At 43.3% G+C, this 136,092-nt stretch overlaps 6 protein-coding genes across 11 annotated transcripts in view; 2 read left to right on the forward strand and 4 right to left on the reverse strand.

The window, feature by feature from the left end:
- Positions 1 to 22,519: 22,519 nt before the first annotated feature.
- On the forward strand, positions 22,520 to 25,609 carry LOC129832269 (calcineurin B homologous protein 2-like). 3 transcript variants are annotated; one of them, XM_055896199.1, is made up of 7 exons: positions 22,520 to 22,833; positions 23,435 to 23,507; positions 23,615 to 23,695; positions 23,981 to 24,105; positions 24,214 to 24,275; positions 24,646 to 24,768; positions 25,027 to 25,609. In XM_055896199.1, the coding sequence occupies exons 1-7, from the start codon at positions 22,830 to 22,832 to the stop codon at positions 25,078 to 25,080; spliced, it is 522 nt and encodes a 173-aa protein (XP_055752174.1). In that variant the 5' UTR covers positions 22,520 to 22,829; the 3' UTR covers positions 25,081 to 25,609. The 3 variants fall into 3 exon arrangements, with proteins under 3 accessions (XP_055752174.1, XP_055752173.1, XP_055752175.1); XM_055896198.1 differs by having other exon boundaries at positions 22,520 to 22,817; XM_055896200.1 differs by lacking the exon at positions 25,027 to 25,609 and having other exon boundaries at positions 22,520 to 22,817; positions 24,520 to 24,738.
- A 563-nt stretch (positions 25,610 to 26,172) lies between these two features.
- Positions 26,173 to 29,099, reverse strand: LOC129832270 (cytochrome c oxidase subunit 7A2, mitochondrial-like). The gene is made up of 4 exons (XM_055896201.1): positions 28,991 to 29,099; positions 26,928 to 27,014; positions 26,448 to 26,532; positions 26,173 to 26,334 (listed from the first exon to the last, which is right to left on the reverse strand). Exons 1-4 carry the CDS (start codon positions 29,003 to 29,005, stop codon positions 26,279 to 26,281), a joined length of 243 nt encoding a protein of 80 aa, XP_055752176.1. The 5' UTR covers positions 29,006 to 29,099; the 3' UTR covers positions 26,173 to 26,278.
- Positions 29,100 to 29,433: 334 nt separating this feature from the next.
- LOC129832266 (ribonuclease T2-like) lies at positions 29,434 to 34,373 on the forward strand. Of its 3 annotated transcripts, none has more exons than XM_055896195.1 (10): positions 29,436 to 29,582; positions 29,914 to 30,045; positions 30,379 to 30,436; positions 30,529 to 30,596; positions 30,746 to 30,803; positions 30,886 to 30,953; positions 32,933 to 33,046; positions 33,164 to 33,212; positions 33,580 to 33,660; positions 33,948 to 34,373. In XM_055896195.1, exons 2-10 carry the CDS (start codon positions 29,954 to 29,956, stop codon positions 34,143 to 34,145), a joined length of 786 nt encoding a protein of 261 aa, XP_055752170.1. In that variant the 5' UTR covers positions 29,436 to 29,582; positions 29,914 to 29,953; the 3' UTR covers positions 34,146 to 34,373. The 3 variants fall into 3 exon arrangements, with proteins under 3 accessions (XP_055752172.1, XP_055752170.1, XP_055752171.1); XM_055896196.1 differs by having other exon boundaries at positions 29,967 to 30,045; XM_055896197.1 differs by lacking the exon at positions 29,914 to 30,045 and having other exon boundaries at positions 29,434 to 29,582.
- Positions 34,374 to 34,375: 2 nt separating this feature from the next.
- On the reverse strand, positions 34,376 to 61,488 carry LOC129832265 (transcription elongation factor SPT5-like). Its single transcript, XM_055896194.1, has 30 exons — positions 61,363 to 61,488; positions 60,826 to 60,941; positions 60,436 to 60,592; positions 60,240 to 60,305; positions 54,400 to 54,411; positions 54,143 to 54,212; positions 53,963 to 54,028; positions 53,799 to 53,864; positions 50,242 to 50,272; positions 50,071 to 50,139; positions 49,348 to 49,599; positions 49,138 to 49,227; positions 48,977 to 49,047; positions 48,763 to 48,868; positions 48,535 to 48,628; positions 48,284 to 48,420; positions 46,588 to 46,743; positions 46,301 to 46,447; positions 45,869 to 46,015; positions 43,195 to 43,320; positions 42,979 to 43,063; positions 42,690 to 42,800; positions 42,020 to 42,122; positions 41,774 to 41,901; positions 41,559 to 41,664; positions 41,196 to 41,354; positions 40,873 to 41,041; positions 36,773 to 36,976; positions 35,094 to 35,189; positions 34,376 to 34,969 (listed from the first exon to the last, which is right to left on the reverse strand). Exons 2-30 carry the CDS (start codon positions 60,910 to 60,912, stop codon positions 34,829 to 34,831), a joined length of 3,252 nt encoding a protein of 1,083 aa, XP_055752169.1. The 5' UTR covers positions 60,913 to 60,941; positions 61,363 to 61,488; the 3' UTR covers positions 34,376 to 34,828.
- A 54,655-nt stretch (positions 61,489 to 116,143) lies between these two features.
- Positions 116,144 to 125,662, reverse strand: LOC129832271 (nascent polypeptide-associated complex subunit alpha, muscle-specific form-like). 2 transcript variants are annotated; one of them, XM_055896203.1, is made up of 4 exons: positions 125,421 to 125,662; positions 123,582 to 125,208; positions 122,126 to 123,284; positions 116,144 to 119,121 (listed from the first exon to the last, which is right to left on the reverse strand). In XM_055896203.1, the coding sequence occupies exons 1-4, from the start codon at positions 125,478 to 125,480 to the stop codon at positions 117,099 to 117,101; spliced, it is 4,869 nt and encodes a 1,622-aa protein (XP_055752178.1). In that variant the 5' UTR covers positions 125,481 to 125,662; the 3' UTR covers positions 116,144 to 117,098. The 2 variants fall into 2 exon arrangements, with proteins under 2 accessions (XP_055752178.1, XP_055752177.1); XM_055896202.1 differs by having other exon boundaries at positions 125,415 to 125,662.
- A 206-nt stretch (positions 125,663 to 125,868) lies between these two features.
- LOC129832273 (pleckstrin homology domain-containing family G member 3-like) overlaps positions 125,869 to 136,092 on the reverse strand; it is a 21,821-nt gene continuing 11,597 nt past the window's right edge. The window contains exons 3-13 of the mRNA XM_055896204.1: positions 133,487 to 133,553; positions 131,863 to 131,909; positions 130,037 to 130,187; positions 128,271 to 128,402; positions 127,800 to 127,982; positions 127,475 to 127,567; positions 127,282 to 127,368; positions 127,038 to 127,071; positions 126,830 to 126,907; positions 126,419 to 126,517; positions 125,869 to 126,062 (exon numbers count right to left, since the gene is read on the reverse strand). Coding sequence (XP_055752179.1) covers positions 125,962 to 126,062; positions 126,419 to 126,517; positions 126,830 to 126,907; positions 127,038 to 127,071; positions 127,282 to 127,368; positions 127,475 to 127,567; positions 127,800 to 127,982; positions 128,271 to 128,402; positions 130,037 to 130,187; positions 131,863 to 131,909; positions 133,487 to 133,553 — 1,072 coding nt within the window. The 3' untranslated portion in view covers positions 125,869 to 125,961. The remainder of the gene's footprint in view (positions 126,063 to 126,418; positions 126,518 to 126,829; positions 126,908 to 127,037; positions 127,072 to 127,281; positions 127,369 to 127,474; positions 127,568 to 127,799; positions 127,983 to 128,270; positions 128,403 to 130,036; positions 130,188 to 131,862; positions 131,910 to 133,486; positions 133,554 to 136,092) is intronic.

A 136,092-nucleotide genomic window follows, 5' to 3' on the forward strand; every position in this document is an offset into this window, starting at 1 on the left:
TTAGGGGGTGCACCCCACATTTTGGGAACCACTGATTTAGTAGATTTTCTTATCCACAGCGACTTATAGGAGCAATTAGGGTTAAGTACCATGCTCAAGGACACATCAATAGATTTTTCACCTAGTCGGTTTAGGGATTCGAACCATTAACCTGTTCTTAACCGCTAGGCTATCTGCCGCCTAGATCACAGAAATCTAATCCTGTGGTCTCTAACCTATTAAACGTAAGTTATCCTTTGTTTTTAGGGCTTGTAGGAAACGGAAAGGCTCCTATTTCCCCAGTCTCTGTCCAAGCCATTAGGGGGTGTAGACACTGACCAAGTGCTATGGAGCCTCCTCCCATAATCCACTCCTCTGAACCCTTCCTGTACCTCACAGGAGGTAGTGATGACATCATCTCCTCCAGCAGCAGTATGATGAGACATTTGGGAAACAGGCTTGTAATAAGGTAGCCTGTCTGGTTCAAATCGCAGGTTGGTTCAGTCTCTAGCTGCTTGTAAATCTGGAAGAGGAAATCACACTGACAGCTATTTGACATCATGCAAATTACCCAAGAAGATGTTAAAGTATAAGAAACGTAATTATATTACAGTAATTCGATATGAAATACAATGTTCACTCCTTTTTCACCATTCCAGTGAGAGTGGATGAGATGTCAGTCATGACACTTGGTTTGCTGTATGGCCATGACTTTAGTAGCAGAGCTTGGCCAGATCATCGTTTGCGGTCTATGATACTCGGGACATGGCTAAGTTATGATAAGTCAGGCCTGTTTGGTGGCTCATAGTGTTAGTGCAGCAACAGAGTTTAGGTGGCCTCTCTCTCTCCAGTACAGAACCAGGCAGCCTCTTATCTGTGAGATTAATAACAGGAAAAGCAGGGGTCATTTCCACCACTGCTGGGGGGTTCAGGCCCGAAACAGGCCGTTCCCGCTCAGTAAAAATCTAACGGGAGTCCTGACAGCTGCTTCTCTCTCACTGCGCTGTGATTGGCCAGTCCAGGGCCATACAGAGAGCCCTGTGACCTCTGACCTCTCTCCAGGGTGCTAAGCTGCCAACTTTCGTCGGGAGTCAAAAGAAGCGATTTATCCTCTTGGGGTTCAGGATCCTGCACACACAGCAGCTAGAAAGAGAAAGGTGAGAAAGGGGACTCCATCTTCAGTTTCCAGAGTAAACATAGAATAAAGGGGGATTTCAACATAATGGGCTTGTTATTGGGCGTTACGACACCCATTATTTAAAGCCAGTATTCTTTAGACTCAATACGAAACTAACATGATAGGACAATGACCTTAGGAAGTGAACAGGAAATGGTCATACAAGCACATTATAAGCCTCAATGTCAAAACAAAAGTGAGTTCACGATCAACAGGTTTGAAGTGAATGGGTATAGGTGAAATAAGGTGACTTTGTTAGGTCCAATGAGGGTTGAAGTGGGAATTCAACTTCCATACGGTTGGACTTGTGTGGTGACACACGGAAGGAACCACATCTGCCCTCTACCTCGATTAGAATTGAAATGACATTTAGACATATAGTATATCCTACAGTAACCTTGCCTGCCTTTGATTATGACCTCTTTTAAACTGGTTTGGCTGCTGGCAATCCCCCTTGTTTGACAGGTGCATAGATATCAGAACACAGGAAGCCATTGTTCATCACGTCTGATATGAGCGTCACACACTTCCGTTGGGATAGAATCTAAAATTCCACGGGCTTGCAGAGATGGCAGCTCTGATTAAAATCCTCTCCCAGTGCGTTTCTCAGCTTGTCCATAGCATGCACAGAAATATACAACACGCACGCACGTAGCGCACGTGCACACACGCACACCGCCAGTACTGTCCCAACGTCTAAGTGATCTTTGACAAAACACCGGTTTATCTCAAGAGCCTCTGCACAGCGGATTAGGCAACACGTATTTCTCTTTGAAAATAAATTGGAAATCTACCAGCAATCAGTGTTTCACTGCTTGAGAAACACATGTTGGGAAAGCAGACAGTGAGTTCTCCAATTTGGGATTACCTTGTACACACACAGAACGTATAACTACTAGCCCTTTCAAATGACTTAGTGACCTCAGGGGTGGAATGTTGTTCATATTTTTCAGAATTTGAGAATGATTAAACATGATTTTTTTTAAATCAGAAAGTCCAATGCTTCTATGTCAAACAATTTAGTTTTCTTTAAGTCTTCTGTGATGTATAAAGTATTATATTGGGATGCCAGCTCCAAATTGAATACATTTCAACTCTATATCTGGTACAGGTGTTTTCTATGTTTTAAGCCGATAACCATGTGTGTGAGGTGTATACTTTTGTTTCAAAGTAGATTTGTTGTAGACTACCAAGAAACACTTTGTGTGACCCTGATTTAGCCCACTGCAGTGAAAGGTTAAGTAGCCTCTCTCTTCCAAAACGGATAAGGTAGGACACACTGCATAGTATTATTGATAGCCGACTATTATGAAGCTGTTGAAGCCTCACAATCATCATGCCCTTGCTCTTGCTACAGTAAGGGTCCCTGTCCCCACCTGTAGTGTAGCAGCAGACCCACTTGGCCTTGACCTTCAGTCATTTCAGCACAAACAAGAGAGAAATTCAGAGAATGTGCTCGTGGAGCAAAGGCCCCGGCGGCTGCTGTGTTGGCCACTGGCCATCTCCCCAGACGCAACTGAAGACCACAGGCAAGACAGGAGAAAAGAGCCCCCATCCTACAGCTTCCTGCATGAATGTGTATAGCCTCGGCGCACGCAGGCAAAACAGGATGCATGTTGAAAAATAACAAGAGGCAGTGGAGGCTGGAGGACAGAATAGGTGGGAAGTGGTCCGTACTAATGGATAGGAGTTAATGATGCTGCTGTTGAGTGAGTTTCCATCGAAATAGAACCATTAGAACCATGGAAGTTTGACTACATCGTCATGGGTGGTACACTCAATATGGCCGCCAACCCACCCATCATGAAATGTTGACTTGAAAGTGGATATCCATTAGAATAATACAATTTCTATGATCTCAGCTACTGGGTTGGAATGCACTGAGATGGTATGCCATGGGAAGGAGGTATCCTACAATAGATTTGATGCGATTTCGTCACTGAACAAGGATATCGAATCCTTTTTGACTTCCTTTGCTTTTATCACTCCAAACATTCATCTCTCACACTGATCTTTATGTGGGACGAGGTACTACATTTCCAATAGCCATGTTCATGCTGTGTTTCAGAAATTAATATACCACGTGAATGCGACGTTCAAGGGTGGAAACAAGGGACCAAGTAGGCGTTTGTTCTCTGATCCACTGAGACACCTTGCTGCTTGTTCCAGACATAAGGTGCGTACATATCTGAGAGATTTATAAGCATATCCAACTAGTTTTGAGAACTCTCATATATGATTTTTTTATGCTATTGTGGCGATAATTAAACATGGCTATGCAGCTCAATGCAGTAACTTGCTTTACTATATCTCTATGGCAGAACACAAAGGAATGCGACACTATTTGTTTTCACTCCCATGCCAATAGGAAGTGTAATTTTCTTTGTCCCCTATCTCCTCTCGTCCTTTTCTCCTCCACCAAAGGGGTTCACTTTCTTTTCCACCTCTGCTGAAACAACCTGCTCCCGAGTGGCGCCGTGCTCCAAGGCACTGCATCTCAGTGCTAGAGGCGTCACTACAGACCCTGGTTCGATTCCAGGCTGTATCACAACCAGCTGTGATTGGGAGTCCCATAGGGCGGCGCACAATTGGCCCAGCTCTGCCTGGATTGTGGTTTGGGCTGCGTAGCCTGTCATTGTCAATAAGAATTTGTTCTTAACTGACTTTCCTAGTTAAAAAAAAAAAAAACAGTCAGAAAAAGGAAGCTGGAGACTTGCTCTCTCTAGGTGGGAGACTACGGGAAAGAGGGTTAAGAGTTTTTACCTGTCTCTATCCTGTCACTGCAGAGGGGGCCTAAAATAGGACTGGAAGACAAACTGGGAAGCGGTCTATTCCTGTTGACTCGTTTCCTGTCAGCGATAGAGGGCAACTCCGTACCCTGCACCAGCCCAGCCATCTACTCTGGCCCTATAGACCCACAGACATGGCAGATGATCATGGACCATCCTGTGACCTAGTACAACATCCTTTGACATCAGTAGTGGGCCTATGACATCACACTACATCCCCCATGTCCTCTTTTGTGTGGTCATCTTATGACATGAACGGTAGGTCCCGTTACATCATGTATCACCCAGCTGTGTTGGAAATCGATGGACATCAACGATCAGTCTGACAGCAAATGATTTAAGTGGAATTATTATGCATTGCCACAATACAGATACCTATGCTGAAAATCCGAGCCTTGCATATTTCTGTTCTACTTTGCCACTATGTCCTTGGTAACAGTTTAAATGGGCAAAGTGTCAAAGTGAAAGTGGTTCTTCTGATTAAAGGCCAGAAGAGGAATAATTATTAACCTAACGTCCCTGTGTTGCTCCCGGTTTCCATCTGTTAACAATAAAATGACCATACAGTTGATTTATTATACTGGTTCTTGAGAACAAAGGAAATCACAAGCAGGTATAGTAGCTGCTATGTAGAGTAAATCATTCCCTCGTAGCTTGCAGGGTGGATATGTTCAGTAAGTGGATTACTGCTCCACTGCTCCTCAGTTGGCACCAATCTGACAGCTCCGTATTTCCATGTGCCTTAAGTCTGGGAACCAGTCAACAGGATGAGTGACAGTATACGGAGGGAGAATCCCCACTCTCGCCCTAGGGTCCCTAATCTGATTGTGGTAATTGAACACAAGGGATTTGCGACAGTGGCCATGTGTCCAGAGCTTTAGTAGGATCCCTCTTATTAACCCAGCTAAGGATAACCTCCGTTCTCACAGAAACAGTCTGGAGAGCCACATACTGATGTTGGTCTTGAGTGGGAACAGTATGTAGACAATGACATACAACACTAGGTGATCATCTCCAGGTATCACTCATTGATGCAACTCCTGTCGCGAGAAGCTTTCAGGTCTGAGCCATTGGAACATTATACTGCACTGTCCCTTTCTGTGGCCTACTTATACACTGAGTGTACAAAACATTAGGAACACCTGCTCTTTCCATGACATAAACTGACTAGGTGAATCCAGGTGAAAGCTATGATCCCTCTTGACATCACTTGTAAATCCATTTCAATCATGGTATATGAAGGGGAGGAGATAGGTTAAAGAAGGATTTGTAAGCCTTGAGACAATTGAGACATGGATTGTGTATGTGTGCCATTCAGAGGGTGAATGTGTAGGACAAAAGATTTAAGTGCCTTTGAACGGGGTAGTACGTGCCAGGCGCACCGGTTTGCGTGTGTCAAGAACTGCAATGGTGCTGGGCTTTTCACGCTCAACAGTTTCCCGTGTGTATGAAGAATGGTCCACCACCCAAAGGACATCCAACCAACTTGACACAACTGTGCAAAGCATTGGAGTCAACATGGGCCAGCATCCCTGTGGAACGCTTGTGACACCTTGTCCATGCCTCGACGAATTGAGGCTGTTCTGAGGGCAAAAGGGGTTGCAACTCAATGTTAACAGATGTTCCTTATGTTTTGTACACTCAGTGTACATTGACAGGTGCCAATGCTTTTATTTTTCCTTTACAGATCTAGGAAGAGGATGATGGTGTTGCTTGTTAATTGTTCAAACTTGTTAAGTATTGTTGAACCACATTATATCCTTATGAACCCTATCATTATCAATATTTACCTAATCTAATGAGATAAAAGGCTAAAAGGAAAAGTCAGAGGAAATATGTACCACGTGTCAATCATAGCAATGTATGTGTTTGCTGCTGTTGAAATCCCATTAATCCAAAAAACATTGAATTCTAGAAAAATAACGGTCTGTAATGAGGAACACTGAATTAACCTGCATGCGCTCTTTAAAGAAACAATTACACACGGTTGTTGATACAGCAACATTCCTTATCACTGCTTTGTTTTGTCATTCCGTACTCCAAGCAATCTCTTATTGCAATGGCACTGATATAGAAGGTGTAACCCGGGGTTTTGTTTAAATGTCTCAATAGTGTTCGCATGCAGCCATGAGAGCCTCTATGTGTGGGAATGTTGTTTGCAAACTTTGTATCTACAGGTCTGTTGGTTTGATACAATTTTATTTTTCAAATAAGGTCTAACGCATGAAATGGTGTAACAGATTTGATTGAACTATTCAATTATTATTGCACCAATCATATTTAGCTTCTCGGTCTTTATGAACCCTCTGAACACGGATGTCACGACGTGGCCCTTTTGGGTGTATATCGTGGCTCCCCCCTCTTCCACCTCAGGTGTTACAACGGTCATAAATTCCTGGTAGAAACTCTCTTTTCTGCCATGGAATATGGGGGGAAAGAAAACTCTGGGAGAACAAAGAGCTTCTCTTGCCTAATCCCCAAAATGGGAAAATATAATATTTCTATTGTTGAGAATGTAGGAATGGTCCGTGGACACTTAAGGGACAGTCATGTCGAGTGTGTTTCATTTGGTGACCTCATGAAGGACAGGAAACACTGTAACGGATTTCCTCTTCGTCTGAGGAGGAGTAGCAAGGATCGGACCAATGTGCAGCATGGTAAGTGCCCATAATGAGATATTTAATAAATCAACAAAACACTGAACAAAACAACAAAAGTACAAACAAACAACCAAAACAGTCCCATATGGTACAAACACAGGAAACAACCACCCACCACACACAATGAAAAACAGGCTACCTAAATGTGGCTCCCAATCAGAGACAACGATAGACAGCTGCCTCTGATTGGGAACCACACCAGGCCAAACACATAGAAAACCAATAACCTAGAAAAAAGAACATAGACTGCCCACCCTAGTCACACCCTGGCCTAACCAAAATAGAGAATAAAAACCCTCTCTATAGCCAGGGCGTGACAAACACACATAGCTGTATCTCTTAAAGTGTACATTTCCCAGCAGTCAGGTTTACATCTGAATGTTGAATAAGATGAATGAATAAATATAAGAATACTTTTGAAAAGATAACAATGTGATTTACTCTTCTAAATGAGAATTGGTGGGCCTCCCGGGTGGCGCAGTGGTCTAGGGCACTGCATCGCAGTGCTAACTGCGCCACCAGACTCTCTGGGTTCGCGACCAGGCTCTGTCGCAGCCGGCCGCGACCGGGAGGTCCGTGGGGCGACGCACAATTGGCATAGCGTCGTCCGGGTTAGGGAGGGTTTGGCCGGTAGGGATATCCTTGTCTCATCACGCTCCAGCGACTCCTGTGGCAGGCCGGGCGCAGTGCGCGCCAACCAAGGGGGCCAGGTACACGGTGTTTCCTCCGACACATTGGTGCGGCTGGCTTCCGGGTTGGAGGCGCGCTGTGTTAAGAAGCAGTACGGCTGGTTGGGTTGTGCTTCGGAGGACGCATGGCTTTCGACCTTCGTCTCTCCCGAGCCCGTACGGGAGTTGTAGCGATGAGACAAGGTAGTAATTACTAGCGATTGGATACCAATAAAATTGGGGAGAAAATGGGATAAAAAAAATAAAAAATAAATAAAAAAATGAGAATTGGTTGTTTTATGGTAACTTATGCACAGTCAGTAGCCACGCCCAGGTGTGCACAAACATGATGAGACGGACCCTTTTCTACCCAAGTATAAAATCCCCCGTGACGCAATTCACACCAGACCACGCAAACCACGGTGTAAGCTAAGGTTGCAAATAGTTGAATTTCTAAGACCAAACAGCGTGCAGCGGTGGCTACACGGCTGACAAATGGTTTAAAACTACAAGACCAGAAAAGAATGGAGCTGACGCTACATGTTGAAATGGTTAAGAACTACAACTCTACCAAAGGACAAGACCAAAGAACGTAGGGATCATTCCCACGTTGAAATGGCGAAGAAATCTACAAACTAAAGAATAATTATTCAGACTGCAGCTGTTTAAATACTTCAGTCTGGTAAATGCATCTGATTCTATGGACAATTCCGGATGGTTCTCTGAAGTATCCATTCTAACTACGACAGACTGTGTCTCCTGGGGAACGCAACCAGATACTTTTCGGTCAAATCTCTCCAGCAGATGGACCAGCAACCACAGAGAGAGACAACAAGACATAAGCTCGTAAATATGTAAATTGCAATTTATTTTCAAATGAGCGGTTGTTCATATTCAAATGATTAGCAATTTCTGTGAGTGTAGTTATCAGCTATGAGATTCCCGCTCTTAAGCGGTCCCCACCCCCTTTCCTTTGTCTACCAAGCCGTCATATCGGTTTCGTCTGCTATGGACTTTTTCTTTGTATCATGTAGCACCCAATGTATAACTAATTGTGTGTGTGATTATGTAATTCTGTGATTGATTAAGTTCGTCAGTAAATAAATAATTGAACCAATTTGTATGTCGCTGATTCATGATTTAGGCTAGGGTTTGTGCAGAAATCCAAGGGTTTGCGATGTTCAATAATATGACTGATGAGGTAATAATAATACATTAACACAAGACTGTACTCGATAAGATAAGAAAATATCTGAAGAGTTATATTCGGGAATTTAAACTCTATAAACAACATGTTCCCGTGGTGCCCCGACTTCCTAGTTAATTAAAGTTACATAATTAGTTTAATCGCGTAACTAAATTACACATAAATAATTGATTTGATAAGATACAGTATTCACATTTAATGATACTTAACGACACGACACTGATAAATCATGGACGTGGACACAACCCGATTATTTAAACGTAGGCTGTTGATGGTGCTGCTTATAGCCATTCCAGTGCTATTATAGTTCCCAACACAACTCAATGTGTCTGCAGTCTTTGCTTGGTGTTTCAATAGTCTCCTAAACTCTCATGTATGCTTTTGTGATTGTTAAACAATTCCTACAAACATGTTTGAATAGTTACTTCCTAGATGCAGGGAAGCTGCCGCAGGTGTTGCACACAGGCCCTCTCCTTGGTATGGTCTGGATGGACCATAGCTCTGGTCCAGGGCGTTAGTGCGCGTTCCTTTACTAACAGTTAGTAGAGGAATGCGCATGGTCACACTTTATTTGGATAGTCTGAAGATGGACTATCCGGACGGTGCGTCCTTAATTTAAAGGGGGAGATCAAGCTGATCCTAACTGTTACATACCAATTTATATCTTGCCCTGTTTATCAAAAGTGTTGGAAAAACTTGTAAATAATCAATTGACTTGCTTTCTTGATGTCTATAGTAATCTCTGGTATGCAATCTGGTTTCCTCTCAGATTATGGATGTGTCACTGCAACCTTAAAGGTCCTAAATGATGTCACCATTGTCCTTGATTCTAAGCAATGTCGTGCTGCTATTTTTATTAACTTGGCAAAGCTTTTGATACGGTAGACCATTCCATTCTTGTGAGTCGGGTAAGGAATATTGGTGTCTCTGAGGGGTCTTTGGCATGGTTTACAAACTACCTTTCCCAAAGAGTGCAGTGTGTAAAGTCAGAACGTCTGCTGTCTCAGCCACTGCCTGTCACCAAAGGAGTACACCAAGGCTCAAACATAGGCCCCATGCTCTTCTCAATTTACATCAACAACAAGCTCTCTCATCCATTTATATGCAATGTTACAGTCTTATACTCAGCTGGCCCCTTCCCGGATGTTGTGTTAAACGCTCTACAACAAAGTTTTCTTAATGTTCAACAAGCTTTCTCTGCCCTTAACCTTGTTCTGAACACCTCTAAAACAAAGGTCATGTAGTTCGGTAGAATAATGCACATAGCTGATGTTTTGGAGGTGTCGGAGGTGTAGCTGTGTTGGAGCTGCCAAGGTGAATTTACCACTTCTGTTGAAGACATCTTCATACCACGCGTGCCAGAGGTGAGTCACATAGACAAGGAAGATAACACGTGTCAGAAATCATCCTAAACAAAGTGTAGGGTAGGGCAATATATTTCAAAAACATTCCATGTTTGAGATCTTGGGATTGGGTTTTCCTGTGGCCTTGGTCTCAACAGTTTTTTATGGCATAACCACGGCCGTAAACTTGGGCATATAACCTACTCTGCCAATTAGGCCCACAGGATGCAAGCAGTAAAGAAACAACTTTTGAGTTAATAACAACTGTATAAATTAGATATTGACGATTGATCTAACATAAACCAGGTAATTCATATAAGTAGCCTAATGCAATTAAATGTTCTTTAACTTTTGCATATGGGGCATGACAAGCATTTAAAAACAAACTAAATACCTAGTCGCCATGTGGATCATGAATCTCAGGACAATATTTCTAAATATAGTTCAACCAGTATAACTCTGACAATGTGGGAATCATCTAAATTCCACAGTTGTTGCAATTAGTGGTTCTTATCAAAACAACAACAACAGCATATATTCAGATAAGACTAGATAGGCTACAGTCAGATGTGACATGATAAGTTGTTTGGTTCACCCTTTGGTCTTGGAGAACAGTGAAGCCCTACGAGTTGATATCAAGCAGCGTTAAGTTCCTTGTAATTACTCTGATTGTTCTACGCCTTGGCTCTACTTTCAAGATCCAGAAATTCCAGATAGGCTTGGCATAAACAAACACTTTGGTGATTTTCTCCCACGAAATGCTGTCATGAAATAGATGGCCACATGAGGGTAATCATCTATTTAGGCGTTCGGAGTGTGTTTCAGAGCTGAGGACATACCATACCAAACCAAACCACGTACCGTAATGGCCTCTTGCATGTTATGAAATGTAACCTAGTATGATCATTCAATCTATGTCCTAATATCCTTTCTGTTCCAATGGCCATTCAAAACATCGTTCTTCATCTCCTCACCTGTTCTCAGCTACCTCACACATAGCCCTGAGTTTTAGAAGCACACCTCTGCAATATGCAACCAGTCAGATATGGAGAGATAGAGGTTAGAGTGCATCCATCATTGAGATTGTTCCTTGGAAAGACATCGCCCACAGGCGAAGGGTTGTCACCGAGCTCCTTTATCTCAGTTTTCTCTCTGACTGTACTACTAACTTTCCGCTATTCTCTCTTTACCCTGCGTGTCACAGTGAAGAAATCGTACCAAAGCGCTGCATTTATTTTCTGTGTCGGTAAAGGTTGATTATATCATGTGTTATTGAACTGCATAAAGGTTGCGAAAACAGGCATTTTACATCTATTAAAGCTAAAACATCCTTAATAGATGTGTAATAGGTGATTATTACATACTGTAATATTACTCAAATATTCCTCAAAGTTATCTGGTTCACCATATAGCTTTAATAGTGGTGTAATGACTGTGATGGCTTGCAGGGCATTTATGTTGACATTGTGGCTGGAAAATCCAATACTTGTAAGGGTCTTCCCAGAAAAGGGAAGGGAGGGGATCTTATCACAATGCAAATTTGTAACTTATCATAGAAAACAGGAAGTAATGTGTTGCTGACTCATAACTTGGTCAAAATCCAGAAATCGTTTATGTGAGACAAAGACACTGCATCCCTGTGCTTGTAAATATCCATTAAACATGACATGACATAAACATAGCTGTTAAGATAGCGAGGAGGTAAAATACCATGCCACACTGAAAACATTCAGCCTCATCGTGAAACTGAGATGCAGAGGATTATAGCTTAGCATGAAGTCTGGCTTGCATACAGTAGAATTCGGAAGTTTACCTACACCTTAGCCAAATACATTAGAACTCAGTTTTTCACAATCCCTGACATTTAATCCTAGTAAATAATTCCCTGTTTTAGGTCAGTTAGGATCATCACTTTATTTAAAGAATGTGAAATGTCAGAATAATAGTAGAGAGAATTATTTATTTGTCACGAATCCCGCTTCCTGAGTCTGTGTTTGCCTGTGTTTCTGTCCTGGAGTGTGTTTCCGGTGTCCTGGAACGCACCCTGTCTGGTTGCCGGGCGAATTAGCTTGTTGGGAGATTGATGTTCACCCACACCTGTATCCCATCAGTAATCTGCACACCTGTCCTGATCATCACCTCTTCCCTTCAAAAGCTGACCTGACATCCATTCCCTGCCGGATCGTTAGCCATGAACAGTATGTTGTGCCATAGTATCAGACTCCAGTTGGATAGTATTTGTTTTGTTATTTTTGTTTACGTATTGCTTGCCTTGAACTTACCTCCGTTTGTTTTGCCTTCAGTTACTCACCCGGATCATTCACCCCATTCCCGCCTGGTCGACGGAGGATTCCGCTACTCCATTGGATTCACCTATTTACTCCCATCAATTCACCACCGCTGCCCGCTACGCCACCTGGATATATCTACCCATTCACATTTACTTGTAAATAAATGCTCACCTTCTTCCTACGCTCCTTGTCCTGGTCTGCTTCTGGGTTCAATTTTGAAAGAACGTGACATTATTTCAGCTTTTATTTCTTTGATCACATTCCCAGTGGGTCAGAAGTTTACATACTGTCACGCCCTGGCCTTAGTTATCTTTGTTTTCTGTAATATTTTGGTTAGGTCAGGGTGTGACAGATGGGATGTTTGTGTGTATTTGTCTCGTCTTGGGTGGTTGTATGGTATAGGGGTTTTTGGTAGAGTGTATGGGTTTGTGTTGAGTGTAGGTGTCTAGGTAAGTCTATGGTTGCCTGAATGGTTCTCAGAGACAGCTGTCATTCATTGTCTCTGATTGGGAGCCATATTTAAGGCAGCCATAGGCAGTAGGCTATGGTGGGTAATTGTCTATGTGTAGTGTTAAGTGTCAGCACTATTTGTTTGAATAGCTTCACGGTCGTCTGTTTTTTGTTCGTTTGTTTCGTCTTCAAAATAAAGAAGATGTCTTTCTATCAAGCTGCGCCTTGGTCCACTCTGCCTCATTACGACGATCGTGACACATACACTCAATTAGTATTTGGTAGCATTGCCTTTAAATTGTTTAACTTGGGTCAAACGTTCCAGGTAGCCTTCCACAAGCTTCCCACAATAAGTTGGGTGAATTTTGGGCCATTCCTGCTGACAGAGCAGGTGTAACTGAGTCAAGTTTGTAGGCCTCCTTGCTCACACATGCTTTTTTAGTTCTGACCACAAATTTTCTATAGGATTGAGGTCAGGGCTTTGTGATGGCCACTCTAATACCTTGACTTTGTTGTCCTTAAGCCATTTTGAAACATCTTTGGAAGTATGCTTGGGGTCATTGTCCATTTGGAAGACTCATTTGTGACCAAGCTTTAACTTCCTGACTGATGTCTTGAAATGTTGCTTCAATATATCTACATCATTTTCCTGCCTCATGATGTCATATTTTGTGAAGTGCACCAGTCCCTCCTGCAGCAAAGCACCCACACATGATGCTGCCACCCCCGTGCTTCACGGTTGGGATGGTGTTCTTCGGCATGCAAGCCTTCCCCTTTTTCCTCCAAACATAACGATGGTCATTATGGCCAAATAGTTCTGCTTTTGTTTCATCAGACATAAGGATAGTTCTACAAAAAGTACAATCTTTGTCCCAATGTGTAGTTGCAAACTGTAGTCTGGCTTTTTTATGGCGGCTTTGGAGGAGTGGCTTCTTCCTTGCTGAGCAGCCTTTCAGATTATGTCGATATAGGACTCGTTTTACTGTGGATATAGATACCTTGTACCTGTTTCCTCCAGCATCTTCACAAGGTCCTTTGCTGTTGTTCTGGGATTGATTTGCACTTTTCGCACCAAAGTATGTTAATCTCTAGGAGACAGAATGCGTCTCCTTCCTGAGCGGTATGACGGCTGCGTGGTCCCATTGTCACGGCTTTCTTCCTGGGATGAAGGAGTGGACCAAAATGCAGCGCAGTTAGTGTTCAACATGTTTAATATAACGAACTGAACACTTACAACAATACAAAACAACAAACGTGAAAACCGAGACCGTCCTATCTGGTGCAGAACACAAACACAGAGACAGGAAACAACCACCCACAATCCCCAACACAAAACAAGCCACCTATATATGATTCTCAATCAGAGACAATGATTGACAGCTGCCTCTGATTGAGAACCATATTAGGCTGAACACAGAAACAGACAAACTAGACACACAACATAGAATGCCCACCCCAACTCACGCCCTGACCATACTGAACAAATACAAAAACAAGGGAAAACAGGTCAGGAACGTGACACCCATGGTGTTTATACTTGCGTACTATTGCTTGTACAGATGAACGTGGTACCTTCAGGCGTTTGTAAATTGCTCCCAAGGATGAACCAGACTTGTGGAGTTCTACAATGTTTTATATTTATTTATTTATTTTCCCATGATGTCAAGCAAAGAGGCACTGAGTTTGAAGGTAGGTCTTGAAATACATCCACAGGTACACCTCCAATTGACTCAAATTATGTCAATTAGCCTATCAGAAGCTTCTAAAGCCATGACATCATTTTCTGGAGTGTCTCAAGCTGTTTAAAGGCAGAGTCAACTTCGTGTATGTAAACTGCTGACTCACTGGAATTGTGATACAGCAAACTATAAGTGAAATAATCTGTCTGTAAACAATTGTTGGAAAAATTACTTGTCATGCACAAATTAGATGTTCTAACCGACTTGCCAAAACGATAATTTGTTAACAAGAAATTTGTGGAATGGTTGAAAAACTAGTTTTAATGACTCCAACCTAAGTGTATGTAAACTTCCGACTTCAACTGTATACCTGTTTTAGTAGGACTAAATGTCCAATGAAATCCCTATGATATGCTTGAATAGTTACACAGTGCCATAGGTAATGATAGTATGGCACAACTAAACAGACATGGAACAACATTACTTATTAATGTGGCCAAATGTATTCATTAGGTCTAGGTTAAGTATGTTCCCTTCAGCAGCTTGTTTAGAGAATATCTTAACAATCTGAGTTCTCCTTGGAGGAGGAAGTCTTGGCAGGAAATCTGAGCGTCTCAGTTTCAGTCCTGACATGTTCCTTCAGGACAACCATTCCTCAACAACACCACTTTAGCAACGTTTTAACACCCGTTGCCCTGGGCTTTCGTCCTTTTCCCCATCCACTGTTAGATGGAAAGAGTCTGGTGAGTCAATGCTGACGGAGTCATAGAGGAAGTTAAACCGGAAGTTGTTGTTTAGTCTTCTGAGACATTGCAAACACATTTGTTTTTTGATTCCTAACCGTATCCCGTAATTACTACTTATTGTAAACCACAGCTCTGACTGGAGAGCGTTACATAAAGAAACCAGTTTCATCTGAAGGGACTTGGAAAATCCCTCTCGTAAGGTCGGTTGTTTTTTTTAAACAGGTTGATGTGTAGATGATAAAGGAAGAGAAGTTTTCATGCCTCTATATGGAAGTACGTTTTCGTGGCTTCGGTAGCCTCCCACTGTTAGATGTGGCTGACTGTATACCTCTTCAAGTCAGATGCCTAATCATAAGAAACTCACATACACTAACTCAAGAAAATATCAAGACCTATGGCTGGATTCAATCCGTATCGCTGATGTTCAGCGCTCTCGCACTATTGAAATGTAAAGGTCATTTTAGATTTGAGCCGACACGTGCATCGTTTACCATGAACGCAGTCTCCGCTAACGCGGGAACATTGCCTTTAACTTCTATCACCCTGTAGAGCAGCTCTTCAGTGCTACGGATTGAAACCAGATCCTAGTACATGCAATCCTACCTACACTTCTCCTTTGTCATTCATATGTAAGCCATTAACTCCGCTGTTTACTTGGTCGATGCTTACATATTTGCTGAAAATTAAGTATAGGTTTTTCCAGACTTGATGGTCAAAGTTGTGACTGTAAATGCATTTTTCACATAGAAAATAGAACATATATGACCAAGTCTTTGACATACAGTCCCCACCCACAAGGCACAGACGTGAATCCAACGTCTGTTCCACATCGGTTTAACATAAATTCATTTAAATGACGTGGAAGCAATGTTAATTGTGTCCAAAAGCCCCAAACAGGAAAAACCTGTGTAATTTACGATAGATACACAGTGTGACTCATTACAAAGGAACATTGTGGTTTCCCAGTACTATGATCAAGGGACAAATACCTTTGCTCAACATCAGATCTAAACCCACGTCCGCCACATGCTAGGTGCTACCACAAATACCCAATGATGTGGATGGGATTGTAGGGGCTTCTTCGGCCACATTGAGGACCTGTCTTTGAGAATGTGTTGAAACATTTACAGAAACGTTGAGACATCCAAATGAGAGCAACAAACATGAATATCAGTACTGTGCTGACATGGAGCAATCCAGACATGGGAAATTATCCGGAGTGCAAGGAATGCCAGTGTATTGGATGAAGAACAGATGCTATTTACTCAGATATATAGTGGTTACGGATGAGTAGATCATTAGTTTAGTAATTCAATCTGGCCCATGGAGGAGGGCTGACTTGGATAAGGGCCTAATCAGACCGGAAACATTTCTGGAAAGAAATAGATCACTGGAAGTCTGAGGCCGTTTTACAGTGACGTTAAACATGATGCAATGCTGATCAGTGGCCTTTCTTCTCTTTGAGGATTGTTTCATTCCCGCCTAATACATTATTCACACAACAACAATTAAGTGATTAGAAAAGCAGAAGGAAATGGGCTTTGCACGCTAGTTTGCCCTTTAGTGGAGAACAAACCATGCCACAGAAAGCTAGCCAGTGTTAAAACCAATGATGTGCGCATAAATCATTGGTTTAAACAGACTGAACCAAAACTATAGGAGCAACACAGCTTTTGCTGTCTCTCCCATTGGGTTCCAAACGTAACTCATTTATCCAATATTGTCTCTTCTTTGACCCAGTAGTATCCCACACTCAAGGCCTAAAGTTACATAAGTTGAGGGTCAATCACTTTCCGTAACGTCTCTTTTTCTTCAGGGCTTGATTCCTGTGGGGAAACAAGGGCGTAACTCTAACCCCCCCCCCCCCCCCCCCTAACCACCATCACCCCCCCCCCCCCCCATCTTCCAACACACACCTCCCGTTCTGCAGTAGGCCAGTGTGGTGGTGGGGAGGTGGGTTGGCAGTGACGGTGCTCCAGCAATTTGCGCAATTAGGGTCAGGGCAGGGCTGTCAGCCCCCAGCGCAGCGCGGGGAGGGTCCATGTCAGCCTGCTCCTCACTAATGAGCCGAGCGTCTTCCATTCAGACGCTCAGTAATTAAGAGCTGGTCCTATTCCAAGAAACGTTCTCCTCCCCCGCCATCTGTCAGCGTGGCAAGCAAGGAGCCCGCTCCGTATTGTTCTCTCCTCAGCTCTATTATGCATCAGTTTCTTTAACACTTTTTAAGCGCCAACTTCCAAATGAGAAGAGGAATCTCAGCCTGGCACTGAACCGTCCCCTCAGAGAGGGGGTAGCTGGGTTTGTACACGTCACAGTTATGTTAAGCACTTTGACTTTGAGGTGCGTTTGTGTTGAGGAAGGAGTCGTCGATTTATAATCCATCGTTTGGCACAGGGAAGAGAAACTTCTTCAAACTGGGAAATTAGTGTAACCAAGCAACCTTGCCCAACCCCCTCCCCAGCAGCGCCTCTCTCACAACCACTTCAAGGACTTTCCTCCTCTCCTTGCCTTCTCTCCTCTCACCTTTCTTCTCCTTTCCCCTCATCTCCCCTTTCTCTCTTCCTTTTCTCCTCTCTTCTCTCCTCCTCTCCTTCCCTCTCCTCTCTTCCTCTCTCCCCTCAGTGAGGGCCCTGTCTGTCACAGATGGGCCATGCTCCAGGGCATGTCTTGATTAAAAGGGCTTCCACAGTGTTCAACACCCAGGGTCCCAGTCCTGGGTCTTGGAGAGCCACCTCCCTGCCCACCTGGTGGCCCCAGCGCCCCTCTACCATTCCATTTAGCTCCCTTCTGTTAGATTAAACCTTAATCATTAGCTGAGGGAGGTTGAGGCGGGGGGTTGTCTCCTTAAAAGCCCCAGGAACCCCCCGGCCTCAACTCGTGCCCGCCATGGCTGCCTTTTCATCTGGATGGCAATATTAATTAGCCAGAACTGCTCAGTGCATTGTGGGGACAGGGTGGTGTCTGATGGACCTCAGGATGGTGGATGGGGTTTTGGATTTAGTTTGTTGTAAATTGTAGTTTAGATATGCTGTCCCAAGACAAGCTGGTGGATCGTTATGGTGTGTTATGGTTGTGGTTTTGGAGTGTGCTCCGTATCCTGGTGGCCCTGGAGTGTGGTCTGCATCCTGGTGGCCTTGGAGTGTGGTCTGCATCCTGGTGGCCTTGGAGTGTGGTCTGCATCCTGGTGGCCTTGGAGTGTGGTTTGTATCCTGGTGGCCTTGGAGTGTGGTTTGTATCCTGGTGGCCTTGGAGTGTGCTCTGTATCCTGGTGGCCTTGGAGTGTGGTCTGCATCCTGGTGGCCTTGGAGTGTGCTCTGTATCCTGGTGGCCTTGGAGTGTGGTCTGTATCCTGGTGGCCTTGGAGTGTGGTTTGTATCCTGGTGGCCTTGGAGTGTGCTCTGCATCCTGGTGGCCTTGGAGTGTGCTCTGTATCCTGGTGGCCTTGGAGTGTGGTCTGTATCCTGGTGGCCTTGGAGTGTGCTCTGTATCCTGGTGGCCTTGGAGTGTGCTCTGTATCCTGGTGACCTTGGAGTGTGGCCTCAAGTAAAGAAAGTAAAAGGGAATCTTGTTTAGACAAGGCCCTGATGTGTCTGAGGTGAGGTTTTGGAGATAGGTAGTTGTAGCAGAGCGTCACCCGCTCACTGTTATTTCCTGTGTCTGTCGCATTGAGTCTGGTCTCTCCTGCACTCCGCTGGCCCGGAATGTTCTCCCTTCATTATCAGCCTGCCCCAGCCCAGCAGGACACCCCTTCCTCAGCTCCAAGTCACTCCCCCACCCAGCCCCAGCCCCAGTCCAAGCCGCACAGACGAGGGGGGAGACAGACAGGTCAACAGACTCCCTCTCCAGCCACGGTTAATTGACCCAGTTTGCGGCTGAGCATACTTGAGACGTAGCGGGTGTCCCCTGCTCAAGTTGCATGGCGGGAGTTGGCCAAGGATGGCGCCTAGATGTGTGAGGGCACCAGCAAGGACCACCAACAGAGGGAAAGGATGTGGAGCACCCTGGTGGAGCGCCATCCTCTTGCATAATGCATTATTATTTACCCATATTAATATTGGCTATTGATTTTGGTTAATCAAAGGGTAGCCTGTAATTTAGACATATTGATTTATTTCTCATTGTTATTCAATTCTCAGGAAATGCAGGGGGTGTAAAGAAGACAACTGGCAGACAACCTGGTATGACACTAAACGTTGAACTGCGCTTCCTGTTTGTCCTGCATCATTTCTATGCTTAACCTGCCATGACATACAGGACAATTGAAAATGTTCTAGTTTTCCAGTTCAGGCAGACTGAGAGGGCTCTCTGCCTGTGGTGCCTTTAGTTTGAGATGAATGGAACACGGTTGACCTTCCCATTCACTCAGACTGGGGATGGTGTTTACAAGTCTTTTATCATCCATGGCAGAGCGGGGTCAAAGTTCAAATAGCCAGCAAAGCTTCATTCTCACCCAATTGGCACACTGCCCAAACCAGCCTCTGACATGCTTTCACTTTCATTGCTTGTGGCACCAAGGACAAAACCGCCCCGATAGAAAGTTTGTGGAAATTACTCAAAACGAGAGAGGTGGGCTTTCCTCAGTCCGCTTTTATCTTTTTATTTTTTTCACGGTCATGCTCTCTTGTTCTGTTAATCTGTTCTCTGCAGTTAGAAGTTGCTTTGGACAGACAGGTTCCAATCAAAGCCTGTCTTGTTGGTTATTCCTTGCACATTAAAGAGCCATTCGTCTTAATTCATTTGAAGGTTAAACGCAACAAATGGCCAAACAAAGTTCCCCATGGGTGACTTCTAGACGGCTGGAATAAATTTGAATCTTTGTGTTGTGTCACCTTGTCAGTGACCCGTGGCACATGTCATGAAACGGAACCTAAGAGTCTAGATAGTTTCACTTCGCTGGCTGGTATCAGAAAGTGAGATTCAAAAGGTGTGGATTATAGGAAAGAAGAAATATAGAACAGAAATGAAAGCCAAACATGGAATCATCTCCTATCATAGAATAAACATTGTGAAAGAATCTATACATACGGTGGTGAACGACTATCAGCACAGAACAATGCATGCCTGTCAAGAGTCCAGACTGCTCAGTTTACTGTACTACAGCTAGGTCAACAAAACTTTTCTTGATTCTGCAAAGTTATACTGAAGGCAACTCACTCCTTTGGCCGTTTGAAATACTCTTGATTTATTACTGTACATAGTTCAACATCTGATAGGGAGAGAAAAAAGTAATGGGGGCTCTGAGTTACTGGTCTCCATTAAGATAAACAAACTGTAAATGGTGAAAAGGGAGATGTTATCTGGGAAAAATTCCAGCTCTTAAAAACGAAGAGCCTGCCATATGTAGAGGCTGCTTACTTGTGTAACAATAATAATAACATTTTTATAAGCCCAGGACTCAATCTGGGGCATGTTATACAGCAGCACACTGTGCTAAATTTGAGTCTGACTTCTTCTTTGTGCATGCTTGTGTGTGTGTGTGTGCGTGCGTGTGTGCGTGCGTGCGTGTCTAGTCTGGAGGAGACAGACGTGTTAACATCTAGTGAACCACCCTGCATGTTCACCTCTGCCACCAATGAGGAATTGAACAAAGGAGAGGAAAAACACCAGCTTTCTCACTCTCGTTGAGCGGAGAGCACTGATTGGACCACTCTGTCACTCTTACTTCCTAACTCTCTGTAAATTCCAATATGGAAGGAATGTCCAGCTCCATCCAGTGTGTCTTAGTGCTGTGGCTCCTGAGTGAGTGACTCGCCACATATGGTGTATGTTAACAACTAACGATAGAACAAGACATGGGGAGCAGCTTGCTAATGTCTCTCTTTGGCACTTGGGTGTGTGATCATGAGGGCTGAGGTATTTTCTGTCTGGCTGCCTTGGCATGGAGCCCTGGGCTTGACAATCACATCTTGTCAGTCGTCCTGGTTACATCTCTCATATTTACTTGTGTTATTACTCTACTATTTGGTTGAATGAAGGTGACCTGAATTATTATACCAAACTATGTTTGGGACATGACAGCAGCAGCGGAGTGGATGGATTTGACATCTATTTTATGTGAGACACAACACATTGCATATCCAGCCCTATAAATGCCTTTCTTTTCCAGAAAAACATGATTCAGCTACAAAGGACACATATTTATTTATGATAGATGTTTGTGGACAGAAAAAAGGCATTGATTTGTTTTGTTATTAGTGTTGACATTTGGTGTGAGTAGGCCTACTAAAATGTTCTTGTTGTTGGCAGCAATCTTTCTAGCCCACAAATGGTTCAAAAGTAAAGGTCAGCAAAGAGAATGATTCAAGTCTTGTGCTATTTAAATACATGAGCAAGGCAAGCATCACAGCTGCCAGTAATGTAAACAAATTCAAACCGTTGCTAACAAATGATCAGCTATTTTTATTTATCCTTTATTGAACTAGGCAAGACGACGCTGGGCCAATTGTGCGCCGCCCTATGAGACTCCCAATCACGGCCGGTTGTGATACAGCCTGGAATCAAACCAGGGTCTGTAGTGACACCTCTAGCACTGAGATGCAGTGCCTTAGACCGCTGCACCACTCGGGAGCAAGGATCCAGAATGCACAAATTGTATGTTTTTGTTGATGAAGAGAAAGACCCTTAATTTTGTTGATGTAGAAACCTGTTGCCTAGAAGTTTTATAAATATGAATAATTTTGAACACCGTTGTAGATCGGGATTTTATAGCACCAGGTTCATTCAGAAGGAACAGTTTTTGAGTCCCATGGACTATTATCTAACGGTTTTGAAAAAGTAGTATGCAGGAAATGTAGAGCAGTTCACTGACTCATGATACACAAACCAGCTTTCCAACTGATAGCTGATAACGGTCAGAGCTGACCCATACTATAACTAGACTACTCACAATGCACACGTTGTCCTACTAAGGAGTTGCATCTGTTTCCTTGCTATCTGAAAGGGATGGTGCCATCTAGTGTCAAAGGACCACTATAGCAACGTCTGCAAAGCATGTTTGATTTGCATGTAATACATTGTATTGGACAGTATAGTGATGGTCAGGCTACTCAGGAGCATACAGGCTAGTAGCCTATTATAATCATTAGGTTAAAGATTCCATTATGTAATGGATTAGTGTTGGTAGCTAGCTATTAGGGATGATATAAGGGCTCCCAAGTGGCGCAGCGGTCTAATGTCCTGCATCTCAGTGCAAGAGGTGTCACTACAGACCCTGGTTTGATTCCAGGCTGTATCACAACCGGCCGTGATTGGGAGTCTCATAGGGCGGCGCACAATTGGCCAAGAACAAAGAATTTGTTCTTAACTGACTTGCCTAGTTAAATAAAGGTTACGTTTAAAATATATAGCTATAATGCAAATATATTAATCAAAGATCCACTTTGCTATATATAATGCTATCCATGTTGGATAGTATATCCAGGCTATTGATAAAATTCTATATCATTCTTGGAGATCTGTTGTAGGAACAGACTTTGACTTTGAATGTGTGTTCTTGAAAACATATAAATCACGACCCCATTGGTCATTTGAACCCCTTGGTTTAACTGCCGTTGGGTAGATATGATGTCTGTCAATAGCCCTGAACTGCCTGACTTGACGTTCAATAAACCCTTGCTCTAGTCGAGGATATTAACGTTTATTTCATAGCTACACTCGTTTATCATTTCTCAACAATAGGCAATGGGAAGTTAGCAGGAAAATTTGAAGTTCCGGGACCTGACGTTTATTTATCGAGTGAAACAGATGTTGTTTTCTGTGGAAATGGGCTCGACAAACTCCACCCTGTCAAAAATTCCAAACGTCGAAGAATTAATGCAAGAAACGGGTTGTAAGTTCTCCGATGGGTAGGACTGTAATTTAGGCTACTATAAAATTGTATTGAGATTGTCATGATTATACAATGACTTCATAGTTTATGCCAAATTCGAAGGCAAATCTTTGAGTGGGCGTATAACGGATTTCATTATAGATGTTATTGTGACAGCTGTATGGAGCTCAGTTTTTCTTTTGCTTCTGTTGTATTTTTTCATCAAAGTTTTAAAGCGCAGACATGTTGAAATGTGTGCAAATTATTCATCGCTTTTGCAACCATAAGATTGATGCTTGACAGGTGCGCAAATTGCGCGCGGAACTTTGGTTGACCAAAATACGTATGCGTCTTACCCAACCAAATACAGTATTGGATGTCTAAGCTTTGAACAGAGAGTTATATTGACAAATACATATGGCTTTGATAAGTTGTAGGCAAATTCATCATTTGGCCTTTAGGCTACTTTTATAAATGCTTGAATAATTCATGGAGTGTTTGCTTGAGTGGTATCCAGAGCAATGAACTGGCCTCTATATGGTTATTGCATATATTGATTAAATTATTTGGTGTGCCACTGTCCTGCCCCATTACTAATAGCATGAATCTATGGTTCTCTTGTTTTCTCTTTATCATAGCCACCCCTGCACACATTGTTCGACTTTATGACCGTTTCGAAGCATTGGACAAGGAGAAGACCGGCCTTCTCCGGTAAGTGGTGGGACCATGTCAGCTTTATAGAGTTGACTAAAACAGTGCATTTCAGAATAACTTATGTCTGAATGTCTTGTCTTTGTTTTATCCCCATTACTGTGAAGCCCACAGGACTTTGGAGCCATTAATGGGTTGGCGATGAACCCCATTGGGGATCGGATCATTGGGTCTTTCTTCTCTCCAGGGTATAGAACAACATTTCTTCCATGTTTGAGTAACATTGCTGACTTGATAACCTCACCAATGAAATGGTAAGGTGAAGGTTAATGTCAATTTTCGCTGTAATAAAAAAGTCCATTCTTTTTGTAGGTCTCCTTAAAACAACAGAGAGCACAATCAACAAGACTAAATATTTATTCAACTTCAGTTGATTCTGTGCACCAATTTATTTATATTTTTATAAAATGTCCATGTACCCTGTACTTTTGGAATGTAAGCGGGTTCTGGTCTTAAAATAATATTTCTCTCAGACAGGAAACGGTGGACTTCCACTCCTTTGTGAGGATCCTGGCCCACTTCCGGCCTGAGGACAAAAAACGTCCCAAAGATCCCAGTATGCCTGAACCTGTCAACAGTAGGACCAGTAAAATCAAGTGTGAGTCCTCTGGCAGATATTTTTTGTTGTTGTGGTTGACTCAAAATAGATTTTAGCAATCAAATTCAACTCAGTCAGTTCTGCCCTGATTTTTCTCTTTCCTTTCAGTTGCTTTCCAACTATATGACCAGGACAAGGATGGCAAAATCTCCAGAGCAGAGCTTCTACAGGTCTGTAATAACTGTTGGCTTTACTGACAATTATACTCTGTATGGTGAGCAACACAATATACCACCAATGGTTAGTAATGCAAATTGTTTCTCTGTTGTAAACCAGGTCTTGTATGTCCCTGCAATTGATGGCTAAAATGCCTACACCCTATACCAAATGTATTCAAATCTTACACTACGAGGTCCGGATCCTGCTGGTTTTCTGTTCTACCTGATAATGAATTGCACCCACCGGTTGTCCCAGGTCTAAATCAGTCCCTGATTAGAGGGGAACAATGAAACAAGCAGTGGAACTGGCTTCAAGGTCGGGATTTGAATTTGAGGGACCTATAGAATGAAGCCCATTCGCCAATGGGTTTGGGATGTACAGGTGCTGCGGTCCATGCTGGGGATGCAGGTGACGGAGGAGCAGCTAGAGAGCATTGCCGACCGCACCATCCAGGAGGCTGATCTGGACAAGGATGATGCCATCTCCTTTGAGGAGTTCCGCAAGGTACCACCGGGAAGCGCTCTAACAATGAGATATCAACATGGGCCATTGCAGCACAGTGCAACCAGAATACTAAGTCATACACATAGAAAATTATGTTGGCCATTTCTGTAGTCAAACGGTATACCGTACGTTGTACGATGACAGTATTTTGCCTCTCTTCTCATATTCAGTGGCTGCATAATGCTGTATTTGATTGTGATGTAATATACCAATTCCACCATTCGTCGGTCTATCTTTGGCTTTTCTTTTTCCCTACAGTCCCTGGAGAAGGTAAACATCGACCACAAGATGAGCATTCGCTTCCTGCGCTAGCTAGAGTGGTTGCATTGGGTCAACTGACCGTTCACAGAGATGTAGCCCACTTTGTGTCTACTCATCCCTCCATGGTAAAAACAAGGCATCTGCAGGGAAATATTACTATATTACTGATTCTTTTATCTGGATGACTAACACTAAATACCTTAAATGACTGACTAATATGCTGTATCTTAATATGTTTACTGTATACTGGAGCATGGGGATCATGTTCCAAAGTATAACTGCACTATAGGCCTAATGTATAATTACATAGTAACTGCTTTTATATAATACAGTAAAATATAATTTAATAATTTGTTGTTGTTGCAGAACCCACATTTTAAATTGTGTTCATTTTTACAAGGGCAAACATAAGCTATTATGAAGGGAAACTGATACTTGAAGGTCACTCTTCCTTGTAAGACTTGACTGTAATACGTCTCTAGATGTAGCAGTCGTTGTCCAATTACACTGAACATTAGAACTATACATATGTCTATGAAAGTGATACAATATTTCTACAAATAAATATTTTGGTAAATGATATCATTCATTTATTCAGTTGCTTATGAGGAGAAAAAGCCATGAAACTTAAGCTTGGCTATAAATGTGATTCAATAGATTTCATTTTGAGAGAATGACAGTCCAACAAAACTAATGTCTACATTTTGACCCTGAGTTATGAAAGGGTCTGATTGTGACTGACTGGATAGCATTGAACTAATGTGTGCCAAAATGTATTTCTCAAATCTATGCATTTCTTTTGTCAGAAACATGGAATCTTAATGAAATAACCCTGTTGGTGGGTGGAGTGTTGTTTTGTAACTGATTTTCACATTTCAAGCGTCAGTACATTTAGCTTTTTGATGTTACTGATTGAAATAGTCACACCTCTTGTTGCTATCTACAGCCATGTAACACAGGGATATTTCCAAAGCTTGTTCCCTGTGAAATGTTCCTTATAATTTCTCTGATTGAATACAGAGTGGCAGGAATAGATATTTTCAATGAGGTTAAGGGAATTAACACATGGGCGATAGAGGGAAATATTTCTTAAGTGGTTGACATTTACACACACTGACATTCAGGCTTTCCTTGAGACAGAGGCATAACGGAGAGATTTATTCTGTACAGAAATTGTACCATGACATTAGAAGAAGTTCGGAAAGTGGAATTGATTCAAACAATAAACACATGCATTAGCAGGGCTTCCTCATTTGCCCTTAGGCTGACAGGCACATAGAATCCAGAATAAGGAGTATCCAGTGCCTAAAAAGAACAGAAAGACACAATGATTAGAACATATGTGATACGGCATAGAAAACCAGCACCACAATACTCCAAATGTACAGAGTGCGTTGACGGAGGAATGTAACATGTACCTGCGAGGGTGATGGTCATTGTTAGACGGTAGAGAAGGACATCAGTGGTCCCTCCCTTGATGTGGACTGGCAAGCCGTTGTCCGCCTGCAACCAAAGTCAGGGTTCAAATACCTATTCATGATCATGAATCATTGGAGGCTTTTATTGTAAGCCAAAAATAACTTTGTGATATGTGATGATGAAACCAGACTGAATTGCATTCCAGACCATTAATCTGAAGAACTGTACAACTATCCCCTCTGAGGTGCCAACCAACAACGGTGGTTCTCAGGCAATTCATCAAGCTTGCAACATGACACATACAGTAGATCCCAATCAGGTCAATGTTGCTCTAAAGTACTTGATTAAACATGTTCTGCAGACACTGATGAAGGTTGTGCTGCCAAAATCACATCTAAATTCACTGTTATTAAGACACCTCTGGTTTTCTTAGTTTGGGATTGTTTCTCATCCAGGTGTCCTAACGATGTCATGCTCACCTGGAATATCTTCTGATGATCTGGCACCTTGTTCTTCATCTGTTTGGTTGTTGTGCTGAAGGCTCTGGTAGCCAGCCGGGGCAGCTTCTGAAAGGATCCCACAGTCACAAAATCACCCATGTTACCCCGTGCCAGCAAAGGATGTGAAAGCTAGATTGAAAATACAGGGTTTATACCAAAACATTCCTTTGCATCCCTTACGGCCAAATGTGCAAAACAAATTGGTTGGATTCTTGATGGGACATGCTGACTGAGCGGCTGAGGCTAGGTGCTGTTTTCATAGTGTTTCTAGTAGAATAAATCATTTGATAATAACATTTACCTTTTCGATTCAACACCTGTTTTTCTCCTTTCACTTTGAAGGATGTGATACTAGCCTGTTGTTTCTTGTAAGAGGAAAGAGCTATGGAATAATCTTTGGGTTACTCTTACTTCCCTCTCCGTTGAAATAGTATACAGTCTTGGTTATGAGAGGAAGTACCCCCTTCTGTTTTAGACATTTTGAGTGGTTTGCATACACTGAAAAATGAGAGTCGCAAACGTTCCTTTTTCTTTTCTTTCAATAGCATGCAGGGGGAAAATTACACAGACTTTGAAGTGTGTATCACCTTCTTCACTATGTTTAAGAAATTCTGAGTGAATATACAATTTTGGCATCTTAGATACGCTTTCCATCCAAAGTGATGCTAGACATCAAATATGCTTGATTAAATCAACATCCTCCAAGATACAAAAAACAACCAAAAGCCTTCTCTGTAAACAAGGTAGAGATTCAACTTCCTTTGACAGATAATCTGTCACTCCTAATGAAATATGAAATCAGACCGAAATTCTTTAGATATTCTGTAAAAGGACACTGTCAAGTGCATACCGGTATTTAACCATTATTGTCAAATAGATAATCTGTTGAAAATCGGGGTCAACCCATACCATTTGTTCCGACCCATTATGTTTATTCATTATAACAGGACTATTTCATCACTGGGGACATGTGTTCTGAAAGAAAGTCATCTCTTTTCAAGTTTTTAATCTATTGATCTTGGTATCACGTAAACATTCTCTGTGAGGTCAATCTCTTACTACTTTTTACTATCACAGGCAAAAACCTTTCCATTTCATTGAAGACCATTTCGTATACTTGTATTGAGTTGGGTTCTGTCCCTTTAAGAAAACTGTGCCACAGTGTAATATCTACCAAGGTCAAATTGGGGGCCTGAACCAGCGGGGCGAGAACTGGCATTGCTGCCAGCCAATGACTGCCACTCAACCTGTGACATCAACCAATTAGATTACATATTTTGGAGGGAGAGAGGAACATTAAACCCTTTCCCTTGGACTAAATTCCATGTGTGTGTATACGTGTGTGCGTACGTATGTGGAAGCTATATGTGGACACGGCACAGTTTGCTTAGAGAAATCATAAAGGACCGATAGAGGAAATGTGAATCAATAAAAATATACAAGACTAATATACCATCGCATTTTTCCACCTCGCCGAGAAGTGAGAGGGATATGACCTCTCAGAAGGAGCCTGTAAACTACATATTTTAAAAGATCAATAAGACCCAGTTTGTATTACATTTTCATCTGAATGACAATATGAGTCCAATACGACCTCACAGAGAGATCATCTAGACAGATAGTAATATATCTCTGTAACTGCATTTCTCTAGAATGACATCAGAATCTTCTGGGACCACCCTTCTTGTTTAACTATCTAAAGTGGCTTATTTGCTGGCCTTACTCTCAGTTGACCACCGGGGCAGAGACGAGGCCCGCAACAGGTTATTTGAGGCCATAGTCTGTCTAACTTATCCCCCACACATACTGGACTGTTTTTATTTATTTGATACTTAGCAACAAGTAATCAGGAAACAGATATCACTACAGATTTTGCCTTCTACTCTCCACATTAATAAAAGGCTGTACAAAGGTCAGTCCAACTGTTCTCTTTCCAAATAAGATCCAAGAATCTATTAATAATATTTTAACTCTTTATACGATTCAGATTACTACTGGCAGCAGAGAGAACAGAAACATTTGGAAAAATTGAGATTTTTTACCAGTAGGTGATTCATGGTGGAGGTTGTACTCAGTGTGAAGCCTCTTGCTGCTTGTCTAGCTGTGGCCTGTTCAAGGGCGCAGTCACATATTGCAGCATTTCTGAATGCCAGCCAAACTATGGTCACCAGGAGAGACCAAACTCTGCTCAAGCCTTCCCACCAATGATCTACAATTGCTTCTTTGGTAGCTGTTGTTCACATTGATTTCTGCTCTCACACATCATTAAATATACATATGTTTATTTGAATTCAAATGAAATTCTTTATGGGCAAAATGTATGCTGCTCATTGACAGTTTGTACTTAGGTGATCTCATTCCTGTATTTGCATCATTCTAATGTATTCACTTGCTTTCAGTGCACACCGTCCATCTTCCAGTTGTGTGAATAATATTCTAGAAGAGTCTCAAAACTAGACACTCTTAGTTTCATTTCTGTGTTGAGGTCCTCAGAAAGAGGAACCGAGTCTGTTGTCTCACCTCTCCCCAGCTGTGATCATGAGATCAGGCAAACAGAGAGTTTTGGTTTAGCATTTTTCATTAGCAGGGAACTGTTGTTATAGATCAGTCACACATGATCATTCACTCTCTCTGGTAAGTCTCAAAACACATTTGTTATAGTTGTTCTATAGGGCTTGTGCACATGTTGTTGGTGTTTTGTAGGCATACGTGTATGGCTCTAGCTGTACTTGTTTGTAGTTAGAGACGTAAACAAAGATAGTAAGATTTAGCAAAGTGTAGACAAGCCCTGACTCAACAGTAAGGCATGCACCTGTGAAATGTACGATACCTCTTCAACTGGCATCTAACACAAGATGTTAGCACATCATTTGTTCTGACATTTCTGTGAATTGACTAGGTAGGCAGTTTCTTAGGTGTTTCTGAGAACAACATACTTCACACTTTTTTTCACATGCAATTGTAGCCAATATATTTAGGTCACACACTCCTAGACTAGCATCAATATGCTTTCACCAGTGCTGCTCATGGTGGCCTTGCTGACTGTCCTTACCGTCACCATGGAGTCTGACCACTGGACAGCAGACCAGCAGGAAAAGTAAGATTGGGATCTTGCGTTGTAAATACTTCAATCCAACAGTGAAATGTAGATCGATCAAGTGCAGAAGTTGGACTTCTCCATTTAAGTTGAGTTATTTTCAACTTCTATAGTACATTGTTAATTTTTGACTATAATACTGTCTTTTGGGACAAGCATAGTTGCATGTCAATCAAATCAATATATAAAGCCCTTCTTACATCAGCTGATGTCACAAAGTGCTGTACAGAAACCCAGCCTAAATGTGCCTCTATCGTGAGTGTGATGTACTGTTATGTTGAAATTTTAAATAGTCTTGGGCATGAGAATACAGAATCCTTCTATCTCTCCCAGGTTCTGTACATGGCAGTGTTTGAAGTTTACTCTGCAGTGGCCTGGGAGTTTCTGTTTGGTGAGTTCAACCACTTCTTCATAGCACTTCATCATCCTCATCGTCGTCAATCACCCATTCTTGTTATTCTAACTCAATCTAACTCTGCACAGGGTCTAAAGAATTCATCACAATGCAGAATACCTCCAAACATCCAGACGTGGACTATCCATGGACTATGGTAAAAATACAAACGTTTGGAGTTTAAATTAGTTATATATACCCATTCATTTTTGTCATTCCCCATCAGAATAAAACCTTTTGACTGACCTTAATAAACTGAATGAGAATGACAATTCATATCTGATCATTTTTCGATTTTTGACCTAGGCCTTCGAAAGCTCATACATGTTGTTCCTGCTGGCCAATATTCCACTCTGACCTCAAGGTAAAACATGTCTCTGGTTACAGTCACCATCGAAGGACAATGAAGAATCTGTGTGTTCAGAAGACATTCCTCTTTCTTTCAGGAGCTGGACCCCGAACTTTCTCAACTTTGGCCATCCCTACTCAAGACCCAATCCAGTTTTATCTTCTGGTAAGAGGCAGGATGGGGGTCAATTTTCAATGGAAGTACATTTTTCACATAAAAAGCTTCTCCTTTTCAGTTAATCGAGAAGTCATTAAAAATAAATTGCCTTTTTTTAAATTATTGAATTGGAATGTCAGTTTCCTTCCTGAAATGACTGGCTTTAATTCAAATTTACCCCAACCCCAGGTAAAAGGTCTACTTACCAAATTTGTTTCTTCAACCTTTACACTACCTGTTCCACCATCTCTAATATACAGTGCATTCAGAAATGATTCAGACCCCTTCACTTTTTCCACATTTTGTTACGTTACACCCTTATTCTAAAATTGATTAAATTGCATCAATCTACACACAATACCCCATAATGATAAAGCACTAACAGGTGTGTTAGTGTATTAAAAAAAAGAAAAAAAAGATCACATTTACATAAGTATTCAGACGCTTTACTCAGTACTTGGCTGAAGCACCTTTGGCAGCGATTACAGCCTCGAGTCTTCTTGGGTATGACGCTACAAGCTTGGCACACCTGTATTTGGGGAGTTTCCCCCATTCTTCTCTGCAAATCCTCTCAAGCTCTGTCAGGTTGGATGGGGAGCGTCGCTGCACAGCTATTTTCAGGTCTCTCCAGAGATATTAAATCGGTTCAGGTCCAGGCACTGGCTGGTCCACTCAAGGACATTCAGAGACTTGTCCTGATGCCACTCCTGCGTTGTCTTGGCTGTGTGCTCAGGGTCATTGTCCCGTTGGAAGGTGAACCTTCACCCCAGTCTGAGGTCCTGAGCACTCTGGAGCAGGTTTTCATCAAGGATATCTCTGTACTTTACTCTGTTCATCTTTCCCTCAATCCTGACTAGTCTCGCAGTCCCTGATAAACATCCACCCAGCATGATGCTGCCATTACCATGCTTCACCATAGGGATGGTGCCAGGTTTCCTCCAGATGTGACACTTGGCATTCAGGCCAAAGAATTCTATCTTGGTTTCATCATCAGAGAATCTTGTTTTTCATGGTCTGAGTCCTTTAGTGGCTTGTCTGACCACTCTACCCACCATAAAGCCCTGATTGGTGGAGTGCTGCAGAGATGGTTGGCCATCTGGAAAGTTCTCCCATCTCCACAGAGGAACTCTGGAGCTCTGTCAAAGTGACCATCGGGTTCTTGGTCACCTCCCTGACCAAGGCCCTTTTCACTCGATTGATCAGTTTGGCTGGGTGGCCAGCTCTAGGAAGAGTCTTGGTGGTTCCAAACTTCTTCAATTTAAGAATGATGGAGGCCACTGTGTTCTTGGGGACCTTCAATGCTGCAGAAATGTTTTGGTGCCCTTCCCCAGATCTGTGCCTTGATACAATCCTGTCTCGGAGCTCTACGGACAATTCCTTCGACCTCATGGCTTGGTTTTTGCCCTGACATGCACTGTCAACTGTGGGACCTTATATAGACAGGTGTGTGTCTTTCCAAATCATGTCCAATCAATTGAATTGACCACAGGTGGACTCCAATCAAGTTGTTGAAACATCTCGAGGATGATCACTGGAAACAAGATGCACCTGAGCTCAATTTCGAGTCTCATAGCAAAAGGTCTGAATACTTATTACATTTACATTACATTTAAGTCATTTAGCAGACGCTCTTATCCAGAGCGACTTACAAATTATGTAAATAAGGTTAAAAAAATACATTTACAAAAATTGCTAAAATCATGTTTTCGCTTTGTCATTATCGGGTATTGTGTGTTGATTGAAGATGGGGAAAATAATTTGATACATTTTAGAATGAGGCTGTAACATAACAAAATGTGGAAAAAGTCAAGGGGTCTGAATACTTTCCGAATGCACTGTACAACATTATTTTCTCTGTTAGATTGACTGGAAAGGTTCAGAGGTCCCCACAGAATAAAAGTTATTACCGTATTCCGGTTTGCAGTATAAAATATGTTACAGCTGCATAGCAGAGCGTGTCACTGAATGTCCCTGTGTTTCTCCAACAGGAAAGATGAATGGATCAAACATGGCTCTTGTGCTGCTTGTGTGGAGGGCATGAACTCTCCCTTGCGTTACTTCCAGATATGTCTGAAACTACGCGGGCGCTTCGATATTGACCGGTCAGCCCCACTGTTCACATTCACAAACCTAACCTGCCTGTTTCACCATTACACATAGTCAAACCTCTTGACGGCTTTTATCCTGGCTAAGCTACCTGTTCTCCACCTGTTATTCAGAGCCTTGGAGGACGCAGGCATAAAGCCCTCCTGTAACCAGTCTTATCCAGTAGGTAGTCACTATCACCTTGGGGAATGGTTAAGAGACAGCTATAGGCATGCATTGTGGTGTTTACAGAAGCTAAATTACAATGCTTTCATGTACAGACTGAGACACTACATCCAAATAAGGATATGAAGGCTATAATTCAATTATCTATTATTGTGTTTTTGCAGAATGGTTTTCAGTAGGATCTTATAAAATAGAACCACTTAAGTGAACTTGTTTGGTTGAGATCAGAAACCGAAACTCTGAGAACATGACAAATAATTTCCTATTTATGACAAAAAAGGCAATTAACATTGAACTTAAGTTTACATGGGGAAGTAGAATGAAACTTGAATTCAGTTACGGTATTTTTCTGCCATCTGTTCAGTACGATAAAGTCAACCATGCTCTGGCCCCAGTCATTGGAGATGACCCCGATGTCCAGATTCAGTGTATAAATGATGAAAAGGTAAGCTAAGAGCTCGGTAAGAATCCATAGCCTGTCTGCTCCATCATGCCAGCTACTTGTCACTCAAGTGTCATGCCAAACCTTTTGGAATAGGCAAGTGCAAAAACAAATCTGGGACCAAGCTAGAGTCACTGTAGTATTGTACCAAACCACACATTATCACCACTCGAGAGTTGTTTCCCTTTGGTGTAATTTGGCAGTGGCACTGATGCTTCCAAGATTTTGCAGATGTAGAGAAACTGTTTATTTGTGGGTATGTAAATGAAATCCCCCATCACTTCCCTCAGGGACGAGAAATATTGGTCCAGGTGAAGATCCCTCTGTCTCAAAACCTCACCCTTGGATGTCATCACGAAGAGGACCAGGGAGCTGAACCAGAACCTACCCAGCTCTGGCACACCTTTCCTGGGCACCCCTGTCCACAGGACTCCCCTGTCTTCTACTTCCCTATAAACCACGACCACCCACACCAGCCATGTGACTAGTGTTACGTCTGCCCTCAACACAGACGGGGCTGCCATGCCTGCTGGCTTAACCTAATAATAAACAAGTTCTTCAATTGCAGGGCTCACATCTTTGACACAGATTACATTTAAGGCACTCGTGTAATATGCAGGCACTTTATGTCCTTTAAGTATTTTGGTTTTGCAAACATGCTTTTGGTGAGTCCAAATATACATTTTGTTGGCAAAATAAATGAGTATTTTAAAGCACCTTATTGTTGCGTATATATAAAATGTTTATTTAAGACACCAAACAGTGCAACAGTTCACATTTAATTTACATTGTACACATGTAACCAAAAGGTAGCTTATATAACAAAAAAGTAAAGCATAGACAGAAATTACAACCATAGAGCACTAAAAAACAATGTATAAAATGTATAAAATGTTTATTTAAGACACCAAACAGTGCAACAGTTAAAATCTAATTGACATTGTACACATGTAACCAAAAGGTAGCTTCTATAACAAAAAAGTAAAGCATAGACAGAAATTACAACCATAGAGCACTAAAAACCAATGGGAGTTCACTAACAGCACAAGTTTGACTGGAAAAAAATTAAACGGGCAATTTTAATCTTTGATAGTGAACATGGAGGCACTTATTCTGCTTGTTTTGAGTGACGCTGCCTTGCAGTGAGGGCGTGAGGTTGAAGTGTGTTGGCTCAGAGCTCCAGCTTGCCCAGGAAGCGGAGGTTGAGAATCTTCAGCTGGTCATCCAGCTCCATCCTGACGATGCCGTCGTCCCCGTCAATACTCAGTAGGATCCCCGTGGCCTCGCGGTCCTCCCCTAGAATCACCTTCACCTGGAGAGAGGCACCACAGATGACACACCAAGAGCAGCCAGAGCCTTATGAACCCAAAAACAATGCATCTGTCCACAGAGCTCTGAGTCCAGCGAAGAGGTGCTGTGGTGAGAAGCAGCCTTACCTTGTTGTTCTTAGTTGGGGTGACAGGCTCCAGGTGTTCACTGGAGATGCTCACCACCTTCTCTGTGTCCTGGAGGAAGACGGAGCACATGCCACCCTGAAGAAGGAGAAGATGCATCGGGTCAATGTTGGGAGTACTTGGTTCAGCACGTTCATGTTGTGTTTGACAGAACAAACTTGTCAACATAACACATAGGTAAGAATAGTAAAAGGGGGGAATAAGACAAGATCCCCTAAATGCAACAAAACTCCAACTTGAGGGGGGGGGGGGGTCTCTAATTTAACAATTATATTGGTTTCTAGCATAATACAAATAATAAGCAATTTAGCAAAGTTTTTTATCCAAAGCAACTTAATGCATACATACATTTTACGAATGGGTGGCCCCGGGAATCGAACCCACAACTTGTGGTGGTGCAAGCGCCATGCTCTATCAACTGAGCCATAAAATGCTATTTTGTCCTGCTACAGCGGTAAAAATATGAAAATATAAGCTTATTCCGAATGAAGCGAACTTCCCCACCTCTCTGTCATGGTTTAAACCAGTGACAGTTTCAGGTTGTTTCAGTCGCAGTAATCTCTTTACTCTGCCTCGCTCATGGTCTTGAGCTTTTGCTAGCAAACTCAGGAGACACAGATGGCTGTATTTCCGTCCCGTATTTCAGCCCCTTTTCAGGTGTCGACTTTTTATTTTACAAAAAAAAAGTCAATTTATCAGCATCAATTAATGCAAGAGTGTGTCATTACACTGATGTTTTGTAACATATTTTCTTTCTGTTCAATAAACTTTAGGTGCACTGTTTGGATACTGGAATTATTTTGGAATGGACGAACGTGTGCAGGTAGCCTACTTTTTGAAGTGATTTGTTTGACAGTCAGATGAAAACATGACAGGTTGTGTTCACGTCACATTAAAAAAAGGTAATACATTTTTACCTTTAAAATACATGTCATTACCATTAGGCCCATAAGGCATAAAACCCCCCCCCCCCATTCTGTATGGTTTGTATCGGTTACATCAAATATGTTTTTATTTAACTAGGCAAGTCAGTTAAGAACAAATTCTTATTTTCAATGACAGCCTAGGAACAGCGGGTTTACTGCCTTGTTCAGGGGCAGAACGACAGATTTGTACCTTGTCAGCTCGGGGATTCGAACTTGCATCCTTTCGGTTACTAGTCCAACGATCTAACCACTAGGCTACCTGCCGCCCCATGAGGGATGATACAGCATATACCCCATATTTGGTATATCACTGGTCACGGACGTTACACATATGCAGTGCATTCAGAAAGTATTCAGACCGCTTGACTTTTTCCACATTGTTATGTTACAGCCTTATTCTAAAATTAATTCAATTGTTTTTGTTCCCCTCAATCTACCCAAGATACGACAAACGACAAATGTGTTGCTCCATCTTGGCAGTGTCTCCTTTCTTCCATCAACAAGCCAAAATGGAGCCGTTACTGTCAGGAATCCAGAGTTCATTTCTACTCAAATGACTCATAGAAATGAACATTTCTATACAACTCTTTTTCCCTAAAAACCAAAGTAATGTTCCCTCCATTTCAATCCAGACAGGAAACTTGGGTAACAAAGTAGAATCTAATCCGTGAGAGCCTTTCTTCACCCCTGTAGCATCTAGGTACGTGGAGGAGTGGTGTGGTGTTTGCTACTCACCGTGACACTGCGGATGACGCCCATCTGGTTAACCACCTGGCTGTCCAGGAAGGTGTCCTTAACACGCACCAGGATGTCGGTGGTGACCCAGTCACAGGAGGTCTGGTCGATGTTGGAGCCGGGGGTGTGGGGGTTGTAGCCGCCAGGGGAGGGGGCGCCGGGGGTCATGGGGCTGTAGCCTACCGGGCTGGGGCTCGGACTGGCCTGGGGTGGGACAACAGGAGGAATCAAAAATCAGGGCGATGGAACTTAAGATTTGAAAGTGTCTCACCGATGCATCGTTCCGACAACAGCCAAAACACCACACAGAGAGAAGGTTTGTTTAGTTGTTGAAGCATGTGTCTATACCAATGGGACAAAAAGGCAACGCTGCTCTCTGATCAGCACTCTCTTTTCAAATCTTACTTTAGACACCTTACCTTAAAACTTCTTATGGATAGAGGGCAGCATTTTCAGGTTTGGATGAAAAACATGCACAGAGTAAACGTCCTGCTACTCAGTCCCAGTTGCTAATATATGCATATTATTAGTATATTTGGATAGGAAACACTTTGAAGTTTCTAAAACTGTTTGAATGATGTCTGTGAGTATAACAGAACTCATATGGCAGGCAAAAACCTGAGAAAAAATCCAACCAGGAAGTGGGAAATCTGAGGTTGGTCGTTTTTCCAACTCATTCCCTATTGAAGATAGTGGGATATGGGTCATGTTGCACTTCCTAGGGCTTCCACTAGATGTCAACAGTCTTTAGAACCTTGTCTGATGCTTCTACTGTGAGGTGGGGCCGAATGAGAGGGGAATGAGTCAGAGGTCTGGCAGAATGCTTTGAGCTCGTGACGCTCGTTCACGTGAGAGCGAGCTCTGTTCCATTTGCTTTTCTGAAGACAAAGGAATTCTCTGGTTGGAACATTACTGACAATTTATGTTAAAAACAGCCTAAAGATTGATTCTATACTTCATTTGACATGTTTCTACGGACTGTAATATGACTTTGTCTGAACTTTTGCCTGGACCTGCCCGATTGTGTACTGAGTTATTTGGACATAATCGAACAAAACAAACATTTATTGTGGAACTGGGATTCCTGGGAGTGCATTCTGATGAAGATCATCAAAGGTAGGTGAATGTTTATAATGTTATTTCTGACCTCTGTTAACTGCACAATATGGCGGATATCTTTTTGTCTTGATTGGGCTCTGAGTGCCATACTCCAATTATTGCATGGTTTGCTTTTTCCGTAAAGCTTTTTTGAAATCTGACACAGCGGTTGCATTAAGGAGAAGTATATCTTTAAATCTGTGAATAACACTTGTATCTTTTATCAATGTTTATTATGAGTATTTCTGTGATTTGATGTGGCTCTGTGCAAATTCACAGGATGTTTTGGAGGCAAAGCCAAATGTAAACTGAGGTTTTTGGATATAAATATGAACTTGATCGAACAAAACATACATGTATTGTGTAACATGTTGTCCCGGGAGTGTCATCTGATGAAGAATATCAAAGGTTAGTGATGAATTTTATCAATATTTCTGCTTTTTGTGACTCCTCTCTTTGGTTGGAAAATCGATGTATGCTTTCTGTGACTAGTTGCTGACCAAACATAATGATATGTTCTGATTTCTGTTAATTGAATTTGGCGCCATGCAATTTCATTGGCTGTTGGCGAGGAACCCCAGTCCTAGACAGGTTAAGGGAGTAATCAGGGTTAGTATTTGGTTACCTTCTTTCCTGTGGAGCCATAAACTGTAAAGAGGAGTGTCTTAAGTAGGATGTATATAAACTGTGATGTCTGAAATGTTTAGATGTCTGTTTTCAGCTGTACAGAACCCTTGGGAAGAATAAACTTGGTTAAAGCTTCTCTAGTGTCCGTGGGTTATTTACTCTGAAAAATAAGAACCGAACAGTGCCAAAGGGCAACAAAGCATCTGGACCACTACAATAACTGAGGCAGTCAGTAAATAACAAGCATTTTTAAGAGCAACTTCAATAACAATGGTTACGAGAAGCAGCTCGGAGATTAACTTTGCGCCTACGGAGGTTCTGATGAATTTAGCAGATTAGCCTCCAAACGTGTTTCATTGTAAAACTTTTTTTCCCTCTGGCAAGACATGCCCATTGTATAAACCAACAGCACTAAGTCTTACTAGTAGGAAAGAATGACAAGGCAACACTTGTCATCACACTGAAAGCTACAACAGCGTATTGCAGCACCCTTAAAGAGAAAGACATATGTCTGGGAAATAATATGAAGTGTGTGGCAGAGCTCGACATTAACGCTTGTCCAGAACAAGTACTTTTGTATTTATTTTAAAAATAAAATGGACAAGAATATACACTAAGTATACCCAACATTAGGAACACCTTCCTAATATTGAGTTGCGCACCCCCACCTTTAATCTGAGCAGATGCAGTCAGCATTTACAAACTATTTAACCACAAACTGAATTTTTAAAAACCTGTTGTGTCATTTTATGACGCATGTCTTGTTTCAAAGAAGCTTAGCCTAACCAAAACACGACCATAGAAATGTTGAGGGAATTATTTTAGAAACTATTCATGTGTCATTGAAACCAGCATCTCTTATGGTTCTATTGCTGGTTCCACAACTTTTTATAGTCCCGTACCCTTTCAAACATTCAACCTCCAGCGACGTACCCCCTCTAGCACCCATCTTAAATGTTGTTTTTTGCACTCATTGTAAGCCTGCCACACACACACACTATACGATACATTTATTAAACATAAGAATGAGTGAGTTTGTCCTGGCTCGAGGGAAGAAACAAAGAGGTCTTATAGGACCAGAGTACAAATAATATAATAATCAATCATTTTGCTCTTTATTTAACCATCTTACATATAAAACCTTATTTGTTCATTGAAAATTGTGATTAACTCACCACATGTTAATGAGAAGAGTGTGCTTGAAAGGATGCACATAACTCTGCAATGTTGGGTTGTATTGGAGAGTCTGTCTTATATCATTTTCCACACACAGTCTGTGCATGTATTTAGTTTTCATGCTAGTGAGGGCCGAGAATCCACTCTCACATAGGTACGTGGTTACAAAGGGTAGTGCTACTACTGCTGGTAAACGGAAACGGAATGAGCAGCAGCTACGTTTGGCTACATATGGACCATCAGTGGAATTCCCGCAAGAGAGTAACGGTAATGTGATTGGATGTTAATTATTTGACATTGTGTTGTTATTTCGCTGAACACTAGATGGTTTAATTTTATTTTTGGCAGTGAAATGAGGCTACGCAAGCGAGAGAAAAAAACTCACGCAAATGTATATTCCCGTTGGAAAATATAAATGGACTGTTTGAAAATAATATATATATTAGTATTATTTAAATGTGAATCACATTTGTATTTGGCGTACCCATGACGGCATTGCGTACCCCAGTTTGGGAATACCCGTTTCCAATTTAACTTATTTTATTGTCTAGCAGCCAAAGGCACAATCCTGGTGATATTAGTAACCCATGCTAGTTGATGCATCTTTAGATCTCCCCTCTTCATTTCTAACAGATATTTTCCTCTGTCACATGAAAGTGCTTCGGAGTGCGGTGTGCTTTTGAGAGCGGTGTTTTCACACTAATTGCGTTTTGGAACATTCGTGTGTACATCAACATTTCTATCAAAATTTTAAGCTTAATTGTCTGATCAGTTGCGTCAGCCTCATTGCTTTAACTTTTTTTGTTAATGTTCAGCGGTTGTATGAATTTTATATAGACAAAGTATTTGGTTGTAATTGTTTCAATATTTTTATAGGCTACCAAAGGTGGCCCACCATCCTCCAGGAGACCCTTAAAGGGGGCAGTGTGGTATTTTGAGACTGGCTTCTTTGCATTTTCAAGCCTATGGGCAGAGTGTAGCCTACATTTTCTATCTTTTCTCTATGGTAAAAAGATAGTAATGGATTTTCTTTTTTAAAAGTAGTTCCGGGCATCATACAATGATGTAGAAATGGTGTTACAGACCATTTTTCTTTTTTTTGGGACAAGTGACTTGAGCTTTCAGACAAGTAAAATTTTAAAATCAACATTAGTCCTACTAAGTGGCAAAAGATGTATGTCAAGCATGGCGGGTCTTACCTTGTATGCCATGGGTGAGGGGGTGGGGTGGTAGCTGGCTGGTGAGTGTGTGTTCTGGTAGCCCACTGGGCTGGGGGCCACCTGATGGTAGCTCTGGGGACTGGGGCTGGGCTGGTACGAGCCCTGTGGGGAGGGGGCAGTGTACGGCGAGTACTGTTCAGTGTTGTACCTGAGGAACACACACAGTCAGTGGACTTGGCTAGGACGGAGGGAATCAAACCCACCTTGAGCAGTTGGTCGTCACTGTAAAAGGGGCCTAGAGACATTGAAAAAGACAGCAAACAGACAATGGAAAACCGTGTGTGTGTGTGTGTGAGACTCACATGGCTGGGGTGCCTGGGGTCTGGGAGTTGTACTGGGGATTGACCTGGGGTGAGGGCACCTCTGGGTAGCCAGGGGTCTGGGGGTTAGGCGTGCCCCCGTAGCCCTGAGGGGACGGCGAGGGCTCGTCATCATAACCAAACTCAAAGTCATCGTCCGCCCTGAAACAAGAGGAACAGGTTAAAGGCCGTTTCCAAAAAGTTATCCTATTAGGGAAACCTATTTTCAGGATCTGTAGAAAGTACAGAAAAATAGCTGTATTAACTTTGACAACTCTTGACCAGGCAAAGACGAACAAACCCTTATCAACCATAGAATGCTGAGGCACTTTCCCACATTTCGTTTTTTCCCCACATGTAGCCTACCTGGACGGTGTGTTGGGGTTGCTGGGGTCCCATGCTCCGCTCTGCCCCGGCGTCCTGCTCCCATCATGCAGCGGAGTCTGCGAGCCGTAGTGAGGTGTACGGCTCCCTGTGGGGAACAAGGTACACCACAATAAGAATAGTTATATTGCAGGTCAAAGATATATATTCTGATTGAGGGCCATAGAGGTATTTCCTTGGTGGGGTGTCTCGCTCACCATCATGTAATGGGGTCTGAGAGCCATACATGGGGGTACGGGAGCCTGTCCCGTACATGGGGGTCTGGGAACCGTACATGGGAGTGCGTCCGTGGGTGGAAGTCATTCCTCCATGTCTCTTGGCTCCCCTGAATGTAACAAAAACAAGTCAACAGTAATTAACACTCTAAAAAGGTGAACTACTGCATTAATATCACTGTGTTCACAATATATCATTGTAATAGATCCCTGATGATGTGAACGAACATTGTGGTGAGACGCTGTCGGTCCACAGAGATGATCTGGCCTGTCGAGTGCAGCTCCATTCTGGCTGTCGACTCGGTGGCATCCTTCACCACTCCAATATACCCTGGGAAATAATGTCAAGAACAAAAGATTCCCTATTGAGAATGATCCAAGTGTAGAAAGTCCAACACCCATGGTGCAACAGCATCTTCTGCTAAATGTGTATATTGTCCATTCTATGGCAGAGGACAACCCTATCTGGTTCACATGTGACCTGGTTTGGTCCTTTTTCTGCATTCATAGCAAGTGGGGAAACTCAGAAAATCCTACTTGTGTGCATTCGCATGCCTTGAACTCATTGAGAAAGCAGATTGGCTAATGGCAAACAAGCTGGGTTAACAATAAACTAAAACTACAGCTATTAAAGTTGCAAAAAATATATAGTGTTCAAAAACAGATGTTTCTTTGTAAATAATGTTTTGCTGTTGCATTTAAGTGTCAAAAATGGTGTTATTGAGATCATTTCAATAGTATACGACATCAGATTTTAGCATGTGAGAGAAGTAAGAGCTTGGAGATGATAGATGAGTTTCCCACTAGTAATTACCAGCTGGAGGAGCATTCAAGTAGATTTCTCCCAGTCGTATGCTGATATTTACACATTTCTGAGATGTTATGAACGCAGCATTACCCTTGTATGGTCCCTGGGAGATGCGGACGGTCTGTCCAATCAGGTCGTTGTCCCTCCTGCCCCGGCCACGCCCCATCTGTCCACCTCCTCCACCACCCCTCTGCTGCTGGCCTGAAGGAGAGGACAGGAGTTGTGTAATGCCTGTGGTCTGATAATTGTTATTTAGTGTTGCATCCTGCACTAAGCAACTGTTCGCTAATGTCTAAAAATCAAACGGCAGTGTAATACACAGTTTATAGTGCGAGTGGGATTATGACCACATGCTCTCTGTGAGCTGTACTCCACTCACCACCACAACCTGGATGCATGGGGCTGCTGATACTTGGACTCCTAGGAGCGAAGCCTCCCACGGTGAAGTTGGTGACGTCTCGAGGCTATAGCCAAAGAATGAAAGAATAAAAATGTCAACAACAGCTCTGATGGTTCCCACTGGAGAAGGTTAAGAGATGATGGCATAGATGGGAGACTTGAAAGTGATGTGATGAGAGCTAAGTCGGAGACTGACCTTGGAGCCCCCGGCTAGCACCACGTGGCGTGTCTTGCAGACGAACATGCCCCCGTTCTCCACCAGCTTTTTACAGTGCAGGAAGGCAAAGCCGCGGAAAATGTGGTGGATCTCTCCCTCACGCCCCTGGCAAACAAACCACACATATGCTAACAACCTATACATGCTTATCGCACCTTTGGCAAACAGACAAACAGCTAGAGATAAGCAATATGGCCTAAAACTCAACACAGTCCCATTTTGTGCATGAAAATAAAGTAACAGTCCAAAGTTTGGACACACGTACACATTCAAGGGTTTTTCTTTATTTTTTACATTGTAGAATAATAGTGAAGACATCAAAACTATGAACACAAACAGAATCATGTAGTAACCAAAAGTGTTAAATTAAAATATATTTTAGCGATGCACCGGCGTTAAACTAGACATAGGGCCGATACCGATGTTGGCATTTTTAGCTAATGTCAGCCGATTCCGATATGTTCACCGATATATCATGTATCCCTAATACACTGCTCAAAAAATAAAGGGAACACTAAAATAACATCCTAGATCTGAATGAACTATTCTTATTATTCTAACTATTCTTTACATAGTTGAATGTGCTGACAACAAAAATCACACAAAAATGATCAATGGAAATCAAATTTATCAACCCATGGAGGTCTGGATTTGGAGTCACACTCAAAATTAAAGTGGAAAACCACACTACAGGCTGATCCAAATTTGATGTAATGTCCTTAAATCTCATCTCGGTACCTAATGGCAGTCAGGCTACCTCGGGCTGTGCGGCCTCCCAAAGAAATGCCACCCCACACCATGACTGACCCACCGCCAAACCGGTCATACTGGAGGATGTTGCAGGCAGCAGAACGTTCTCCACGGCGTCTCCAGACTGTCACATGTGCTCAGTGTGAACCTGCTTTCATCTGTGAGGGGCACAGGGCACCAGTGGCGAATTTGCCAATCTTGGTGTTCTCTGGCAAATGCCAAAAGTCCTGCACGGTGTTGGGCTGTAAGCACAACCCCCACCTGTGGACATCGGGCCCTCATACCACCCTCCTGGAGTCTGTTTCTGACCGTTTGAGCAGACATGTACATTTGTGGCCTGCTGGAGGTCATTTTGCAGGGCTCTGGCAGTGCACCTCCTGCTCCTTCTTGCACAAAGGCGGAGGTAGCGGTCCTGCTGCTGGGTTGTTGCCCTCCTACGGCCTCCTCCACGTCTCCTGATGTACTGGCCTGTCTCCTGGTAGCGCCTCCATGCTCTGGACACTACGCTGACAGACACAGCAAACCTTCTTGCCACAGCTCGCATTGATGTGCCATCCTGGATGAGCTGCACTACCTGAGCCACTTGTGTGGGTTGTAGACTCCGTCTCATGCTACCACTAGAGTGAGAGCACCGCCAGCATTCAAAAGTGACCAAAACATCAGCCAGGAAGCATAGGAACTGAGAAGTGGTCTGTGGTCACCACCTGCAGAACCACTCCTTTATTGGGGGTGTCTTGCTAATTGCCTATAATTTCCACCTGTTGTTTATTCCATTTGCACAACAGCATGTGAAATTTATTGTCAATCAGTGTTGCTTCCTAAGTGGACAGTTTGATTTCACAGAAGTGTGATTGACTTGGAGTTACATTGTGTTGTTTAAGTGTTCCCTTTATTTTTTTGAGCAGTGTATATTTGAGATTCTTCAAAGTAGCCACCCTTTGCCTTGATGACAGCTTTGCACACTCTTGGCATTCTCGCACCCCCACCAAAAAAAAACTAGAATGAGTAGGTGTGCCCAAACTTTTGACTGGTACTGTACGTCAAAGCTCTAAGCCGACTTACCAATTTTGTCAATGAGGACTCGAGTCCAGACACTGGCTTTGAAAGTAGTCACCAAACCTAGATGGAGGCCTATAGTAGAGCCCTAGACAATTGTTTTGTTTGTTGCCTAATTCCATTTAGTTTTCCTTCAACGTTTTGTTTTTCCTGGTTTCAGATGCCATTTTTGTCTCAAAATCCCTTTAAAAACAACATTGTAATGTTCTAAGTCCACAACAAGGCTTAAACGAAATCAGGAGACCACGTTTGAGGTCTGGGAAAAATCTAAGGAATTTTCATTTTTGGGTGTAGATCCCCTTAAAATTTAAGTGTACACCAGCAAGAGACTTGTTCGGTTAGCAGTGTTTCAATAGCGCAAATGTGATTGCAGAGTTTGCTAAACAAATCGCCACTGGATTGATGCAAATCATGATAGTCATGATTATTCTGCTAGGTAGGCTACTTTGTAGTTAACATTTAAATTGAGAAGGTTTTTTGGAAAGCCTTTCCATCTACCAGAAGAAAGCGATGATGCTAATGATATCTAACGGATACATGAAGTGGTAGACAAATGCGCACACAGCCCGAGGCAATTCCACGTTGTCTCTTCAGAAAGTTGAAGGAAACTAAGAATCACTTATGCATTTTGTTCTTGATTATGATCATCTTAGGCAAATGAATAAATGATCTAATAAGTTCAATACATTTAGTTGATTTCCGATTAAATGTAATACATTTTTGAATATTGTTTAATTCCGTGATTCCTGTCCACATAGCAGATTTTATAGGGCCCTACTAAAGCTGGAGTTGAGAAATACATTTATGAGTTTAGACCTATAGAAAGCAGAACTGTGGTGAATCTTACCGAGTGTTGCCCGTCGATGACCTTGACGATGTCTTTGACGTGAATGTTGTTCTGCTCAGAGTCCAGCGCCACAGCAAAGCGGTTGTCTTTCCGCCGATTCACTGCCTGGTGACGCACCGTCAGCACCTTGCCGTGCATGTTGAGGACCTGGGGAGAAGAAGAGGAATACACGTGAGCACTATAGGAATGCTCAGGGATTTACTGCCACAATTTAATAGACATTACACTATGCGCCAATTTTAAAATTTAGCAAAATCACTCAAGTTCCCATTTCAAGAACAGATGGCAGACAAAACATATCTCCAGCAGGAACACAACCACGACTCCAAGCCCACACCCAATATCTTATAAAATAACATTTATTTTGTCCTGATCTGAACCTGATCATTTAAGTGGAAATGTATTTTGCGGAAGAGTAATATGAGTACCAACCTGGAATGTCTCTCTCTCCAGCCTGACAATAACTCCCACGGTCTGGGGGTCCAGTTGGACCAGCTCCCCCCATTCGTGCTGGCCCCCGGCATCTACCCCTGACGCCGTCTCAGAGCACAGCTGCAAGTCCCGGGGCAGGACCTTCAACTGCAGAGCACACACACACACACACACACACCCCCCGTAACATCGATAATGGTTCACTGAAGTTAGGTAGGAATTATGCAAAATATCATCATTTTTTATTTTTTATTGATGTCCCAGTTGAATAATGTGACGTTGCTTACCTCGTGCATGGTGAGGTCAGAGAAGAGGATGACAAAGTTATCCTCCACGCGTACGATGAGGCCTGTGTCGCCCTCGTAGCGGCCTGCTATCACCTTGACGTGGTCACCCATACGGAAGTACTTCCTCAATTCATGGGCCGGGAACTCCAGTGGATCCTGCACACAGACCAGACATCAATAGCAAACCATTATTTTGTATCAGTGCCAATGAGAAAGAACAAACACAGTGGGAATGTCTGGCCGCCTCATGCGAACGTTTTGATCCCGTAATTCTATCCGTCCCACATTTATGGGAAGCTCAATTTCTTCATCATGCTGTAATGGGAGTTAGTTCTATAAATTCCAGTTTTTGTGGCTTGACTAATAACTAACCACATTATTCCTACGCAAACAAGAATCTGGTTTGTGATCACTTGACCCCGGGTCATTCAGTGTCTACGGGTTGTATTCTACCACTCCCATATTTTTTGGGAAGTATTGAAAGGGACAATCCCACATTTTTGGGAAGCATGATTAAGTAGTCTATTCATGACTACACACAGCCCGATGCTTTCTTCATGCTGTGATGAATCGTGTTCCATTTGCAGGCTATTTGACTTGGCTGAGCCAGAATCTGGCTTGACAGCCAATTAAATTCAGCCTGCGGTGGATTTAGTAAAAAATTAGAGCTTGTCTATAGTCAACTGAATGCACCGCTTAGCACATAGAACTGCAGTTACACAAGTAACATCCGATGTCCGCTATTAGCAGATTTTGGCTCTAGCTTTTGAAAGGTTGGAGGAACTCGGGAAGACATGCGTTTGGTTTTCCTCTACGACACAAGCCGCGCAGGACACTTTAGAAGGGACTGTGACAAAACTGCAATTGAAAGCAATGCAGATTACCTTTTTATACACACAGTTATTACCTGATGAGCTTCCATAATGTTTTGCTGAAATTTGCTAAATCTTTGATGCTTTTCAGTCACTTTGAGATGCAAATAAAAACGTACACCTTTCCAATATTAAAGTAATTTCACATATGTTCTTATTATCTGTATAAATAGAAACGTGGCTGCAGTTTGTAATCAGTGCTAGAACGGCTATAAAGGCCATAAAATGGAAAATAAAAAAATGTATCCACATTGGTACATCTCTATAAATGATCATTTTGGATTGAAAACCAAATCCAGGCTACACTTGAACGTCTAAAACCAGATCGAACGCCTAAAACCAGATCGAAGGTATGCAGAAATAACAGAAACAATGGAAATATCCGCCCTTTTTCTGGCCCGCAAATTGATGCACCGATTTTGATAAATATCAGTCCAAAAACACACACAAAATAAAATCATCCCTATGTTGATTGCCCACCCCTGGTTTACTGGTAGTTCTCATTGAAATTCCAATTTGTTTGCCTAGACAAATAAATAACAACACGTCATTCCAATGAAAACAAGAATCTGGCTCGTAACGGCTTGACCCAGGGTCAATGTCTTTGGCTTGTTTTTAACAACAAATAGACTGAATATCTTACTTTAGGGCCTGAGAATATCTGAACAAAATTCTACCGAAAACCAGCAGAACATTATGTACCGTTTTGACAATTCTAACCTGTGTGAACCCGTTTCCACACAATTTGACTTTAGGCCCAACTCTAGTAGGACAAATGTGAAATGTCCTCCCAAATGTCTTGTCTGCTTCGCGTTTGTAATTACCTTCAGGTCCTCATGCTTGGGCATGATGGTGATCTTGTTGCCATCCACACTCAGGATCTTGCCCTGCAAGTTGATCAGCTCCCCTTCACACACCTCCACATTGTCCCCGGCCTGGAGGTTGTGCTCACGCTCCTTACCTGTGGTCACACAACAAGACATGCCTCTTACAAAAGCAGATACACGTAAATGAAAACCATAAAGTAAATACCAAATCTCATATATCCTGAGTATGCTTTAGAAGTGGCTGTTACCTGCGGTTTCAGTCACCACCTCCAGATCAATGCCTTCTGGCTGGTCCTCAAACTTCTCCAGCTCTGACAGAGTGGGTTTCACGCCTTCAGTGATCTATAGATCACAATAAAGAGACTGAGCCATGAGTACAGATAACTAAGAACACTTTTCAGCCCCGTTTTTCACGATAGGGCTTTCAACAAATGGTTAATAAAAACAGTGGTATTGAGGCAACGTGGTCGTCTTACCACAGCCGACATGGCAAAGCTCTTGAAGAGGAACCCTTTACGGCTGTAGCGGTTAGCTTCAAATATCATGAAGTCTCCATCGTGGCTGACATCCCCACCAAGTGACCTGGAAGAAAACACCATCAGAAGGTAATTGAGGCTGCGATCTTATCTATTTAGGACAGTGTAATCGAATCCCCAATAATGATAGTCTTCAGGACATGTTTCAGTGTACCTGATCTTTTCTGCATCGAAGAGTCTCTGGGCTGGTCTCTTGAACTTCTTCCGCTTTGCAAACCATTCTTTCTGGGAGACAAACAACAGGAAGAGTGTCAGGGGATATCAAAGTTGAGGGTGGAGAGTAGCCCATGACAACAGAGTGCTGCCGTTGCTTACCATGCTCATGCGGGCCTTAATTCTGTCTAAATCTATCCTGGGAATCATCTTCAGTGATATCGTGTTCTGACTGGGCTCCACATAGTCCACCTAAAGGAGGAGAATACATGTACGTTCCAAGAATATGGTAAGGATATTTACCTTTGTCTTCAAAATACATTTTAATCAGTCTTCACAAGTGTTGATTTCCACAATGTGTTTCAAGCATACCTGGGCAATGTCATCTTTGTAGAGGCCTCTCTTGAGTCGGACCCAGGACTTGGGCTTGAGGTTGGTCACCTCTTTGACCACCTTGAGGACGTCTGTCATCTCCTTGATGGGAACCATCTGCTGGTTCCAGAAGCCCATCCTCAGGTTGCCTATTCCGTCAATTGCAGCCTTGACGTGAGTCTGCTTGTACGACTCCACATAGATGTAACCTTTGACATGTTCGGGAGCCACTACCGACTTGATTTGGAGGGGCTGTGTAGAAATGGTGTATAGGAAAAAGTTTCACAGGTTGGCAAAGCACCTTACATTTTTTTTTTTAACATATATATAATCGCCAAGAGATATACAGGCTAGCAAGAGATCCATCATATAAAACACTAAATGCAAACATTAGCATCTTATTACATAGAACATTTCAAATCAAATCTTATTAGGTCACATGCACCGAATACAACAGGTGTAAACCTTACATACTTATGAGCCCCTAACCAACAGTGCAGTTTCAAAAAATACGGATAAGAATAAGAGATAAAAGTAACAAGTAATTAAAAATAACAATATATATACACAGGGGGGTGCCTGTACAGAGTTAATGTGCGGGGGCACCGGTTAGTTGAGGTAGCATGTACATGTAGGTCTGGGTAGCAATTTTACTAGATGTTCAGGAGTCTTATGGCTTGGGGGTAGAAGCTGTGAATGCAGAAAATGAGGGCGGGGACCTACCGTGTCTGTGAATTGATAGGCAATGAATTTCCTCATTAACGCAATGGCAGTTGCTCTCTCTTCTCCAATCTGTAATGACAAAATGCATGACATAGGCAAAATTACTTTTTTGAACTGTTTTTATTGTGTGCTGAACTTTAGGATGTCTACACAAAAATATAAGCTCCATACCTTACACTTGACCGTCCATAGATTAGGATCCCTTTGAAAAAGAAAATACAATACCAAGAACATTGAGAATATGTTATATATATATATACACTGCTCAAAAAAATAAAGGGAACACTTAAACAACACAATGTAACTCCAAGTCAATCACACTTCTGTGAAATCAAACTGTCCACTTAGGAAGCAACACTGATTGACAATAAATTTCACATGCTGTTGTGCAAATGGAATAGACAAAAGGTGGAAATTATAGGCAATTAGCAAGACACCCCCAATAAAGGAGTGGTTCTGCAGGTGGTGACCACAGACCACTTCTCAGTTCCTATGCTTCCTGGCTGATGTTTTGGTCACTTTTGAATGCTGGCGGTGCTCTCACTCTAGTGGTAGCATGAGACGGAGTCTACAACCCACACAAGTGGCTCAGGTAGTGCAGCTCATCCAGGATGGCACATCAATGCGAGCTGTGGCAAGAAGGTTTGCTGTGTCTGTCAGCATAGTGTCCAGAGCATGGAGGTGCTACCAGGAGACAGGCCAGTACATCAGGAGACATGGAGGAGGCCAACAACCCAGCAGCAGGACCGCTACCTCCGCCTTTGTGCAGGGAGGAGCACTGCCAGAGCCCTGCAAAATGACCTCCAGCAGGCCACAAATGTGCATGTGTCTGCTCAAACGGTCAGAAACAGACTCCATGAGGGTGGTATGAGGGCCTGACGTCCACAGGTGGGGATTGTGCTTACAGCCCAACACCGTGCAGAACGTTTGGCATTTGTCAGAGAACACCAAGATTGGCAAATTCGCCACTGGCGCCCTGTGCTCTTCACAGGTGAAAGCAGGTTCACACTGAGCACATGAGCACATGTGACAGACGTGACAGAGTCTGGAGACGCCGTGGAGAACGTTATGCTGCCTGCAACAATCTCCAGCATGACCGGTTTGGCGATGGGTCAGTCATGGTGTGGGGTGGCATTTCTTTGTGGGGCCGCACAGCCCTCCATGTGCTCGCCAGAGGTAGCCTGACTGCCATTAGGTACCGAGATGAGATCCTCAGAGCCCTTGTGAGACCATATGCTAACACATGCACATTTGTGGCCTGCTGGAGGTCATTTTGCAGGGCTCTGGCAGTGCTCCTCCTTGCACAAAGGCGGAGGTAGCGGTCCTGCTGCTGGGTTGTTGCCCTCCTACTGCCTCCTCCACGTCTCCTGATGTACTGGCCTGTCTCCTGGTAGCGCCTCCATGCTCTGGACACTACGCTGACAGACACAGCAAACCTTCTTGCCACAGCTCGCATTGATGTGCCATCCTGGATGAGCTGCACTACCTGAGCCACTTGTGTGGGTTGTAGACTCCGTCTCATGCTACCACTAGAGTGAGAGCACCGCAAACATTCAAAAGTGACCAAAACATCAGCCAGGAAGCATAGGAACTGAGAAGTGGTCTGTGGTCACCACCTGCAGAATCACTCCTTTATTGGGGGTGTCTTGCTAATTGCCTATAATTTCCACCTTTTGTCTATTCCATTTGCACAACAGCATGTGAAATTTATTGTCAATCAGTGTTGCTTCCTAAGTGGACAGTTTGATTTCACAGAAGTGTGATTGACTTGGAGTTACATTGTGTTGTTTAAACTTCTTATGGCTGCAGGGCGGTGCCGGTACACTTATGACAACAGCCACTTCAAGTGCAGGGCGCGAAATTCAAAAGATATTTTTTAGAAATATTTAACTTTCACACATTAACAAGTCCAATACAGCAAATGAAAGGTAAACATCTTGTGAATCCAGCCAACATGTCCGATTTTTAAAATGTTTTACAGCGAAAACAGCACGTACATTTATGTTAGCTCACCACCAAATACAAAAAAAGGACAGACATTTTTCACAGCACAGGTAGCATGCACAAAGCCAACCTAACTAACCAAGAACCAACCAAATTAACCAACAAACAACTTCAGATGACAGTCTTATAACATGTTATACAATAAATCTATGTTTTGTTCGAAAAATGTGCATATTTCAGGTATAAATCATAGTTTACATTGCAGCTACAATCAGAAATTGCACCGAAAGCAGCCATAATAATTACAGACACCAACGTCAAATACCTAATTACTCATCATAAAACATTTCTGAAAAATACATAGTGTACAGCAAATGAAAGACAGGCATCTTGTGATTCCAGCCAATATTTCCGATTTATTAAATGTTTTATAGCGAAAACACAATATAGTGTTATATTAGCTTACCACAATAGCCAGAAAGACAAGCCATTTCCCACTAGCAAAAGTTAGCGATCGTAACAAACCAGTAAAAGATATATTTTTTTTGACTAACCTTGATATTCTTCATCAGATGACAGTCCTATAACATCAGGTTATACATACACTTATGTTTTGTTCGAAAATGTGCATATTTAGAGCTGAAATCAGTGGTTACACATTGTGCTAACTTAGCTACTTTTTCCACAACGTCTAAACAGCAACGATATTTTTCTGACACGTTTTCTGACACACATATTCTGACCAAATAGCTATTCATAAACATAACTAAAAAATACATGTTGTATAGGAAATTATAGATCCATTAGTTCTTAATGAAATCGCAGTTTTAGAATTCTAAAAAATAACTTAATTACGACATCCAGCTTCGGTATAGCTGAGTACCCAAACGTTGGGCGCCGACGACTAGTTCACATGCACGACAGATATATGAAATAGCATCATAAAATGTTTCTTACTTTTGGTGATCTTCCATCAGAAAGTTGGACAAGGTGTCCTTTGTCAAGAACAATCGTTGTTTGGATTTAGAACGTTCATTTTCCCTCTTGATTTAGCAAGCGCGCTAGCCAAGTGGCTTGAATCTCTCCATGTCAACAAACGGAAGAGAACGGAACACGGCAAAACTCCCGAAAAATCTTCAATAATCTGATGAAACTATATTGAAAAAACATACTTTACGATGATATGGTCACATGTATCAAATAAAATCAAAGCCGGAGATATTAGTCTCCTATAACGGCAGCTAAACAGAAGGCAAATCCAAGTCCCCTTTCGCGCCTCCAGAAAACAGGAAATGGGCGGACACTTCATACAAAGAGCCTGTATTCCACTTCAGACCAAGATAAACACTACATTTCTTCTCTCACCGCCTCTTGACATCCAGGGGAAGGTCTATGAAGTGCACGTATACTCTTACGTATCATGCCCATTTATAGGCAGGAAGTAGAACAGAGCCCCAATTTCAGACTTTCCACTTCCTGGTCAGGAAGTTTGTGCCAAATGAGTTCTGTTTGACTCACAGATATAATTCAAACGGTTTTAGAAACTAGAGAGTGTTTTCTATCCAATAGTAATAATAATATGCATATTGTACGAGCAAGAATTGAGTACGAGGCCGTTTGAAATGGGCACCTTTTATCTGGCTACTCAATACTGCCCCTTCAGCCCAAACAGGTTACGTGTTCCCTTTATTTTTTTGAGCAGTGTACATATATTATTGGATTGTTGTAGTGCACTAAAAATGCACTAAAAATCCATTCCCCATCTTGGTGAAGGTGATACATACTTGACGCCAGGGAGTAGCTGCTGCTGGGTGATGTCATCAGACAGTTCCTCAGAACCCCCAGGAAAACTAGAGGGAATCAAAAACCAAAATTTCAGTCAAAGGGATAACCGGTAAAATCAATGTTGAAACTAAAATTAACAGATTACTACTGTGAAAATACTCACTCATTTCCTGATTGCTTGGCATATTTCCTCATGTAATATTCACCCAAGGCCTCTTCTCTGGAATCTCTGAAATATCGAAACATTCAAATGTCAGACTTCAAGAACACAGCTTTGCATAGTAACAACTGGAATATTAATGGAAAGAAGCCTAGCCACTCTTAGCCCATAAGAACACATTACCTCCAGAGGTTCTGCAGCCTGCGGGAGCCAGAGTTGTCCTCATCCAGGACCACATGGTCAATGTTGGACACTGAAGAGTAAAGCAGACTCAGTAAGCACATTACAGTCACACAAAAAACTATTTAATGTATAAGATTGAATGTAAAAGTTATCAGTTCAAACAAGTGGTCCTTTAAAAGAACCTATCTGTGTACACCTATGTCTAGCCCCAAGTGGTAGGTAGGTCTTTTTCATATTGGAAGAAGTAAAACACTTACCCTCAGCTTCCTCTGCTCCGGGCCAGGCAGGTTAAGGTAGAGGGAGGAAGACAGATTAAGAGCCAAATGAGATTGTCATACACACACAGCAAAGAGTGGCAGGGGCACAGACAGGAACAAATGGAAGGGAAAAAAGTAACATTAATGATGGTAAAAAGCCCAATGGCTCATGAGACCATGGATGATTGTAATGTGGGTAATTGTAATGTGGATGCTTATGAGTCTTTGTGATATGGCTGATTGATGTGCCAAAAAAAGCTTAAACAATATCAGTTAGCTAAAATCACACATATTAGCTTTATTCTAGCAGGTAGCATTTCAGGCAAATGGTCACACTTGGTTCACGTAAGTGCCTAGAATCCCATGGTCTGATTATTTACTACAGATAAGGTTGTATATTTCGGGGAATACTCAAAGGTGGAAACTTTCCGTGGGAATTAACAGGAATATATGAAAATTAATATTAATTCAATTTAAATGTAGATGTTTTTTGCATTGGATATATTTACCATATGGAGACAGAAACAAACATTTTACCTTATCATAAGTTGACAAATTGCAAATAATGAAATCCTTCCAATAGAAATAAAAACTATTTAGTTATGAATTGAACCTCTAACGCCTCACAAACCCGGATCCGGGAGCACCCCCATCAAAAAAGCTGACTAGCATAGCCTAGCCTAAAGCCACAGGGATATCATAAAATAAAATGTTCATGAAATCACAAGTCCAAGACACCAAATGAAAGATACAGATCTTGTGAATAAAGCCATCATTTCTGATTTTTAAAATGTTTTACAGGGAAGACAAAATATGTAAATCTATTAGCTAACCACGTTAGCAAAATACACCACTCTCATACTCCACCATTTTCTTACTGCATCAGTAGCTATCACAAATTCGACCAAATAAAGATATAAATAGCCACTAACCAAGAAACAACCTCATCAGATGACAGTCTGATAACATATTTATTGTATATCATAGGTTTTGTTAGAAAAATGTGCATATTTCAGGTATAAATCATAGTTTACGATTGCAGCCCCCATCACAACTCTCACTAAAATGACTAGAATAACTACAGAGAACATCGTGTATTAGCTAATTACTCATCATAAAACATTTCTTAAAAATACACAGCGTGCAGCAGATGAAAGACACAGATCTTGTGAATCAAGACAATAATTCAGATTTTCTAAGTGTTTTACAGCGAAAACACAATATATCGTTATATTAGCTTACCACATTAGCAAACCAGACAACAGCATTGATTCCAGCCAAACATAGCGATAACGTATTCACCACCAAAATAAAATAATTTTCCACTAACCTTCTCAGAATTCTTCAGATGACAGTCCTGTAACATCATATTACACAATCCATATAGGTTTTGTTCGAAAATGTGCATATTTAGCAGCACAAACCGTGGTTATACAATGTGATCAGTAGCAACAGGGCATGCATTCTGGCCGGCGCCATCTTGGAAAGGCACCTAGTCTAATCAATAAATAATCGTAAACTTGACTAAAAAAATACAGGTTGGACATCAAACGAAAGATGCATTAGTTATTAATGCAAACGCTGAGTTAGATTTTTAAAATTAACGTTACTAGACATACAGTGTGCGTTACAGCCAGACTAGTGCCGCAATAATGGCGGACAAATACGTTTACATTTTTCCACATAAATACGGAATAACATCCTAAATAGCTCTTACTTTTGGACGAGCTTCCATCAGAATCTTGGCGAAGTGGTCCTTTGTCCAAAAGAATTGTTGCTTGGTTGTAAAACGTCTGTTCAACTTCGGAAGTAGCAGCTAACATTAGCTATGAGGCCACAGCATGCCCAAATCTTCAAACTCAATACTAAGGAAATTCCGAAAATAGCAATATACTCGCATAAACTGATATAACTCGGTTTAAAATAACTTCGTTATGATGTTTCTAACACCTATAACGAATTAAATTACAGACGGATATATCTAAGGTTGATAACTGAGCGTTTCAAAATGCCACCCTGAGGTCTTGCTTTGCGTAATGGCGAACGTTGAAAAGAGAGGACCCCTCGCTCCTTGGCCTTTTATAAACTCTGAGAACTACGTAGAAAATCCATTCCACTTCTCATTGGTTACTGACATCCAGGGGAAGGCGGGTGCAGTTCATGTCGACCCATAGGATACATACAGAGCTTTAAACTGATCTGAGAGCAGAGCCTAGTTCAGACCATCGCAGTTCCTGTCATGGATTTCGCTGCAGAAAGAGTTCCGTTTCACCCACAGACATAATTCAAACGGTTTTAGAAACTAGAGAGTGTTTTCTATCCAATAGTAAGAATAATATGCATATTGTACGAGCAAGAATTGAGTACGAGGCCGTTTAAATTGGGTACGATTTTGTGCTATGTCGAAATGGCACACCCCTAGTGGCAAGAAGTGAGTTGACTCATCACATGAGATGATTTTACTGAAGAACAAAAGAGAATATTGAATGTATTATCGGATCTCTGTAAAATTATAGTTTCTAGACTAAAGCTTTGGTTGTCTTCCTCTCAGGCTTCCATGTCTTCTCCCCGGACCTCCTCAAAGTCCACCTCTTGAAGATCAGACTCGAGGCCTCATCTTCACTGTCACTTTCCAACCGTGTTGAGGATGGCTCGTTGTCAGGCTCAAAAAGCCTCAAATTTGCCCAGGTGGGCACCAATTTTTCAACCCTTGCATTGGTCAACCTGTTGTGTGTTCCCAAACAAGAACCAGTTGCGCTGAGGCGGCTGATGTTGGTGGGATTTGGAGGATGATGGAGGCAACAGGGGAAAGAGCCTCAGATCTACAAAGTCCCTTCCACCAGGTGCTGATGAGATATGTTGGCACAACGGCCAAATTGCATCTCCATCCCAAAGCCCTTGCTTGCGCGTGTACTTCGCCAGACTGCCAAGAACCTTGCCCTCATCTAAGCCAAGGTGGCGAGACACGGTAGTGATGAGACCATAGGCCTTGTTGATCTCTGCGTCAGACAGGATGCTCTTGCCAGCATACTTGGGGTCCAACATATACGCTACAGCATGTATGGGCTTCAGGCAGAAGTCTTCATGCTTTTTGATGGATTTCAGAACTGCAGTTTCCTCTGCTTGGGGCAACAGTGAAGTGGGCAGGGCAGTACGAATTTCTTCTCTTACATCTGCAAGCGGAGTCTTAACATCAGACAGGATGGTGGTTGAGTTGGTGGTTGAGGATATCCCTCTAGTGGTGTGGGGGCTGTGCTTTGGCAGAGTGGGTGGGGTTATATCCTTCCTGTTTGGCCCTGTCCGGGGGTTTCTTCGGATGGCGCCACAGTGTCTCCTGACCGCTCCTGTCTCAGCCTCCAGTATTTATGCTGCAGTAGTTTATGTGTCGGGGGGCTGGGGTCAGTTGGTTATACCTGGAGTACTTCTCCTGTCTTATCCAGTGTCCTGTGTGAATTTAAGTATGCTCTCTCTAATTCTCTCGTTCTCTCTTTCTCTCTGAGAACCTGAGCCCTAGGACCATACGTCGGGACTACCGGCCGTGCTGACTCCTTGCTGCCCCCAGTCCGCCTGGCCTTGCTGCTATTCCAGTTTCAACTCTTCTGCCTGCGGTTATGGAACCCCTACCTGTCCCAGACCTGCTGTTTTCAACTCTTAATGATCGGCTATGAAAAGCCAACTGAGATTTATTCCTGATTATTATTTGACCATGCTTGTCACTTATGAACATTTTTGAACATCTTGGCATAGTTCTGTTATAATCTCCACCCGGCACAGCCAGAAGAGGACTGGCCACCCCTCATAGCCTGGTTCCTCTCTAGGTTTCTTCCTAGGTTTTGGCCTTTCTAGGGAGTTTTTCCTAGCCACCGTGCTTCTACACCTGCATTCTAGCTGTTTGGGGTTTTAGGCTGGGTTTCTGTACAGCACTTCGAGATATTATCTGATGTACGAAGGGCTATATAAAATAAAATTGATTGATTGATTGATGGCATTGTCTCCCTCAATCCGTGCAATGGCTACTGCTATAGGTTTCAGGAGTTTCAGGCTGCTTACCACTCTCTCCCAAAATACATCATCCAGGAGGATCCTCTTGATGGGGCAGTCCATATCGGCAGACTAGACCATTTCTTGGAGACTTTTTCCCCTCCAGAAGACTGTCAAACATGACAACACCACCCCAACGGGTGTTGCTGGGCAGCTTCAATGTGATGCTCTTATTCTTCTCACTTTGCTTGGTGAGGAAGATTGCTGCTATAACTTGTTGACCCTTCACATACCCAACCATTTCCTTGGCTCTCTTGTAGAGTGTATCCATTGTTTTCAGTGCCATGATGTCCTTGAGGAGCAGATTCAATGCATGTCTGTCACCAGTGCAAATACTTTCTGTGGTCCAAGGTCATTGATGACTGCCTTCAGCTCATCTGCAATGTAGAGACCGGTGTGTCTGTTGTCCATTGTGTCTGTGCTCTTGTAAAATACTGGTTGAGGGGTGGAGATGTAGTTAATTATTGCTTGCCCATGAACATTCGACCTCCAACCAGAGATGATTGCAATACAGTCTGCGTTCACTATGATTTGCTGGACCTTCACTTGACCTCTGTTGAACTCTGTATCCAGCAAAAGAGTAGATAAAGCATGTCTAGTTGAAGGGGTGTATGCTAGGTGAAGAACATTCAGAAATGTCTCGTAATACACATTGCCTGTGAGCAGAGGTGAACCAGTTGCATACACAGCTCGAGCAAGACATTCATCAGCATTTCTCTGACTACGTTCCTCCATTGAGTCAAAAAAACATTTGATTCCAGGAGGACCATAAGCTGTTGCTATCGATATGGTGTCTGATTCATAATTTTCACCTCGAATAGAAGTAGAGGGACTTTTGTCAGAGGTTGCTTGTTGTGAGCACTGAGGGAACTTTAGGCATTTGGCCAGATGATTCTGCATCTTTGTTGCATTCTTCACATTTGATTTGGCACAGTATTTGCAAATGTACACAGCTTTCACTTCTACATTGGCTGCAGTGAAATGTCATCACACAGATAGTGCCCGTGGCATTTTCCTGTAAAGATTAGAAAACAAATGAGTAAAATATTGGGCCCTGTTGTTGGGCCCTGTTGGATCGGAGTGTGAGGGCTAGGGCCATTTAAGCCAAAATCCCAGGCTTAACTTCTCATGGAAAATTTCCGACCCTTTGCATCCCTACTGCTAAGTCATAACTCTGCCGGTGTCAGGTTAACATACCATTCAACAACATTTATACAATATTTTCCTGACTAGTAAATAGGTCACAGCTGTCAAATACAATATATTAATATATTACCTCATACAGGTAGCCTCAGTTATTATAGGAGATCCCAATAATGTATTTGCCATCAGTGCTCCTTTAGATAGAAGTGGAGCAGTAAGAAAATGTGGGTGGAGTTATAACAGAATGTGACTTATTGAATGAGAGATAACCAATCCATTTAATTAGATGCAAGGAAAACAGACAGCAGAAAATCAGGAATTGATTTACCGTTAACTGAAGGAGGCATGCACAAGAAAAGGAATTATTAGCACAGGAAGAACACAGTCAACACACATATACTAATTTTGGCTTAGATTTGTTGATTGTATTTGTGATGCTTCCCGTCCCTTCCTGAATCCAAACAATACTACAGACAAATCCATCATGGCTAAGCATCTGCACACCACCCATAGGTAAGTCATTTTCTAATAATTAAAAATTCAACAAAGTTCATGAACTCGGTCCTCATCAACAGACAACTGCCCCAACATTGTTCATATAGAACTCCCTCTCAGGTATTAGATATCCTCAAACATGGCCCCATGTGTGACCTTACCTTTCTCCAAAATATCCTCAGCGCCTTCCTCCCACGGGTCTTCGTCTTCATACTCATCATCCACATCTAAACAAAACCAGAGGGATAAGTAAAGTTTCTTTCAGATACATTAAAACTAAAACGTTTTGGTGAGCAAGAACATGTTGACGACTATTCTACACTGCAATGGTATTATTAGAGTCTAGATTTGTCTTACCAGCTTCATCTAAGATGAAACCTCCATGCCTTGGTTTCTTTCTGGGACGGTCATCATCATCCTCTTCCTCCTCTTCATCATACTCCTCATCTGCCAAGTCTTCCCCTTCCTCTTCTGCTGCCTTATCACTGCCAGATAAACTTGCCTGCCCATCTTCCTATATAGGGGAAAACATTCAAACCACTCACAAGTTATGTCAATGCAGTAAAACGTGCAATGTCAATTTGGAGCCAGTCTAGGTTTGTTAGCATCAATTCTGATACAGTAGCAAATTGAGGGTCATGCATGCACAGGTGCATCTGTTCCACCACCTACCCATTCACACAGTGCAAGGCTTTATGTTGTTAGTTAGCATGCAGACATTAGCCAGAGCCTTGTTAGGTAGCTTACCTCTGCCTCATTTTTATCCACCTCCTCGGCTTCGCTGCTTTGTTCACTCTGGTTGTCAGAGAAGTCGCTGTCCTCACTGTCCGACATTCTTGGAGCCGAGGTCTCCTCCAAAGAGACTGAGTTGAAAAGCACAATGATTTTAGTTTTCTAACTAACGTTAACTGTTTACTTAGTTCAGACATTCCTTGCTTGGGTGAGACTGAAAACTAAATGCTATCTAACACTGACTGTATTACTAGCTACAGTAGCTACCCAAAAAGCTGGAGAGAATATGTTTCAGCATAATACGCTGAGCTACGTTATTCTTTAACAATGTACATTAGTTAGTTGGCTTATTACGATAATGTAACCACCGAAACCATGCAGAGAATGTACAATGTTGATAGCTAAAAGCGAAGGCAATGCCTAGTATAGTAAGTTAGTAGCCCCAGGATCACGCGAGCCAGCTAGGAAGCTAACGTTAAGCTAGCAAACAACCCGAATTTACAATAATATTTTGATAAATACATTCCAAGCATAGCTAACGGTATATCTTACCTTTCTAAAACACGTGTCTTGGTTTAGACTTAACTAAAAGTTAAAAAAAAACATATATGCTAGATATTTGTTTTGTCACTTCCACTTCCTTCGATACACAGAATAACGAAAGCAAAGAACCACATTCTCGCGATGGTTTGAAATAATTGTTAAAGTGGTGCAGTCTCATTAAATATGTTTATATCTGTGGTCTCATATCCCAAACCATGTCCATAACAGCACACATGATTTCTGGCTGTAATAATAATGTCGAAGGTGGCGGCCCCCATATACTTACCACAAACGCCTCATTTGCTAAATTCGCCATTTGTACAGTGCTCTCCTGAACTGTTTTGGAATTGCCATTATAGTTCACCTGATCCAAATTCTAGCTCCAATATTGCATCAATTTGAAGAAAAGAAAAAAGTAGATTGTGCTGATTTATAGGCACATTGAACCATAGTTTAAGTATGTGTATAGATAGTGCTCAAAGGAATAAATCATATCGGAATTCCTCCATCTTTATGCACCATAGCGACTTGAGATACTAGCATTTGACTCTATGCTTACCAACTGTTTAAAAAAACGTTTTTGCGGTATCATGTTGTTGTTTTCTTTTTTCCACATAGCCTAGTGATACTATATAAAAAGAGGTACACCAAACATTAGGTAGTCTAGGCCTACTACTAGTGATGGGGGAAAAATCGATATTACAATGTTTTATTTATTTTAAATTCTTGCTAGGTAGCTTAGGCTAGCACCAGTCGGCTGTACCTGCACCCAAACTCTGGTATTTTTTGTCCTATAGCTTGTTCTCCATCTTCTTTTTAAATAGTGAACCAACATGATTTCAGCACTTTTATTTCCATGACTAGCTAGTTTCCTTCCAATTGTTGACAGATTTTCATGCAAGTATTCAAAAATCTGCATAAATAAAATATACGCATTTTCCCCACCAGTGGTGTTTCCACCAACACTTGTTGCAGAGAAAAAATCTGTAGATAAATCATTGAGTGATGATATTGTGCACACAAAATGTACTTTTTCGCTTCAATGTGTTTCCATCACATTTTCAACTCCACTGAAAGTTTTGTTTAAAAGACAGTTGCATTAAATAGCAAATGTGCCTACTCTGGTCTTGGGACATAAACCATAGCAACAACTCACAGATACAGTGTGGTTAGGCTCTGCTGGTAGGCTATATAAATCTACATGATGAGATTATTATGGATAAGAGCGAAAAAAATAAAATAATTGTCAACATGATGAGATTATTATAGAGAAGAGCAAAAATATATGTATTTGTCAAACGGTAGTAAAGCATCGATCATCATGTCACCAGAATAAGACCCTCGATATTCACCACCCTGTGAAGTATATCATCATGTATAACCTATTATAGCCTAATAAACAAAAAGATCCCTCCATGTCAAACGAACAAAGGCATTTATAAAATTGTCCCTTAAATCCCTGTTTCCATCACAGGTGTCAATATTTTATTTTCATACAGTATGACTTAACTCAAGCATAAAAACTGTGGATGGAAACGTGGTTAGTGAGCGAGGTCGTTTTTATTTGTCAAATGGCAGTCAAGCATCGATCATCATGTCACCAGAATAAGACCCTGTGAAGTTCATCATAACATAGGGCCTCTTTCATCTGTATCCTAATCTGTAACCTAACTGCATGCTTTCACAAGTCATAGCGAAAGGACCACACAACATATCATATGCGACTCCCAAGTTTACTTCAATATGAGGGTTATTATAGCAATATTGTGCATAAAGGCTTTTCCGGGTTCTATTGACATTTTTCGAATAACACAGCAAACATTTAGTTAGCAAAATGTTTGGAACATCAAATTACAATACAATCTCAGTATTAAATCGCAATACATATAGCATCGTGAGAATCGCAATACATATCATCAGTGGCGATTTTTGCATGTAAATATTGGTGGGGCAAACTCCCAATTTTTGGGGGTTGATGCATGTCAGCAAAGCCACTACAGAACACAACACAACACTAAACAATACATTAATTGAACTATAACGGTGACAAACGGTGCCCACAAACTGTTTGGCCCTACATAAAGCTGTCCCAACAGCAGAGCTTTCTTTTCAGCACCATGGAGTGAATCCTTACCACTGCTACACCTGGCTATCAGCGGAACCTTGTCTGGCAGTGACACAGTTCATTCAGCCTCATTTACTGTCTTCAAAAAAACTTAGCTGATATGGCTGACTTGCTTAAACAAATGTGGTTTCTACTCACAATTAAGATGTACAAACTATGGCATTCGGGGACGACGAGCAGATAAGAGGCAATCCGTCATTTTGATTAAGATATTAATGAGCGAGCTAGGATGGACGTAGTCAATATAACCATTTGTTCAGCAGTTTTGAAAAGTACAGTGACAGAATTCAGAACATGGGCCAGTATTTTCCCTGTACACCAAGTCAGAACCATAGGATGAATAAAGGGGGTATATAAGCAGACAATAAAAGCACTTACAATAATCTATGATTACATTTCTCTAAAACAGGCTATAGACTACATGTGCACCACCAAGTCAGAACAGTAGGCTAAGTTATGAGGGGGGAATATACCACATTTTTAGGGTGAGGCACATAGGCTACTAACAGCTTACTACACAACATACACTTAGTATTACTTTCTTAGCTACAGTATACATATCTCCCTGGCATATTACATAATTTATGCAGCAGCACCGTATCCGCCTATGTCAGCCTTCCGCATCAGTGGTGGAAGGTGGCCGAGCTACAACAGTGTTTGTCAGACCATGAGACATCCCGAAAATTGGTCTTCTCAGGAAAATGTCTGTAGCGTCTGAACAGTTTTGCCTACCAACTATGACCACTCTATGAAAAGGGGAGACTCTCACAAACACGATGGTGCTCTCCGTTTTGCTCTACCTCCCTCACAAGTCTCACGGGGCTCGTCTGAAGGTAACCCATACAAATTAATGGAAGTATGGAGATAGTTCTGTGCCAACAAGAGTAAGGGCTTAAATATGTGTAATTTAAAAAAATATATATCCCGAGAGTCCTTATATCTCCTAGATATAAGACAAACACTTCAAAACCTGTATTTCTTTTGCCATTTATGAACGTGTTATTCAATGCTGGGTTTTTATTATACCTAAAAGGGTTCTAAAATTTCAAATCAAATAAAAAATATACAAATAAAGACCTTACTCTCGAGCAATATACACAACATATGATACACTGTATTTAAACACTGGTGTGTACCTTGTGCATCAATGTACAAAATGTATCAGACCGACTATTAAGTGAAGGAGATGATGCCATCCTCTGCCAAATCCAAGGACGTCCTGCAACTTCTGTCCCCTGCAGATCAACAGCTACCCCGAAAGAAAGATAAAGGTGGTCTGGTACATTACAATACATACACTACCGTTCAAAAGTTTGAGGTCACTTAGAAATGTCCTTGTTTTTTAAGGAAAAGCACATTTTTCGTACATTAAAATAACATCAAATTGATCTGAAATACAGTGTAGACATTGTTAATGTTGTAAATGACCATTGTAGCTGGAAACGGCATAGGCGTACAGAGGCCCATTATCAGCAACCATCACTCCTGTGTTCCAATGGCACGTTGTGTTAGCTAATCCAAATTTTAAAAGGCTAATTGATCATTCTAAAACCCTTTTGCAATTATGTTAGCACAGCTGAAAACTGTTGTATCTGATTAAAGAAGCAATAAAACTGGCCTTCTTTAGACTAGTTGAGTATCTAGAGAATAAGCATTTGTTGCTTCGATTACAGGTTCAAAATGGCTAGAAACAAATAACTTTCTTCTGAAACTCGTCAGTCTATTCTTCTTCTGAGAAATGAAGGCTATTCCATGCGAGAAATTGCAAAGAAACTGAAGATCTCGTGCAACGCTGTGTACTACTCCGATTACAGAACAGCGCAAACTCAAATCAAATCAAAGTTTATTTGCCACGTGCGCCGAATGCAACAGGTGTAGACCTTACAGTGAAATGCTTACTTACAGGCTCTAACCAACAGTGCAATTTTTGTATTTTTTATTTATTTATTAAAAAAATAAATAATAATTATCCCCTTTTCTCCCCAATTTTCGTGGTATCCAATCGCTAGTAATTACTATCTTGTCTCATCGCTACAACTCCCGTACGGGCTCGGGAGAGACGAAGGTCGAAGCCATGCGTCCTCCGAGGCACAACCCAACCAAGCCGCACTGCTTCTTTAACACAGCGCGCCTCCAACCCGGAAGCCAGCCGCACCAATGTGTCGGAGGAAACACCGTGCACCTGGCCCCCTTGGTTAGCGCGCATTGCGCCCAGCCCGCCACAGGAGTCACTGGAGCGCGATGAGACAAGGAAATCCCTACCGGCCAAACCCTCCCTAACCCGGACGACGCTAGCCCAATTGTGCGTCGTCTCGTCTGGTAGGCTCGTGTCACTGGGCAGCTCGCGGCTGTGCTTCCTTTTGTAGCCTGTAATAGTTTGCAAGCCCTGCCACATAAGACGAGCGTCGGATCCAGTGTAGTACGATTCAATCTTAACCCTGTATTGATGCTTTGCCTGTTTAATGGTTCTTCAGAGGGCATAGCAACATTTCTTATAAGCTTCCTGGTTAGAGTCCCACACCTTGAAAGTGGCAGCTCTACCCTTTAGCTCAGTGCGAATGTTGCCTGTAATCCATGGCTTCTGGTTGGGGTATGTACATACAGTCACTGTGGGGACGACATCCTCGATGCACTTATTGATAAAGCCAGTGACTAATGTACTCCTCAATGCCATCGGAAGAATCCCAAGAACATGTTCCAGTCTGTGATAGCAAAACAGTCCTGTAGTTTAGCATCTGCTTCATCTGACCACTTTTTTATAGACCGAGTCACTGGTGCTTCCTGCTTTAATTTTTGCTTGTAAGCAGGAATCAGGAGGATAGAATTGTGGTCAGATTTACCAAATGGAGGGCGAAGGAGAGCTTTGTACGCGAGTCTGTGTGTGGAGTACAGGTGAACTAGAATTTCTTTCCCTCTGGTTGCACATTTAACATGCTGACAGAAATTAGGTAGAACTGATTTAAGTTTCCCTGCAATAAAGTTTCCGGCCACTAGGAGTGCCACATCTGGGTGAGCGGTTTCCTGTTTGCTTATTTCCTTATACAGCTGACTGAGTGCGGTCTACGTGCCAGCATCCGTCTGTGGTGGTAAATAAACAGCCACGAAAAGTAAAGATGAAAACTCTCTTGGCAAATAGTGTGGTCTGCAGTTTATCATAAGATACTCTACTTCAGGTGAGCAAAATCTAGAGACTTCCTTAGATTTCGTGCACCAGCTGTTGTTTACAAATATGCACAGACCGCCCCCACCCCCTTGTCTTACCAGAGCTGTTCTATCTAGCCGATGCAGCGTATATCCCGCTCGCTGAATATCCATGTCATCATTCAGCCACAATTCCGTGAAACATAAGATGTTACAGTTTTTGATGTCCCGTTGGTAGGATATTTGTGATCGTACCTCGTCTAATTTCTTGTCCAATGATTGCACATTGGCGAGTAATATTGACGGTAACGGCAGCTTTCCCGCTCGCCTTCTGTGGATCCTTACGAGGCCCCCTGCCCTGTGTCCTCTGTACCTGCGTCTCTTCCGCTTGCCAATACCGGGGCTGTTGGCCTTGTCAGGTATTCGGAGTATGTCCTGTGCGTCCGGCTTGTTGAAGAAAAAATCTTAGTCTAATCCGAGGTAAGTGATCACTGACCTGATATCGAGAAGCTCTTTTTTGCCCTAAGATATGGTGGCAGAAACATTATGTACAAAATAAGTTACAAATAACGCGAAAAACCACGTAATAGCACATTGGTTGGGCACCCGTAAAACTGCTGCCATTTCTTCCGGCTCTAACCAGAGTAGAAAGAGGAGTGGGAGGCCCCAGTGCACAACTGAGCAAGAGGACAAGTTCATTAGAGTGTCTAGTTTGAGAAACAGACACCTCACAAGTCCTCAACTGGCAGCTTCATTAAATAGTACCCACAAAATACCAGTCTCAACGTCAACAGTGAAGAGGTGACTCTGGAATGCTGGCCTTCTAGGCAGAGTTGCAAAGAAAAAGTCATATCTCAGACTGGCCAATAGAAAGAAAATATTAAGATGGGCAAAAGAACACAGACACTGGACCGAGGAACTCTGCCTAGAAGAAGAACATCCCGGAGTCGCCTCTTCACTGTTGACGTTGAGACTGGTGTTTTGCGGGTTGGAACACAGGAGTGATGGTTGCTGATAATGGGCCTCTGTACGCCTATGTAGATATTCCATTAAAAAATATGCCGTTTCCAGCTACAATAGTCATTTACAACATTAACAATGTCTACACTGTATTTCTGATCAATTTGATGTTATTTTAATGGACAAAACATTTACTTTTCTTTAAAAAACAAGGACATTTCTAAGTGACCCCAAACTTTTGAACGGTAGTGTATATAGTATTTTGCTACATCTAGCAATTGTTCATGTAGCTTTCTGCTCTTATGTGAGTCCTTGGATGTCCCTGGCTATGGGTGTGTACATCTCAGTGGCTGGCTGGCTACTGAGACCCCTGATTGTTCATCCACTCCAGAATTCCTAGTAATGTTGTTAAGAAATCATTTGCTGCCTGTTCTCTGTGAACCTCACAGTGTGGACAGTTGGCACCATCCATCTGCAATACAAAGAGGAAAACACTCACAACATAGGTATTCATAGTAAAATAATAATGCTAATATTTTAAGTACTAGTTGCAATACACAGAAAGAGAGAGAGCCAGTGAGATCAGACTATACTGATAGTAACATAATGGTCGATGTCAATGAACTGACAGTTAAATATTCACAACAATCCACCAGTGTCTATCATTTACACTTATGCAAATCGTCTCTACATTAGGCATGTGAGATGCTGCTAGGGCAGTTTAAATTATTTCACTGTTTGAATACTTATCTTAAATGATTATCAAGTACTCACAAAAAAATACTATGTTGAGAATATCTAATGCAGGCACATTTATGTTAATTTGCTTAACGCCAGCCATGACATTTTTTGTTGGTCTTTTTAACCATTAACTAAGGTTGCCAACTTCATACTTGAGTCAACAATGAAAAGAAGTGCGATTTGAAATGAGTTTATTGAACAGGCATGTCATCAAAGCTTTTGCGAAGTGGTGTTATGCATAACTTTTTTGGTCTAAATCTGAATATCAGTTTAAAAAAAAATATAGCTACAAGCAGCAACTCCAGGGGGCCAAGAACACCATGGCCACATTTAAGTCACCATCTGGTCAATCATTACGCAAAGTTTGGTGACAAAAGACCAGGCGGTCATGTAGTGTCATCAAATCATATAGGAAGAAAGAGCAGCAGCATTTTATTACAAAAATGTATTGTATTGAAAAAAATGTATAATTTGCGGAAAATCTAATAGGCAGAGTTTAATGGGCCTTTTTTGGTAACAAATATGGGAAACAAACATTCAAGTTAACTACCAGTCAAAAGTTTGGACACACCTACTCATTCAAGGGTTTTTCTTTATTTGTTAAGCTTTATACATTGTAGAATAATAGTGAAGACATCAAAACTATGAAATAACACATATGGAATCATGTAGTAACCAAAAAAGTGGTAAACAACTATATTAAATATTAAAATATATATATTTTTTTGCCTTGATGACAGCTTTGCACACTCTTGGCATTCTCTCAACCAGCTTCACTTGAAATGCTTTCCAACAGTCTTGAAGGAGTTCCCACATTTGCTGAGTACTTGTTGTTGGCAGCTTTTGCTTCACCATCTCAATTGGGTTGAGGTTGTGTGATTGTGGAGGCCGGTCATCTGATGCAGCACTCCATCACTCTCCTTTTTGGTCAAATAGCCCTTACAGGGCCTGGAGGTGTGTTGGGTCATTGTTCTGTTGAAAAACAAGTGATAGTCCCACTATCCATTCACCTACTCTGCGTCTCACAAAGACACATCAATTGGAACCAAAAATCTCAAATTTGGACTCATCAGACCAAAGGACAGATTTCCACCGGTTTAATGTGCATTGCTCGTGGTTTTTGGCCCAAGCAAGTCTCTTCTTATTATTGATGTCCTTTAGTAGTGGTTTCTTTGCAGCAATTCGACCATGAAGGCCTGATTGAAGGCCGGCCTCCTCTGAAAAGTTGATGTTGAGATGTGTCTGTTACTTGAACTCTGTAAAGCATTTATTTGAGCTTAATTTCTGAGGATGGTAACTTTAATTAATTTATCCTCTGCAGCAGAGGTAACTCTGGGTCTTCCTTTCCTGTGGCCATCCCATCTGGTTTGAACTTAGTGGGACTATCATTTGTTTTTCAATAGGACAATGACCCAACACACCTCCAGGCCCTGTAAGGGCTATTTGACCAAGAAGGAGAGTGATGGAGTGCTGCACCCGATGACCGGCCTCAACCCAATTGAGATGGTGAAGCAAAAGCAGCCAACAAATGCTCAGCATATGTGGGAACTCCTTCAAGACTGTTGGAAAAGCATTCCAGGTGAAGCTGGTTGAGAGAATGCCAAGAGTGTGCAAAGCTGTCATCAAGGCAAATTAATTTTTCAAATTAAGCAGCAGCAGCTGAAAAGATGAGCTCCTACAAATATTGAAATTTAAATGTTTTTTTAGAGTAAAGTACATCGAAAAAAATCAAAAGAAAACTGCAAACTGAATAGGAGACCAAACAAGCAGCAAACAAAGAAGAAAAGCTTTTGAAAAAGTAACAATTTTTTCATAAAATTATATCGTTTTCTTAGCTAGCTAAGTTGTTTACCTGTTGCTAGGCAGTTGCTAGGGACATTCCTGGAAGAAGCTAGCTAGCTAACAAGGAGTGTCTAGTTGGCAGAAGAGAAGAAGGGACAAAGAAGGGACAAAGTGGGACAAAATAAGGACAGAAGAAAAGGGAAAGGGGGGAAAACGGACACTAAGGTGAAGCAGTCCTCTAAAGACACAAAAGACAATAATACAAGAAACAACACTTCTATTGCCTCTCCCTCTACGATACGCACTTCCGGGTTGGAGCGAGTAGTTGCATTCCGCTTTGCTCCACAGGTAGTATAACATTTCATTTCATTACAGTACAACAGTTTGATTTGTTTGATCTTAGCTGGCTACATAGCCGTCTTTGTATCCAAGATAATTGTGTAGTCTAGAGTAATTGTCGAGGTTACCTAGCCAGTTAGAGGTTACCTAGCCAGCTACACTTTCAAACAAAGTCAACAACGCAGCCACTGCTAGCTAGCCTATTTCACCAGCCAGCAGTACTATATCATTTTAGTCAATAAGATTTTTTGCAACGTAAGCTTAACTTTCTGAACATTCGAGACGTGTAGTCCACTTGTCATTCCAATCTCCTTTGCATTAGCGTAGCCTCTTCTGTAGCCTGTCAACTATGTGTCTGTCTATCCCTGTTCTCTCCTCTCTGCACAGACCATACAAACGCTTCACACCGCGTGGCCGCTGCTACTCTAACCTGGTGGTCCCAGCGCGCACGACCCACGTGGAGTTCCAGGTCTCAGGCAGCCTCTGGAACTGCCGATCTGCGGCCAACAAGGCAGAGTTCATCTCAGCCTATGCTTCCCTCCAGTCCCTCGACTTCTTGGCACTGACGGAAACATGGATTACCACTGATAACACTGCTACTCCTACTGCTCTCTCCTCGTCTGCCCACGTGTTCTCGCACACCCCGAGAGCTTCTGGTCAGCGGGGTGGTGGCACTGGGATCCTCATCTCTCCCAAGTGGACATTCTCTCTTTCTCCCCTGACCCATCTGTCTATCGCCTCCTTTGAATTCCATGCTGTCACAGTTACCAGCCCTTTCAAGCTTAACATCCTTATCATTTATCGCCCTCCAGGTTCCCTTGGAGAGTTCATCAATGAGCTTGACGCCCTGATAAGTTCCTTTCCTGAGGATGGCTCACCTCTCACAGTTCTGGGTGACTTTAACCTCCCCATGTCTACCTTTGACTCATTCCTCTCTGCCTCCTTCTTTCCACTCCTCTCCTCTTTTGACCTCACCCTCTCACCTTCCCCCCCTACTCACAAGGCAGGCAATACGCTTGACCTCATCTTTACTAGATGCTGTTCTTCCACTAATCTCATTGCAACTCCCCTCCAAGTCTCCGACCACTACCTTGTATCCTTTTCCCTCTCGCTCTCATCCAACACTTCCCACACTGCCCCTACTCGGATGGTATCGCGCCGTCCCAACCTTCGCTCTCTCTCCCCCGCTACTCTCTCCTCTTCCATCCTATCATCTCTTCCCTCTGCTCAAACCTTCTCCAACCTATCTCCTGATTATGCCTCCTCAACCCTCCTCTCCTCCCTTTCTGCATCCTTTGACTCTCTATGTCCCCTATCCTCCAGGCCGGCTCGGTCCTCCCCTCCTGCTCCGTGGCTCGACGACTCATTGCGAGCTCACAGAACAGGGCTCCGGGCAGCCGAGCGGAAATGGAGGAAAACTCGCTTCCCTGCGGACCTGGCATCCTTTCACTCCCTCCTCTCTACATTCTCCTCTTCTGTCTCTGCTGCTAAAGCCAATTTCTACCACTCTAAATTCCAAGCATCTGCCTCTAACCCTAGGAAGCTCTTTGCCACCTTCTCCTCCCTCCTGAATCCTCCTCCTCCTCCTCCCCCCTCCTCCCTCTCTGCTGATGACTTCGTCAACCATTTTGAAAAGAAGGTCGACGACATCCGATCCTCGTTTGCTAAGTCAAACGACACCGCTGGTTCTGCTCACACTGCCCTACCCTGTGCTTTGACCTCTTTCTCCCCTCTCTCTCCAGATGAAATCTCGCGTCTTGTGACGGCCGGCCGCCCAACAACCTGCCCGCTTGACCCTATCCCCTCCTCTCTTCTCCAGACCATTTCCGGAGACCTTCTACCTTACCTCATCTCGCTCATCAACTCATCCTTGACCGCTGGCTACGTCCCTTCCGTCTTCAAGAGAGCGAGAGTTGCACCCCTTCTGAAAAAACCTACACCTGATCCCTCCGATGTCAACAACTACAGACCAGTATCCCTTCTTTCTTTTCTCTCCAAAACTCTTGAACGTGCCGTCCTTGGCCAGCTCTCCTGCTATCTCTCTCAGAATGACCTTCTTGATCCAAATCAGTCAGGTTTCAAGACTAGTCATTCAACTGAGACTGCTCTTCTCTGTGTCACGGAGGCGCTCCGCACTGCTAAAGCTAACTCTCTCTCCTCTGCTCTCATCCTTCTAGACCTATCGGCTGCCTTTGATACTGTGAACCATCAGATCCTCCTCTCCACCCTCTCCGAGCTGGGCATCTCCGGCGCGGCCCACGCTTGGATTGCGTCCTACCTGACAGGTCGCTCCTACCAGGTGGCGTGGCGAGAATCTGTCTCCGCACCACGTGCTCTCACCACTGGTGTCCCCCAGGGCTCTGTTCTAGGCCCTCTCCTATTCTCGCTATACACCAAGTCACTTGGCTCTGTCATATCCTCACATGGTCTCTCCTATCATTGCTATGCAGACGACACACAATTAATCTTCTCCTTTCCCCCCTCTGATAACCAGGTGGTGAATCGCATCTCTGCATGTCTCGCAGACATATCAGTGTGGATGACGGATCACCACCTCAAGCTGAACCTCGGCAAGACGGAGCTGCTCTTCCTCCCGGGGAAGGACTGCCCGTTCCATGATCTCGCCATCACGGTTGACAACTCCATTGTATACTCCTCCCAGAGTGCTAAGAACCTTGGCGTGATCCTGGACAACACCCTGTCGTTCTCAACTAACATCAAGGCGGTGACCCGTTCCTGTAGGTTCATGCTCTACAACATTCGCAGAGTACGACCCTGCCTCACGCAGGAAGCGGCGCAGGTCCTAATCCAGGCACTTGTCATCTACCGTCTGGATTACTGCAACTCGCTGTTGGCTGGGCTCCCTGCCTGTGCCATTAAACCCCTACAACTCATCCAGAACGCCGCAGCCCGTCTGGTGTTCAACTTTCCCAAGTTCTCTCACGTCACCCCGCTCCTCCGCTCTCTCCACTGGCTTCCAGTTGAAGCTCGCATCCGCTACAAGACCATGGTGCTTGCCTACGGAGCTGTGAGGGGAACGGCACCTCCGTACCTTCAGGCTCTGAACAGGCCCTACACCCAAACAAGGGCACTGCGTTCATCCACCTCTGGCCTGCTCGCCTCCCTACCTCTGAGGAAGTACAGTTCCCGCTCAGCCCAGTCAAAACTGTTCGCTGCTCTGGCACCCCAATGGTGGAACAAACTCCCTCACGACGCCAGGTCAGCGGAGTCAATCACCACCTTCCGGAGACACCTGAAACCCCACCTCTTTAAGGAATACCTAGGATAGGATAAAGTAATCCTTCCAACCCCCCCCCCCCCCCCTTAAAAGAGTTAGATGCACTATTGTAAAGTGGTTGTTCCACTGGATATCATAAGGTGAATGCACCAATTTGTAAGTCGCTCTGGATAAGAGCGTCTGCTAAATGACTTAAATGTAAATGTAATGTAAATGTAAGGCAAACTTTGCTACTTTGAGAAATCTGTTTAAAACTTTTTTGGTTACTATATGATTCCATATGTGTTATTTCATAGTTTTGATCTCTCCACTATTATTCTACAATGTAAAAAAAATAGTACAAATAAATAAAAACCCTGGAATGATTAGGTGTGTCCAAACTTTTGACTGGTACTGTATATACAAAATGACATGGGCTGCAGATCAAACGGGCAGGAGATATGCTCGTTCAAAGTTTGATGTGGGACAAAAAGTATAATTTGCGGAAAGTTTCATAGGCATAGGTCCTCATGGGAAACTTGTTGCTCATGAGGGGCTGCATATATGTACAAAATTAAAATGCCATGACTGTAGATCAAACGGGACAGGATATACAGTGCATTCGGAAAGTGTTCAGACCACTTGACTTTTTCCACATTTTGTTACGTTACAGCCTTATTACAAAATGGATTAAATTGTGTTGTTTCTCCTCATCAATCTAAACACAATACGCAATGACAAAGCAAAAACAGCTTCTTAGAAATGTATGTGCACATTTATAAAAAATACAAAACTGAATAATCAAATTGACATGTATTCAGACCCTTTACTCAGTACTTTGTTGAAGAACCTTTGGCAGCGACTAAAGCCTCGATTCTTTTTTTTCTCATGGTCTGTGAGCCTTTAGGTGCCTTTTGGCAAACTCCAAGCAGGCTGTCATAAGCCTTTTACTGAGGAGTGGCTTCCGTCTGGCCACTCTACCATAAAGGCCTGATTGGTGGAGTGCTGCAGAGATGGTTGTCCTTCTGGAAGGTTCTCCCATCTCCACAGAGGAACTGTGGAGCTCTTTCAGAGTGAGCATCGGGTTCTTGGTCACCTTCCTGACCAAGGCCATTCCCCCAATTGCTCATTTTGGCCGGGCGGCCGGCTGTAGGAAGAGTCTTGGAGGTTCCAAACTTCTTCCATTTAAGAATGATGGAGGCCACTGTGTTCTTAGGGACCTTCAATGCTGCAGAAATGTTTTGGTATCCTTCCCCAGATCTGTGCCTCGACACACTCCTATCTCGAAGCTCTACAGACAATTCCTTTGACCTCATGGCTTAGTTTTTGCCCTGCCATGCACTGTCAAATCAATTGAATTTACCACAGGTGGACACATGATCAATGATGATCAATGTTTCCATTGATGATCAATGGAAACAGGATGCATCTGAGCTCAATTTCAAGTCTCATAGCAAAGGGTCTGAATACTTATGTAAATAAGGTATTTCAGTTTTTTACTTTTAATAAATTGGCATACACTTAAAAAAAAATCTGTTTTCGCTTTGTCATTATGGGGCATTGTGTGTAGATTGAAAAACCTTTATTTAATCCATTTTAGAATTTGGCTGTAACGTAACAAAAATATGGAAAAAGTCAATGGGTCTGAATACTTTCCGAATGCACTGTATGCTTGTTCAAAGTTTGGAATTTCAGTTGATTAGTATATTTATTAGAGAAAGGGGCCAACAACCGGAGGCTTGTCGGTTCGAATCCCAGTGCTAATTGGTCTTTTGAACAATCCGACCAGCTATTTTGCCAATAATGGCCAAAAGATCACAAATGGGCTGCCTGTGTAAACGCAGCCTTAGTAGCGCTAGAATTTCTAAACTATTCCATTGAGATTGTTTTTATCTTAAAATAACCATGCTATCAGTCAATGGTGACATAAGGCTTATGTTTCTCTTATAAACACAGATTTAAAATGTTAAACAATGTCACGACTTCTGCCGAAGTCGTTGCCTCTCCTTGTTCGGGCGGTGTTCGGCGGTCGACGTCACCGGTCTTCTAGCCATCATCGATCCATTTGTCATTTTCCATTGCTTTTGTCTTGTCTTCCCACACACCTGTTTTCAATCCCATCCATTACCTCTTGTGTATTTAACCCTCTGTTTCCCCTCATGTCTTTGTCAGGGATTGTTTTATGTCAACTGTTGTTTCTTTATGTATAGGTGTGCGACGGGTCCCCGTACCCATGTTGATTTTTTACGTATGTACATTGTTCGTGTTTGGAGCATTGTTAAATGGACATTTATTAAAAGTCTCCATTACACTCAGTTTAACTCTCCTGCGCCTGACTTCCCTGCCACCTATTGTAAGAAATTGAAATAGAGACTGGAAACTAGCAATAACTACACTTCAACATAAGCCATATATTATACAAAAACACACATACTCCTCATTTCTCTTGGATATATGCTGGACTTATGACACCAACTATAGACACACATAATTCCCCTCCCCCATAATAACCACAGACACACCCAACCCATGGTTGGACCTCAGGACAAAGAACTCTCAGGAACCAATGGAACGTGGACACCAGGCCTGATCAGGACTACCCAAGACCCAGATCGACCAACCGGAAGGCCGGACTCGCAGATCTACCTACTTTGCTTGTTGTCTATATAGTACTGAACATTTCTGGAAACTGCCTCTTTCCCGGACGATTCACTAGGAGTCAGACTGGAAGAGCCTTGCTGCAAGATTTTACTAAGATATCTTTACATGTAATTAAACGGCCTTATTATAAAATTATCCACCTCGTCCTATTGTCTCCTCTTGTTCTCCTGTCAACAGTAAACGTTTTATTAACACTATACACACGGCTCTGACAGAATCCCTGACCGGTGCTTTGAAGTCAGCAGGACGAGACACTTCGTTCATGGAGCTAGAGGAACGCGTCATGGATCAAGCGGAGGAGATTGACAGTCTGAGCGCTGCCATGGATCGCATTGTCCAGAATATGGATCGCTTGGAGAGACAGGGAGTTTTTCCAGCGCCTCTACCACCACAACCGGTATTTCCGTCGAACGCTTTTCCTCCTCCTGAAGATAACAAGATCCATTTATCCCTACCCACCGGATACAATGGAGATACTGCCAGCTGCCAGGGCTTTCTCCTAAAACTAAACTTATATCTGGCCACGGTCTCTCCAGTACCATCTGACCTTGAGAAGAGTTACGCCCTCATCTCATGCCTCACCGGGAAAGCCTTGGAGTGGGCCAGCGCTGTGCAAAGAGAGGAGTATGCGGCGTTGGACCATTTTGAGGAGTTCATCCGCCATTTCCGGAAGGTATTCGACCACCCATCCGAAGGCAGATCTGCGGGTGAGCTCCTCTATCATCTGAGGCAGGAGAAGAGGAGTGCACAGGAGTTCGCCTTGGAGTTTAGGACCTTGGCTGCCGCCGCTGGATGGAGCGACAGGGCCCTGATCGACCATTACCGTTGTAGTCTACGCTACGCTCTGACAAACAAATGTGTGAGAACTGTCTGAGAATAACAATAGCATAAGGAAACAGTAACAAATCAGCTATTCAGACTCTCTCCATCATTTTCACCTAGACAACAATATGCTCTATAGCTGGAATTAAACTATACTCAGACAGCCAAAGGACAAGGTAGAATCAAAAACATCCCATTGCACCTCAAATGCAGCTGGCCTGTGTCTCCCTCACACTGATTGGCTTACCTGTTTTATTAAGGACGTCAATTTAGTCAGTCGTTTGGTTAGTCTTTTCTGGTGTAAGGATGAGGAACGTTTCCCATATTCTAACATCAGGACTTTCACTTCTGCCGTAAAGCATGTGAGTGTGGACCTGGGGCATTTCTGCTGAGGAGATGAGGGGATAATATGAAACTCAAACAATGGATGTAAAACATCTGAAAAATCCAGACAATATTTAACAGATCCAAATATGTATCTTTCTTTGGTGGTGAGAGACGAGCGTTACCTTCATGTAATGTAAAATGCTTTGTGTTATAAGCCCATTATATAAATTAAAATAAATAATCAGATTTGTGCATGGACAAAACAGTTCAGTTAACTAACCCAGGATGATAAATTCCAACAATTATAATTCAATATTGTGTCTAACTGTCAGCGCAGTGAGTGTCATTTACTACGTCTCCATAATGTTGTCCTATACAATGCCTAGTGAAAGCCTACACACCCCTTGCACAGTCTTCACATTTTGCTGCCTTAAAATTTAACTGGATTTTTTCCTACAGATTTACACAACCTACTCCACATTTTCAAAGTGAAAGACAATTATAGAACATTTCCCAAATTCATTCATATTTTTTTTTTAATGAAGATGTCTTGATTGCGTATGTCTTTACACCCCAGAGTTAATACTTGGTGGAAGCAACTTTGGCAGCCACTACAGCCGTAAATAATTCTGAGTAAGATTCTACCAACTTTGTACAGCTCTTGGGGCAACATACAGTGCCTTCAGAAAGTATTCGCACCCTGTCATGGACCGGCACTGCTGCTCATTCTGTTCACCATTTCCGGTGGTCGACATCACTGGCCTTCTAGGCTGCACTGAACTGTGTCATTAAGCACACCTGGTTTCAATTCCTCACTGATTGTGTTTATATAAATGTGCCCTTTGTTTCTGCATTGGGCTGTTGATTATTGGTCCAATGTCCATTGGTAATGTGAGTACCTGTGCTGTGTTTTGGCTTTCGTGCCACTTGTATTGCGCAGATGATTGCAGGTCTCATCCCGTGTGGTATCATTTTGCGCTTGTGTATTTATTCGAGGTACTCCTTGCTCTTTTGTTTGGGGCTCAACCCTGTGTTTTGTATACATGTTTGTTTGGTGTTTATCCCCGTGACTTTTTTTAAATTTTTTTTTTTTTTTTAATTTTATCCCCTTTTCTCCCCAATTTTCGTGGTATCCAATCGCTAGTAATTACTATCTTGTCTCATCGCTACAACTCCCGTACTGGCTCGGGAGAGACGAAGGTCGAAAGTCATGCGTCCTCCGAAGCACAAACCAACCAAGCCGCACTGCTTCTTTAACACAGCGCGCCTCCAACCCGGAAGCCAGCCGCACCAATGTGTCGGAGGAAACACCGTGCACCTGGCCCCCTTGGTTAGCACGCACTGCGCCCAGCCCGCCACAGGAGTCGCTGGAGCGCGATGAGGAGGAAATCCCTACCGGCCAAACCCTCCCTTACCCGGACGACGCTAGCCCAATTGTGCGTCGCCCCACGGACCTCCCGGTCGCGGCCGGCTGCGACAGAGCCTGGGGGCGAACCCAGAGACTCTGGTGGCGCAGTTAGCACTGCGATGCAGTGCTCTAGACCACTGCGCCACCCGGGAGGCCCCTCCCCGTGCCTTTACATGGCACGCTGTAACTTAGGGAAATAAAAACCCTGCGCCTGTCTCCCGATCCCTTTATACCAACGTGACACGCCCCTTGACCTTCTCCGCATTTTGTTGTGCTACAAAGTGGGATTAAAATGAAATTAATTGTCTTTTTTTTGTCAATGTTCTACACAAAATACTATAATGTCAAAGTGGAAGAGAAATTGTAACATTTGTAAAGAAATATATGAAAAATAAAACATATCTCTTGATTAGATAAGTATTCAACACCCTGAGTCAATACATGTTAGAATCACCTTTGGCAACGATTACAGCTGTGAGTCTTTCTGGGTAAGTTTCTATGAGCTTTCCACACCTGGATTGTGCAAAATTTGCTGATTTATTATTTTCAAAATCCTTCAAAATTGGTTGCTGATCATTGCTAGACAACCATTTTCAGGTCTTGCCATTTTCAAGCTCAGCCACTCTGGAACATTCACTGTCGTCTTGATAAGCAACTCCAGTGTAGATTTGGCCTTGTGTATTAGGTTGTTGTCCTGCTGAAAGGTGAATTCGTATCCCAGTGTCTGGTGAAAAGCAGACTGAACCAGGTTATCCTCTAGGATTTTGCCTGTGTTTAGCTCAATTCCGTTTAATTTTCATCCTGAAAAACTCCCCAGTTCTTAACGATTCCAAGCATACCCATAACATGATGCAGCCACCACTATGCTTGAAAATATGGAGAGTGGTACTCAGTAATGTGTTTTATTCGATTTGCCCCAACCATTAAATGTAATCAGGACAAAAAGTGAATTTCTTTGCCACATTTTTTTGCAGTATTACTTTAGTGCCTTGGTGCAAACAGGGTGCATGTTTTGGAATATTTTTTTTTGCTCTGTCAATTAGGTTAGTATTGAGGAGTAACTACAATGTTGTTGATCCATCCTCAGTTTTCTATCACAGCCATTACAATCTGTGACTGTTTTAAAGTCACCATCGGCCTTATGGTGAAATGAGTTATGAGTTATGAATCTGAGTTAGGAAGGAAATCCAAAGTGTTTTTAATAACTATGCTCAAAGGGATATTCAATGTCTGTTTTTTTGTTGTTGTTTTTTTTACCCATCTACCAATAGGTGCCCTTCTTTGTGATGCTTTGGAAAACCTCCCTGGTCTTTGTGGTTGAATCTGTGTTTGAAATTCACCTTACAGTTAATTGTATATGTGGGGTACAGAGATGAAATAGTCATCCAAAAATCAACTACGCCTGGGTCTCCCAGTCGCGGCCGTCTACGACACAGCCTGGGATCGAACCCGGATCTGTAGTGGTAGTGGAAAGCAGCTTTTCATTTTTTATTAATTTTTAAAAAAATTCAAAAAACATAATTCCACTGTTGAAAAAGTAAATGGCTGTGAATACTTTGTCAAAATGCTCAAGCTTTCTAAATTTGGTTGAATCGTTGGGAACCATTGATAGTCACTTATATACAGATTATTTCACTTAATTCACTGTATCACAATCCCAGTAGGTTAGAAGTTAACATACACTAAGTTGACTGTGCCTTTTAACAGCTTGGAAAATTCCAGGAAATCATGTCATGCTATTTGACGTCAATTGGAGGTTTACCTGTGGATGTATTTCAAGGCCTACCTTAAAACTCAGTGCCTCTTTGCTTGACCTCCTGGGCAAATTAAAAGAAATCAGCCAAGACCTCAGAAAAAAAATTGTAGGCCTCCACAAGTCTGGTTAATCCTTGGGAGCAATTTCCAAATGCCTGAAGGTACCACATTCATCTGTACAAACAATAGTACGCAAGTATAAACACCATGGGACCACGCAGCCGTCATACCGCTCAGGATGGAGACACGTTCTGTCTCCTAGAGATGAATGTACTTTAGTGTGAAAAGTGCAAATCAATCCCAGAACAACAGCAAAGGACCTTGTGAAGATGCTGGAGGAAACAGGTACAAAAGTATCTATATCCACAGTAAAACAAGTCCTATATCAACATAACCTGAAAGGCCGCTCAGCAAGGAAGAAGCCACTGCTCCAAAACTTCCATAAAAATGCCAGACTATTGTTTGCAACTGCACATGGGGACAAATTTTGTACTTTTTGGAGAAATATCCTCTGGTCTGATGAAACAAAAACAGAACTATTTGGCCATAATGACCATGGTTATGTTTGGAAGAAAAAGGGGAACGCTTGCAAGTCGAAGAACACCATACCAACCGTGAAGCACGGGGGTGACAGCATCATGTTGTGGGGGTGCTTTGCTACAGGAGGGACTGGTGCACTTCACAAAATAGATGGCATCATGAGGCAGGAAAAATGTGTGGATATATTGAAGCAAAATCTCAAGACATCAGACAGGAAGTTAAAGCTTGGTCGCAAATGGGTCTTCCAAATGGACAATGACCCCAAGCATACTTCCAACGTTGTGGCAAAATGGCTTAAGGACAACAAAGTCAAGGTATTGGAGTGGCCATCACAAAGCCCTGACCTCAATCCTATAGAAAATTTGTGGGCGGAACTGAAAAAGCTTTATCGAGCAAGGAGGCCTACAAACCTGACTCAGTTACACCAGCTCTGTCAGGAGGAATGGCCAAAATTCACACAACTTACTGTGGGAAGCTTGTGGAAGGCTACCTGAAACGTTTGACCCAAGTTAAACAATTTAAAGGCAATGCTACCAAATACTAATTGAGTGTATGTAAACTTCTGACCCACTGGGAATGTGATGAAAGAAATAAAAGCTGAAATAAATCATTCTCTCTACTATTATTCTGACATCCTAACTGACCTAAGACAGGGAATTCTTAGAAGGATTAAATGTATTCCAACTTCAACTGTATGTCTCAGGTCTGATAAAGCCTGCATATCACATTTTATTGGTCACATACACATAATTAGCAGATGTTGTTGCGAGTGTAGCGAAATGCTTCTAGTTCCGACAGTGCAGCAATATCTAACATGTAATCTAACAATTCCACGACAACTACCTAATACACACAAATCTAATAAAGGAATGGAATAAGAATATATACAAATAAATATATGGATGGTCAATGACAGAGCGGCACAGGCAAGATGCAATAGATGGCATAAAATACAGTACACACATATGAGATGAGTAATGCAAGATATGTAAACATTATTAAAGTTACTAGTAATCCTTTTTTAAAGTGGCGGATGATTTCAAGTCTGTTTGTAGGCAGCAGACTCTCTGTTAGTGATGGCTGTTTAACAGTCTGATGGCCTTGAGATTAGAAGCTGTTTTTTCAGTCTCTCTGCCCCAGCTTTGATGCACCTGTACTGACCTCACCTTCTGGATGGTAGTGAGGTTAAGAGGCAGTGGCTTGGGTGGTTGTTGTTCTTGATGATCTTTTTGACCTTCCTGTGACATCAGGTGCTGTAGGTGTCCTGGAGGGCAAGTAGTTTGCCCCCGGTGATGCATGCGCAGACCGCACCACCCCCTGGAGAGCCTTGCGGTTGTGGGCGGTGCAGTTGCCTTACCAGGCTGTGATACAGCCAGACAGGATTCTCTCAATTGTGCATCTGTAAAAGTTTGTGAGGGTTTTAGGTGACAAGACAAATTTCTTCAGCGTCCTGAGGTTGAAGAAGTGCTGTTGAGCCTTCACCACACTGTCACCACACTGGTGGACCATTTCAGTTTGTCCATGGTGTGTACGCCGAGGAACTTAAAACTTTCCACCTTCTCCACTGCTGTCCCTTCGATGTGGATAGGGTGGTGCTCCCTCTGCTGTTTCCTGAAGTCCACGATCATCTCCTTTGTTTTGTTGACGCCGCGTGAGAGGTTGTTTTGCTGACACCACACTCTGGCTGCCCTCACCTCCTCCCTGTAGGCTGTCTCGTCATTGTTGGTAATCAAGCCTACTACTACTGTGTCATTTGCTAACTTGATGATTGAGTTGTAGGTGTGCATGGCTATGCAGTCATTGGTGAACAGGGAGTACAGGAGGGGGCTGAGCATGCACCCTTGTGGGGCCCCTGTGTTGAGGATCAGCGAAGTGGAGATGTTGTATCCTACCTTCACCACCTGGGGGCGGCCCGTCAGGAAGTCCAGGACCCAATTGCACAGGGCAGGGTTAAGACCCAGGGCCTCAAGCTTAATGATGAGCTTGGAGGGTACTATGGTGTTGAATGCTAAGCTGTAGTCAATGAACAGCCTTCTTACATAGGTATTCCTCTTGTCCAGATGGGATATGGCAGTGTGAAGTGTTATGGTGATTGCATTGTCTGAAGACCTATTGGGTCGGTAAGCAAATTGAAGTGGGTCTATGGAGACAGGTAAGGTGGAGGTGATATGATCCTTGACTAGCCTATCAAAGCACTTCATGAGGACAGAAGTGAGTGCTACGGGGAGATAGTCATTTAGTTCAGTTGCCTTTGCCTTCTTGGGTACAAGAACAATGGTGGCAACCTTGAAGCGTGGGGAAAACAGAATGGGATAGGGAGAGACTGAATATGTCTATGAACACTCCAGCCAGCTGGTCTGCGCATGCTCTGAGGCTAGGGATGCCATCTGGGCCAGCAGCCTTGCGAGGGTTAACACGTTTCAATGTCTTATTTATGTTGGTTGGCCATGGAGAAGGAGAGCCCACAGTCCTTGGTAGCGGGCTGCGTCGGTGGCACTGTATTATTCTCAAAGCGGGCAAAGAAGGTGTTTAGATTGTCTGGAAGCAAGACGTCGGTGTCCGTGACGTTGCTGGTTTTCTTTTTTGTAGTCCGTGATTGTCTGTAGACCCTGCCACGTGTCTGAGCCGTTGAATTGCGACTCCACTTTGTCTCTATGCTGACATTTTGCTTGTTTAATTGCCTTGCGGAGGGAATAACTACATTGTTTGTATTCCGCCATATTCCCAGTCACCTTTTCATGGTTAAATGCGGTCACTCGTGCTTTCAGTTTTGCTCGAATGCCGCCATCTATCCACGGTTTCTGGTTACGGTAGGTTATAATAGTCTTCTCCTATGCACTTCCCTATAAACTCACTTACCGAATCTGCGTATACGTCAATATTATTCTCTGAGGCTACCCATAACATGTCCCAGTCTGCGAGATGAAAACTATCTTGAAGCGTGGATTCCGATTGGTCAGACCAGTGTTGAATATTTCTTAGCAAGGGTACATCCTTTTTGAGTTTCTGCCTATAGACAAGATGTGGTGTATGTTTAACCGAGATAGAGAGAGCCTGGAGGAGCAGAACAAATGCCTCAGTATTCCTAATTATCCTGGCATCTGGGAGACAACACCAGAGGCTGATGACCAGAGGATGAACCCAAAGTGGCTTATGGTGCCCTCCAATTTATATGGTAGGGTTTGAACCAGCCATGACTGAGCATTCTTGGTATCAGCAATATAAGAAACAGCATGGTCTGTAAAGGGTAGGCTGCTGGGCTGACTAGTCTCAATTATAGCAATAATTAATCAATATTAAATAAAGATGATTGTTTGAAGAAATGACAAAGTCTCTCTCAGTACTGAATTTCCACGACAAGGCTGGGACAGTGGGAGGGGGGTCGGACACTGTGGCCCCGTCCGACGATACCCCCGGACAGGGCCAACCAGGCAGGATATAACCCCACCCACTTTGCCAAAGCACAGTCCCCACACCACTAGAGGGACATCAATAGACCACCAATTTACTACCCTGAGACAAGGCTGAGTACAGCCCATGAACTCCTCCACCGCCCGAGGAGACATAAAACCGGACAGGAAGATCACGTCTGTGACTCAACCCACTCAAGTCACGCACCCCTCAGAGGTATGGCATGGAAAAGCACTAGTAAGCCAGTGACTCAGCCCCCGCAATTGGGTCAGAGGCAGAGAATCCCAGTGGAGAGATGGGAGTTGGCCAGGCAGAGACGGCAAGGGGAGAGGAGCGTGGCTCCAGTGCCTTGCCGTTCACATTCGCACCCCTGGGCCAGAATACACTCAATCGTAGGACCTAATGAAGAGATGAGTCTTCAGTAAAGACTTAAAGCTCAAGACCAAGTCTGCAGAATTTTTACTAGGATTAATTGTCAGGAAATGTGAAAAACTGAGTTTAAATTATTTGGCTAAGGTGTATGTAAACTTACGACTTCAACTGTATGCACGACAGGACCAAATCTGAGGGATAGGTAGGAGCAAGCCAATGTAATTATTTGTAGGTTAGCAGTAAAACCTTGAAATTAGCCCTAGCCTTAAAACCTGTTTGGGCTGCAAGCTGAATATTGAAAAAACTGGAAAATATGTGCACATTTTCAAACGGCCTCCTAAGAAACTTTTTATTTTACAATATGCATATATTTACTACTGTTGGATAGATAACAGTCTATAGTTTCTAAAAAGGTTTGAATTGTTTCTCTAAGTCGAACAGAAATATTTTTACAGCCATTTTCCCAGTCGAATTGAGATTTCCAAAATGCGATGTGTCTCTTTAAGACCTTGTCTATAAAAGGTCATTAGACTTAGGACCGTAGAAACACGTCACACGCCTTCATCAGGCTGTAATGCGGAAGTGAGAATTGAAAGCAGTCGAATATCTCGTCCATGGACTGAATAACACACCTTCTTGTAAGACCTGCGCAGTTAAAAAAAAATTCCGGGCGCGAAGCATAATTTGGTCTCGGCTTCTGGAAGAAGGTCGATAACGGTGAATATGATCTCTGACTTCGATATTATTTGATACATGTCACAAAATCATCCTAAAGTATGTTTTTTCAATATACTTTAATTATATTATTGCAATTTATTCTGGACTTTAGACGTGATGTTTTGGAAGAATTTTTTGAAGAAGGAGAGGTTAGCGCCGCAATGCTATTGTGCTTGCTAACCAAAGAGGGAAATAGTTCGTTCTGGAACCCAACTAAAGACTCTACTGGACATTGGACCCCGTTACAACATTCTGATGGAATATCAACAAAGATAAGGACCCAATTTGGGATGCTTTTTCATATATCTGTCGAACTGTGCTATGCTAACTCTGCTAACTGTGCTAGGCTAGCGCTTGACTTATGCTAGTGCTGCCTTATGCTAGCTTATGTTGTTAGCTAATATAACGATATATTGTGTTTTCGCTGTAAAACACTTCAAAAATCGGAAATATTGGCTTTATTCACACGATATCTGTCTTTCATTAGCTATCCACCATATGTTTTTCTGAAATGTTTTATGAGGTGTAATTAGTAGTCGACGTTGGTGTATGTATTTTCTCTGGCTACTCCCGTCTGGATTCAGGCTGTAGCTATGTGGTAGCATTTATGGTAGCATCAATGTAAAACTGATTTATAGCTAAAATATGCACTTTTTATGAACAAAACATAGATTTATTGTGTAACATGTTATATGACTGTCATCTGAGGTAGTTTTTTCTAGGTTCTTTAGGTTGGTTTTAGTTTATTTCGGTTGGCTTGTGCATGCTACTTGAATCATAATTCATACATCATAATCATATTCATACGTGTCTGTCCACTTTTGTATTTGGTGGTGAGCTAACATAAATATATGTGGTGTTTTCTCTGTAAAACATTTAAAAAATCGGACATGTTGGCTGGATTGACAAGATGTTTATCTTTCAAATGCTGTATTGGACTTGTTAATGTGTGAAAGTTAAATATTTAAAAAAAATAGATTTTGAATTTCGCGCCCTGCAGCTGTTGTCATTTTCGTTCCGATTTCGGGCTTGCACCCCAAACAGGTTAACATGAAGCCAGGCTAGCACTGGAGTAATACGATCCAATTTTTGGGGTTCTAGTCAAGATTCTAGCAGCCATGTTTAGCACTAACTGAAGTTTATTTAGTGCCTTATCCAGGTAGCCGGAGAGTAGAGCATTGCCTAGTCTAATCTTGAAGTGACAAAAGCATGGATTAGCTTTTCTGCATCGTTTTTGGAAAAAGTTTCTGATTTTTGCAATGTTATGGAAAAAATCTGTCCTTGAAATATTCTTGATATGTTTGTCAAAAGAGAGATCAGGGTCCAGAGTAACGCTGAGGTCCTTCACAGTTTTATTTGAGACGACTCTACAACCATCAAGATTAATTTTCAGATCCAACAGCAGATTTCTTTGTTTCTTGGGACCTAGAACTAGCATCGCTGTTTTGTCCCGAGTTTAAAAGTAAAACATTTGCCGCCATCCACTTCTTTATATCTGAAACATAGGCTTCCAGGGTAGGCAATTTTGGAGCTTCACCATGTTTCAGCTAAATGTACAGCTGTGTGTCGTCCACATAACAGTGAAAGTTGACATTGTGTTTCCAAGTGACATCACCAAGAGGTAGAATATATTGTGAAAACAATATAATAGTGGTCCTAAAACGGAATCTTGAGGTATGTCGAAACATGCAATTGATTTGTCAGAGGACAAACCATCTACAGAGACAAACTGATATCTTTCCGACAGATAAGATCTAAACCAGGCAAGAACTTGTCCGTGTAGTCCAATTAGGGTTTCCAATCTATCCAAAAGAATGCTGTGATCGATGGTGTCAAAAGAAGCACTAAGGTCCAGGAGCACGAGGACAGATGCAGAGCCTTGGTCTGACGCCATTAAAAAGGTAATTTATCACCTTCACGAGTGCAGTCTCAGTGCTATGATGGGGTCTAAAACCAGACTGAAGCTTCTTGTATACATTATTTGTCTTCAGGAAGGTGAGTTGCTACGCAACAGTTTTTTCTAAAATGTTTGAGAGGAATAGGAGATTCGATATAGGCCGATGGTTTTTTACATTTTCCGGGTCAAGGTTTGGCTTTTTCAAGAGAGGTTTTATGACTGCCACTTTTAGTGAGTTTTGGAGAAATACGCAGATTGAAAAAGGAGTCCTTAATTTGCTTTCTAATGATCATGATCTTTTCTTCGAAGAAATTCATTAATTCATCACTGCTGAAGTGAAAGCCATCCTCTCTTTGGGAATGCTGCTTTTTAGTTAGCTTTGCGACAGTATCAAAAATAAATGTGGGATTGTTCTTATTCTCCTCAATTAGGTGGGAAAAATAGGATGATCAAGCACAAGTGAGGGCTCTTCGATATTCCACGGTACTGTTTTTCCAAGCTAATCGGAAGACTTCCAGTTTGGTGGAGCGCCATTTCCGTTCCAATTTTCTGGAAGCTTGCTTCATGGCGCGGATATTTTCTGTATACCAGGGAGAACATTTCTTGTGATAAATGTTTTTTGTTTTTAGGGGTGCGACTGCATTTCAGGTATCACGCAAGATTAGATTTAGATCCTCAGTTAGGTGGTTAACCAATTGTTGTACTCCGATGTCCTTGGGTAGGTGGAGGGAGTCTGGAAGGGCATCTAGGAATCTTTGAGTTGTCCAGGAATTTATAGCACAGCTTTTGATGATACTTAGTTGGGGTTTGAGCAGATTATTTGCTGCGATTGCAAACGTAATAAGATGGTGGTCTGATAGTCCAGGATTATGAGGAAAAACATGAATATCTAAAATATTTATTTCACGGGACAAAAAGATCCAGGGTATGACTGTGGCAATGAGTAGGTCCGGAAACCCACTAAGTCGATGATGGCTCTGAAAGCCTTTTGAAGTGGGTCTGTGGACTTTTCCATGTGAATATTAAAGTCATCAAAAATGTGAATATTATCTACCTACAAGGTCCGATAGGAATTCAGGGAACTCAGTGAGGAACACTGTATAAGGCCAATGAGGCCTGTAAACAGTATCTATTAAAAAATGATTGAGTAGGGTGCATAGACGCTCAAAAGATGAAAACGCAGTCTTTTTTTATTAATGAAATTTGCTGTCGTAAATGTTAGCAACACCTCTGCCTTTGCGGGATGCGCGGTGGATATGGTCACTAGTGTAACCAAGAGAGGCCTCATTTAACACAGCAAATTAATCAGGCTTGAGCCATGTTTTAGTCAGGCCAATCACATCAAGATTATGGTCAGTGATTAGTTCATTGACTAAGACTGCCTTGGAAGTGAGGGATCTAACATAAAGATTTTCTGACAAGATAGATTGCGGTGTTGCAATCTACTGCAGAGATAACCTGCAGAGTTCTGTCTTACTATCCAGGTCTATACCCAAACAATTCGAGCTTCTACTTTGAAAAATCCACCTTTCCAGAAACAAGTCTCTCACCGTTGCCGCTTGCTATAGACCACCCTCTGCCCCCAGTTGTGCCCTGGACACCATATGTGAATTGATTGCCCCCTTATCTTCAGAGCTTGTGCTGCTAGGTGACCTAAACTGGGACATGCTTAACACCCCGGCCATCCTACAATCTAAGCTTGATGCCCTCAATCTCAAACAAATTATCAATGAACCCACCAGGTACAATCCCAAATCCGTAAACACAGGCACCCTTATAGATATCATCCTAACCAACTTGCCCTCCAAATACAACTCTGCTGTTTTCAACCAAGATCTCAGCGATCACTGCCTCATTGCCTGAATCCGTAATGGGTCTGCGGTCAAACGACAACCCCTCATCACTGTCAAACGCTCCCTAAAACACTTCAGCGAGCTAATCGACCTGGCCCGGGTATCCTGGAAGGATATTGACCTCATCCCGTCAGTAGAGGATGCCTGGTTATTCTTTAAAAGTGCCTTCCTCACCATCTTAAATAAGCTTGCCCCATTCAAAAAATGTAGAACCAGGAACAGATTGGTTCTCTTGGTTCTCTCCAGACCTGACTGCCCTTGACCAGCACAAAAAAACCCTGTGGCGTTTTGCATTAGCATCGATTAGCCCCTGTGATATGCAACTTTTCAGGGACGTTAGGAACCAATATACACAGGCAGTTAGGAAGCTAAAAGCTAGCTTTTTCAAGCAGAAATTTGCACCCTGTAGCACAAACTCAAAAAGGTTTTGGGACACTAAAGTCCATGGAGAGTAAGAGGACCTCCTCCCAGCTGCCTACTGCACTGAGGCTAGGAAACACTGTCACCACCGAAAAATCCACTATAATTGAGAATTTCAATAAGCAATTTTCTACGGCTGGCCATGCTTTCCACCTGGCTACCCCTACCCCGATCAACAGCCCTGCACCCCCCACAGCAACTCGTCCATGCCTCCCCCATTTCTCCTTCACCCAAATCCAGATAACTGATGTTCTGAAAGAACTGCAAAATCTGGACCCCTACAAATCAGCCAGGCTAGACAATCTGGACCCTCTCTTTCTAAAATTATCTGCCGAAATTGTTGCAACCCCTATTACTAGCCTGTTCAACCTCTCTTTCGTATCATCTGAGATTCCCAAAGATTGGAAAGCTGCCGCGGTCATCCCCCTCTTCAAAGGGGGTGACACTCTAGACCCAAACTGCTACAGACCTATATCTATCCTACCCTGCCTTTCTAAGGTCTTCGAAAGCCAAGTTAACAAACAGATTACCGACCATTTTGAATCCCGCCGTACCTATGCAATCTGGTTTCAGAGCTAGTCATGGGTGCACCTCAGCCACGCTCAAGGTCCTAAACGATATCATAACCGCCATCGATAAGAGACATTACTGTGCAGCCGTATTCATCGACCTGGCCAAGGCTTTCGACTCTGTCAATTACCACATTCTTGTCGGCAGACTCAACAGCCTTGGTTACTCAAACGATTGCTTCGCCTGGTTCACCAACTACTTTTCTGATAAAGTTCAGTGTGTCAAATCGGAGGGCCTGTTATCCGGACCTCCGGCAGTCTCTATGGGGGTGCCACATGGTTCAATTCTCGGGCCGACTCTCTTCTCTGTATACATTAATGATGTTGCTCTCGCTGCTGTTGATTCTCTGATCCACCTCTACGCAGATGACACCATTCTGTATACCTCTGGCCCTTCTTTGGGCAGTGTTATTGACCTTTCTGAACCACCCATCCCGGATCCGGATAATTGTCATCAGAAACGCTGACTAGCATAGCCTAGCCTAGCGCCACAGGTATATAATAAAATATAATTTCATGAAATCACAAGTACAATATTGCAAAACACAGTTTAGCCTTTTGTTAACCTCTACCGAGCACCTACCCCGGGTCCGGGAGCACCCCCCACCCCCCCCCCACACTGATTAGCATCGCTAGCATAGCGTCACAATTAAATAGTAGCATCTAAATATCATTAAATCACAAGTCCAAGACACCTAATGAAAGATACAGATCCTGTGAATAAAGCCACCATTTCAGATTTTTATAATGTTTTACAGGGAAGACACAATATGTAAATCTATTAGCTAAACACGTTAGCAAAAGACACAATTTTTTTACTCCAACAGTTTTTTCCTGCGTCAGTACCTATCACTAATTCGACTAAATAAAAATATATATAGCCACTAACCAAGAAACAACTTCATAAGATGACAGTCTGATAACATATTTATGGTATAGCATAGTTTTTTTTGGAAAAATGTGAATTTTTCAGGTATAAATCACAGTTCTACATTGCAGCTGCAATCTGAAATAGTGCCGACGCAGCCAGAACAATTACAGAGACCAACGTCATATAACTAATTACTTGTCTTAAAACATTTCAGAAAAAATACACAGCGTACAGATATTGAAAGCCCAACATCTGGTGAATCCAAACAATATTTCTGATTTATTAAATGTTTTATAGCGAAAACAAAATGTAGCGCTAAATTAGCATAGCCACGCCAGCCAGAACCAGCTGGGCGCCCCCGACCAGTTCACATGCACGACAGATATATGAAATAACATCGTAAATTGGGTCTTACTATTGCTGATCTTTCATCAGAATGTTGATCAAGGTGTCCTTAGTCCTGATGAGTCGTTCAATCCATTCATAATGGCAACTTTCCCTCTTCATTTAGCATATGTACTGGTCGACTGGCCAAAGTAAAAAAAGTCACAGAACGGAACAAGGCAAAACTCCCAAAAAAATTCTAATAATCTGATTAAACTATATTGAAAAAACATACATTAAGATGATATGGTCACATGTATCAAACAAACTTCGAGACGGAGATAGTTTTCATCCGTAACGGCAGCAAAACAGAAGACAATCACACCTACAAATCGCGCGATTCAGAGAACCGGAAGTTGTCGGTCACGCCAAAGAAATAGGTCTTATTTCACGTCAGTACAAGATAAACGACAAATTTCTCCTCTGACGTCCTCTTGACACCCAGAGGAAGACGAATGAAGTGTGTTTCGGGTCATAGGTGGCGTGACCATATATAGGCAGAGCGTTGAAGCGAGCATACACATCTTGCATTCTTCTTCTTGGTCAGGGAAAGTGCTGTCAAATGACTTCTGTTTCACTTAGAGACAAAATTGAAACGGTTTTAGAAACTATAGATTGTTTTCTATCCAATGGTATTAATTATATGCATATAGTAAGAGCAATAATTGAATAAGAGGCAGTTTAATCTGTAGAGGAAATTATGCTAATGCTAAAACAGCACCCCCTGTATTCTCAAGAAGTTAATCCATCTGTCGTCTCGGATTTTGAAATTATGCTTTACAGCGAAAGCAATACAAGCGTTTGTGTAAGTTTAACGATCGCTCGACAAAACAATAAGTACACCTAGCATCAGGTAACTTGGTCACGAAAATCAGAAAAGCAATCAAATTAATCGTTTACCTTTGATGATCTTAGGATGTTTTCACTCACGAGACTCCCAGTTAGACAGCAAATGTTCCTTTGTTCCATAAAGATATTTTTTACATCCAAATACCTCCGTTAGTTTGATGCGTTATGCCCAGGAATCCACCGGAAAGAGCGGTTGCGACAACGCCGACAAAAATTCCAAATGATATCCATAATGTCCACAGAAACATGTCAAACGTTTTTTATAATCCATCCTTAGGGTGTTTTTCAAATATCTATTCGATAATATATCAACCGGGACAGTTGGCTTTTCACTAGGACCGATAGTAACAATGGCTGCCTTTCTATTTTGTGCACATGTCACTCTGAGAGCCCCCACCTACCCACTTATGCAATGTGGTCGTTCACGCTCATTCTTTTAAATAAAATCCTGAAACTATGTCTAAAGGCTGTTGACACCTTAGGGAAGCCATAGAAAAAGGAGTCTGGTTGATATCCCTTTATATGGGCAATAGGGATGCATAGGAACAGAGAGGTCTCAAGAACAGGGGCACTTCCTGATTGGATTTTCCTCAGGTTTTAGCCTGCAATATCAGTTCTGTTTAAAGACAGACAAAGTTTTTACAGGTTTGGAAACTTCAGAGTGTTTTCTATCCTGATCTGACTATTATATGCATATTCTAGTTTCGGGGGCTGAGAAATAGGCAGTTTCAAATGGGTACACCTTTTTAGCCAAAAGCGAAAATATGCTCTTAAATGCAAGTAAACCTAAATGCATGCTCTTCAACCGATCGCTGCCCGCACCTGCCCGCCCGTCCAGCATCACTACTCTACAAATACCTAAGTGTCTGGTTAGACTGTAAACTCTCCTTCCAGACTCACATTAAACATCTCCAATCCAAAATTAAATCTAAAATCGGCTTCCTTCTTCGCAACAAAGGATCCTTCACTCATGCTACCAAACATACCCTCGTAAAACTGACCATCCTATCGATCCTCGACTTCGGCAATGTCATTTACAAAATAGCCCCCAACACTCTACTCAACAAATTGGATGCAGTCTATCACAGTGCCATCCGTTTTGTCACCAAAGCCCCATATACCACCCACCACTGCGACCTGTACGCTCTCGTTAGCTGGCCCTCGCTTCATACTCGTCGCCAAACCCACTGGCTCCAGGTCATCTACAAGTGTCTGATAGGTAAAGCCCCGCCTTATCTCAGCTCACTGGTCACATAGCAGCCCTCACCCGTAGCACGCGCTCCAGCAGGTATATCTCACTGGTCACCCCCAAAGCCAATTCTTCCTTTGGTCGCCTTTCCTTCCAGTTCTCTGCTGACAATGACTGGAATTAACTGCAAAAATCACTGAAGCTGGAAACTCATATCTCCCTCACTAGCTTTAACTTCTTTGGGGTAGGGGGCAGTTTTTTCACATCCGGATGAAAAGCGTGCCCAGAGTAAACTGCCTGCTACTCAGGCCCAGATGCTAGGATATGCATATTATTAGTAGATTTGGATAGACAACACTCTGAAGTTTCTAAAACTGTTTGAATGATGTCAGAACTCATATGTCAGGCAAAAACCTGAGAAAAAATCCAACCAGGAAGTGGGAAATCTGAGGTTTTTAGTTTTTCAACTCTGCTTATCCAAGATACAGTGGAAATGGGGTCATGTTGCACTGCCTAAGATGCACTGCCTTCCACTAGATGTCAACAGTCTTTAGAACCTTGTTTGATGCTTCTACTGTGAAGTGGGGGAGAATGAGAGGGGATTGAGTAAGGTCTCTACCAGAGTGCCACGAGCTGACCATCTGCGTTCATGTGAGAGTTAGCTTGAGTTCCATTGCATTTCTGAAGACAAAGGAATTCTCCGGTTGGAACATTATTGAAGATTTATGTTAAAAACATCCTAAAGATTTATTCTATACTTCGTTTGACATGTTTCTACAGACTGTAATATAACTTTTTCGACTTTTCGTCCACACTTTCCGCTGGACTTGCACATGCATCGTGAATTTAGATTGTGTACTGAACACGCGAACAACAAGGAGGAATTTGGACATAAATGATGGACATTATCGAACAAAACAAACATTTATTGTGGAACTGAGATTCCTGGGAGTGCATTCTGATGAAGATCATCAAAGGTAAGTGAATATTTATAATGCTATTTCTGACGTCTGTTGACTCCAACATGGCGGATATCTCTTAATGCAACAGCGGTTGCATTAAGGAGAAGTATATCTTTAAATCTGTGAATAACACTTGTATCTTTTATCAATGTTTATTATGAGTATTTCTGTAAATTGATGTGGCTCTCTGCAAAATCACCGGATGTTTTGGAACTATTGAACATAACGCGCCAATGTAAACTCAGATTTTTGGATATAAATATGAACTTTACCAAACAAAACATACATGTATTGTGTAACATGAAGTCCTATGAGTGTCATCTGATGAAGATCATCAAAGGTTAGTGATTCATTTCATCTATATTTCTGCTTTTTGTGACTCCTCTCTTTAGCTGGAAAAATGCCTGTGTTTTTCTGTGACTTGGCTCTGACCTAACATAATCGTTTGGTTTGCTTTCGTCGTAAAGCCTTTTTGAAATCGGACACTGTGGCTGGATTTACAACAAGAGTATCTTGAAAAAAGTGTAAAATACATGTATGTTTGAGGAACTTTAATTATGGGATTTCTGTTGTTTTGAATTTGGCGCCCTGCAGTTTCACTGGCTGTTGACGAGGTGAGACGCTATCGTCCCACATACACTAGAGAGGTTATGCACCAGCTGTCAGAGCAGATCACTGCACCTGTACATAGCCCATCTATAAATAGCCCATCCAACTACCTCATCCTCATATTGTATTTATTTATCTTGCTCCTTTGCACCCCAGTATCTCTACTTGTACATTCATCTTCTGCACCCCTCCAGCTAGGATGGAGTCCGTCACTCCTCAGCAGACAAGGAAGAGGGCCAATTATCTAGAAATTCTATCTTTCGGGAGGGGCAGAAAACAGTTTTCAACCAGCAATTGAGTTGTACGACTCTGCTGTAGAGCTCATCACTCCCCCTAAGGGGGCCAGAGACAATTACTTGATGCCGACAATTTGAGTAATTGACCCACTGCAAAATTAAACTATCCCAGGGTTAGGTATTCAGACGTCTGAGGTGGGCTTTCCTTTAACTTTTTACCTGGGCTTTGCTTCTTTCATATTTATTTTGATCCTGACAAACTCCCCAGTCCTTGCAGGTGATAAGCATACCAATAACATGATGCTGCCACCACAATACTTTACAATACATAGGGTTCACTCTTTGTTGTGTTGTATTGGAGTTGACCCAAAACTATAATTTTTAACTCAGGCCAAAAAGTTATTTTCTGTGTTGTGGGATAGAAAAATTTAATAATTACCTGATTTTGTTTGAAATTAATAGTTAACGATTATATATTTAACTAAGAGTAAAGACTGGCCTGCTAAGGCTGAGTTTTATGGTGTCTACTCTAGCATCCTGCAGCTAGTCTGGGTGTCGAGTACATGGGTTTTACTAGAGATAGCTTGAAGCTGACAATTGATTGATGTCTCTGTGATAAAAAAACAAACAGACACATTTCATTCTAGGATTAGTGGTGCGTGTGAGACATATGTCTCCGGTCTGATTAAGCCTGCATTCCATAGACAAGATATGGTGTATGTTTAGCCGAGATAGAGATATCCTGGAGGAGCAGAACAAAGGCCTCAGTATTCCTAATTATCCTGGCATCTGGGAAACTAAGACAAGGTGAGGTTAATAATAACACCAGAGGCAGATGACCAGGAGATGAACCCAGAGTGGCCCTTAGTCTGATGGCCCTTAATCTGCATGGGAAGGGTGGAGCCATGAATGCATTTTTAGGTCTACTATATACACAACTTTGCATTTCTGTAAAAGTTAAGCACTCAGTCTGACAGTCAAGACTGTTGGATTGACGGCCTCAATACTGCAATAATGTATCGATATTAAATAAAGATGATTATTTGAAGAAATGACCAAGTCTCTCTCAGTACGGAATTTCCATGACAGTTGTCTTGCAGTATTACCTAACGACCTTGTTGCAAACAGAATGGATGATTTTGACCTAACATAATCGTTTGTAGTGCTTTCGCTGAAAAGCATATTTGAAATCGGACACTTTGGTGGGATTAACAACAAGATGACCTTTAAAATGGTATAAGAACCATGTATGTCTGAGGAATTGTAATTATGAGATTTCTGTTGTTTTGAATTTGGCGCCCTGCACTTTCACTGGCTGTTGTCATATCATCCCGTTACCGGGATTGCAGCCATAAGAAGTTTTAACACAGGCTTCCTTCTTTTCAGTTTGTCATACAGGCCTGTAATGTTAAGTGAATGCAATATTGTTGATCCTCTGTATTTTCAAGTATTATGATGGCAGCATCGTGGTATGGGTATGATTGTTTATTCCAAAGACACACCAGAATGGCTTTAAACCAGTGTTTATGACTGGTTTAGTCTCAGACCTGGCTTAAATTTTCTTGAAAATCTGAGAAAAGGTTTGAGTACAGCTGTCCGTCAACAATTCCCAACCAAATGTACTTATATTATCTTGAGTAATTTGGACAAAAACAATGGATATATGTTGCCCTAAGAGTTGTGCATGGTTAGTTGAATTTTATTCTAAACTATTCAATGCTGTAATGGCTGCCAATGGTGCTTCCACCAATTATTAACTCTGGGATGTGAAGACATACGCAATCAATACATTTTCTTTTTTTTTATGATTAATTCATTTGGGAAATGTTCTATACTTTTTTCTTACACTTTGAAAATGTGGAGTAGGTTGTGTAAATCTGTAGGAAAAAATCCAGTTGAATCCCTTTTTAGATAAAATTTTAAGACAGCAAAATGTGAAGACTGTGCAAGGGGTGTGTAGGCTTTCACTAGCGACTGTATTAGGTATGCAGAAATAACACATAAAAAGAAACCACATACCTTATAATCAGCTAAAGTTGGGGTGTACAGTCTGCAATCAAATGATTCCTGGTATAACAGAAAATAACAGGCTTCAACACAGATAATGTAAACATAAAAACAAACAGTCAAAAAGTATTGAAAATTAGTGCTGTAACAGATGGATGTTGATTGTACAGTGACTTCAATGTATTCCATCACACACTGAGTGTACATAACATTAGGAACACTTGCTCTTTCCATGACATAGACTGACTCTGTGAATCCAGGTGAAAGCTATGATCTCTTATTAATATCACTTGTTAAATACACTTCAATCATGGTAGTAGGCTCCAGCCGCACCGATTTGAGTATGTCAACTTGCAACGCTGTCGGGTTTTTCACGCTCAACAGTTTCCCGTGTGTATCAAGAATGGTCCACGCCCCAAAGGACATCCAGCCAACTTGACACAACTGTGGGAAGCATTGGAGTCAACATGGGCCAGCATCCTTGTGAAACGCTTTCGACACCTTGTAGAGTCCATGCACAGACAAATTGAGGCTGCTCTGAGAGCAAAAAATGGCCCCAGTCAAGATTAGGAAGGTGTTCCTAATATTTCGTACACACAGTGTATATTTCATGAGGTAATATGATTTTTTTAAATACTGAAAACATCTTGATACCATCTTGTGAACTTCCTCCTTAATAAATGTTTGCACAATTTGGTGAATTTCTGGAGTGCTAATGGATTGTCCATAAGCCTGTGTCATTGTCATGCCAATGAAGAAGAGAAACCACAGCAAAACGTTTAGAAGAGAGTCAGTCCTCTGTCTCCTCAACATGGCATGGGTCCACTCTGTCACAGGAGCTTCAGATCAGTGGGAAAGAAGCTTAAATTAGTAGAATTAGTTTAAAATCCTCCATTGTTTTGGGGTTCAGCCTCTTGTCCATGTCATCTGCAGCCTTCTTTGTGACACAGTATATCCCCTGTGTGTAGTAGTAGCAGTAGTAGAGATGAGTCAAGACTCCAGCTATATGCCTCCTCCTTAGCCAGTAGGCTCCCCACTTTTGGAAGAAGGGTAAAACGTCCTATCTTCTATCTTCCTGGTGACTTATTATGCAGCATCTTTCTTGTGTGTACTGGAACACAGCAGAAGAAATGAGTCAGGTCTTCAGCATCTGCTTCCTTTTTCTTGGCTAGGCTCCTCACTGTTGAGAGAGAGAAAGAGTAACTGTTTAAGTGAACAATGCTTATGAAGAGAATATTGCTGACATTTATGAAAGAGATGTCATACATCATTTATCACTGATTATAAAAGGTACAACATTTACATTGTTATCTATGTTATCTACTTGAAAAAATAAATCACATTTCAAAGGAGAACAAGGCTGCCATGGAAATTTGAATGTTCTTGAGAAATGACATTTGTTTTATATGAATAACATTCTTCACTATGTGTAATACTTTTCTAATAATAAGGCTATAATATATATATATTTTATATATATTATTTAACTAGGCAAGTCAATTAAAAAGAAAATTCTTATTTACAATGAAAAAACCCGGACGACGCTGGGCCAATTGTGCGCCGCCCTATGGGACTCCCAATCACGGCCGGATGTGATACAGCCTGGATTCAAACCAGGGACTGTAGTGACGCCTCTTGCACTGAGATGCAGTGCCTTAGACCACTGCACCACTCGGGAGTCCCGTAGCCTATTTAGAGGTATGGAATGGAGACATGACACATTGGACACTGGATAAAGACATGACTCAAATGAGCATATAAATGACATAATGAGGAATAGGCCTAATATATTTTGAATCCACCGTTGGCAACTTATGTGACCATAAAAGTCTGTGCGCGACCATGCACAGTAAAACTATTTGGTTGCAAAAGTTACTGCCCTGCCATACAGCTTAAGGCAGGTTTTCAGTTTGTCTATCGACATGTCTGTCGACATGCAGTGACATCATAAACATTCTATTGTCATCCGTCATCATACTTATCGTTGTCGTTATGAAAATAAACACAAAAAGGACCAGCTGCATGACATCAGCAGCCTGGTGGTCCAAAATAGCATAACTGCTGTATTTTAACACCAATAAACCCATCCTTTTAAAAATAAATTAAGTTTATGTCAATAGCAAACCAGGCAGCTAAAAGCAACTGTCTAAACAATGTTTTGGTTATTTTCTAGCTTGTTAGCTAGCTAGCCAGTTCAAATAATGACCACATCATAGCTGACAACAGCTTTGTATTTATTATTACAGGAAAATAAACTTACAACAATATCATTATTTACAAGTTAATGGTGAGCTAATTACAGAAAATAGCTTGCAGTTGTGTGTGTGACGAAACACAAATAGGGCATTCTAACAGAATTTTCAAACGTGCATAAGTGGTGTGGAGTCCCATTTCTGGGTGTGAAGCTTTGATTCTGTTAGGAATCGACTCCTCGACTCCTAAAATTCACTACTTTTGCAACATTGGAAACTACACTACATGTCTAAAAGTATCTGGACACTCGCTTGTCGAACATCTCATTCCAAAATCATGGACATGAATATGGAGTTGGTTCCTGCTATAACAGCCTCCACTGTTCTGGGAAGGCTTTCCCTTAGATGTTGGAACATTGCTGCGGGTCATTGCTTCCATTCAGCCAAAAGAACATTAGTGAGGTCGGGCACTGATGTTTGGCGATAAGGCCTGGCTCACGGTCTGCGTTCCATTTCATCCATTTCAAAGATGTTCGATGGGGTTGAGGTCAGGGCTCTGTGCAGGCCAGTCAAGTTCTTCCACAGCGATCTCAACGAACCATTTGTGTATGGACATCGCTTTGTGCACAGGGGCATTGTCATGCTGAAACAGGAAAGGGCCATCCCCAAACTGTTGCCACAAAGTTGTGTTTGATTCTAGCTTGAAATACTTGCTATACTAGAAGTTAATGATTACATGTACAAGGAATGTATATTGCGGGATCAAAGGAGAGTGAAAAAGCACTAGGGATATGGAAAGTTACTGAGTGAGGAAAACTGCAAACACTTTTTGCGGTTTGCGGTTTGCGGTTGCGGTTGCGGTCACTGATAAAGTTGAATAGCCGTGGATTAGGGAGGAGTGAGGAATTTGGGCTGAGGTCAGGTCAGATACAGTTTTATTACACACACCACTTAAGTTCCTGCCTAGCAACAGAGATGTATTGGCTATCAAGATGTGCAAGGAGTTGTCTCCACCAAAATTGAGGGTATAAATACTTGTGCTGGTGGAAACATATCGTTATCTTTTCAGCTGTTTGACCCATTGGGTTAACTTGGTTGGAGCTTTACTAGTTGTCCTGAGTTTTACTCTGTTTGTTCTGAACCTTACAGTTGAAAGCACAGAATCGTCTAGAGCGTCATTGTATGCTGTAGTGTTAAGATTTCCCTTCACTGGAACTAAGTGGCCTAGCCCGAACCATGAAAAACAGCCCCAGACCAAACTGTACAGTTGTCCCTGTGCATTGCGGCAGGTAGCGTTCTCCTGGCATCCACCAAACCCAGATTTGTCCGTCGGACTGCCAGGTGGTGAAGTGTGATTCATCACTCCAGAGAACGAGTTTCCACTGCTCCAGAGTTCAATGGCGGTGAGCTTTACACCACTCCAGCCGAAATCCATTTCATGAAGCTCCCGACGAACAGTTCTTGTGCTGACTTTGCTTCCAGAGACAGTTTGGAGTGAGTGTTGCAACCGAGGACAGACAATTTTAATGTGCTACACGCTTCAGAACTCGGTGGTCCAGTTCTGTGAGCTTGTGTGGTCTACCACTTCATGACTGAGCCGTTGTTGCTCCTAGACGTTTCCACTTCACAATAACAGCACTTACAGTTGACCGGGGCAGCTCTAGCAGGGCAGAAATATTACTAAATAACTAGTTGGAAAGGTGGCATCCTATGACGGTTTTGGTGAAAGTCACTGAGCTCTTCAGTAAGGCCAATCTATTGCCAATGTTTGTCTATGGAGATTGCTTGGCTGTGTGCTCGATTTTATATACCTGTCAACAACGGGTGTGGCTGAAATTTTAGTATCAACTAATTTGAAGGGGTGTCCACGTACTTTTGTATATATAGTGTATATATAGTGTATCATGGATGTAGGTGACGGGTAGCTTGGGAGAGTCTAGGCTGCTCCTATTGTTGTGTTCTGTATGACTGGTAGTTTGTTTTTGAGTCCAAGCGAGGAGTACCTGAAGACACACGAGCCGATAGTCGATGTAAGTAAGCCAATGTGCGTTAAACAGGTCAACATTCACAAGGCCGCAAGGCCAGACGGATTACCAGGATGTGTACTCCGAGCAATGGTTGACCAACTGAGAAGTGTCTTGACTAACATTTTCAACCTGTCCCTGACCGAGTCTGTAATACCAACATGTTTCAAGCAGACCACCATAGTCCCTCTGCCCAAGAACACCAAGGTAACCTGCCTAAATGCACTCATGTCTGTAGCCATGAAGGCTGGTCATGGCTCACATCAACACCATTATCCCAGAAACCCTAGACCCACTCCAATTTGCATACCACCCCAACAAATTCACAGATGATGCAATCTCTATTAAACTCCACACTGCCCTTTCCCACCTGGACAAAAGGAACACCTACGTGAGAATGCTATTCATTGACTACAGCTCAGCGTTCAACACCATAGTGCCCTCAAAGCTCATCACTGAGCTAAGGACCCTGGGACTAAACACCTCACTCTGCAACTGGATCCTGGAAATCCTGACAACCCGCCCCCAGGTGGTAAAGGTAGGTAAATACATATCTGCCACGCTGATCCCCAACACAGGGGCCCCTCAGGGGTGCGTGCTCAGTCCCCTCCTGTGCTCCCTGTTCACACATGACTGCATGGCCAAGCACGACTCCAACACCATCATTAAGTTTGCCGACGACACAACAGTGGTAGGCCTGATCACCGACAACGATGAGACAGTCTATAGGGAGGAGGTCAGAGCCCTGGCAGTGTTGTGGTAATCCTGGCAGTGTTGTGCCAAGATAACAACCTCTCCCTCAATGTGATCAAGATAAAGGAGATGATTGTGGACTACAGAAAAAGGAGGACTGAGCACGCCCCCATTCTCATCGACGAGGCTGTAGTGGAGCAGGTTGAGAGCTTCAAGTTCCTTGGTGTCCACATCACCAACAAACTATCATGGTCCAAACACACCAAGCCAGTCGTGAAGAGGGTACTACAATGCCTATTCCCCCCCAGGAGACTGAAAAGATTTGGCATGGGTCCTCAGATCCTCAAAAAATTATATTGAGAGCATCCTGACTTGTTGCATCACTGCCTGGTACTTCAATTGCTCGGCCTCCGACCGCAAGGCACTTCAGAGGGTTGTGCGTACGGCCCAGTACATCACTGGGGCCAAGCTTCCTGCCATCCCGGACCTCTATACCAGGCGGTGTCAAAGGAAGGCCCAAAAAATTGCCAAGGACTCCAGCCACCCTAGTCATAGACTGTTTTCTCTGCTACTGCACGGCAAGCGGTACAGAAGCGCCAAGTCTAGGTCAAAAGGCTTCTTAACAGTTTCTACCCCCAAGCCATAAGACTCTTGAACAGTTAATCAAATGGCTACCCAGACTACTTGCATTGTCCCCACCCCACCACCCATTTCTACACTGCTGCTACTCTGTTTATTATCCATGCATAGTCACTTTACCTCTACCTACATGTACATATTACCTTGACTAACCGGTTCCCCCGCACACTGACTCTGTACCGGAACCCCCTGTATATAGCCTCGCTACTGTAAATTTATTGTTGCTCTGTAATTATTTGTAATATTTCAATTTTTTATTTCAATTTTTTCTTAAAACTGCATTGTTGGTTAATGGCTTGTAAGTAAGCATTTCACTGTAAGGTCTACACCTGTTGTATTCAGCACATGTGACAAATAAAATGGGATTTGATTTGATGTAGATCTGGTACACTTTCAGGACTGTAGCCTAGTTGGCGCTGCTCCAGTACTCCTCCCACACAGTGCTTTTTTTGGGGGGGGGGGTAATTCTCTTTTTTCCCTCTGTTTCAAGGTTTGAATGTATGTTGTATATTTCATATCTTGCTGGAATGTCACCCCCAGGAATTTTGCAGTTTTTTCTGTCTTTTGGTTTTGTCCATACACGTTTTAATTTTGTTGTTAGTTCAACATATTGAGAGTACAAATTGGGTTTTTAATGGGGTTTAGTTGTGTTCTCCACTTGTTGTACCATTTCTCGATTTCATCTATGCAGGTCTGGAGATTATTTGCTGCTTGTTGGATATACCAATATTCTCAATTCAGGAGAATTTCAAAAACTCCCATTGGCCTATTTCCCTTGGGATCATGGCACATACTCCTGATTTTTTTTTTGTTACTTTCCTGTTGAAAAGCAATGTCCCAAGTATAAATACTATTAAGTACATACACTAAAGTGTAAAGAAATATGTGTGTTTTTTAGACACAACTGCAAGCTTCAAGGAGTAGAGCATTCAAGGATTTGGCCTGATGGTCAAATGTGATGTCATCAGCCTCCCCCTTGCTTGAGGAAGAATAGAGGAAAGGCCCATCCATCCTCCCACTTGTGCCATGACGTCTGACCTGGACCACCTATTGAGATATCACTTTGATTAAGTAAATCAGGTCTTAAATTAGGTGAAAAGGAGACTGGAATAGGACTATACAATTCAGTGTCAGCCTACCATCAACCCATGTTATCCATATATTTAAAAAACAGTATAGGAGGGCTACAGACTTAAGATTTATTCAATAAATAAATGGTTTAATCTAACATGTCCAAGCAGGAATGCACGATACAGATATTTTGTTGTGCAATACCCAAACCAGTGATTGGCATGAATTTGTTGCTGTCAAAATAGGGCTCCAGAATTGCACATTTATTTTGTTCAACAGAGATTAATATACTTACATATTTTGTGTACCAATAGGCTGTCACATAGGCTAATTCACTTGTGGCTAATCACTGACGAAAGGGAAACTTTGAAACCAAAACGACAACTGTAGCCTACTGTTTTTGTTGTGTGATTGCATTGTGAAATGTTCTCTCCATATACTCGGGAGTGCACAGGGAGAAACAGGGGCAGGGCAAACACTTTAATGCAGGAATCAAGACTCCACTGACCAAATGATGGTTTTAGCTGCCCCCAAAACTAGAAAGTTGAGTGAAGCGACCAGCTAGAATTTGTATCTCGCACGGATGCGACCACATCCAAGTGTGGAAGTGGAGTAATTTCCACCTCTCCAGTGTGTCTACCAACTCACGTCTGTTGCCTATATTAAGGTCCTAGTGCTTATTTGACTCATTATATAGGCTTCCTCAATCCACTGCATCTGCCGATGTCGCACTTCCGCATCTGTGGTGAAAGGTGACCGAGCTACAACAGTGTTTGTCAGACCATGACACATCCCGAAAATCAATCTTCTCACGAAAACGTCTAGCCTACAAACTATGACCACTCTATGGATAGGGGAGACTCTACCGAACACGGCTCTACGACCCCCACAAGTGTCAGCGGGCTCATCTGAAGTTAACCGGTACCGGGGGAATTTTTTTATGGAAGTATGAAGGTAGTTTTGTGCCTACCACCCAAAAATGGGTTAAATATGTAAAGAAAAAAAATATATATATAGCCCATAATGACAAAGCGAAAACAGGTTTTTAGAAATGTTTGCATTTTTTATTAAAAATAGAAAACAGAAATATCTTATTTACATAAGTATTCAGACCCTTTGCTATGAGACTCGAAATTGAGCTCAGGTTTATCCTGTTTCCATTGATCATCCTTGAGATGTTTCTGCAATCTGTGGTAAATCCAATTGATTGAACATGATTTGGAAAGGCACACACCTCTCTATATAAGGTCCCACAGTTGACAGTGCATGTCAGAGCAAAAACCGTAGAGCTCCGAGAGCTCCGAGACAGAATTGTGTCAAGGCACAGATTTGGGGAAGGGTACCAAAAAATGTCTTCATCATTGAAGGTCCCCAAGAACACATCATTCTAAAATGGAAGAAGTTTGGAACTACCAAGACTCTTCCTACAGCTGGCCGCCCGACTTAACTGAGCAATCGGGGGAGAAGGGCATTGGTCAGGGAGGTGACCAAGAACCCGATGGTCACTCTGACAGAGCTTCTCTGTGGCGATCGGAGAACTTTCCAGAAGGACAAACATCTCTGCAGCACTCCACCAATCAGACCTTTGTGGTAGAGTGGCCAGACGGAAGCCACTCCTCAGTAAAAGGCACATGACAGCCCGCTTGGATTTTGCCAAAAGGCACCTAAAGACACTCAGAACATGAGAAACATGATTCTCTGGTCTGATGAAACAAAGTTTGAATTCTTTGGCCAGAATGCCAAGCATTATGTCTGGAGGAAACCTGGCACCATCCATACGGTGAAGCGTGCTGGTGGCAGCACCGTGCTGTGGGTGTCACGCCTGCTCCTGCTCCCCCTCCCTGGCGCTCAAAGGTGCCAGGCTCCCCAGCATTACGCACTCCTGCCATCATCATTACACACACCTGCCTTCCCCCCGTCACGCACATCAGTGATTATTGGACTCACCTGGACTCAATCACCTCTGTCCTCACCTTCCCTATATATGTCTGGTTCCCCGCTCTGTCCCCTGCTTCAACATTAATTGTTGTTTGTTGTTGTTTATCCGTGTGCTTACGCTGTTCCTGTTTTGTTACCTGTCTGTTCCTGATTAAATGTTTGACTCCTCGTACCTGCTTCACATCTCCAGCGTCGGTCATTACAGTGGGGATGATTTTCAGCGGCAGGGACAGGGAGACTAGTCAGGATCTAGGGAAAGATGAACTGAGCAAAGGACAGAGAGATCTTTGATGAAAACCTGTGCCTGAGCTTTTCTTATATCTTCTAGATATAGAACAAGCACTTAAAATCCTTGTTTCTTATGAATAATTTTTTGACTGTCTTTTTTTTGCCATTTATGAATTATTGTTATTCAATGTTATTCAGTGTTATTCAATGCGTTTCTCTGGGCTATAGTAGTAAAGACCAAATTCAATATTTTATCAAATATGTATTTTTATTATTTTTTTATACCTAAAAGGGTCCTACATTTCTAAATCTAATAGCTTAATGATCCATAGTATGACCATCTTAAAACAACTCCATATGTCAGCTTAGAAAATAAACAAATACCCATCTAGTCGTCAAAGTTAGTTAAAAAACCCTCATTTTTATTTATAACACTTTTGCCCAGTGAGCTTTGCAGCCCAAATGATGGTTAGTGAGGGTGGTTAGCTGATGGTTAGTAAAGGACTTATGGTCTCCTCCTGTTGTACCTCACCGTCTGTGTCTCTTTTCCTTCTGCGGACTGGGAGAGAAGTGCCTAGCCATTGCTGGACCCGTGCTTTTATCTAGGGTGCGTTCGTAAATTCACTCTGGGTATCTACTCCGAGTTCAGTGCACTTTCGTCTGCGTGTGCCAGAGCGCAGAATAACTGATGAATTTACGAACGCACAACCCCCGTTGACCGGTGTCAGTAAAAACGTCGCCAAAAAACGTAGCCTAATTCAATTGTTGCCAGCAGCACAGTCACCAACTCTCTAGATAACATGAAAACAGCCTTACCAGCTTTGCTAGGGCGAGTAAAATGGTCAGTGTGAGGTTCTCTCTCATTTGTGTTAAAAGTAGCTAGCAAGCAAGCCATCTTTAGCCAGTTAGCTTGTGAGGTCAGAGCGCTCGGATCAACTCTACTTCGCGGCCAGAGCTTCCATTGTGTGCTCTGAACGCTCCGAAAGCGAACATTTATGAATGGACAATCTGACAACGGTTATGAATTTACGAGTGATCATCCTGCATTTTATAATCCGATAGGATAGATCTGTAAGCAATTGCCATTGGTGCAATTTATTGGTTATTATTGAACTTCAAACATTCAATTGAAAGCAGTGCGCAACTGGTAGCTGATCCTAAACACCACAGGATTCATGAATGCTACTGTATGAGAAATTATAAGAATCTCATACAGCCTAGCCTACTGTAAAACTGAGTCACAGAGCGATTTATGCAAAGAAGATAGTTCATTTTTTTCAGTGGCATTTGGGATAGGTACTCTCAAGAAATACAAATTATTCTCTGTTACAGTAGGCTGTTGGTTAATACACATAGCAAAAACTTACCCTGGCATGGTAAATCAGCTTGAGCGATTTTTGAAGTTTGCATCATAGGTAGGTACAAAGTGAAAACAAAAGTTATTCCGTCAAGAAGCAGACCTAGAACACTTTTTAAAATCCACAGTTGAAGTTTAATTTGTTTAGCAAAAATGTATAATATGTGTTGCTGCCGCAACAAAATCCTGAAATGTCACATGCTCAGAGCACTTGAGTCCACCTCTATTTTTGAAAAAAATCTTACTGAATCGAGAGTCATGATTCATTTTTCTGATTGACTCTACATCAGGATTAATACAGGCATTTCCGGTGACTCAAATGAACGAAATTAGTCGAAAGATTCGTTCTTTTGACTGAACGAGTCGAAACGATCCGACTCAGTAAAAACAGCCTAACTTCCATCACTATTCTTCATCAGTGGTGTAAAGTACTTACATTCCTAAAGAAAACAATGTACTTTCTACTCCATACTTTTCCCCTCACACCCAAAAGTACTTTTACATTTTTTTAGGCTTAGCAGCAAAGGAAAATGGTCAAATTCACGCACTTAGCAATTGAACATCCCTGGTAATCTCTACTGCCTCTGATCTGGTGGACTCACTAAACACAAATGCTTTGTATGTAAATAATGTCTGAGCGTTGGAGTGCGCCCCTGGCTATCCGTAAAAAAAAATACATATGAAAACAAAATTGTGCCGTCTGGTAAGGAATTTGAAATGATTCACACTTTTACTTTTACTTTTGATACTTAAGTATATTTTAGGAATTACAATCACTTTTCATACTTAAGTATATTTAAAACCAAACACTTAGATTTTTACTCAAGTTGTATTTTACTGAGTTACTTTTGCTTTTACTTCTATTAAGGTATCTTTTGTTTTACTCAAGTAGGACAAGTGGGTACTTTTTCCACAATTCTTCTTCATAATCATTCACCCACTTCTGATCGATCTTGACACAAACACATCAACCAGGAGCAGGGAACTATTTTCCTTTTTCAATGTATGCAAGTATGGAAATATGGGCATAGTGTGATTTCTTTGTGTGTATGAACGCATGTTTAGCACAATGCTGATCTTCAAATAACCAACTTGGCTGAGTTCATGCGAGTGACTGATTGAGGAGGAATCCACACTATCACTCGCAAGCAATTGGCAGTACGCCAAGAATAATGTTATAAACAAAACAAATCAAATTGTATTCAAATCAAAACACATTTTATTAGTCACATGCACCGAATACAACAGGTGTAGTAGACCTGACAGTGAAATGCTTACTTAAGAGCCCCTAATCAAACAATGCAGTAAAAAAAAAAACTGGATAAGAATAAGAAATAAAAGTAACAAGTAAGTAAAATAACAATAGCACAACTACATACAGTGGGGGGTACCTGTACAGAGCCGGTTAGTTGAGGTAATATGTACATGAAGGTAGAGTTATTCAAGTGACTATGCAGCGTGTAGCAGCGGTGTAAAAGAGGGGGAGGGTGGGGGGCAATGCAAATAGTCTGGGTTGCCATTTGATTAGGTGCTCAGGAGTCTTATGGCTTGGGGATAGAAGCTGTTTAGAAGCCTCTTGGACCTAGACTTGGCATTCCAGTACCACTTGCCTTGCGGTAGCAGAGAAAACAGTCTATGACTAGTGTGGCTGGAGTCTTAGGGCCTTCCTCTGACTCCGCCTGGTATAGAGGTCCTGGATGGTAAGAAGCTTGGCCCCAGTGATGTACTGGGCCGTTCGCACTACCCTCTGAAGTGCCTTGCGCTCGGAGACCGAGCAGTTGTCATACCAGGCAGTGATGCAACCAGTTAGGATGCTCTCGATGGTGCAGCTGTAGAACCTTTTGAGGATCTGAGAACCCATGCCAAATCTTTTCAGTCCCCTTGGAGGGAATATGTTTTGTTGTGCCCTCTTCACGACTGTCTTGGTGTGCTTGGACCATGTTAGTTTGTTAGTGATGTGGACACCACGGAACTTGAAGCTCTCCACCTGCTCCACTGCAGCCCCGTCGATGAGAATGGGAGCGTGCTCGGTCCTCTTTTTCCTGTAGTCCACAATCATCTGCTTTGTCTTGATCACATTGAGGGAGCAGTTGTTGTCCTGGTGTATTGATCACATACACATGTTTAGCAGATGTTATTGCGGGTTTAGCGAAATGCTTGTGTTTCTAGCTCCAACAGTGCAGTAATATCTAACAAGTAATATCAAACAATTTTACAACAATACACACAATACACACAAATCTAAGTAAAATAATGGAATTAAGAATATATAAATATTTGGATGAGCAATTTCGGAGCGGCATAGACTAAATACAGTAGAATAGAATAGAATACAGTATATACATATGAGGCGAGTAATACAAAATATGTAAACAGTATTAAAGTGACAAGTGTTCCATTTTTAAATTGGCCAGTGATTTCAAGTCTATATATATAGGGCAGCAGCCTCTAAGGGGCTATTTAACAGTCTGATGGACTAGAGATAGAAGCTGTTTTTCAGTCTCTTGTTCCAAGCTTTGATGCACATGTACTGACCTCGCTTTCTGGATGATAGCGGGGTGAACAGGCAGTGGCTCGGGTGGTTGTTGTCCTTGATTATCTTTTTTTGGCCTTCCTGTGACATCGGGTGCTGTAGGTGTCCTGGAGGACAGGTAGTTTGCCCCCGGTGATGGGTTGGGCAGACCGCACTACCCTCTGGAGACCCCTGCGGTTACGGGTAGTGTAGTTGCGGGACCAGGCGGTGATACAGCCCGACAGGATGCTCTCAATTGTGCATCTGTAAAACTTTTGTGAGGGTTTTAGGTGCCAAGCCAAATTTCTTCCGCCTCCTGAGGTTGAAGAGGCGCTGTTGCACCTTCTTCACCACACTGTCTGTGTGGGTGGACCATTTCAGTTTGTCAGTGATGTGTGCGCTGAGGAACATGAAACTTTCCACCTTCTCAAATCAAATCAAATCAAATTTTATTTGTCACATACACATGGTTAGCGGATGTTAATGCGAGTGTAGCGAAATGCTTGTGCTTCTAGTTCCGACAATGCAGTAATAACCAACAAGTAATCTAACCTAACAATTCCACAACTACTACCTTATACACACAAGTGTAAAGGGATAAAGAATATGTACATAAAGATATATGAATGAGTGATGGTACAGAACGGCATAGGCAAGATGCAGTAGATGGTATAGAGTACAGTGTATACATGTGAGATGAGTAATGTAGGGTATATAAACATAAAGTGGCATAGTTTAAAGTGGCTAGTGATACATGTATTACATAAAGATGGCAAGATGCAGTAGATGATATAGAGTACAGTATATACATATACATATGAGATGAGTAATGTAGGGTATGTAAACATTATATTAAGTGGCATTGTTTAAAGTGGCTAGTGATACATTTTTACATACATTTCCATCAATTCCCATTATTAAAGTGGCTGGAGTTGAGTCAGTATGTTGGCAGCGGCCACTAAATGTTAGTGGTGGTTGTTTAACAGTCTGATGGCCTTGAGATAGAAGCTGTTTTTCAGTCTCTCGGTCCCTGCTTTGATGCACCTGTACTGACCTCGCCTTCTGGATGATAGCGGGGTGAACAGGCAGTGGCTCGGGTGGTTGTTGTCCTTGTCCTTGATGATCTTTATGGCCTTCCTGTAACATTGGGTGGTGTAGGTGTCCTGGAGGGCAGGTAGTTCGCCCCCGGTGATGCGTTGTGCAGACCTCACTACCCTCTGGAGAGCCTTCCGGTTGTGGGCGGAGCAGTTGCCGTACCAGGCGGTGATACAGCCCAACAGGATGCTCTCGATTGTGCATCTGTAGAAGTTTGTGAGTGCTTTTGGTGACAAGCCGATTTTCTTCAGCCTCCTGAGGTTGAAGAGGCGCTGCTGCGCCTTCTTCACAACGCTGTCTGTGTGGGTGGACCAATTCAGTTTGTCCGTGATGTGTACACCGAGGAACTTAAAACTTACTACCCTCTCCACTACTGTCCCGTCGATGTGGATAGGGGGGTGCTCCCTCTGCTGTTTCCTGAAGTCCACAATCATCTCCTTTGTTTTGTTGACGTTGAGTGTGAGGTTATTTTCCTGACACCACACTCCGAGGGCCCTCACCTCCTCCCTGTAGGCCGTCTCGTCGTTGTTGGTAATCAAGCCTACCACTGTAGTGTCGTCCGCAAACTTGATGACTGAGTTGGAGGCGTGCATGGCCACGCAGTCGTGGGTGAACAGGGAGTACAGGAGAGGGCTCAGAACGCACCCTTGTGGGGCCCCAGTGTTGAGGATCAGCGGGGTGGAGATGTTGTTACCTACCCTCACCATCTGGGGGCGGCCTGTCAGGAAGTCCAGTACCCAGTTGCACAGGGCGGGGTCGAGACCCAGGGTCTCGAGCTTGATGACGAGTTTGGATGGTACTATGGTGTTAAATGCTGAGCTGTAGTCGATGAACAGCATTCTCACATAGCTATTCCTCTTGTCCAGATGGGTTAGGGCAGTGTGCAGTGTGGTTGCGATTGCGTCGTCTGTGGACCTATTGGGTCGGTAAGCAAATTGGAGTGGGTCTAGGGTGTCAGGTAGGGTGAAGGTGATATGGTCCTTGACTAGTCTCTCAAAGCACTTCATGATGACGGAAGTGAGTGCTACGGGGCGGTAGTCGTTTAGCTCAGTTACCTTAGCTTTCTTGGGAACAGGAACAATGGTGGCCCTCTTGAAGCATGTGGGAACAGCAGACTGGGATAAGGATTGATTGAATATGTCCGTAAACACACCAGCCAGCTGGCCTACGCATGCTCTAAGGACGCGGCTGGGAATGCCGTCTGGGCCTGCAGCCTTGCGAGGGTTAACACATTTAAATGTTTTCTCTCACCTCGGCTGCAGTGAAGGAGAGCCCGCAGGTTTTGGTAGCGGGCCGTGTCAGTGGCACTGTATTGTCCTCAAAGCGAGCAAAAAAGTGATTTAGTCTGTCTGGGAGCAAGACATCCTGGTCCGCGACGGGGCTGGTTTTCTTTTTGTAATCCGTGATTGTCTGTAGACCCTACCACATATGTCTCGTGTCTGAGCCATTGAATTCCGACTCCACTTTGTCTCTGTACTCAGGTTTTCCCTTTTTGATTGCCTTTACGGAGAGAATAGCTACATTGTTTACATTCTGCCATATTCCCAGTCACCTTGCCATGGTTAAATGCGGTTGTTCGCGCGTTCAGTTTTGTGCGATTGCTGCTATCTAGCCACGGTTTCTGGTTTGGGTAGGTTTAAATAGTCACAGTGGGTACAACATCTCCTATACATTTCCTGATAAACTCAGTCACCGTATCCATGTATTCACCTATATTATTCTCAGAGGCTACCTGGAACATATCCCAGTCCGCGTGATCAAAACAATCTTGAAGCATGGATTCCGATTGGTCAGACCAGCATTGAATAGTGCGTAGCACGGGTCCTTCCTGTTTGAGTTTATGCCTATAGGAAGGGGGGAGAAAAATGGAGTCATGATCAGATTTGCCGAAGGTGAGGGCGGGGGAGGGCCTTGTAAGCATTTCGAAAAGTTGAGTAGCAGTGGTCCAATGTTTTCTCAGAGCGAGTGCTACAGTCAATGTGTTGGTAGAACTTCGGTAGCATTTTCCTCAGATTAGCTTAGCTAGTTAAAATCCTCGGCAACAATAAATGCTGCTTCAGGATATGTGGTTTTCAGTTTGCATAGAGTCCAGTGTAGTTCTTTGAGGGCTGTCGTAGTATCGGCTTGAGGGGGAATATACACGGTTGTGACTATAACGGAAGAGAATTCTCTTGGGAGGTAATACGGTCAGCATTTGATTGTGAGGTATTCGAGGTTGGGTTTACAAAAGGACATGAGTTTCTGTATGTTATCACAATCACACTATGAGTAGTTAATCATGAAACATACACCCCCGCCCTTCTTCCTCCCGAATAAATCTTTATTCCATTCTGTGCGATGAACTGAGAACCCAACTGGCTGTACGTACTCAGACAGTATATCCCAAGAGAGCCATGTTTCCGTGAAACAGAGTATGTTACAATCCCTGATGTGTCTCTGGAAGGAGATCCTCACCCTGAGCTCGTCAACTTTATTATCCAGAGACTGAACTTTAGCGAGTAATATACTCGGAAGCGGTGGGTGGTGTGCATGCCTCCTGAGTCGAACTACCTCTTCTCCGCCAGGTAGTGTTTTGGATCAGTTCAATTGTTCTGGGGGGTACAAACAAAGGATCCAATTTGGGAATGTCGTATTCCTGGTCGTAATGCTGGTAATGCTGGGGATTTACCGATGCTTTGATATCCAAAAGTTCTTTCCGGTTGTATGTAACACAAAAGATTTTCTCGGCTAATAATGTAAGAAATAACACATAAAAACAAAATACTGCAAAGTTGCTTAGGAGCTAGAAGCACGGCTGCCCTATCTATCGGCGCCATCTTGATTATATATGACCTATATCCATCCTACCCTGCCTCTCCAAAGTCTTCAAAAGCCAAGTGAACAAACAGATCACCGACCATTTCGAATCCCACCGTACATTCTCCGCTATACAATCTGGTTTCCGAGCTGGTCACTGTTGGACCTCAGCCACGCTCAAGGTCCTAAACGGTATCATAACCGTCATCGATAAAAGACAGTACTGTGCAGCTGTCTTCATCGACCAGGCCAAGTCTTTCGACTCTGTCAATCACCGTATTCTTATCGGCAGACTCAACATCCTTGGTGTCTCTATGGTGGTGCCACAGGGTTAAATTCTTGGGCTGACTATTTTCTCTGTATATATCAATGATGTCGCTCTTGCTGCGGGTAATTCTTTGATCCACCTCTACGCAGACGACACCATTCTGTATACTTCTGGCACTTCTTTGGACACTGTTTAAACAAACCTCCAAACGAGCTTCAACACCATACATCACTCCTTCCGTGGCTTCCAACTGCTCTTAAATGCTAGTAAAATGAAATGCATACTCTTCAATCGATCGCTGCCCTCACCCGCCCGCCTGACTAGCATCACTACTCTGGACGGTTTTGACTTAGAATATGTGGACAACTATAAATACCTTGGTGTCTGGCTAGACTGTAAGCTCTCCTTCCAGACTCACATTAAGCATCTCCAATCCAAAGTTAAATCTAGAATCGGCTTCCTATTCCGCAACAAAGCATCCTTCACGCATGCTGCCAAACATACCCTCGTAAAACCGACTATCCTACCATTCCTTGATTTCGGCGATGTCATTTACAAAATAGCCTCCTTCCCGCATGCTGCCAAACATACCCTCGTAAAACTGACTATCCTACCAATCCTTGATTTCGGCGATGTCATTTACAAAATAGCCTACAACACTTTACTCAGCAAATTGGATGCAGTCTATCACAGTGCCATCCGTTTTGTCACCGAAGCCCCATATACCACCCACCACTGTGACCTGCATGCTCTCGTTGGCTGGTCTTCGCTACATATTCGTCGCCAGACCCACTGGCTTCAGGTCATCTATAAGTCTTTGCTAGGTAAAGCCCCGCCTTATCTCAGCTCACTGGTCACCATAGCAACACCCACCTGTAGCACGCGCTCCAGCAGGTATATTTCACTGGTCATCCCCAAAACCAACACCTCCTTTGGCCGCCTTTCCTTCCAGTTCTCTGCTGCCAATGATTTTAATGAATTGCAAAAATCACTGAAGTTGGAGACTTATATCTCCCTCACTAACTTTAAGCGTCAGCTGTCAGAGCAGGTTACCGATTGCTGCAGCTGTACACATCCCATCTGTAAATAGCCCATCCAACCAAGTACCTACCTTCATCCCCATATTTGTTTTTGTTTTTCTGCTCTTTTGCACACCAGTATTTCTACTTGCACATCCTCATCTGCACATATCACTCCAGTGTAAATTGCTAAATTGTAATTACTTTGCCACTATTGGCCTATTTATTGCCTTACCCCCTTACTTCATTTGCACACACTGTATACAGATTTTTCTATTGTGTTATTGCCTGTACAATTGTTTATCCCATGTGTAACTCTGTGTTGTTTTTGTCGCACTGCTTTGCTTTATCATGGCCAGGTCGCAGTTGTAAATGAGAACTTGTTCTCAACTGGCCTACCTGGTTAAATAAAGGTGAAATAATTATTCTTTTAAATATCTGGGACTAAATATGCGATACAAGGTCTCAGCTTTGAGAGAAGAAGCCTCGTCAGGTATCAGTCAGTCACATGCAGGAATCAACGTTAATGATGAATAATGTAAATCATGGTTATATAACTTGTATGTGTAGCAGTATATAAGGATTGAAAGGGAACCCCCTTTTCAGAGTTCTCATTGGACTTGTATTGAGTTCGTGAATCTCTCCGGGCCGTGATAATGAAGATTTCTTAATTTACTTTGAATTTGAGTCCTTAGTGGTGCATTTCCACAACAATAGCTATGTTTTCCAGGATATTGACTAATTAATATCATAATGTATAATTGGAGGATTTATAAAGGAGACAGACAACATCAAAGGGTCTTTAATATTTTTATTATTATTATTGGAGTACAAATAACTGAAATGCACATCAGTAATAGACACAGTGGTTGTTCTTTGAGTCTTTTGACCACAGGATTTAACATAATTTCAAATCTGATATTTAAATACTGTACTTGAAAAAGTAGTTAGCATAGGCCTATCAAAACGGGCCAATGTAGCCTGAAGACACTGTGTTGTGTAGCAATAAAAAGGCATGTTGGTTGTCACCATTCATTTTCTTGCACTTTGTTTTCCCTGAAATTTGTTGCTCTTATTTTCCCTTATTTTCTGCTCTTGTGTAACCAAATAAATCATGTATTTTTTCCACATGAACCACTGATAAAACTACATAGGAAAGAACACATAAAAACATCAACATCATGATTTGGTCTGAAATAAAAGCTACCTTCACAGACACGTCTTAACTACACACACAGCTGAGGACATTGTGCAAAATAAAGATATCAAATTAAGTGCCGGAAATGCAGACAAAATAAGACTAGTTCATAAATAAAAAGAATTGACCATTTTTACCATGCCAGCCACAAGCACAAACATAGGAGTTTGATAAACAAGACATTGTTTTTTTGTTGAACAGAATAAACAGAATTTATTTTGAAAGAACAAACAACAAAAAGACTAATAAAAACGACACTGGCAAACTAATTTGTCTGTGGGTTCAGTCGGTGTCCTGTTGGACAGTGATATAGGTGGCCGAACGGTGATATGTGGGGTTGGTTGCAGAATCCCTGACATTGTCAGATTGTCATCTGGAAGAACAGGTGATTCAGTCTACTGTCCAATTAAGTCTAATGTAATTCATTACCATATTACCTGGAGTTATATCTCATAGGATCCCGATGAACACCACTGTTTCAGGGTAAAGTGCCTATTTAGACTTTCAGTGAGGCATAAGGCACCTTGGAGGAGTTCCCCAGTCGTAGCTCCTCACAGCCTCTTGCAGTTCTGGGGAGCGGGAAGGGTAAGGTTGCAGGCATTGATGCTGACCCTCCGTCTGCCCTGGCTGTCTACCACAGGGGCTAAGGTCTGGTTCAGGCTCACCTGGGTGTTGCTGAAGGAAGTGATACGTCCACTGCCAGCAATCTGCAGGTTCACAGTGGTAGCATAGCTAGTCTTTAGAGTTCTTTTGGCTGCCTGCATTGAGGTGTCCTCTGGCTTTGGCTCACTCCTGTGAGGGTACTGGATGGGCACGCCCATGTCTGGGGCTGGGGAGGCCCGAGGCACATAGGCACAGATCAGGCGGCTCCGGCAACTGTCCTCCCCAAGGTCTGGGTCACCCCATTCATCCTGAGGCCAGACAGGGGAGGTCGGAGCACTCTGGTCAGGGTTGTCCCCACTGTCATAGTTGGTCAGGAGTTCTCGCACGTCGGGCCAGGCAATGCTGGTGAAGTGTTGCTCGCCGTGGGTGCTCTTCCCAGGGGCCAGTCTGACAGGGGACAAGGCCCCGGGGCTGAGGCAGGATGGGGAGCCACTGTAGGAGCTGCTGTAGGAGCAGGATCCCCCTCGGGGGCTTATCAACCCAGACTCCTGCTCCGCACCCACAGACCTGCGCCCTCCGCTCTCTCCCCAAGACCCCCTCCCATTCCTGACTGGACTGGGTGGTCGGTCAGCCAGGCTAAGGAAGGGCAGGCTGCTTCCCTTGGTCCTCCGCAGGTTCTGAGAATGGGTTGGAGAGCATGGGGAGAAACCAGATGGGGTAGGGGAGGTGGTGTTGGAGCTTCTCTGTATGGAGGGGGGAAAAACATCTATCCATGTGGGTGAGGCTATGGAGGAGAAAGGAAATGCTAATTTGGCCTTCCGCGGCTGAGGAGCGGCAACTCCCCAGACATTGGCAGGAACCCCAATGGGCGGAGGGGAGGTTATGCCTGAGGAGCAGGCTGAGGAGGCCCTGGGGAGCTCCAGGGAGAGGCCCAGGTGATTGAAGGGGCAAGCCCCTCCTGCCTGGGTGCTTCTAGGGTTGGGGGGCTTGTTCATCAGGGGGCCTGTGTGATTCTGGACTGGGGGAGGGGAGCAGATCCTGCTGAATGGAGATGGGGATGGAGAGGGGGACGGGGACTGCACTCGTGAGCTGGGCTCCGAGGCAGAGAAGGGCCTTGCCACCCTGTTGAGTGTGTGAGTAGAACCACTCCAAAGAGGATCATGGGGATGGGGTATACTATTGGCACTCGCTAACGGTGGCTTCCGGTGATTCGCGACCCATCCTCCGTTAGTGGTGTTATTGTTATTATTGTTGTTGCTGTTTCCATTCAAACCAATATGACGTGGCTGGTGTAGGGCAGCAGGCCTGGGCCGGGGAGAGGCAGAGGAAGAGGCGGTGTGATGCAGGCTGACTGGGGGGGCTGGGGAGACTGAGCGCTGGCTGCGGTACGGTGGGGGGGACAGGGCTGGGGCTGTGGATGCGCATGGGCTGGAGCGGAGTGAAGTAGACCGGAGAGGGGAAGGGGGACATTTAGGTGGCTGGCTCCCATCTCTGGAGTAAGAAGCATAGGCATAGCCAGGACTCAGAGGGGGGCCGCTGGGGCCAGAGGTGAGTTTGGGGGAGGGAGACCTCCTCCTGAGTGGGGATGCAGTGGGAGCGGGAGCCAGAGGGGCTGGACTGTCTGGGGGAGGGGTGGCCTGGTCCTGGAGGCGAGCGTTGTTCCTGGCCAGACTCTGGCTGATGGACTGGCTGATGCAGGAGGCAGCCAGGGACTTGGTCAAGGCAGAAGGGGTGGGAGAGGAGCAGGGGAGTCCCCTGATGGGGGAGGGAGAGTGCTGGTGGAGACTGGGGCTGAAGGCAGAGGGGGGCTTGGCATCCATGGGTTGGCCAATGCCTGGAAGCATGGTGGCTGATCTCTCCAGTGAGGGCTGGGAGGAAGGCCTTCTGACAGGGGACAACCCTGAGGCATGGATGGATGGGAGTAATGGTTCCTGGACTGGCTCTCTGGACCTCAGTGGAGAAGGTGGTAGTCTATAACCAAAGGAAATCATAGAGAAGAGGAAATGAATAGACTTGATTAATCAATCCCTCCAGGATTCTGTGATGGCAATATGTTATGCAAAATCAACAATTTCACACACAATATGCGAGGGGTTGCAAATTTGACCAATCACTGCACTATTTCAGCATAGAAAAGCCAAATCATCACAATGTTATCGCATAGAACTGACCCATCAACGCAGTACAAAAAGAGGGCTCGGAATTTCAACCAATCATTGCACTTTTACCACATAATATGTTTCAATCAAGCCACACGTTAACAAACTTTTTTCCTCGTGCATTTTCGCTACAAATTCAACTAAGTCATCGCATATTGCCATGCATATTATCACTAAAAATCCCTGTGAAACCCTGGAGGGACTGATTAATGCCACTGCCACAAAACTTGGCTTGGCTTGAGGAGAAGCAAAATTGAGAGGAGAGGACAGGAGTGCAAGCAGTGATTACTCAGTGTTGAGAAAATAAGCTACTTTGATAGTACGTTAGTACATTTCTATATGCAATTTAGCTCTTTGCTGCGATGTACACAAAATAAAATAAATCAATTTATTTGTATTTTTATTATACAGCCAAATAGGAACTCTTGAACATTTTCCCACTCGATGCGACCTCTAAAGCGATGGACATTCATGACAAAACACAGTGATTTCCATGTCAGGGGCCTTCTCACATACTTTGCATCTACAGTGCCTTCTGAAAGTATTCACACCCCTTGACTTTTTTCACATTTTGTTGTGTTACAGCCTGAATTTAAAATTGATCAAATTTAGATTTTTTGTAACTGGCCTACACTCAATACCCCATAATATACAAGTGGAATTATGAATTTAGAAATGTTTACAAATTAATAAAAAATGAAAAGCTGAAATGCCTTGAGTTAATAAGTATTCAACCCCTTAAATAAGTTCAGGAGTAAAAATGTGCTTAACAAGTCACATAATAAGTTGCATGGACTAATAGTGTGCAATAATAGTGTTCAACATGATTTCAATGATCTGTAAGGTCCCTAAATCGAGCAGTGAATTTCAAACACAGATTCAACCACAAAGACTAGGGAGGTTTTCCAATTCTTCGCAAAGAGCCCCTATTGGTAGATGGATTAAAAAAGCAGACATTGACTATCCCTTTGAGCATGGTGAAGTTATTAATTACACTTTGAATGGTGTATCAATACACCCAGTCACTACAAAGATACAGGCGTCCTTCCTAACTCAGTTGCCGGAGAGGAAAGAAACCGCTCAGGGATTTGGTGATTTTACAGAGTCTAATGGCTGTGATAAGAGAATATTGTAGTTACTCCACAATACTAACCTAAATAATAGAGTGAAAAGAAGGAAGCCTGTACAGAATAAAAAGTATACCAAAAATGCATCCTGTTTGCAATAAGGCACTAAAATCATACTGCAAAAAATGTGGGTAAGAAATTAACTTTATGTCCTTTATACAAAGCGTTATGTTTGGGGCAAATTCAACACAACACATCACTGAGTACCAGTCTTCATATTTTCAAGCATGGTGGCTGCAACATGTTATGGGTAGACTTGTCATCGGCAAGCACTAGGGAGTTTTTTTTTAAATTAAAATAAACGGAATAGAGCTAAGCACAAGCAAAACCCTAGAGGAAAACCTAATTCAGTCTGATTTCCAAAAGACGCTGAGACAAATTCACCTTTCAGCAGGACAATAACCTAAAACACTGGTGTTGCTTACCAACATTGAATGCTTCTGAGTGGCCTAGTTCCAGTTCTGACTTAAATCAGCTTGATAATCAATGGCAAGACTTGAAAATAGCTGTCTAGCCATGATCAACAACCAACTTGACAGAGCTTGAAGAATTTTAAAAGAATAATTAGCAAGTATTCTACAATCCAGTTGTGCAAAGGTCTTAGAGACTTACCCAGAAAGACTCGCCGCTGTAATTGCTGCCAAAGGTGATTCCAACATGTATTGACTCAGAGGTATGAATACTTATGTAAATTGGATATTTCTGTATATCATTTTTTATAAATTTGCTAAACTTTCTAAAAACGTATTCACTTTGTGATTATGGGGTACTGTGTGTAGATGGGTGAGAAAAAAATGAATTTAATCCATTTTGAATTTGGGCTGTAACACAACTAAATGTGGAATAAGTCAAGAGGTATGAATACTTTATGAAGGCACTGTAAAATGCTTTCTTTCCATCTACTCTGTGAATAACACTGTTTTATCTGATTCATATAATTTCTTTCAGAACTCTTAGTGGCGAAACAGGAAACAGTATTTGCACACTTCCGGTCAGAGGCACATTCCTTTAATCTTTCTCCGGTTTTAAATTTTGCCCTCATCACCTTCACAAATCGGTTTAGGGTATGTAGTAGATTCTGCCTATTACCTACAAGAACTCTTTTTTTATTTTTATTTTTTTATTTATTTTTTATAAATTTTATCCCATTTTCTCCCCAATTTTCGTGGTATCCAATCGCTAGTAATTACTACCTTGTCTCATCGCTACAACTCCCGTACGGGCTCGGGAGAGACGAAGGTCGAAAGCCATGCGTCCTCCGAAGCACAACCCAACCAGCCGTACTGCTTCTTAACACAGCGCGCCTCCAACCCGGAAGCCAGCCGCACCAATGTGTCGGAGGAAACACCGTGTACCTGGCCCCCTTGGCTGGCGCGCACTGCGCCCGGCCCGCCACAGGAGTCGCTGGAGCGCGATGAGACAAGGATATCCCTACCGGCCAAACCCTCCCTACCCCGGACGACGCTATGCCAATTGTGCGTCGCCCCACGGACCTCCCGGTCGCGGCCGGCTGCGACAGAGCCTGGGCGCGAACCCAGAGACTCTGGTGGCGCAGTTAGCACTGCGATGCAGTGCCCTAGACCACTGCGCCACCCGGGAGGCTACCTACAAGAACTCTTAGTGGAAGAATGAAGCTATGGACTGGTGAAATTGTGTTACTACTGTATTAACTCCTATTAAATACTGTACCTTTGGCTGGGGAGTGTGAAGTTGTTTGATCCGTTCCAATTCATAGGAAGGCTCCTTCTGCCCTTGGTAGTGGGCAGGTGCAGGTTGGGTGGTCTTTGGCTGGTGAACTTAGGCAGACAGTCAGAGGACTGCACCCCTGGCGGAGGTGTAGGCATCAAGCTTTGGAGCGATGACCACGGACGGGGAACCATGTCCCCCTCTTTTCGTTTGGAATCCTCTGGGACTTGACTCTCCTTGACTCTCTGACCAGATGTATGTGTTGCTTGCATGGGTTCAGTCATAACTGACTGAGTGGCACGCCACACTAAGGGGTTTGACCCCTCAGTTAGCCCAGAGATGGACCTCTGTTGTGTGGGAGATGTGTCGGAGATGTGAGTGGAAATCTTTGGTGCTGCAGGTGAAACATCCCGATCATCTAGAGTGCCATCTTGTGACTTGGCTTTGGTGGATTCAGCTTTGCTTTGATGACCAGGGGCCATCTGGGGTGAACTCCCCCTCTCAGCCCCACTGGCCACACAAGGCGACATTATCTTGGTGTTTAAACTGGCTTCGTCTGGGTTCACCACCTGGCTCGTCTCTGGTTCAGTTGGAGCCTGCTGTTGAATGGTCTTCAGCAGCTCCTCTGCAGCTCCAAACCCTGGAGACCTGTCTTGGTTCCCACATGGGTCTGCTAAAGAGGCTGCTGCTGCCCCCAGAGCAGGATCTTCCCTAATGGAGTACAGATTATGTCCTTTCTGCTCAACCCAAGTCCTGCTGAGATTCACAGGCCTCTCTGGGGTCCCTGGATAACCATCAGCTGGAACCTCCACCCCTACCCCTTGGATGGGGCCTTCCTGGACTGGGGAGGCCCTCTTGGGGTGAGGCCTTCGCATCTCAGCTGCTGAGATTACTTCCTCAGACTGGTTCTCCATAAGCTTCCCCTCCACAGCAGTAGTCACTACCTCCTCAGGCCCAACCTGCGTGGTTTTTGGTGGGGTGGTCAGAGGGGAGGAGGTGGGAGAGGCAATGGATGTGGATCCCAGGTTGGAAACAATGTCCCTGAGTCCGGACAGGGCGCAGCTGTTCTCTTGCTGGCGGTAGGTGGGGGACAGCTGTTCGCTGACAAGGACATGGCCAAAGAGCTGGGGTTCTGAGGAAACTGAAGTCATCTCCTGGCAACCTGTAAAACCCCCCCAAAAACATTCCAAACACTGTCATTCACTGATACACAATATGGAGGCTTTGCATGTCACGTTTTATTTGTTGTCTTTCCTGACAAACCATATGAAGGCTTTACTTTCACTATCAAACATGGTAAATCACAGTTTATATGTGTTCTTCCATTATTTAGCAGTGCTTACTAAAACAACTCAATTCAACAATAAGGCCAATAAGACCAGCAAGTCTTTAGATATCCTCACTATTACACTATCTAATCAAATCATAGCCATTTATACAGGATGTTAAAGGTACTGACCAGTGGAATGGCTCTGAGCTCTTTTTACTGTAATCTTCTCCTCCTGATGCTGCTGTGGCGGCTGGGCCTGAGGAGGGACACTGTGCCTGGTGGTGACGGTCCACGGTGCACGACCCTCACACACCCTCTTGTGGTGAAGTGGCACCTTCATGATGCTGGCCTTGGCGCTGTACATTCGAGCCAGCATTTGAACTTTACTGAGGATTCTCTCTGAGTTCTCCACCAGACATGGATCACCGGGGCTGGCCTCGAACAGGCCTATCCCCGCCACGTCTGCGACCGCTGCTCCCTCGTACAGGGTCCGGCTGGAGGACACCATCTTACAGTGGCGGGACCAGCGGCCCACCTTGATCTGGCTGGGTAGGCCCTCTAGGTTCCCAGTGAGGGAGCTCCTGTCTCTGATTCTACCCCACCCAGCCTGGGACACTGGGGCGGTCTTACTGTCATGAAGACCTGTAGGTGGAGGGACAGTGGAGTCTTTCTGGGCCTCTTTAGGTTCTGCGTCTAGATCACTTGGACTTGGTCCGTGCCCATTGATTACCTGCTGGTCTTTTGTGATCGCTTTGGCTGCTTCGTCGCTGAATGAGGGCTCTTTGGTGATGTCTGTTGACAGGTTTGGTATGATTTCCCTCTCTGTGCTAACAGGGGCTCCTACTTTCTCCTTCTCTTTCCAATCCTTCGTCAGCTCTGTGCAGGGCAGCTCACTCCCTGGCTCAAACCTGCTACATTTCTCCAGAGCAGGCTCAACCTGACCTGGTGCCTGGTTGTGCTCTTCCTGGGAACCAGCAGCAGAAGTGGAGGAACAGTCTGGGCTGAGGGCTCCCTCTCCCTGGTCAGGCACTGACGGAAGATGGGAGGTCAGCTCTGGTTCTGCCCCCCCATCGGAGCGCCCGCTCTCCGAGTCACACAGGCTGTCCTGGTGGCCAAAGACAGCAAATCGGGACACGGAGTCTTTGACCAAGCCGCTGGGGATGATGAGGGAGAAGCTGTTTCTCCTGGGGGTCGGGCTGCTATCACCTTCTCCTGCCTCGGCCTCAGCCGCCTCGTAGTAGCTGCGGATCTTCTCGATGATCTGCCTCTCGGACTTGGTGAGCTGGGTCTCTTTCTTGGGCGCCAGAGGGCTCTGTACAGTCTGCTCTGGGCCAGAGAGAGGAGCTTCTGAGGGCTTTTTCTCGTTGCAGAGGTCAGAGCAGATTTCCTTCTCCCTCTCTCTTTCGTCTGGGAGGTTTACAGGAGAGAGTGGCGTCGAGGTTTCGAACATTTGCTCGTCCTCCACCTCTGAGGCATTTCTTTCCCCAACTGTCCCGGTTTCTTTGGCTGATGTGCTCTCCTCCTGAGGCCTCTCCTCTAAAACATCAGTTGGCAAAGGTGTTGACTCTCCCTCTTCACAACCACCCTCCTCTGAGGATTCCCTGGACAGACACGGTGGAAGAGTTTGGTCTTTCATTTCAGTTCTGCGCTCCTCCAGTTGCACTGTTATCTCCTCTGGACTATTGGGATGGGGATCTTGCGACTCGTAAGTCTCCTCCGTAGGGGAAGCAAGCAGCAGGTCATTTCCTTGCTGAGCAAGTGGACATGGATGTGGCTCAGTTGCTTGGTCCTCATGAGACTCATCCAGGGGTGAATCCTGTGGAGAGACAGAAACAGACACAAAACAAAGTCAGTCATCCCCGCAGCTCCTACAATACGTACATGGGGAAGTAATGCAGCACTAAATCGATAGCTCATAAAACTAGACACTAACGTCTACTGACTAGACAAGTGACACAGGTTGCTTCAAATCCATGGCAGCTGTTTAATAGTGTGTGAATTGTGAAAGACAGTATAGCCCACCCATACTATGTCAGACTTGAGTTCGGCCATGCCCTCTCGCACGCGGCTCTGGTTAATGAACTGCATGATCTCCTCGGTGATGGAGAGTGTGGGCGGGGCGCTCAGGGGGGGTAGGTCCTCTTCTTCCAGGCCCAGAAAGGGATCCGGCCGCTCTGCCTCAGCCTCCACCTCTATCACAGAGGAGGCCAGGGTGTTGGTGCTGCCTGAGTATCCCAGGCTATCTGCCCCAGGACACAGCTCCCCCTCGCTGCCAGCCTGTGGAGATGGACATGAACATCAACACTGAGATGGAGAATGTCAGGAAGGGAAGGTGTACTACTCGATAGCGTTGTCAACAAGGCATTGCTCATAGTAATTATTGTCAAGTCATTCTTGCAAATGAGATACCATCTGATGTGCATGACAGTTGTGTGGGTGGATAGGGGCGAAATCAGTCTGAATCAAGCTTACCTTTGAAGAGACTGGATTCCATGAGAGGAGGAAAGGAATGGTTGGGGGGAAACAAACAAGGGTGTGTTTACTTTCCATTAAAAACGTACCAAATCTTTCAGCCCTGACAGACTGAAGCACTACAAGGAAACAAGATAAACAAAAATCCTTTAAGAAAATTCTCACCATGATATGCTGTTTCGAAGTCTTTAGTTGGAGCTGGAAAGAAACAGCCATAAGCATTCAATAATGAGTCATTTCCAATTATTACATTTATGAATTCATATTTTCAAGCTCCGTATGTTTAGTCCATGTCCTGTGCAGTGGGTGATTCCTCTCTGGGCCCTTGTTCATAAAGCGTCTTAGAATAGGCGTGCTGATCTAGGATCAGGTCCTCCTTATGTGGGCCCTGGGCCTATATTCACAAAGTGTCTCAGAGTAGGAATGGTGATCTAGGATCTGTCCATATAATCTTATTCATTCTGATCTAAAAGGCTAAACTGATCCTAGATCAGCACTCCTACTCTGAGACGCTTTGTGGACACAGGTCCTGGACTATAGACATGAAGTCTCACCAGACTGCCTCCTGCCGCGGCGATAGGACAGATTCCCCTCCAGCAGCAGGGGAAGGCTCTTCTTGGCCTTCTCTGGGGTGTAGATGAACTCTGGGGGCTCTGGACATACACACACATACACACACACACACACACACCACACACACACATACACACATATACACGCACGCACACACACAGAGAATTAATTTAACTCAGAAAACACAGACCAGACAGGCATATGGCAAAATGGCTTTGTTATTTGTTAGATTTATGACAAAGAAGAAGCCATCACCGTCATCCGACTTTGGGGTAACAAAAAATGTGCTTAAAACCAGTAAAGATATCCAACAGAAATAAAAGTGTTTTGAACGAAAACAAAACACAAATGAGATACTAGGTGCATTACAGGTAAGAATGGCTTGTCCTGACCTGATTGGCGTCTCCCTCGATGGTATTCATCGCATCTTGGAGATGACTTTTTAAAATTATCCTGATCAAACTGAGGAGCTGTGAAAAAGAAATTGCGAGTTGTGCATGATTGTAAACTGTGCACAATTGGTGTCAAATACAGTGTAAATTGAAAGTGAAAAATGTAGGTGTATGAATGTATGATGGTTTGAAATGACATGAAACTCACATTGACAGAAGTTGTCACCGAGTACCTGCCTTGCCTGAAAAATACATGTATGGTATTTCAACGATTGCTCAACTTGTGACAGTGTTTGCGGTAACTATAAACAACCACAAGGTGGCAGCACACCCTAACAGAGTGATTACAATATTCTCTGTTTCTGTTTAACCACAGCCTTCAGTGTTACATTGGCTGAAATGTATTGCCATTCATATCGGCAACATTTACAGTAATGTACCATAAGCCTTACCTTCTGGGGTAGAGAGGCAAGATGGTTCTCCACTATCAGTCTCTTGAGGTAGTGCAGCCAAAGGCGTTTCTCCTCCTGGTTCTTGGTCTGTAACATGGGTAGGAGGGTAGTTTAAGTACACTGGTCTGACACAATACAATGTCCTGTTCTTTGATAGTGGTTCACTTGTAATTTGATAGTGGTTTACTCGTACCTGTACAATGTGCTGCTGTTTGGGGATGGTCTGATCGGACACCTTAAAACACAGGGGGTCCTTCATGGTTTCTACGAGAAGAAGATTACAGCACTGACGGGAGAGAAGGGTAGAGAGATGAGGGAAAAGGGAGAGTGAAAGAGGAGAGGAAAGACAGTGGGGGGGGAATAAGGGTGTCAGTACATGATAGAGAATCAAGCATCAAAAACGAAAACATGATACTTTTTTGATTGGTGTAGGTGTCATCTCTAATGATACATGCTCCTAGCATTTACAGACACACAATAATCTGATCAATTCATTCCGGTGTCCGCACGTCACTCACAAATATGTGGGTGCTGTAGATGAAATGCTCCAGCCTCTTTTTAGCGATAAGCAGCATCTTGTCGAAGAGGAAGAATGCCCTCTCCTTCTTGACCCGTTGGACCCTGAAGGCGCCCTCCAACACCAGCTCTCCAAAGCCACTCAGGTCTGGACCTGTCCAGTTGGTCAACAAGCTCTCAACCTCCTGCCAGAGCCAAAAGAAAAACAGTGTTTGTGTTAACCCAAGCTTGACCTCTGACCTTCAAAAACAGTAGTCGAGGCGGAGGTGTCCAAAGACCTCCAGATGTAGTGGAGACTGAGGTGTCCAAAGACCTCTGCGACCTCTAACCTCTTTTGACTTTTAACCCCTGACCTCTACAGCCAGTTCAGAGTCATAGATTATGATCAGCAACAAAAGCTAACTTCTTTGTTACATTTTCAATGAGAACTGCTGTAGTGAGTGACTGAGCAGAGCCTGACTGGTGGTCCATACCTGCAGCCTGACGGCGTGCTCCTGCTTCCTCTTCATGTCGTTGATGTACCAGGCCACGGCTGTCATGGTGATGATGGCATCCTCCACCACCTCGTAGCCAGGGTCACTTTTATCAAAGTGTTTGGCCAGCTCCTGCCACACGGGGGCGACAGTGAGGTTAGGCTTCTATTATGCTTCGATCACACTGACAGCGTCATTTCATTTTGGTACACCAGAATTACATTCATTTCCAATGAAACGCTGTGTTTGCCTTGCAGCATTGCGTTGCAGAGGCAGTTGCAGTGCGTTCGGTGTGGTGCATACGTTGGATTTATCGAACGTATACGTCAAACTGTCTGCGTAGACAGAAATGGTAGCAGGAGGGGAATGTTAAACTTTTGTTACATACACATCCAGATGATGCTGCGTACTATTTTGCGCAATGATGCTGTCGGTGTGTTCGAAGCGTTAGTGTCAGTATAAGGAGAAGGGGGTAGCTGCAGCCCAATATGGCGACCTGCCGGAGTATGAGTGGGTGTGTCGAAAGGAAAGGAGTAACAAGGCAACTACTGTACCGCAAGAGTTTGAACTTCTGTTTTGAAGCCAGAGGATGAGTCTGGGTTGTATTTCACTGTTAGTTTTACACCAGTAATTTAACATTTTCAGTTATAAAACTGATGATTGTTTATTTTTTTATTAAAAGTACTGATCATGTGTGTGTTGCTGCTTTTAGGCGTTGTACGCGTGTTCTTACTGTGACGTGTGTTTGTATCAAGCTGACATCTAGATGGTTTTCAATAGGAGTTATTTCTTGTGTAGGCTGCTATCCTACTTGAAATCAAATCATAGGAGGTAAAAACAAAATGGCCACGTTAGCTACCGCCTGCAACACTGTGGTACAGCTGCCCAGTGGGAAGCACCTCATGTCGGCAAGCCGCTCCGCACAACACCGGTGCACTAGTCAATGAAGGGATTCGATTATCTGGCCCGGGTGTGATTAAGATGCTCCGTTCAAAGCCCACGGAAAAGTTCTCTCAAAAAGTTCTCTGTTTTCACATGCAAAAGTGATTGCTTTTGATAAAAACGCTTCATCTGCCTTCCAAATGAAAACTAGTTTGAAAATTCAAACATATATTTTATGGAAAAGAGATGTATGTTTCTGGACGATGCACCATGCTGTCTTGTTGACAACATGATAGAACGGCATAGATTATTGTTCGATTTTGCCCGTTCATGTCACTGGCCAATGGGGCCATAGACCAGTGCACCGTTGCTCAGGTTAATATAACTCCCTCATTCGCACTGGTTTATCAACTTTGAAATGAGCTGATTCTCTTTCCATACTCCTTTCGACACACCCACTCGCCCATACCATATTGGGCTGCAGCTACCCATACATACCCCCACAGAGGTGGGCCTGGAGAGAGAACCCTAGGTCGTTGATCAGTGTCCAAACACAGCTAGTTAAATGCCATGAGTTGTGAGTGTGCGTTTAAACATAGGATCCTTATTTCATTTCACAGAATCTCTCTGCTTCATTTACTCGTTAGCTGTACCCTTGGTCTGCTGAGTATCACACACCAATAAAGGCAAGGAGTGCAGAGTAAGAAGCAGGATGATTTCTGATGATTTGGATTGAAGGGAAACAGTCTACAATGGGACCTGTACTTTTTCTCTGTGTACAATATAGAGGAGTTGTACATATTCTCTGAATAACTTTGACATTGATAGTATTGGATCAGTATCATCATATTGTCTTTCTGACCCAGTCCATGACCCATACTGACCTGCAACAGGAGGTGGTACTTGAGGATCCTCTGCACTGGCTTCAGCAGGTAGGTCTCCAGGGGCAGGGAGTGGCACAGGGTGGTCTGCCTCTCGTGGAAGAAGCCCACCAGGCTCTTGTTCTTCATGCAGTCCCTCAGAACAGCCACCGAGCTGGGGAAAGAGATCCAGGAGGAGTGGGGGTGGAGGTGGATGTTGGGAGTGGAAGAGGAGGGGGGGGGGGTCCACAGCAAGACTCATCAGTTGGCTCATCGCTATGCCAGACAGCACTTCATCTTATGGTGAAGCGTACAGTAATGTGTTCAGCGTATGCCTCCGGTCCCCCCTTCAGAGGGGCCTCTTTTTGTCTGAACGCAACTTTTTACATCCACTAGAACATTCTGCTTCATTCGCCTTGCTGTCCGACTGTGATGTCTTTCTTAGGCAAAAGCTCTGATATCTGTTAACAGCATCTTTTCGGATGAGCTACGAACGTGGTCTTTTTAAGACATCAGTGGATGAATGCACACAGCTCAGGTACAGGGTCAGGGCACCTTCGAAGTCTCATAACAAATCTAATTCTGTTTCTGTTCTCTGTGACAGACACATGAAAGGCTGTTTATACAGAGCACATGTAGAACACCACATCTTCATGGTGACGGGCAGCGATCCAGTGCTTTTCAAACATCTGCCAGTCAAATAGTAGTGGCCCGTGGGATTAGAACTGATGTGCCGTGAAAGATGCTGCTTCTAAAAGGCCCGTGATGTGTTTGTATTTTACACGCACAATATACTGTAAGTTATCCTGATTGAGCAGTGACCGCATCTTTACCGCGATCATTAAATCAGTCACTATAGTGTTTCATTGGATTCACCTAGTTTCACTTATCTGTCCGACCACTGAGTAGTTCAAGCTAATCAAGACCCTGAGCACGGTAACATGCACACAATAATGTGATCATTGTGGATAGTCAGGTTAATATAATAGTTTGTTTAAAACGTTGACGTGCATTTCAAGAAGAATGATTTCCCTAATAATCCTGTTTACATGACACATCTGAAATCAGGCTAATGCACAAAATCGCTAATCAAAATACGTTTTACCACAGTGGCCATGTTATTTTTTGCAAAGACCTTTTGTATGTCAAAACTATTTACAAGATGCATACGTTCAGTTTTTCAGGACTCACTTCACTGCCGCATAAGAGGGAGGCCCCGCTACCCGGGGCCGGCACATGGACAGATCAAATACACCGCTAGAACGCTGATTAAGGTGTTTACATGTTCTAATCATTTGAAAGATTGCTCAGAAAATCAGGTGTTTTAATCGGCTTATGCTTACTTCGGTTTTGACCGCACTCCGATTAAGATCAGCAGAGTGAGGTGTTTACACGACTAATGCCATACTTGACCTGCTGCCACAATCAGTTTAATATCGAATTATTACTGGTGCATGTAAATGTGCTCAATGTCCATAAAAGTCATTTTCCTTTCACTAATGTCTCTCCACAAAGGATGGTGATTACAACTGTACTCTTTCCCCCCCACTATCATATACAATTGTATACTTATTGAAATTACTCATGAAAATGTGTGTTTTGAACTTTACTTGTCCACTGTATTGAATTCATTCCATTCTCACCCCAGGTCACTTCACTATAGCTATCATTCAATGATCCAGGTCAAATGAGAGCCCCGAGGGCACATCAGTATAGCGTGTGTGTGTGTGTGTGTGTGTGTGTCTGTCTGTCTGTCTGTCTGTCTGTCTGTCTGTCTGTCTGTCTGTCTGTCTGTCTGTCTGTCTGTCTGTCTGTCTGTCTGTCTGTGCATGTGTGTTTGTGTGACTTACTTGGGGTAGTTCATACAGTACAGGGTATATATGTCGAAGGCTTCGCTCTAAACAAGAGGAAGAGAAACCCAAAAAACGATGACATTAGTGGGGAGAAGAGAGACAGGTGAGAAAGACCAGCGACACCGAGCGTTGGTCTCCATGTTCCCTCTGCCACAAATCACCGCCATCTGAGAGACCCCCTGTGATCATGTGACACCTCTCCTCACACGAGGGTCATTCTCCAGGTCTCACTCAGAAATAAACACTTTTTTTTATCTCATAGCAAAACCCCATTCCCTGACTTATGTAAACATGTATTCTCATCCAAGAAACATCTCATCTAAACATCTCATCTAAACATCTCATCTAAGAAAGCAAAGGAATGAGAAAATAATTGCATTTTATATTTAAGTAGGTTTAGATAATGGTTCCGTGAGGTCAACTGAATGTTACATTCCAAAACAGATGTGTATGTACGTATACTTGTCTTTCCCACTCAGTCGTACATATGGCCAGCAGGTATAGGGTTTGAGATGCATAGCTTAGCAGATGGTGAATTGTTACAGGCTACAGCTGACTCCATGCAGACCCAGTGTCTTACTGCACCTAAACTAAGAGCACGTACGGCCTCATTCCAAGCAGAAACGGTCACGTTTGAACTGCGTTTCCCACGTTCCACTCCGCGGTAGCGAGGGGCCGTTTTCCTCACACTGTTTAGAGAGGTTAGTCTAGCTCAGAGAAGCATCGCAAAACCCAGAATAACCTTGCCGGTAATGGATTAATTAAATGTACTCTGCATTTCCGCAGCCATCTATAATTGGCCACAACAGTAGCCCAATCAATAGCAGAGAACTATAGCGAACAGCTGGATAAGGGGGTTTGGGCGCCAAAGAGGAAAATACAGGCTGGAGACTGGACTAAGAATAGGCACCCTTGGATCCTGGACCGCAAATGGGATTCTGGTTCTTGTGTCTTGGTCCGGCTTTGGCAGGGCCATACGTGTCCGTCTGCAGCCCCACATATGGAGGCATACCCTGGGAGTCAGGGACATAGACGCTGGCCATTCTCCCAGCCGACACAAAGGAGAGCCTGTTTCCCCAGGTTGGTTGGACCCTTCACTGTTCCTGTTTAGTCAGCGGTGGTTCAGTGTCATTACTCAGGCGACTAGAGTATAGCACCATGAGGGTGTGCAGACCCACTCAACTGTAGTGAGCACATGAGTTGAATGGTCACCGCCATCACCGCTTCAGAACCAGAACCAATCCAGACATCTCTCTGGTCACGGGCCTGCACACACTCACATAGCCCAAGTACAAACATTTCCTCTGACACACTGCCCAATGTCAGCGGCCCACTTCAAACAGCTGTGGTTCTCTATTTGGCCGAAAACAAAAGTTTGTTTCACACGATCTGCTTGCTTGATATTTTAACAGCGCTCTGCATCCAGAGAACAAAATAGCTACTGTATACAAGCACCATATTAGCCTACACAGCGAGCCAGTCTTAAGCCATGACCCAACAGGGGCTGGCTGTGACCAACCATTCGGGAAACACTGGTTGAGGTCATCGGAATACCCACCAAAAATGTGCAATGTGAATTTACTGGTTGTTTGTGCTTTATCATAGCAATGTGGTGACTCACCCTCTCAACGAAGCACTCAGCGATGGCTGCTGCATGAGGACTCCTCTCCAGGTCCTCCAGAAGCTCGCTGTGGGACAGACAGACAGACAGACAGACAGACAGACAGACAGACAGACAGACAGACAGACAGACAGACAGACAGACAGAGGTCAGTTATGGGCCATGAGAACACCACCAGAGGTCATGGAACTTGTCTACATTCCTGGGACTCATGCTCTACGAGTCAGTACACCAGCTCTAAGTCATGATAAAATATATCACTGTCAAATACCGTAACATCCATGTAACAACTACTCATAACACATAATGATGAGCACATAAACTGCTTTGTAAAATGGACAGCACAGATATTGCTTGGTAGACACTGTGCAGTGCTTATGAGTGCATGTGAGTTTGTCAAGGTCTAGGACAGTTCATGAGAACTGAGCACCCCCATTTGTTTGGAGACTGTTATTCCGTCTCCACCGAGGCTCTTGGAGCTGGTGTTGAAGACGATCCTGGCAGGGATGGATCCCAAATCCCAACTCCATTTCCACAAAGGATTCATTTATGTCTCCCTTTCCGATCCTTCCAAACGATCTCCTAAATGCATGCAGATGGGACACATCTAGCCTTGGCTCTACATCAGCCAACCCCAACCAGAACCCCCTTCCAGCTGTCCCACTACCCGCCCCCCTCCCCACCCCTCCGCAACACCCGCACCTTACAAACACAGACCTGAATCAGACTGCCTTTAACAGGGGAGAGTGGGTGGGCGTTTGCTTTCAAGGGTCAAATAACCACGTACACCCGTTTCACCTTTGGTCCCGTGCCACGAGCTCACCCTAGCCTCTTCATCACCATGGACAGACGTCTTATGAAACACATACGCAACCTCGACTCCAGGACCCGGTAACTTTTGATTAACATCCTACTTCGTGAACGTCAGCGGAGGGAGAGAGCGGAGGGTCTCTCTTTTCAGTATCTGAATTAATCAAAATTATCGGTGAAAGATTTTCTTGGCGGGAGAGTGTGGAAAAGGTAAGGAATAGTTGTGAGGAGGGGAGATTTGAGGGAGTGGGGATAGTGATGGCGGTTTGACTTCTGACTCCGATTAGGAGAGGATGGAGGTTGATGTAGCTAATGTAATGGCCGTCTCTAGTGGTTACTGGGACATCTCAAAAGGGACAATTAGCCTCACATTCCTGGACAGTGAGCTGAAACTGAGGGTGTCGTTCGCCGCGGTCCCATCAGCCCGTATCTGTGGTTACACGACGTGATGAGCAGCCCAGCCGCACTCAGTTCATTAGCGAAGCCCAACTTCCCTGCATCTCTGAGAGGCCCAGGGCCGCCGGACTGGCCAGTCTCCCGGGATCCCCCCTCTTCCGAAGGAAAACAGAGAGGCGCTCTGTAAACACCCGGAGTTCGCCTTCATATGACCGGGGGGAAAAGTTCGGAGTGAAAGCGCAGCCCTCCATTCTTTCGCGTCGCTCTCTCCTCCCTCGGAGACGAGGCTTGTTTCGTGGCTGCCCTCCGCGGTAAGAGGGCGTCATTAGGGTTTCGGGGGAAGCAGAGGGGAGTTATGGGTGGTTTTTATCAAATGGCCACAGAGCAGGGTGTCTCTGAGTGCCACTGGACCTGACTGATGTGGGAATTCTGTTGTTGACAGACAAAGACAAAGAGAAAGAGGGAACAAAGAACATGCCACAATGGAGACATTTCCTCCATCTGCAAGAGCAAAGGGCTCTCAACAAGACTACATCTGCAGTGCTGCAGTATGTTTGCAAACTTGTATCCTCACGTTGGATTTAATTAAGGCTTGGCACTTACTAGAAGGGCCTGGTACTTTAAGACAAAAGCCCTGGAAAGTATTTGGCTGTCAGAACCTTGGACTTGAGTTATGCTTGTAACAACCCTACTAATTACTTTCCCAGCTTTTCATTTTGAAAACACTCCATCCATAGACTTCTAACAGAGATGCTCCATATTTGAGTTCTGAGAAAAAGTGGAGTTTTAAGTCAAGCCTACTGATTTTATCTCCTCACTGTATGTGTATTGTTCTTCCCTGTGAAATATGACACACGACAATCTGGTATTTGAAGTATGTGCATTTGATCCTCCTCTAGATAGAGGGTGAACTGTGAGGGGAAAGAGGAGTTTCCTCCAGATGATCCCCCTACAGTCGTATATTTCACGAAGAGTTACAGTCAAACAGGGGAGTCACCTGAGAGGCGCACTGTCAATGAACTCGCACGCTCCCTCACTTCTCTCTGTTTCGTTCTTTCCATTTCCGTACTTCTTTTTTACTCTCTTTTCATTGTGTTTATAAGGTAATACCTTCCATACTGCCTGTTCCCCCTTCTCTTTTCCTCCGGTACTCCTCACTTCCCTCCTTTCTCCTTTAATAATCGTCCCTCTCTCATGGAGTGCGATCTCTGCATTAGATTTATGCACTTGCAGGTCTGTTTCCTCTTTAGTAACTACACAGTAAGTGCCAGCAAAAAGCAACAGAGACCTATCTAGATCCCTTCATCAGAGAATGTTTATATGCACTTGAACCTTGCTGGCCTTGTGTTCCCAATCCCATCCCTGAGTATGGTCACATGCTGACTTCACCGCCTCTATCA

This window comes from Salvelinus fontinalis, chromosome 33, assembly GCF_029448725.1.
Source record: "Salvelinus fontinalis isolate EN_2023a chromosome 33, ASM2944872v1, whole genome shotgun sequence".
Taxonomy (NCBI): domain Eukaryota; kingdom Metazoa; phylum Chordata; class Actinopteri; order Salmoniformes; family Salmonidae; genus Salvelinus; species Salvelinus fontinalis.

Bases quoted from the DNA above. Each gene is read 5' to 3' on its own strand.
- LOC129832269 (XM_055896198.1), top strand. From the start codon at position 22,733: ATGTTGTTTTCTGTGGAAATGGGCTCGACAAACTCCACCCTGTCAAAA. The intron at 23,696-23,980 runs GTATAGAACAAC...TATTTCTCTCAG, and splicing joins GGGTCTTTCTTCTCTCCAGG to ACAGGAAACGGTGGACTTCC. The intron at 24,769-25,026 runs GTACCACCGGGA...TTTTCCCTACAG, and splicing joins CCTTTGAGGAGTTCCGCAAG to TCCCTGGAGAAGGTAAACAT.
- LOC129832265 (XM_055896194.1), bottom strand. From the start codon at position 60,912: ATGTCGGACAGTGAGGACAGCGACTTCTCTGACAACCAGAGTGAACAA. The intron at 43,064-43,194 runs GTCAGTCTCCGA...CTTTGGCTATAG, and splicing joins TGCTAGCCGGGGGCTCCAAG to CCTCGAGACGTCACCAACTT. The intron at 34,970-35,093 runs GTAAGGCTGCTT...GCCTCTCTCCAG, and splicing joins CCCCAACTAAGAACAACAAG to GTGAAGGTGATTCTAGGGGA.
- LOC129832270 (XM_055896201.1), bottom strand. The intron at 26,533-26,927 runs GTGAGCATGACA...CTTTGGTTGCAG, and splicing joins ATCATCAGAAGATATTCCAG to GCGGACAACGGCTTGCCAGT. The intron at 26,335-26,447 runs GTACATGTTACA...TGTTCTTTTTAG, and splicing joins AATGACCATCACCCTCGCAG to GCACTGGATACTCCTTATTC.
- LOC129832271 (XM_055896202.1), bottom strand. From the start codon at position 125,480: ATGCAGTTCATTAACCAGAGCCGCGTGCGAGAGGGCATGGCCGAACTC. The intron at 123,285-123,581 runs GTCAGTACCTTT...GGGGTTTTACAG, and splicing joins AGCTCAGAGCCATTCCACTG to GTTGCCAGGAGATGACTTCA. The intron at 119,122-122,125 runs GTACAGTATTTA...CTTTGGTTATAG, and splicing joins TTCACACTCCCCAGCCAAAG to ACTACCACCTTCTCCACTGA.
- LOC129832266 (XM_055896195.1), top strand. From the start codon at position 29,954: ATGCTTTCACCAGTGCTGCTCATGGTGGCCTTGCTGACTGTCCTTACC. The intron at 30,597-30,745 runs GTAAAAATACAA...TTTTTGACCTAG, and splicing joins TGGACTATCCATGGACTATG to GCCTTCGAAAGCTCATACAT. The intron at 30,954-32,932 runs GTAAGAGGCAGG...TTTCTCCAACAG, and splicing joins CAATCCAGTTTTATCTTCTG to GAAAGATGAATGGATCAAAC.